Source organism: Dromiciops gliroides, chromosome 1 (genome assembly GCF_019393635.1).
Source record: "Dromiciops gliroides isolate mDroGli1 chromosome 1, mDroGli1.pri, whole genome shotgun sequence".
Lineage (NCBI taxonomy): Eukaryota > Metazoa > Chordata > Mammalia > Microbiotheria > Microbiotheriidae > Dromiciops > Dromiciops gliroides.
The window spans coordinates 400358093-400475183 of record NC_057861.1 but is presented as its reverse complement, the minus strand read 5'-3'; the positions used below and the strand labels follow the sequence as shown (position 1 = coordinate 400475183).

Below are 117091 nucleotides of genomic sequence, written 5' to 3'. Positions count from 1 at the left end.
CTCTACCACTCCTTCGAGCTTCTTCCCATTTATGACTAAATTCCTATAAAGAGTTGTTTACACTCATTGCTTCTACTTCTTTACCACCCACTCACTTTTTAACCCCTAGGAATCTGACTCCCAACAGTCATTCTATTTAAACACTGATACTCAAGCTATTTTTGCCAAACACTACGAATGATCTCTTTTTTTTTTTTTTTTTTGGCAGGGCAATGGGGTTTAAGTGACTTGCCCAGGGTCACACAGCTAGTAAGCATCTGAGGCTGGGTTTGAACTCAGGTCCTCCTGAATCCAAGGCTAGTGCCTTATCCATTGCGCCACCTAGCTGACCCCAAATTGATCTCTTAACTACCAAATTCTATGAGGTTTTTTTAGGCCCCCATCATTTTGGAATCCTCCTCAGCTTTTGACATTGTGACCACTCTCTTTTCTTAGATATTAATTTATCCTTTTATTTGTATGTCATTTTCCCCTCCTGGGTTTGTTTCTTCTAAGTATCCTTAAATAATCTGGCATTTATATGCTTTAAGCTTTGCTGAAACATCATGTATCTCTCACCCTTGAAGGTGGCTCCTTTCTGGGCCATTTTCTCTGTTTATAGTCTCTCCTTTGGTGATCTCTTCTCCTATGCATTCATTTCTACACTAAAGACTCTCAAATCTGTATGTATTGTCTTTAGTCTATTCGGAACTCTAGTCCCCCATTGCCATCTGTCTGATGGTCATCTGTCATCTCCACCTGGATACAACTCAAACATAACGTGTCCAGAATAGAATTAATCATTTTTCTTCTCTGCCCCCTTTCTCCATAATGTACGATCTATCCCTCCTTCAAATGTCCTTATTTTAGTAGAGGGCACCATCATCTTCTCAGTTACCAAAATTTCATGACTTTGGGGTCATCCTTGGTTCTTTTTTCCCTTCATCCACCGTATCTCATCAACTGCTCAGTTTTGTCAGTTTTACCACCACGATATCTCTTGCACCCTTTTCTCTATTCACATGTACACATGGCCACAATCCTATTCACCTGAGCCTTTATCCCTTTCACCTGGAATTTTATAAAATCTCAACATCTTGTTTTCAAAACTGCCCCTCATATGGCCACCAAAGAAATCTTAAGGTACAGATCTGTGTTACTTCCCTCCTAAAGCAACAACAACAACAAATAACCCTACAGTGGCTTTTACCCATAGGATAAAATCCAAAGTCCTCAAGAATGGCATGTGAAGTCTCCCATAATCTGGCTTTAATCATCATCACAATATTCCCTTTTCAAATACATTGGGTTCTAGTCAAACTAGATTACTGGCAACACTGACATCATGCCTGGAATTCATTTCCTTGTCAGGGCTTCTCACAATCCTTATGCTCCTTCAAGTCTGGTAGGATCACACACCAACTGGATTGGATCTCCCAGTTAGTGCTCTTTTCCTCCTCAAATTACCTTGTACTGTATTTACTCATCCATGTACATATTCTATTTACACAGCAGAATGTAATTACATCGTTTGAGGGGAAGACCTTTTCCCCCTGTATCTTCAATATCTCAAAAGATGCCTTGTATAAATTAGGTGCTTAGGGTTTGTTGAAGATGTGAAACCTCCAAAAATCTCCTTTACTATACCTGACATTGGCCTTTTGCTTGCCATAATGTGGCCAATGACCAAATTTATCTCCCACAATTCCATGCATTCTATTCTCCAATAAACCAGACTATTTCTATCAATGCATAGGCTCTGGGATTTCTCACCTCCATGCCTCTTCACCCCCCCCCCCACCTTTCTGTGTCTGTCCAATTTCCAGCCCCCTTCTTAGCTCAGATCAAATGCTTCTTTCACAAAACTTTCCATGTAAGCAGCCTCTTCTTCCTCTGAACACACCACTTTGTACATTTAACTTTTTTCCAGATTCATGTACACACACCTTTTTCATACCTGATCAAGAGATTTGGCCATACTCATGTGAAGGGTTAAATTTGCTGTATAAGGTTAACTAAGTAAAAATCAAGTACATGGTTATGTTTCACTCTTAGGTTTTGGTCAATCAAATACCTTCCATCATCACCAATATGCCTCTGGTCTGAGGTTAGGGCATTCTCTAGAGCTGCTGAGTAGTGAAGTCATTTGGGATATTCACTTGGGTGGAAGAATTCTACTCCTTAGGCAAGGTCTATGAATACCATTGCTTTGTCATTGTTGACAACAGAAAGTTCATTAAGTGGGCTAACAAATATGCAACTGACTAAATCCAGTCAAACACAAAAATACAAGAGGATAGTTGTTCTCCAGAATTTTGGTTTAATGTTTTATATAAAAAGACAATAAATTACATTTGAGAACTCTGGGTTGTAATGTTCTAATTCACAATGTATGATTACGTATTATACCATCTGCAATCAGCAAATAACCATAAAGTAGGTAACAGTTGGGGCAGAAGAGTATTTGGTGTGTGTGTGTGTGTGTGTGTGTGTGTGTGCAAGGATTAGTTTTGCTCTAATATACAAGTAGGGTAACAACAGATTGTGTATGTATCACCCAGACTTGGAAATACATTTTGATATCAGAACTCACGTAAAACTAATTTTTTCAAAAACAGAACAATGATAAAATCATGAAAAGTCTGGATTTGAAGAGTGATAATGGGGACAGTGCTTTAAAAAAAAATCAAGCCTCTGTTCTGTCTGCTTTATTATTAATTATTTACTGTTCAAAGTAATAAGTTAATGGGCGCTTTTAAAACATGGACTCCTAAATAAATCAAAGTTTTTGCAGAACTAAACTTAGCTGGGACTTAGAAAAATGCAATATCCACTTTATTATTTCCCCATAATAAGAAATTATGCTATTTTCCAGGAATTGCATTAATGGGTAAAAGCAACATGTACTCAAAAGTAAAGAGTTCAAGAAAGTCGATAAAGATGCAAACGGTTCTCAAAAAAAAATTGTCTCATCAGTGTTAAATAAAATTGGTTTCATTTAAGTTTCCTGTACCTGTTCCAATTTGGGGGTGGGGAGGGACCTAATTACTTAAGTTTTTGGATTGTTCCAAAAGGAAAGATTAAAATTTTCAGACTCTATCTATGTCAGAGTCTAGTTTGCAATGAATTCAGAGGTTAAGCCCTGGGCCCACCTTCCTCCACTCTGAATTTCCTTCATGAAGCCCTCCCTGAGCATCTGTGGCAATGGCTGGCTTCCTTCTCAGAATTCCTTCAGCACTATGTCCCTAAGTCACTTATGAAACATTATATGCGGGCAGTTAGGTGGCTCAGTGCATAAAGCACTGGCCTTGGATTCAGGAGGACCTGAGTTCAAATCCTACCTCAGACACTCGACACTTAAATGTGTGACTCTGGGCAAGTCACTTAACCCTCATTGCCCTGCAAAAAAAAAAAAAAAAAAAAAGAGAAAAAATTTTAAATTATATGCTATAATAGATACTTGCGTATGTCTTATCCTGCCCCTTAGATATGAGCTCCCGGAGGGCAGCACAAACATGTTATCCATCTCTGGATCGCCTAGAGCAAAACTTCTTAAACCCATATGGGGTAACTGAATGTGGGGGTCACAAAAAATGTGGCAACAGTAAAAGGTTATGTATCCCTATTTGATTTACCTATATACTCAGGGTCACAAAAATTTCTTGGGTGAAAAGGTGCCCACAAGTGGAAAATGTTTAAGCAGCTTTGGTCTAGAGTACCCAGTATAGCACCTTGCTCTCAAGAAATACTTATTAATCAACACATAGTGGATAATTTGCTTTTCCAGTCATGGTCTACACAGAAACAACAGAAAGATCTGTTGACACCTTAATTGCCATTAACAATTTCAAAACTGTATTTGTAAAATAAACTTGATGCAAGTAAACTGTAAAATTCCTTTTACTGTGAATAGTACTTTCATTTTTATATGTAACTTTACTCTTTACTGCTAGGTTATTTCTATGATAATCAGAGCTGCTTCTTTCAATCATCAGTTCAATGACATCTGCCTTAGGCCATCTCTATAAAGCATTCACAGCTTGTCCCAAAGGCCTTCCAAAGAAGGGTGACAAGTGCGATGATTTCACTGAACATCTCCATCCATGCTAAAAAGCTGTAGGCCACTGAACTGAAATGAGTTAGTTCTCTTCTGTTAGAAGAGAAATTTTAAAACTTAAAGTAGGGGCAGCTAGGTGGTGCAGTGGATAGAGCACCTGCCCTGGGGTCAGGAGTACCTGAGTTCAAATCCAGCCTCAGACACTTAACACTTACTAGCTGTGTGACCCTGGGCAAGTCACTTAACCCCAACTGCCTCACTAAAAAAAAAAACTAAAAAAAAACCTTAAAGTAGATGATAAGTCATGAAAGGAGGAGGCTAAAAATGGAAATCTAAGCAGAGGAAGGGCAGATTATAAATTAATCAGAATGAGGCAACATGTTAGAATGTTACTGTGCAAAAAATACCAGGGCAAAGGAGCAAGATTTGTAAAATAGGAAAAATCCCCACTCCTCAGGAATGTGACTGACAAGCAAATCATTCAGCCCTGACCTAGTATGGAGTTCTGAGGTTCTAAGCCTCCAAGTTCTTCTTGTGAAGACACCAAGTAAGGCCGAAGCAGTCTCTGATGGCCTTCATAGCAATCTCTATTTTCCCTACTGTACTGTAGTAAACTGCTCTCCCATGGATTGCCAAACGCTCAAAGACATTTCCAAAGGAGACCAAATCTCATCCCTTAGAGATTTTATTGACAAGAATTAACAACTGGCATTGGGGACAATGAGGGATAGTTCTGTTGGAAGAACTCTTTAGCCAATCTGTCACGCCTGTGCCTAATAACCAACCTAAAATGAAGATTCAAGGACACTCAAGCACTGAGTAGCAACTCTACTCATTTAAAAAAGTGCTGCTCTATGACAGGTTAATGGACAGGAATCCAAGGACTTGAGGGTGCCTCAATCTGCAGAACAGCAAGGCTTCACCGAATGGAGCCTGAGAGGCTAACTTTGACCTGGGTCAATCTTCCCTTTGGCTTTTGTATTTCCTTTTCAGTACCCTCCTCCCCAACTAGTCCCCAAGTAGTATCAACAGAAAGTACTTTTTGCTTCCCATTCAAGGGAATGGAACTGCATATATGTGTACCCATGGGTAGGACATCCTTTAAAATTTTTATCCTAGGAAATTATTTGTGTATAAATATTTACATACAGGGGCCACAAGAGCGATGACCTGCAAAGATCTCGTGTTTGTAGTTTAAGCAGAGGAATGGGAACGATCTTATCTTTTTTTTTTTTGCCAAATGGCAAAAACCAGTCACTGGAGAAAGCAAGCTTTGGCTGTGTGGAAGGTACCTGAATGTGACCATCATGCAGGAAGTGTTGCCTATACAGGATGATGCTCCTATGGGCCTGCTCATGGCCAAGCCTGAGAGCATTCAGGCTTTACCAAAATGCCTAAAGTTAGCTGGGAACTTGAGCTCCTCATCAAACAGTCTAAGGCTTAACAAAACTATTTCTGTCTTGCAAAGAAAATCCTTTCTTTACCTGGTCTTGAGAATTTTGGAAGAGATAACCAGAGGTGAGTGAGTCAAAAAGGTACCGAGGAGGTAAGAAGCCAAATCTTGTTTTCTTTCTGCCTCTGACCCCTTGACACAAGCACATTATAAATTCCTGTCAATGGGTTCCTTCTTCCCTTGTTTTCAAATATCTTAGAAGACATCGAAAGTCCTATCAATCACAATTAACATTTACAACTCAGTTTACACAGAGCTGTTATACAAGCTTAAAACATCGTGAAATGTGAGCAAACAGTTGGGCCTTTCACATAAAGAACTGAGCTGCCAGGTTAGCAAGGCCAAACAGGATGATGAAGGCGTGGAATAACAGTGTGGGCCAGGTTAGGCGATCTTCATTGTACAGGGATATTATGTGGATGAGAGAAGGATACATGAACACGAAGGCCAGGCCACACGCAGCTCCTGAATATCTGCAAAATGCAAAGCTCAATGTGTTAATGTTCTTCTTGAATTTTTCTGCTTTAAAAATAAAACACAGTGTCTCCCTCGATCTGAAAAGGCAAGGAAATCATGACTGTTGGGAACAGGCACTAGGGTTTAAAACTTTTAAAATTCCCCATCAAAGTTAATATAAAACATTATTTCCTGTTCATCTTTATCTGTTCAGGAACATCCGCTTGATAGAGTTTTTATTTTTTCCCAAAGCATCCAGCTGTCACTGACTGTAGCCACATCCCCAGATACATCTGGAGATAGGCTTCCTAGCTTTGATCTCATACAAATTAATTATGCATTCTGGGTTTTTCAGGGTCTTCTGGCATCTGTCTAAAAATGAAGATGGACACAAAGTGCCTCAGTAGTGATCACTGTAGCTATTAAAGATCACAACAAAAAAGGAACCCACAATTATCCCCTTCCTGTCCAACAACTCAAGTTCTCTTGAATAAAGGTTTAATGGATCCTGCAATAAGCAAGAGGACTTTATTTATAAGGACCCTTTCATTTCCTAAACATTCTCATTATCCCCTTGCTTAAGAGAATTAGAGAAACAACTTTCTTGGGCAAGGACTTTAGGACTCCGCCTTCAGAGATGTGATGGGGAGGGAGGAGGAAGGGAAGAAGGGAGGGAGAGAGAGAGAGAGCACTTTATACATTTCTCTCTCTCAAGGAATATCTTTAGTACAACTTCCAGTGAATTACCCTAAAGATGCACACCTCTGGTCAATTCCTATGCCATTTATTCAATTTGCCACAAATTTTTTTGGGAAAAATAATAAGGAAGGAACTTTTCCATTTCTTTTGTGTCATGTTCATCTATCTCCTGTAACACAGAAAAGTCTACCTAGAGAGCAAGAGTCAAGTCTTTCACTTCTTCAGTCTAACCTCCAATAATGCTCAACACACAGCATATACTTGGTTAAGTATTTCTAACAAGCTGTGGACTGGGGCAGCTAGGTGGTACAGTGGATAGAGCACTGGCCCTGGAGTCAGGAGGACCTGAGTTCAATTCCAGCCTCAGACACTTAACACTTAGTAGCTGTGTGACCCTAGGCAAATCACTTAACCCCAATTGCCTCACAAAGAAAAAAAACAACAACAACAACAAGCTGTGGACTGTGAAACCACAGCTGTGTTGTAAGACTAATTGTCCTTCTTTCCCAGAACCCCTCTTCTCCCAAGGACAAGGGCAGCTCAGTAGGATACAAAGGAAGCAAGCAGAATGAATGATGTCTTCTATAGAAAGGGTATGAAATTATAGGAAACAGTGATCCACTTTTTTTTATCCTTTCGAGTACTTAAGGCAAGTGTGTTGTCAACAGGGCCTGAAGAACACGTAGAAAGGAAAGATGGGAACCAAAAATGGAGGTGGGCCTGGTGGCACAAACCTGTAATTCCGGCTACCCAGGAGCCAGGACCTGGATGATCTCTTGAGCTGCAGTAGGCTAAGCTCGTTGGGAGCGTGCATTAAGTTCAGGACATGGTGAGCTCCCAGGACTGGGGTGGGATGGGAAGGGTGGGCCATGAAGCTGTTTGAGGAAGGGTACAACCTGCTTCAGGTCAGAAACGAAGAAATCAAAGTTCCCATGTTTATTAAAGTGGGATGGAGTTCATAAGTAGCACTTGTATTTCTAGACTGTGTGACAGAAATATCCAGTCTTAAAAAATTGGATCAGAGATGTTAAAAGACAAGACTGAGTTCTGGGGAAATAAGAATCTGCTTAGAGTTGTTGTTTATCCTTCATTCTTAAAGAGGACCATGCCATTGGGGTGATGTCATAATTTGCACTGAATTGGATTTAAGCAAGGGAGGGCCATGCAAGATCATCAACCTCACTCTCTCTTCCAGAGCCATCTGGGTCCATTGGCAAGATATACTTCAGGACAACTAGAGATGGCCCTGGATATTTCAAGGCAATTGGGGTTAAGTGACTTGCCCAGGGTCACACAACTAGTAAGTGTATGAGGTAACATTTGAATTCAGGTCCTCCTGACTCCAGGGTCAGTGCTTTATCCACTGTGCTACCCAGGTGCCCCCTGATTAGAGTACAACAAAAATGGGGATAAAAATGAGAAATTTAAATTAAAAAAAAATTGTTCATGTTGGAAAAGTTCTCTTCCTGACACATAGGTATATATTTTGTGATAAGCTGATCTGTAGGAGTTGACAAAGAAGTAACACATAGGGGAACAATTTATTTTCTTTTAAAAACAATTGTTATTATGACCTTGATAAACATGAAAAAAATTATGAACATTTCCTCATATAGTGAAGAACAGAAAAAGAAGATTGTATATAAAACTGTGAATTTCATTTATGGTCAACTTTTAAAAAGGCTACGTAGCAACAGTGCCTAATGTGGTGAACAGGCTTGTTCAGCCAGCTCCCCACCCTAGTCCTGACTCATTATCTAGGTGGATTTCCTAGTGTAATGATCCCTTTCTTCTCTTTGAAGCTGTAATAAAAGGATCTAAAATTCTCCCCAATTCTATCTCTGAGTCCCCCAGCTATAGAACAATGCTCTGGCAAAACATTTCAGTGTTAAATTTCTCTCTCTTTTCTACAAGGATGTTTTCACCTCAATTGCTTCCTCTCTACTCCAATATTAACACATACAGTCAGACTAGCAAATGCCTGTGGTTAACTTCATAAAGACAAAGGGAAATGTTTAAAACAAAGAAAGGTAAACAGACTTGACCAGAATCCGGAGTGAAATAATGCTTCAGAATCATAAGAGGGGTGGGGAGGAGAGACAGAATGACTACCTGCAGGTCATGGTATATGGAGTTTCAACATCTAGGGGAGCAATTTTCAATTCTCTCTATTATGAAAATACTCCTGAGATTAGCATGTCTATTTTTCATGAGTCACTTTACTATATTGATGTAGTGGACACAGAGTAAGCCTGTTTGCCAAAGGAGCCAATCAGGAGCCTGCAGTGAGTCAAAAGTCTTGCTCGCCCCCAGATGCCTTTGCTAGTGTTCACTGGCTGACCTTGCTGGGGCTGTGCATCTCAAACAGCTTCAACCAGCCTTGTGGTCAACTGTTGCCACAAAACATCTTGCTTCTGTGTCTACCTGTATCTAGAAAAAGCTGTCCACTCTACCCTAACCCTTTCTTGAACCTCCCCTTTGTGGTTTTTGAGCATAAATTGCCCAACTCTCCTAGGCTAGGGGCTCCATTACCTGGTTATCCCAGCATGCATGCCTAATATTTTTCCCTTTTAGTAAATAATTTTATCCCCACTCATCCAGAATTCCTCTATATTTGGGAGGTGGGTTCTTTGTGGATGACATTATGTATGTATATAATGCATGTGTATAGACACCTAAGATTTGTATATGCTTCTTTAAAAGAAAAATCTCCACTTTTGGTTTAAAAGAGAAAAGGAATAGAAAATATACACCAATTGGGGGGCAGCTAGGTGGCACAGTGGATAAAGCACTGACCCTGAAGTCAGAAGGATCTGAGTTTAAATTCTGGCTTTAGATATTTACTAGCTGTGTGACCCTGGGCAAATCACTTTAAGGGGGAAAAAAGGGAAGAAAACAACAGCAATTGGATAAGATAGAAGGAGTAATGAGATCTGAGGCAGAAAGAGACTAGGGACTCCCAAGAGGATATCCTGGCTATGAGAATACCACTAATCTCAAACAAACATGAAATGGGGATGATGAACTTTTTCTTCATTTGCCAAAGCTGGCACTTAGGTTGTAATTAGCTTTAGCATATTTGAAGAAACTACCATGACACAAATAAAATTAGACACAAGAAAGTCTATTCCCTATAAGGAAATGCTAACAAGCAAAGGGTATGTGGTCAGTACCTTATGATTCCTCCTATGTTTGGGTAGAAACAGGCCATGGTCACTCAGCTCCCACGATAATGAGATTAAGAACCAGCACATGGAAATACACTAGAAGTCAAGAGGTGGTCATGGAAGAAAGAAAGAAAAAAAAAGAGAAAAACAAAAAACGAATCAGCATCGAGCTCTTTGAAAGAGAATAGCCTTCACTCTTCACTTCCCTAACAGGGCAGCAGCGCACCCAATGAGTGTGCTCACTCACATAACTTCACCTTTTTGAATGAATCAGTTACTCAAATCAAAAGGGCATCTAGTGACTGTGGTTCTACTAAATTTCAAACCCTTTAAAAGGGCAGGTGTAATTTGACAAATCATCTAAATGTGACATGTGATTATTAATACCTGATGCTTGAGAAACACACCAAGAAAAATGCTCAATAACTGAATTTCCAGATAAAAGCAAAACCTTTAAAGTAAGGAATGATCACAGGCTGATGAAATCTAGTGAGTTATACCAGAGAAAATGAAAAGCATCAGGGGAAGGATAATTTAAAACATGCTTAAATAAACAGGTGGTCTGTTACAGGATCCAGCGGATTCAAAAAATGTTTGGTCTTCCAGCCCATTCTTCTTGTCTGCTCAGGGACCTAACCTTTTGTAGGATGTGGAGCAATCACTGACTAGGACACTGCCTGAGGCTTTGCTCTTTGTGCTGGACGAGGACACAACAAATGTGTTCTTCAAGGAGGGCCTTGGGTTTTAAAGGATCTGTAAATGCCTATGTGGGGCTGACTACATCCTGGCTTGTGTGTGTGTATATGGGGGGGCAGGCTGGAAGGATTGGAGAGGGACCCAAAGAAGAGCCCCCAAAGTTCCTTCTGGCACAGGCTGATTTTCAGGCAGAGAGCTCTGTGCTGAAAGGGCAACCCCTTGGCCTCTACAGAGAGGGAAGAGCACAAAGAACAAAAAAGAGCCAAGGGTATTTTTTTTTTTTTTGGCTCACCGTTAAACTGTATTTATTTGATTTCAGCTGACCATAAATAATGCAGAGGATGTAAGACACAACTGGAAGTTTGGATTTGAGGAAATCCACCTCCCACATGTGGAATGTTGAAGCTGCTGCTGCTGCCTCAAATCTTCCAAGGAGGAGAATTAGTTGCACTCAACTTTAGGTTTAACAAATTTATGATAAAATTATTTTAAGTAAGAGCTATTTAATAAATAAAACCAGGTAGCATTTATATAGTGTCTACTATGTGCCCGGCTTTACAATTATTATCTCATTTGAATCTCATGTATAACCCTGGGAAGTAGGTGCTACTATTATCTTCATTTTATAGTTGAGGAAACTGAGGCAACCAGGAGTTAAGTGACTTGCCTGGGGTCTGAGTGTTTGAGGCTGGATTTGAATTTAGGTCTTCCTGACTTCAGGCTCAGCACTGTGCCATGTGGCTGCCAAGAAATCTTTATTACACTTGTAACCAAAAACTGAGTTAAGCAGCTGCTAAAATTTGACTATCGTAAATGAGACTTAAAAACAAAATTCTTAATTAACTTGATCAAAAACCACTTTTCTCCTGAAATATATTAAAGTTAACGGAAACTTTTTTTTTTTTTTTTTGGCAAATATGAACATGTAATGAAACTTGAAGAGCTTCTAAGGCCGGTAGCCATTTTAATTCTTCTTTCACAATCTGCCCTCACATTGCTTAAAACATGGATGTGCCTCTCACAAACTCCATATTATAAGCATAAGGTGCTGTACAACATTTCCTGTCATATTCTTTTTTTAAAAAAAATAAAAGTATTTTATTATTTTCCAGTTGCATGTAGAAATAGTTTTCAACATTTGTTTATGTAAGATTTCCAATTTCAAATTTTTCTCCCTCCCCCACCCCCAGACACCAGGCAATCCGATATAAGTTATATATATTCCTGTCATATTCTGAAGGGATTAACAGTATTTTGATCATGGAGTGACAGGCAGGCTTTTGTGGCTTGGAGGCTTGTCTCTACTAGGTGCCCTGTGGACAAGAGTGAATTTCCAATACCTGTGAAATCATGTTTGTCCTCTTTCCCCAACCCCAACCAAATCATAAGGTAATCCAATGACTATCAGAAGTCATTTACCTCAGCTTCTTGCTCCTGGACTGGAGTGTACTTAAATCATTCTAGATAGCTAGGGTATGACCTTGGGATAATTACCTAAAACCTCTCTCGGCCTCAGTTTCCTAACCTATAAAATAAAGGTGTCAGGCTAGATGACTTTGAAGGTCCCTTCTAGTTTGAAATCTATGACCTTTGGTTGTCTTTGCTACTTAAACATATCCAGGTAAAAAGATTCTAAAAACCTGCCCTGAGTAACCAATAAAAATTGAAGGAGATTTTTATAGTTTAAAATGCTATTCTGGGGCAGCTAGGTGGTGCAGGTGGATAAAGCACTGGCCCTGGATTCAAGTCCGGCCTCAGACACTTGACACTAGCTGTGTGACCCTGGCGAAGTCACTTAACCCCACTGCCCCCACAAAAAAACAAAAAACAAAAAACAAATGCTATTCTAAGATGTCAAATTTAATTTGCACCCTTTACATAACTCGTCCACTCCAGAAATCCTATTGTCAAAGGAGAGGTCTTACCTCGGGTAAGCATCACCAAAGATATATCCCAACAGTTGAACTCGAGCCAAGTAGCCCAGGAGTGGGTACACAGTCATCATTTGGAACAGCAGAAATATCCTTCCAATGAATGATAAGATGTCACTGCTGGGGAAGTTGTCTAAAAAATTCTAATCCAAGAACATTAGTAAGAAAATGTCAAAACAATTCTGGACAGAAATTCTACACACAACACACAGATTGAGTCTTATTTTTCAGAGTGGTGCAGGCATATTAGGCTTCTGTCTATTTGAAATGACTCTTCTAGTCCATACACTCTCATTAGCAGTGATTTTACCATTCCTTCATGTAATCTATGGAAAACTTCTGTCAGCCAAGTTTCAGCACTATGACCAAATGGAAAGGTGTAATTTTCCTACTTCCAGTTTCCACTCTTGCCTCCCCCAAATGGTCTGATACTTGGAAAGCCTGTCACACAGAATTCTTCTTCATTCCTTTCTTTGAAATACAGATGCCATACACATGCCAGTTGAGAGAACTAGTTATAGTTGTATAATGGGGCCAGTTTGCTCAACAGAAATGAAAAATTTCCAGTAAATTTTCTATATCTAAGAAAGAGAATATGTAGCCAAAAACAGAAGGAAATTATCAAAGCTGCTATCAGAATAGTCATTTTTTCCCCCTGAATGAACCCATGATTTCATTGGCTTAGGGAAGCTCCAGTGAGAAAACTCCCTCTGCCAATTCAGACCCGTGACTACTGTCAATTTACAGCCTGTGAAAGTTATCCTGGGAACTGAGAAGTTATCCCTGGTCACAAAGCCAGGCTGGATCAGCTATAGGGCTATATTTCGTCCATTTGACTATTAACTATATTTCCTCTATAAAGAAAATAACAAGTTATCAATATGGTGATAATCATCACTTGTCGATCACCTGGAAGTGGGATTCCATCTCCATCAAGCTATTAAACTGTTTTCCTCCAATGACCCCAACTGCCAATCCTCCTTGCTAATAAAATTTTCGTGTCTCATCCTCCCATAACTTTTCTAAAGCATGACATCACTTATTGTCCCTTCAAATTCAACTAAACGGTTGGTTATTAAATATCTCCTGAGAGTAAGGCACAGAGCTAAACGTTTGGGGCACAAAGATAAAGAATGACACAGCCTCTGCCTCCAATGTGCTCATTGCCTCTTGGGAAGCAGGAATAGACCACACATGGACAAGTATAAATTGTGATTGGGAGAAAAAGAGGAGATCCCAGGGAAGTGCCATGTGAAAATCTCTCAAAGAGGAAAAGAGTATTTCAAGAAAGGGGAATTCTCTCCATATTCTCCTCCCTTGCCTTCTGTAAGTTTCTTTCTCCTACTTCTCTTCTTGTCTAACAGCCTTTTCAGCCTCTTTTCATGATTCACCTTCTTTCCCCTGCCTCTAAGCACAGAAGTCCTTCAAGAGCCTGTCCTAAGCCTGCTCTGCTTTCTCTTTTCTCTTGGCAAACTGAGGATCATAGATTTAAAGCTGCAAAGGGAGTTGATGAGATAACAAATGAGATACTGTGGAGTAGGGGGTCAGCAAACTTCTTCCTGTAAAGGGCCAGAAAGTAAATATTTTAGGCTTTGTGAGCCATGAGGCAAAACTGAGGATTATACAGGTATTTACATAATAAGAGAAGAAACAAATTTCCACCATCTCTTTACTGCCACAATTCAAAAACAACAACAATAATAATAATTAATAATATGCAATTTTCTGTAATACAGGTTTACTAATGAGAAGAAAGGAATTCTTTTTTGGGGATAACATTTTGTTTCATTGGGATTCAAAGTCTGTGTTCTCTATCAACAAAACTGCACATGTTCACCTTTTAATGCCGACTGTATTTGAAAATATATTTCACAGGTAAGTGTAAAGGTTATAATCCTTATTTTTACAGATAAAGAAACTGAGGCAAATAGGTTAAGTGACTTGTCCAAGGTCACATTGCTATTAAGTGTCTGAGGTCACATTTGAACTCCGGTCTTCTTGACTCCAGGCCTATAGCTCTAGCTCTATCTACTGTGCCAACGAGATGCTTCTGGTACAATACAGGGACAGGACAAACTACAAACTCAGCCTGGCATTAAACATCCTTTACAAACTGGCTCCAAGCTGTCCTGTTAGTTTCTTTTCACACTATGCCCTTTGGTGAGTTACACATTGTAGCCCAACTGGACTATTAGCTATTTCCCCTCCTGAAACTTGAATTCTCTCACTCCCATGTAGGTATACTCCAAACTTGGGTGCGTGTCTACAATCCTGCCTGCTGAAATTTTCTTCCTCCAAAGGCCGGCTTGGGGTTCATCTCCTCTCTGAAGACTCTCTACACCACCTTTTCTTCTTCAACACCATTAAAAGTGATTTCTCCCCTTTCAAATTTTCTTACAGCACTTTGCACAGATTTCTTCATGTTCTTCCTTGAACCAAACTACTGTCATTTGGGACCATACTGTATACCATTTAAGGTCTTTCAATGCAGAGATTGGTACCCTAGAACAGTACCTCACACACAGAAAGGACTTACAAGTATCTATTAAATTGGAGAAATAACAGCTTTGGGGAATTCTTCCTGTAATAAACCACCAGTGGGTTTTACCATATACCAACAGAAGATCCTTTTCTGAATTTTAATGTGAAATTCAATTTGCCCCCAGACAACTTCCAATTCATTTAAATATGTGAGAGAAGCAAAATAACTCTCAGGGCATTTTGTAAAACAGACATTTTTTTTTCCTTTCTTTCTTTCTTTCTCTCTCTTTTTTTTTTTTTGAGAGGCAATGGGGGTTAAGTGACTTGCCCAGGGTGACACAGCTAGTAAGTGTTAAGTGTCTGAGGCCGGCTTTGAACTTGGGTCCCTCCTGAATCCAGGGCCAGTGTTCTATCCACTTCGCCACCTAGGCTGCCCCCCCCCCCCACCTTTTTTTGGCAGGGCAATGAGGGTTAAGTGACTTGCCCAGGGTCACACAGCTAGTAAGTGTCAAGTGTCTGAGATCAAATTTGAACTCAGGTCCTCCTGAATTCAGGGCCAGTGCTTTATCCATTGTGTCACCTAGCTGTCCCACAACAGACATTTTTATAACATTTTAATGTTTACAAAATGCTTTCCTTTAAGTATTATAATTCCCATTTTATAGATGAAGAAACTAAACTAAGCTGAGTGGTAAAATCACTTGCTCATGGCCACAGATCTAGGGTCAGAGCTGAGATTTTAACCCAGGTTTCCTGACACAAAATCTAGCACTCACTCTAAGCTTCCTCTCAAGAGAATTATGAAGCATATTAAAAACTCCTTTTCAGTTCAACTAAAAATATTATGAAATAAATATTCCTCCAGTCTGACATCCTTTCCAGATTTAGCTGAAGGAAGGAGGCTTTATCAGTACTTAGTCAAGCTTCTTAGGAAACAATGTCCTCAGCTAAAATTATTTTACACTAAAATCCCCTTATGCTGATACTTCCCATCTTTTTCTTTTTTTTAAAGGAAAGTGTATAAAAGATCAAGGAAGAAAGCCAAGGCCTCAGAAACTAGATTAAGTGTGGTAACCAGTTTTAGAAAGAGAATACCTCAGTTCTAGTTAAGATCTTTGACCTCTTACCCTGAAAGGATAAAGGAATTGATAAGAGGGAGGAAGTCTTTTGTGACCAGTTTCTGGGAGTGAGGGGGAAGGGTCAGGAAGAGAGCTCTTGAAGGAAATGGTCTTAAAGGGATTGATTGCATGATTTTAGGGAAATGATTTTCCAAGATTAAGTGACTATTGTTTTGGACTGATAAAGTGAAATATCAACTTATTATCTAACCCTGAATTGTGTGACAATGTTTTTCATACTGTGAAATTTTCCTTGTTGAAGATTACTATAGTTAGTAACAAACATTGATTAAGGACTTACTATGTGACAGGGAGTGGCAGCTAGGTGAATACAGTGCAGGGCCTCAACTTCCTGAGTTCAAATCTAGACTCAGACACTACCTGTGTAACCCTGGGCAAGTCACTTCACCCTGTTTGCCTCATTCCCTCATCTGTCAAATGAGCTGGAGAAGGAAATAGCAAATCACTCCAGAATCTTTGCCAAGAAAACCCCAAATGGGGTGATGAGTCAGACAAGGGCCTGAAAACGACTGAATAACTAGGAAGATGGCAAGGCCTTGACCATAATAGAGTAACTGGGTAGAGGGGAGGGTTTTGGGAGGAAAGCTAATATATTTGGATATGTTGAGTCTGCAATGTCTTTAGGCCATCCAGTTAGAGATGTCCAATAGGCAGTTGTTGACATAGAAAGGATGTCAGGAGAGAGATTAGGGTTGGATAATTATTTGGTAGAGAGGTAACCAAAATGGTAAAGCATAGAATAGGGGTCAGCAAACTTTTTCTGGTTAAAGGGTCAGACAGCAATTATCTTAGGCTTTGTGGACTTATGCAGAGACTTATATAACAAGAGAAAAAAACACATTTCCACCAATTTTTCTTGCTAAAATTCCAAACATCATCATCATAATAATTAATAATAATGCTAAATTTTCTGTAATACTGTTCTACCAATGAAAAGAAAGGATTTTTTTTTGGGGGGGTGGAACATTTCATTTCATTGGGATTCAAAGTTAGTTTTTTCTAGCATTAAAATTGATTGACTAGAGAGGCAGCTAGGTGGCGCAGTGGACAGAGCACCGGGCCTGGATTCAGGAGGACCTGAGTTCAAATCCGGCCTCAGACACTTGACACTTACTAGCTGTATGACTCTGGGAAAGTCACTTAACCCCAATTGCCTCACACACACACAAAAAATTGATTGATTGCCCATGTTCATCTGTTAATGCTGATCGCATTTCATATTTAAAAATGTCTTTTTCACAGGTACTAACTGTGAAATCATAAGCATATGATTTTTTTTAAAAAATAAGTTTTTACTGATGTCTTTTGTTTTTTTATATCATCATAGTTTCCCCCTGTATCTCTCTGACTCCTAGAGAAGCTATCCCTCACTATATATATATATATATTTTTTAGTGAGGCAATTGGGGTTAAGTGACTTGCCCAGGGTCACACAGCTAGTAAGTGGTAAGTGTCTGAGGCCGGATTTGAACTCAGGTACTCCTGACTTCCAGAGCCAGTGCTCTATCCACTCTGCCATTTAGCTGCCCCCCTCACAATATTTTTAAGGAAAAAAAAAGAAAAGAAAAGAAAAAGTAGAGGAAAATTATTAGCACAACCAATTAGTACACCTCCATAAATCTCAGGTGGAATGGGGGTGTGCTCTCATATCTGTTCTTTTGAGTCAGAGCATATAATTTTAATTGAGCCAAAAGCATAACAGTCTTAACAAGTCTACTTATTCTAGTTATGTTTCTTAGGTTGCTGTAATCAAACGTAATTTAATTAACTCACCATTGGTAAATGGCTTTTTTAGCTTGGCTACCAAATAAGCCACTCAGAAACTCACTTTGGTTGCAATAACTTCATTTTCAACTTTTTTATTTCTGTCAAGAAATTCTGCTGTGATGAGATAGCCTGCTTTAAGTTTTGTAATTTTCTGACTTGCTGTCCTGGGAGCTGGGAATACTGTGATGAATGTTTAGTCTGGAAATGCTGATGTAGTTTGCATTGTTTTTAGCACAGCTATATTATCACTGCATCATAAGCACCATGCTCTGACATCTAACAAAATAATCCACACTCCGCCATGCCTTAAAAGCATGACAGCCAAGATGAACTTTTTTTCCCTTTTTTGACATGATGAGTATGCACTGGCCCAACGCATGGCACTCAAAATGCTAGAGTTATAACTCTGTCAATGCATTTTGTAGTGTGCCCAGCAGCAGTGCCAAGTGATGAGACCCCACATCTGGTCTCTGTCCCAACTACTCAACTCTGCTGTGTAGCGTGAAAGCAGCTATACACGATGTAGACAAATGAGGCTGACTGTTTCCCACAAACTTTATTTATGGACACTGGAAATGTGAAATTTTATATAATTTTTGCATGTCACAAAAAGAGTATTTTTCTTTTGATTTATTTTCGACCATTCAAAAAATTTAAGAACCATTTTAAGATCATGGGTCATATAAAAGAGGCAGTGGGCTGGATCTGCGAGGCAGGCCGTAGTTGCCAAACCCCTGTTATAGAGAGAGAAGAGAAGGCCCCGGATAGAGCCTTTGGGGATAGCACAGTTAATGGGATTTGACTTGGAGGAAGATTCAGCAAAGCGGTTGATAAGGAGAGGTTAGACAGGACAGGAGGACAGGGAGGAGAGAGCACCTATCATAAGTGGAGACTGACAATGCCAAAGGGCTGCAGACGAGATGAGAAGGATGATGCCTGAGAAAGGCCATTGGGTTTGGTGATTAAAAAATCATTAATAAATTTGGTGGGAGTAGTTTCAGCTGAGTGATGAAGTCAGAAGTCTTCCAAATACAAAGGATTCAGAAGACAGTAAAAGGAAAGCAAGTGAAGGCACTAAAGTAGGTGGCTTTCTCAAGAAGTTTAGCCATGAAGGGAGCATATAGAGGGTGGAGCCAGGGATGGAGGGATCAAGATTTTTAAGGATGGGGGAGACATGCACATGTTTGTATGCAGTAGGGAGGCAGCTGATAGGGAAAACTGAAGATTAGTGAAAGAGTATGGATGATAAAGGGGACAATATGCTGGAGATAAGGATAGAAAGGGATTATGGGTGCACACAGTAGGGTTTGCCTGGGTGGAGAACAGCCACTTCTTCATGTGGGACAATAATAATAATACTGGAAAACCAATGTATTAGATGACCAAGCCCTAATTAAATTATACTGTTTTATCAGTAGCAGGTTTTAGCAATACACCCTAGGAAATGAGTAGAATGGGTACTGCTTGACTTGGAACCCTGGCAAGTGGGTCTACTGCACTGGAAATGAGGTGGAAGGCCCATCTCATGTACTTTTTTTTTTTTTTTGGCAGGGGCCACTGGGGGTTAAGTGACTTGCCCAGGGTCACACAGCTAGTGTCAAGTGTCTGAGGCCAATTTGAACCTCCGGGTCCTCCTGACTCCAGGGCTGGTGCTCTATCTATTGCACCACTTAGCTGCCCCCCATGTACTCTTTTTTTTTTTTTTGTGGGGCAATGGGGGTTAAGTGACTTGCCCAGGGTCACACAGCTAGTAAGTGTCAAGTGTCTGAGGCTGGATTTGAACTCAGGTCCTCCTGAATCCAGGCTGGTGCTTGTATCCACTGAGCCACGAGCTGCCCCCCCCCCCATGTACTCTAACAACTAACACTGCAGTGAAAAACTCGAGGTCATGAATATGGTTCACTCAGCGTGAAGTAGGCCAAAGCAGACAATCTGTAGACTACGGTCTAAAGATAGACCTCTGACTCAGAACTGTCAGGGAAAAAATGCTTCCCAGAACAGCCAACTTCACACAGTATCCTGCTAAATTCGGGAAGATGGAACGAGACGTGGACGTTAATGTGCATGCCCTCCTCATTATATAGTTATATCTTAGAAGATCCTGATGCTTTTGGGAGGGTATTTGGGAGTGAGATTTAAGACAAAACTAGAATTTTAAATCTAGGTGGTTTTTGTTAAAATTATTGAAAATAATGTCTCAGTCTGTGGCTAGAACCCTGGATACTACAAAGATGCTACTCTTGAGATCCAAGTTCCCATCTCTAAGTGTGGATACTTTTGCCAGTTACTACTGTTCAAAATACAACTCAGAAAACTGTGAGGATAAAACTCATGAAAAAAAAATGATCATTACCCTTCATTCATGCTAAGAATGCTAAGAAGTTTTCTTTGTTTTTACCGTCTTTATCCTTCTTGGATTTATTGCAGTATTGTTTACCTCCTTACAGCTAGGTGGATAGAGCACTGGGTCCAGAGTGAGAAAGATCCATGAACCCTGGGCAAGTTACTTAACCTCTGTGTGCTTCAGTTTCCTCACCTGTCGTCTTGGGGCTGATAATGCACTTACTTGCAGGGCCTGTGTATGCTTTCAATGAGACAATAATTGCAGAGCACTTAGCACAGTGCCTGGCACGTGGTAAGTGCTATATAAATGTTAGCTATTATTATATGAATTGATATCAAAAGAAATGCAGTTTTGTGATTTGCAAGAATCACTCTTGGTTAATCGTCAGTTAACAGGAAAAAGAAAACAGAGAAGACAGTAGGATCATTTATACTGACACAGTAGAGTCTTGAAATTCAGATAAAAGACAATGAGAAATGGATAAAGATATCCCTAAAGCAGAACATTTAAAATCAATTCTGTTCATAGAATGGAAGCTCCCTTAAGGAGAGATCAAGACTAGGCCCCCATTTTGCCAGAATTTAGATCACTAAAAAAAAATAGCGGAAAACCAGTATGCCCAGGCTTGTTGTAAGAAGGTTTTTTAGACTTCACTGAGAAAAAAAGACAATAGTTGAGATAGTTAAGATCACTATGTCCATGAAGCTGTGAATTACCCCTTGGAGAATTAGTTTTCTCCCTGAGGGAGCTGGAGTTAATTTTGAGATTTCTCATGATTTCCAAGCTTAATTTCAAAGATATAGGATTCTTATGTATTTGGAAAAGTAGCTATATTTCGTAGCAATATTTAGACTTGAGCCAATTTAAATTTGGATTTTTACTGGGTTTGATAAATTAGAGGCAATTATTATTTGTTTTTATTACTACAGTTGATCTGTGTTCTGGATATTAACTACTGATGCCACATCCTGTAGCTGTTAAATTATAAGGGATAACTATTCTATAATTATTTCTGAATGCAATGAGCATTGAATACTAAAAGTGGAACCCAGATGAATGGAATATTTTTCTACATAGATGATTTTAAAATGCATTTAAATGGATTTAATGTAAATTTGTCAATTCATTTTGGTTTTGTGTTTAAATATTAAGTTAATGAGGTTATTTTATATTAGTGCTATGTTTTTAAGTTTCTTTCATCTTAATTCTGGAAAATATATAGAAGTATTTTAAAATTGGGGGTACTATCTAGAGCTTAATGCATTTGTAATGCTAGAAAGTGAGATCCTTTTTATCTGAGTGCTGATTGATTTATGAATGATAAGAATTACATATTAATGACATTCGTCTGGAAGACAGCATTCTTTTGTTAGAGACTGTCCTTAGGTATTCAAATGTGCATGCTCTGGTTTATAAAAGTTATTTTGGGTTTGGCAAACATTTCAGCAGATTTTGGGAAAGAGGAAATGAGATCGGCATAATTTGAAAGCATTTCACAAGGAGTCTGAATATTCAGAATATAAATGAAATTTGAAATACTGTCTATACTGTATTTAAATGATAAATTTTGTGATTTGCAGAAATCTAAGCCATACTGCTATACTCTAGTCAAATAACTTCCATCTTATCTCGTGGTATTGTTAAACTTACAGCAACTGATGTTTCCTAACAGGTTCTAGCATAGTCCTGGCAGCTGCCTGCAGGACCCTGCCTAAGTGAATGGAAGGCTGTGGTTTTATAAGAAAAAAAACAATCAACTGAAAAATTCAGGCCATGAATAAACTTTGCACCTTTGTTTTTAAAGACTGGTGAAGCACATGTGAAGGGATTTTTCAGAAGTACAATCCAACACTGTCCTGGAACTGGCCGGGCATTTTTTTTTTTTTTGGTGGGGCAAGTGAGGTTAAGTGACTTGCCCAGGGTCAAACAGCTAGTAAGTGTTAAGTGTCTGAGGCTGGATTTGAACTCAGGTCCTCCTGAATCCAGGGCCAGTGCTTTATCTACTGTGCCACCTAGCTGCCCCCAGACAATTTAGAAAAAGGAGATGAGGCTGATTTCCTAGCCAACATCTGTACCTTTTTTTCAGCCCTTCAGAACAATTATTACTTTAATCTTATTTCTTTTTCAGTTTCAATCAGTCATTCCGGAGACCTTGATATTCAACAAGACCAGCCCATTTGAGCCTAGTTTTCCTTCATTAACAGTATACAAGGGGCAGCTAGGTGGCGCAGTGGATAAAACACTGGCCCTTGATTCAGGAGTACCTGAGTTCAAATCCGACCTCAGACACTTGACACTTATTAGCTGTGTGACCTTGGCAAGTCACTCAACCCCCACTGCCCACAAAAAAACCATAAAAAAACAGTATACAAAAGCAAAGGGTAGAAAATTGGTCTTAACTGTTTTGCTACAGTCCCAAAAATAATAACAATAATACAAAATTATATGTTTTAGTTCCAAAGAGATTTGACACATATATTTTTACATACATTATATAGATAATTTTAAATATATATGTACAATTTTCACTTGAGCCAAAGAAAGATTTTAATATGCTCCCACAAGAATATAACTGAATGATGGTGGTAGGTAGGGGCACAATTGGGAAGACAGACAGGAAGGAGCATCTACAAATATACTTTTAGCTTACGGCTTCATATTAAGAGTCAAGACATTTCTGTCTGAGAGTATAACACCCCATGTATTCCCACATAGGCACTAAAGTATGCTTTAAACTCATGCTAATTTCCTACATCTTAAATACCCTACTCCCTCATTTTCATCTAAAAAATCTTACCCAAATATTAAGGACTGAGGCAAATGCCGTCTCTTCCATATAGCCTGCCCTCATTTGTCAGTTAGTAACATCTTTGTCTGGCTATCACAAAGTACTGCTTGTACCTCTTATGAAATTACCATGCATGATTCTGTACTATAATTATTTGTGCATGTGTTTGTATCTTTAGGAAGCTATATTTCCATGAGGGGATGACCTAGTCTCATTTAATCTTTTGTCTCTCCTTTGTTGTTTAGTATAATTATCTGCACATAGTAGACTAAATAAATGTTTACAGTCTATAGCACTACCTACCTGTCAAACAGTCATACTGACGACTACTGGGTTTATTCTTTAAGAAAGAGTAGACAGGGACTGGAATCTGTTTCTCTTGAAGTGTTACAGATTTTGTGCAGTTCCTTATTTGTTTTTTGGGGATTTTTTTTGGTTGGGCAATGAGGGTTAAGTGAATTTCCTAAGGTCACACAGCTAGTAAGTGTTCAAGTGTCTGAGACCAGATTTGAACTCAGGTCCTTCTGACTCCAGGGTGGTTTTCTATCCACTGCGCCACTTAGCTGCCCCTATTTTTTTTTTTTAATAATGAATGTTTTTGTTTTGTTTTGTGTTGTTTTTTGTTTTGTTTTTTGCAGGGCAATGAGGGTTAAGTGACTTGTCCAGGCTCACACAGCTAGTAAGTGTCAAGTGTCTAAGGCCGGATTTGAACTCAGGTCCTCCTGAATCTAGAGCCAGTGCCTTATCCACTGTGCCACCTAGCTAGCTGTGCAGTTCCTTAAAAAAAAAGCAGCATTCCGTAACTTACAGGTATAAAACACTGGGTGTAGTACATATTTTCTTACTGCTCAATGCATTCTTTAGATAATGGCGGAGAGGGAAATGAAGCAAAACCAGGATACCAATGTAGAGATATGTTAACATCACCAGCAAGTAAGCAATGGGACAGATCCCTTACCTGCAAACATAGGATCTGGTATATTTATTCTATTAAAAGCAGGCTATGGTCACTTGGAATAGGATAAAAACAACATTACAAATAAGTACCAAATGAGTCTCCCCATTTTTCTTCTTTTAACAAGTCCTCACTCAATTGGGCCAACTGTACCATCAGTTATAGTGACATAAAACAGATGGCACATAAGGAAATTAAAGTGATAATGCATATGGCAGTGTATCATCTACCCCCAAAAAGAACGTCAACCAAATGAAAATTCCTTACTACTGGCCTCTGTACCCTTGCTACCAATCATGTGCACATGTCATTTTTAGCCCTAAAATTATAAGGTTTCTCTACCTGGATAACGATGAAGAAAATGTCCCTTCCTGACCATCACTCACCTAGTATGTGTGGGCCTCACCCACTATAATATAACTCTTTGAGGTCAGGAGTGGTCTTTGTTTTTGAATATGCAATCCCCAGTACTTAGAAAAATGTTTGACACTTAGCACCATGCTAAATAAGTTGTTTTTTCTTCATTCAACTAGGAAATTAATGTCTAATACTACAGAAGCTCGGAATGATTTTATTCAACAAATAAGAAAACCAATGGAGACTACAAGTAAATTAACTCATTCTACAAATCCTCAAAGCAGACCCACAATAAAAAGGAATGGGATATGTTATGGTTAATAAAGGGGGGAGAGCAGCCAAAATATCAGACAGTCAGTATTAAAGACATGTTTGTTAAACCTAAACAACAAACAAAATGAAATCAAGAGACAGCTGTTCAAACAGATGTGCAATGTTATTGTTGGATTCAGTAAATATATATACAACATTAAATAAAGGGGATGGCTTCCATCTGCTGCTGCCCTCACTCTCTTGGCCCCATGCAAAGTAAAAAAGCTTCAAGACGTTTAATACAGCCATCTGTTAGAGCCAAGTTGCAGAGACCATGTCAGACGAATCTGCAATCTATCAGCACTGAAAAGTTACAGCCAAACACTTCAACACAACTAAATTAATGGCAATGATCTTATTCTCTCTGAACATAAATAACTTTGAAAGCCAAGGAAACAGATGAAAGAACCAATATGTATATTATCACTTTAATTTCCTTTCTTTCAATCTACTTCATATTGCCCTAGCTGACAGCACAACAAGAAATCTGTCCTTAAATCTGCAATACTGGGAAGAAAACTCTGGCTAGAGGACACTGATGGGTATGGAAAGGGAGACGTGGCAGCAAAAGGCACCCTCATGGTTGGATATGGCAACACAAGGAACACTCTCATACCAGGCCAGATTACACAAAGCACCTCTCATGCTTTGATGGGGGAGGGAGTGAGGTTAGGATGAGCACTTGGCAATGGCTGTTCTCCCAAACCTGTGGGCTTCAGATCATATGGGCACCCAAAAACAGTCTCAATTCCCACTGGGGAGGTTCGGGGTTACAGGGGCACTTCCTCTCACAAAAAGAGGACCATGTCTTTGTAAAGCTGAGTCTTGCAACATCTGGTGGCGGTAAAATTCAGTTCTGAGCTTTAGAAAGACATAGGCTGTGGCAAAGACTGTAGGAACTGGCAGACATTGGGGGCTCAATCATAACATTCTTACTCAGGGAGATAGGTAGGATAGTCTGGCCATATCTCTATTCCTGGGTTATATTTGGGACCCAAGGTAACAGGAGTGAGCCTCAAGCTACACTGGCTCTCCCACATCAACACTGTTACTAGTGAGAACAAAGGGGAATGCTGGAAAGACCAACATAGCCCATCTATCTGGCTGCTGCACTGAATCAGCAACTTGCCCTGGGTAAGTTCACTGTAAATAGGTATAGCTAGAACTTTCAGAAACTAAAAAAAGGTGGTTATATTCATTTACTTAGTTTTTCCTGAATGGATTGTTGTTGGTTTTTTTTGTTGTTTTGTTTTCTGGGGCAACGAGGGTTAAGTGACTTGCCCAAGGTCACACAGCTAGTAAGTGTCAAGTGTTTGAAGCTGGATTTGAACTCAGGTCCTCCTGAATCCAAGGCCAGTGCTTTACCCACTACACCACCTAGCTGCCCCCGAGGTGGTTTTTTCAAAGACAAAATTTGGCTTAGGGTCCTAAAAGGGGTGGTGTAAACTTCTATCATCTCTAGCCCTACCTGAGCCAATGAATCCAGTAGCTGGAAATATAAAACCACATTAGGTGGCAACTGTTTCTGTGAGCTACTGCAGAAAACCGTCCAAAGTCTAATACGTGCCTATTTCCTATGAAGTAGGGGTGGTCCAACAAGCAAATTATAAAAGCCACTTTGGCTAGGGCTATGAGGAGTTTTGGGGAGCACTCCCTAGGATTGTAGGTCAATGGACTGTTTCTATTGCATAAGAAACACCAGCAGGTCCTCAATCTATTCAGGGAACAAACTTTAAGGCTATCAGGGGTTTAGGCAGCTGACCAGCTATTTCCAGAGTCACTCCAGGCCTTGAAGGCTCCTTGAAGGCATCTGGGCACCAAATTGATAAAACGGAGAATTCAGAACCCTGGCTTGAGATTGGGGGTTTTGTTTTTGTTCCATAGGATGAGAGATGCAATTGCTGGTGAATAGAGATAATAAACAGACCTAGAGGTGAGGAACCACTCTTTTTTTTTTTGCAGGGCAATGAGGGTTAAGTGACTTGCCCAGGGTCACACAGCCAGTTAAGTGTCAAGTGTCTGAGGCCAGATTTGAACTCAGGTACTCCTGAATCCAGGGCCGGTGCCTCATCCACTACACCACCTAGCTGCCCCCATGCTAAACTCCTTTTAAAGAAAATTATATTTTGTTTCAATCAGCAAAAATGTCTTTTCCCCTCCCTCCTCTTCAATTGAGAATGAAAGAAAAACAAAACCCATTATATATATATAGTCAATCAAAACAAATGTTTACAACGACCATGCCAAAAAATTATTTTTCTGCACTCTGAGTCCTTGAATTCGAGGTGGATGGCATGTTTCCTTACTAGTCCTCTGGAGTCATGGTTGGTCATTACACTGATAATAATTCCTATTCTTTCAAAATTGTTTGCCTTTACCACATAATTATTTTATCAACTGTTCTCCTGGTTCTCTTCACTCTGCATTGGTTCGTATAAGATTTCATAGGTTTCTCTGAAATCTTTTCCTTCATCATTTCTGACAGTGCAAGTGTATTCCATTACATCTGTATACTTACATTTATACTTGTTAATCAATACCCCAATTTGGGGGCACTCCTTCAGATTCACATTGTTTGTCAGTTCAAAAAGAGCTATAAATATTTTTGCACATTCTTAAAGTTTGTTTGCTTTAGGACTAATCTCTCCCTCAACCTATCCTCCCTCTAATTCTCCCTTCTCCTCCCCTTTCCCTCTTTTTTTGGTTCTTTTCATTTGAATTGTTGTATGGTGTGTACACACACATACACACACATGCTTTGCTTTATTTACTCTGCATTAATTCCTATCTACCCGTTTCTCTGAATTATTCATATTCATAAATTTCTTATAGTGTAGTGACATTCATTTTAAAAAATTTGATTTTTTTCATTCAGCAGAAATCCTCCTTCTTGACCTCCTACCCCCTACTCCCCAGCTGAGAACAAAAGAAAGACATAACCCCAGTTACAAACATGTATAATGAAGCAGAGCAAATTTCTACACTGCCTATATTTTTAAAAAAAGTATCATTCTGTACCCGGAATCCTTCACTTCTCTATCAAGAGGTGGGTAGCATGTTTTAGTATTAGTCCTTTGGAATCATAGTTGATTATTATTATGCTGATTCGTGTTCCTATTTCTTTCAGAGTTGTCTTTAACTATGTTGATGTCATTGTACAAACTGTTCTCTTAGTTTTATTCGATTCACTCCACCAATCCATACAAGTCTTCCCAGCTTTCTGTGAAACCATCCCCTTCATTTCTTACAGCACAATATATTCCATCACATCTATATAGTTTCTTATTCTATCATTCCCCAGTTTCACCTACCCAGATTCCCATCCTTTGCCACCTCATAAAAGGTGTAAAATGGAAAACTGATTTTTCTTTTTAAGACTTAATCAAGCTGGCATGGATTTAATACTCTCCCACAGTAGGTAAATGCAAACTCCTTACAAACTTTTCTGTAATTTCACTCTTCACCTCCCCTCAGGAATTAATTCTATTGCAAAATGAATCTCCACCCTTGTATTTTCTACCTTTGTAATCTCACTCACTACTCACTTATCCTGAATTCAAGTTCCTTTGGAACTTCACCCACAACTCACTTACTCAGATTCAAGTTGATTCAATCAAAGCACTGAAGACTACAGCTGTATCTGCAGATTAATCCTACCACTTGAGGATTATTTTCATCTCCCAGTGAGGAAGTAATGGGAAGGAGTTGAGTTGACCCAACATTTCTACCAATTGGGATTGTCATGATGCAATATCAGGTCAACTGGAAGAAGATACACTTCAAAGTGCTGGAGATTTTGCTGTCATCTTGCTAATTGTTTTTTTTTTTTTTTTTTGCGGGACAATGGGGGTTAAGTTACTTGCCCAAGGTCACACAGCTAGTAAGAGTCAAGTGTCTGAGGCCGGATTTGAACTCAGGAACTCCTGAATCCAGGGCCGGTGCTTTATTCACTGCGCCACCTAGCCGCCCCCCATCTTGCTAATTGTTATAAAAGTTCCTGTCAGTCCTCACTCAGGGTTTTTAGTCATTGGGAGAGGCCACTGACCCAATTTATTGGTTACTACTAGCCTAATAAATTGATCTTGCTTGGAACTTTGTCCTTCAGTTTACTTTAATGTCAGTTGTGACAGGGGCTATATTTTTGAACATCCTTTATTTGTTTAGAACCGTTTCCTCCTTTATTTTACCCTCTCTAATTCCCCCTTCTCATTTCTCCCTTTTCCCTCCTCTTTCCCTATTGAGTGAAATACATTTCCATACCCAACTAGGTATATTCTCTCCTTTGACCAATTTAGAGAGTGAGGTTCAAGTGTCAACTACTCCCCCAATCCCCTCCCTCTCTGTTTATATAGGTGTCTACCTGCACACCGAAATTACAAAATAATTTTTCAAAACCTTTCCTTCCTTCTCCCATCCCCCTGTATTCTTTTCCCCCTTTCTATTCTTTTCTTACTATCAACAAGACATAATAGAAACACTCCCAAACCATTTCTAATTACTCTCTAAGAAGTTTATCCTTTTCCAGTCTTTTATCATTCACCTTTTATGTTTCTCTTCGTTCCTGTGTTTGAACTTTAAAGTTCCTCCACAGTTCTGGTTTTTTCATCAGGAATGCTTGGGAATCCTCTATTTCACTAAGGATTCCCCTTTTTTCCCCCTATAGCCTTATACTCAAGTTTTGCTGAGTAAGTTATTCTTGGCCACTATAAATATTTACAGCCAAGGATATGCTTACAGGATCCTTTCTCTCTCTTTCTCTTCATATGTGTGTGTGTGTGTGTGTGTGTGTGTATACATACACGTACACATATACATATATAGGTAGGAAATATGTATCTATGTATCCTTTGCCTTCTGAATATTATATTCCAAGTTTCCTGTTCCTTTACAGTGAGGGCTGCTACATCATGTGTGATCTTGATTGTCTCTTCAGAACTTGAATTATTTTTTTCCTGGCAGCTCGCAGTATTTTTGTGTGTGTGTGTGGCACAGCTAGTACATGTAAAGTGTCTAAGGCTGGATTTGAACTCAGGTCCTCCTGAATCCAGGGCCGGTGCTTTACTTTATCCACTGTGCCACCTAGCTGCCCCAACCCACAGTATTTTTTCTTTGACTTGGAACAGCTATGATGTTCCTGGAAGCTTCTTTTGGGGTTTCTTTCAGGAGGTGACTGGTGGATTCTATTTTTTACTTTGCCCTTTGATATGAAGAGATCTGAGCAGTTTTGTGTTTTTTGCTATGAGATATCTTACATTTAAATTTTTTTTCAGTCTTCTGACTATTTCAGTATTCTTGTTGTTTCATTGAGTGATTGGCTTCTATCTGGTCCATCCTAATTTTCATGGAGTTTTTTGCTTGGGCAAGGTTTTGTATTTGTTGTGCCAAGTTGTTAATTCCCCTTCAAATTCTTTCTTACATAACTCTCATTTCTTTTTAAATTTTTTCCTTATGTGTTCTCATTTCATTTATAAAAATATTTTTTAACTCTTGCTTTACCTCTTCCAGGAATTCTAGTTAAGTTTGTACCCACACTGTGTTTTCCCTCTGAGTCTCTGCTTGTAGATGTTTTGGGGTCATTTTTCTCTTCTGGGTTTTTGTCTTGAACTTTCCCGACACCATAATAGTTCTTTATGGTGTGCTCCTTTTTTTGTTTGCCCTTTCTTCCAGTCTTTCCTGACTGTGTATTTGATGTTTGGGTTGGACTCTACTGCACTTCTGGAGAGAAAGCTGAGCCTATTATTTTCTTGGGATATTAGCTGTTGTGGTAATCCAGGATCTCAGGAACAGGTTAGAGACCTGCAAGCTATTCAAAGTCCCCAAACTGGTTTGATCCAAGACAGAATCTGATAGCTGCCCCCCTGGTCTGATCTTGGCCAAGTTTTTGACCTGAGTTTCAGTCAGAATAATAGTAGATTGCTATTGTATTTGGCCCCTGTCAGCTGAGAAACTGCTGGTTCAAAGTGAAAGAACTGTAGCTTCTCTTTTGGTCTGGGAATGCCTGCTCTGATTATTCCCCTGAAGCCTAGGCTAGATGTTGGAAGTGACACTCAGTTCTGTTCCTGGGGCTCTGAGTCACAGAACTGCCTCTTGCTTCTGAATGTTTTCCTTCCTTGGTACATTTCCTTCCCCACACCAACCCCAACTCTCACCTGAGGCCTCCCAACTCAAGAACACCACTCCTTGTGCCCAGGTACCCTTTTCAGTCTGTCCTGTGTCTATGACTCAGAACTGGAGAGTAGGCAACAAAGTTACCAGCTGTCACCTGTTCTACCCTAGTAGTAGTCTGGTACCCTAGTATTAGTCTGATGATGCCTTGGTGCAGTCTCTCCATGGGCACCAAGGTAATCCAAGTGCAGCATTGTGTTTATGGCTGGACCTTACCCAGTGTCTGCAGTCTCCCTATCACCCTATGCCAAGCTGGCCTGGACAAATGACTCACTGTGACTTTTTCTGGATTTCTCCATCAGTACTTGGTCTAGCACATTTTCTAGATTTATTTGGAGGGGTTTTGTGGATGGGAGCTTGGCTATATTGCTTCCTGTTACCCTGCCCTCTTGCTTCTACCCCAAGCTAGACTCCTGTGAGTTCCCAGAATCCTATACTTGTGTCAAAACTAAATAGGAGGTAAAGTGACTCTAGAAGTAAGTTTTAAATGGCATGGATCAAGGTCAGGAAAATCCTATAGATAGAGGTGCATGTTTTTGATAACCAAGTTTGTCTCATGCAAGGTAGAAAATGCTCCATAAGCATAACTTCCAACTGAGTGGGAGGGGAGGGTGTGGCCAGAACACAACTGCTATAAAAGGAGGCTCCCGGGTGGATGTCAGTGTGAGGTAAATCACCCTGATCTTCACACGCACACTGCCCTGTTCTTCCAGTTTTACTCGACCCTGCACTGTGTGCATCCCCTTAACTTCTGACTTTGGCATCACATGATTATGGCAGCAAAGACAACTACTCCTCTCTCATTACTCAGATGACATTATCTCTCTCTCTCTCTTTTTTTTTTTTTAGTGAGGCAATTGGGGTTAAGTGACTTGCCCAGGGTCACACAGCCAGTAAGTGTTAAGTGTCTGAGGCCGGATTTGAACTCAGGTCCTCCTGAATCCAGGGCCGGTGCTCTATCCACTGCGCCACCTAGCTGCCCCAACATTATCCTGGCTCATATGGAGATGTGGCCCCTCTTGCCAAGTGACCCCCTTTATACCTTTCCTAGTACTCCTTCCTCTTAGCTTCCAATATGGCAACTGCAGTGATAAAGCTAAGGATTTTCTGCTGTCACGGAAGCTTTTCTTGGCAGCTGGATATAGGGTTTAGGAACAAAAGAGTCCATCCATGGAAGTTAGGTCTTTTTAAACCTCTCTTGTAACAAGATTTGGCCACATGGATGGTTTAGTTCCTTTTGGCTCACAGATTTAGGCCTGATGGAAGAAAAACTTTTCATATGAGTAGAACTGTCCAAAAGCAAAATGGAAAGTGTGTTTCTCTTAATTAAAAGACTTGAGATTACATGACAAGGAAATACACTCCTTCATATGTGAGTAGGTTTTTTCTGGAGTGGTGGTGGGTATGTGTGTGGGGGGGGAGAGAGTTGAGAGCACCCACTGCTGGAAGAGGGACCAACTGCCTAGAATCACTTCCTTTCCAAATATACATATACACTATCCAGCTTCTTATCATATATACCCTGAGGTGACAGGACTGATATTATTGAAGGAAGACGGGAAGATAAGACCAGCTCCTGTGGTCAAATGTTCATAATAATTGGTAGGGGCTGCTGGTAGCTAGCTAGATGGCATAGGAAATAGTGCTGGGCCTGAAGTCAGGAAGAAATGAATTCAAATATGGGCCCAGACAACTTATTAGCTGTTATTTAACCTCTTTGTCTCAGTTTCCTCAACTGCAAATTGGGGATAATAACATCACCAGGGTTGTTGTGAAGATCAAATGAAAGAATATTTGTAAAGTACTTAGTACATGATACCTTCCTTTTTTGGGGGGTTAAGTGACCTGCCCAGGGTCACACAGCTAGTAAATGTCAAGTGTCTGAGATTGGATTTGAACTCAGGTCCTCCTGAATCCAGGGTCAGCATTTTATCCACTGCACCACCTAGCTGTCCCCCATCCTTCCTTTTCTCTGAAATGCAGATGAATCTTTCTTCCTTTGTGTGCCCAAAGACTCCATGCAAGTGGCTTTACTCAACTTTCCTAAGAGAGTCTAATAAGAAGCCCTGAACTTCTGGCAGTGTCAATGCAAGACAAATTCCTAGGTGCCCAAAAAAGGAAAACAAGGGGGTAAACTGAGCAGCCAGTCCAAGACAAAGCAATCAAGAGGCTGCTCTCCATTGAGTCTTACCCTGGAGCCTGAAACCCTCTATCCATTCCTATTCTCTGATGACTAAGTGTCATCCCTGCTAGAGCCCTAGTCCTGAGCCCCAGTGCCATCTCCATGGATGAAGTGCTGGAATGGGGTGGAGTAGGGAGAGGTTAGGAATAGTTCCTAACATCTGGAGTTAGAACTAGTACAGTTTTATCAGTACTATTTGAAATAGTACTAAATTTAGGCTGCCTCATGAGTTAAACAGGCTTTTATGGGTTCTCCTAGAATTTAGTAATAATAAAATTTTCTAATTATATATAGTCTTGCAACTTAAAAAAAAGGATTTGTCAACTTTGAAAGATACAGTGCAAGTATTACATCCCATTTTACAGCCAAGGAAATTGAGGCTCAGAGAGGTAACCCCCAGTTTATAATAATTCTAAGGAAAAATGCATTCAACTTTGAAAAAACTAGCTTTACATATGAACTTTGGGGTAAAAAACTGGGGACTGCCTTTATGATATTTCTTGCTTTATACCAAATAGCATAGTTAATTCAAATATCAAATCATAATCCACCCTCTTCTCTCTAGAATACTTCAGGGCAAATTCCATCAACACTGCCCCTGTAAAGAAGCAAAAGAATCCTCCAAAGCCAGAAAGACATCAATAAATGAGGGAAAGGTGTTGCTAGTGATACAACATTAGCAGCAATAATATAATGCTTTAACGGATATGCCCTAAAATATGATTATTCTCATTTTACAGCTGAGAAAATGGAGGCACTTAACCAAAGCTAGTTGCTAGTAGCACTAGAATGTGAATCCACATCTTCAGGCCTCAAGGAAATGCACATTTATTGAGATTTGTGGGGGGGGTGGCAGGGCGATGAGGGTTAAGTGACTTGCCCAGGGTCACACAGTTATTAAGTGTCAAGTGTCTGAGGCTGGATTTGAACAACTCAGGTCCTCCTGAATCCAAGGCTGGTGCTTTATCCACTGCGCCATCTAGCTGCCCCATTTATTGAGTTTTTAAACTATCTAAATAATTGGGATCGATTTAGGCATAAAATGAAAACTTTACATCCTTCCCTTTGGGAATCTGACAAAAGAGAGTTTAAGTGCTAGGGAAAGTAGAATGGTATTCATTTAAGGGCTTCAGGAATGGAAGATAAAAGGAAAAATAAGGAATGAGAGTTAGGAATGTAATTTTTAAACTGTCAACACCAGCATATCTTTGAAGGTTTCTGTTTTCTACTTCTATACTCTCAATTTATATTACAATTTTGATTTTTGGGAAAAGGGTGAGGTTTTCTTTTTCCCCCTATCTTAAATTTTTTTTTTGGTTAATTGACAAGCATTTCTTTTCTTTTCCTTTCATTTCTCTCTATCCCCGAAAAAAATAAATAAAATGCACAGTCAAGTAAAATAAAGTCCTACGATGGCCAAAAATAGGTTTCATTCTGCATTTTATTTCCATTAGAAACGGTCAATTTCTTCATTTATCCAGTTTAAGCTAAATTACCCCAAGGCAACGTCAGATTAACATTTCCATCACCACAGTTCTCAAAACTCTGATTTTAAGTATGACATATTCTTTTTTATCCTAAATAATGGAGGTCCACAAATGCACATTGCACATATTTTCAGTTTTTCAATGTATTGACTGGTTGCGTCTTTAAAAAAAATACTGTTATATGGCATAGCTCTCCAAGAGTATTCTCTAGAATACTAAGGAAAACTGGGATAATGTAAGAAACAAAGGACATCAATAGAAATTTACTTAAAACGAATAAAAAAGACTATTAGCTCCTTGAGGGCAGTGACCACCTTTCTTTTTGCTTGAATTTGTATATTCAGCATTTAGTGCAGTGCCTGGAATGTAGTAAGTGATTAATAAATGCTTATTTCCTTCCCTCCTTATATACCATGATCTTTCAAAATATTAGTAACTTTTCAAATTAAGGTAAAGTGACCAAAATGTCTGTTTCTACTCCAAATATAAAATGACTCACACAATGAATGAAAAGTCTATCCATATGATAAAATGAAGTCATTCCCTAACTTAAATACTTACATTGTTCTCCTGGTTTTTGTTGTTCTTTAGGAGTGTGATAATACAGTTATGAATGAAGAAAGCAAGAGTAAGTACTCCAGTCAACTGTGGAAAATGAACTCTGAACTCTAGGAGAAAAGGAGAGAAACCATCAAGATTTACAACTAGGAAACACACATTAGCTGCCAAAGACGTGATCAATAACCTCCTGATATTCAATTTCAAAAAGAGGGAAAAACCAGTGCTATGTGTTCAAACTTTAGGAGACATACTGAACTTTCTGAGGTTTCTGTGGGGGAGAAAGGGAGAATAATGCAAATAAATACTACTAATAATAGAAAGAGCACCAGTGGTCTTTGGAGTACATATTTCTGAATGTGGATGTGCTATACTCTGATTATCCTGCAATCCTTTTTACTTTTGTTCAGTCATTTTAGTTATGTCTGACTCTTTGTGACTCCATTTGGGGGTTTCTTGTTAAGGATACTGGAGTGGTTTGTCATTTCCTTCTCTAGTTCATTTTACAGATGAGGAAACAGAGTTAAAGAGGGTTAAGTGACTTGCCCAGGGTCACACAGCTAGTAAGAGTATGAGGCCGGATTTGAACTAAGGATGATGAGTCTTCCTGACTCCAGGCCCAGTGCTCTACACATTGCACCACCTTAGAATCCCTAAGTAGCATCAATCCACACCAATGACAATATCAGTAGGGAGAAAAAAATTATTGATATGATTATCCCAAGATTTTTTATTTGACCAATTAGTCACTGGGGAAAAAGATTTTCTTGGATTGACTCAGAATTTGTTAGCAAAGGCCGACTGGGTTATTGTCTTCTACTACAGTGAAAAGTAGATATATTTACACTAAATATACTGGGTCAGAGAACCTTCCATGTTTATGGCAAATGATGCTATCTGCCAGGGAATGAACAGCTTTAGCTGCAGAACCACAATGACATGTACTTTATAACCACAAAGGTGGTGTGGTTCCCACCAATTTGTATCAGTTACGCTGTTCAAATATAATGGATGATGTGCCAAACAAAGCAAAACACTCTACTTGCTATGACCCTCCTTTTACAAGCATTATTCTTCTGAAAATGAGTTAATGGGAATGATATAGGAAGTTGGGGGGAAGAAGATAAACAAGACCATGAATATCTTTACTTCAAAATCTCATCTAAATAAGGTTCCTCACTTGTCCTTTATCAGTTGCTTGTTAAAAGATCTCTATGCTGGGTCTCTTATGGACAGCTCATCAATCATTTTTGGAGTTCTCTAAGGAAGGAAAATGAAAAATCCAAATTGGCTCATCTTCCAACAATGGACAAAGTTAGTTCTTCAGAATGTTAACAACAGCGCTAGAAAATACTGATTCATCCTCATTACATTTAAAACAATGACATGACACAATCTACATTTAGAGGTCAGAAAGTAACATTTTTTGAAAAAGTAGGATTCTCAGTGACTAATAAATAATCTATCATCCAAATAAGGTCCACTTTTTTAGTATATTTATACAAAGACAGAAGTGTATCAGCTGTGGGACCAGGAGGATTGTATCTCAAAGGATCACACTGCTAAAAGAAGATAATTTCTTCTCTATAACCTGTGCTGTACATAAATGATCCCTTTCCACTTAGAATATATATCCCAGAGGTTTTTTCCTCCCATATGTTTTACTGAGACGCCTGTTGGGGAAAAAATCTGTAACTATGCAAATCTAGAGCTAAGCTGTACCTGGTGACATCTTCTGGGACTACTTTTTTGGGGGCATTTAGATTTATGATCTTATGTGGTTTTGTTTACTTGCATATTTAGTTATTGATTCCCTACTAGCTGTGAACTGATCAGCAACGTGACAGCATATAAAAGTTTGGTAAACTTAATTTTCTACCCTGTCCTTTATTTAATGGATATATTAAAAAAGTCCAAGAAATTTCTATTTTTTAAAAATTCTGAATTTACTTTATTCCTAGCTCCCCTCTCCTCAATTTTCCCCAAAACAAACATAAAAAAATACAACTATGTAACAAATAAGTATAATTAAAATTGAAGGAGTATTAAGAAGAAGTATAGAAATCTCTTATCCCTATAGCTCCTCCCCACAGATAAAGAAAATGCATTGTCTTTTTGTGAAGGCAAAGAGTTGGAAATCAAAGGGATGCCCATCAACTGTGGAATGGCTAAACAAGCTGTGGTATATGATTGTAATGGAATATTATTGTGCTATAAGAAATGATAAGCAGGGGCAATTAGGTGGCACAGTGGATAAAGCACTGGCCCTGGATTCAGGAGGACCTGAGTTCAAATCTGGCCTCAGACACTTGACACTTACTAGCTGTGTGACCCTGGGCAAGTCACCCTCATAGCCCCGCAAAAAAAAACAAAAGAAAAGAGAAATGATAAGCAGGATGGTTTCAGAAAAATCTGGAAAGACTTAATGAAACCAGGAGAACGTTGTGCACAGTGACAGAAATATTGTTCAGTGAAGAACTGTGAATGACTTAACTATTCTCAGTAACATGATGATCCAAGGCAATCCAAAAGCATGAATGATGAAGCATACTATCCACCTCCAAGGGAAGAACTGATGTTGATGGAACACAGACTGAAGCACGCTATTTTTCACTTTCTTTCTTTAATTTTTTTCTTTTATTCAAGTCTTCTTATACAAAATTACTAATATGGAAATGTTTTACATAATCACCTATATCTAATTGTTTATTACTTCAGGAAGGGGGAGGGGAGGGGTAGAATCTGAAATTAAAAACTTTAAATAAAAATGTAAATTTTTATAAATGCACCAGGACTATTCTGATTGGAAAACCTAAGGGGAAAAAAATTGCAGTGAGATATTTTCCTAGTCTAGGTTAGCACAGGAAGACAGAGAGATTTGCAAACACTGGGAGAGATGGAGTCTGGCTGGGAAGGGTCACGCAGAGCATTCCAGTACAGGAAGAGTGTACCGGGACAAGAAGAGGTCCTATATCCAGCATAAAGGGGCCTAAATTTGTGCAAGGGGCAGGAACAGGCACAAACACACCAAAACTCTACACTGGGCCCTCTTCTCTGTTTTCTCACTTAGTGGTCTTAGCCATAAGATCCCATGGGTTCAACAATCATTTCCATGCTGGTAACTTCCAGATCTATATATCTAGCCCTACTCTTCCTCCCAAGCTATAATCTTATTCTTATAAATTTGAATCAGTTCCTTACATGTTTTGGAATTGAGGCCTTTATCAGAGAAACTTGCTGCAAAGATTTTTCCCATTTATTTTCCCATTTAATCTTAGCTCTATTGGATTTATGTGTGCAAAAGCTTCTTAATTTTGTGTAATCAGAATTATCCATTTTTTCTTCTGTGATCTTCTCTATCCTTTATTTTGTCATGAACTTTTCTCTTTAGAACTTTTTCCCTTTTTTTTTTTCTAATTTGTGATATGATCTTTTATATTTAGGTGACATCCATTTGGAGATTATCTAAGTGTTATAAAGTATGAGATGTTGGGCCAAATTTAATTTCTTCCATACTGCTGTTCACTTTTCCCAGGAGTTTTTGTTAGTGAGTCCTTATCCCAGGAACTAAAATTTATTTTGATTTTAAAATAAATTATTACTTTAAGTAACATTTAGAAAAAATGCAAATTAAAGCAATTCTGAGATTCTACCTCACAGCCATCAGATTGTTGGAAAGGGTGTGGAAAACCAGGAAAACCAGGCACACAAAAGCACTATTGATAGAATTATACACAAAAAAGTTACTAAACAGTATATGCCATTTGACTCAGCTATACCAGTGCCAGGCCTACACTCCAGAGATCAACAAAATAGGATAAAGATCTATATGTACAAAAAAGAAACAAAAAACCAGCAGCTCTTTTCATGGTGCCAAAAAAATGGAAAGTAAAAAGAAGCCCACCAATTAAGGAATGACTCAGTAAGTTGTGATAGATGAACCTTGGGAATTGCCTTTTCATATCCTTAGACCATTTATGAATTGGAGAATAGTTGAATGTGATGGATCACATACTAATATGCTGTAAGAAATTAGGAAAAAGAGAACTTTAAAGAGACAAGTACAGACTTATATGAACAGGTGCAGAGTAAAATGAGCAGAACCAGAAGAACAATTTATACTATAACTGATATGAAAATGAACAATTTCAAAGGCTTTTATAAACTGAAGAATGAAGTTGAGTAGAATCAGGAGAACAATTTCTACAATACTACCACTCTAAATAACTTTGAAGGCCATAAGAACTATGATCAATGCAATGGCCATCCATGATTCCAGAGGACTGATGATTAAATATAACCTCTTTCTCCTGACAGAGAGGTGATGGATTTAGGGTACAAAATAAGACATATCTCTGTGTGTGTGTGTGTATATATATGTATGTGTATGTATATATATATATGTATGTATATATATATACACACATACACACATAATTAAATTTACATATATGTATACAATATAAATAATAAATATATTTCAGAGTACAGAATGAGATACATATTAATATATATCTAGAATATAAATGTATATTTTTTTGCATACAGCAAATGAGTGAATTTGTGTTGCTTGACTATGCATATTTGTTACAAAAGGTTTTTTTCTTTTTTCAATAGGGTAAGAGGTGGGAAAAAGATAAACTAGATTTCTGTAAGTTAAAAGAAATCACAAATAGTTGGGGAGGATTATACAGATGTGGAAGAGGCTACTAAATTGTTAGCTTTGCTTAATTATTTTACTTCATTACAAGAGAGCTCTCACCAAGTGGTGGTGAGGTCATCTATAAAAGTTTGTAATGTAAAAGCAAAACAAATCAAGAAAACTCTAGGAAGAAAAAAAGTAAATTTCAAAACTATACTTTAGAAACAGTTGACTACCTCAAAGATAGAGCCGGCTCTAGTTTGAAAACTGTAAGAATAATTCTTCCCATTTCATTAGGGATATCTGTACTTCCCTTTGTATTGTTACTGTTAATGTTGCCTGACTCACATAGTAAAATTGAGATGCACTGTTTTTCAGGATATAGTCCATGCCCCAAGCATTATACTGAAGAAATATCAAAACTGCAATAATGAAAAGACTAGGAGGAGAAACACTTAACAATCATAATCTTCACTATCTTGAATACAGCAAGACCTGGAGGCCTTACTACAACAGAAACACTGTTGATAATGGGCAGAACTCAAGAATAGCCTCAAACAAGCTATCACCTACATATGTCAATCATGAGACAACTTCTCAACCTCTAAAATCCTGGGGGAACATCCTCCAGAAATGCCCTAAGGTTAAAGAACTGTTTTCTTTTTTATTCCAACATATATTACTTTCAAAGCAAAAAAGATACCAAAGGATAAATTAACTTGCCTTCTTCTGAACTGAAGAGGGGAGAAAAAGTCCTTTACTTTATCCCTGATTTTATCTTATTATCATGAATAAAAATTGCCAGGAGTTTAACAAAGAATAGGATATTTCTGTAATAACTATAGAGCAAGGTTGTAAATTTAGCGATAATACTGCTATTTTTTTTTGTTTTTGATAATACTGATTTTATAATTCTTGATTTGGCTCTAAAAGCTTACCTGGGACAAAAAACTCTGTTGGTGTAAACCAATGAAATTCCAAATGGAAACCCAACTGAAAAGTCTTCAAAGTGACAAAGAAAACCAAATAGAGAACTGATGCAGTGCCTATGAGAAAGAAACAATAAGAAAAATGTTTATCATTTGAATAAATCTTTACCAAAGAATTCAAAAAGTACCTTAAAAAGAATACAGATGGGGAAGCTAGGTGGCACAGTGGATAGATCACCAGCCCTGGAGTCAGGAGGACCTGAGTTCAAATCTGACCTCAGACCTTGACACTTATTATCTGTGTGACCCTGGGCAAATCACTTAACCCCAATTGCCACACCGCCCCCCCCCCCAAAAAAAAGAGAAAAAGAATACAGGAAACATTATTACTTTCTGAATCCAGGAGCAATTCCCACTGAAACCCAATTCAGAAGTAAAGCATGGAAAGATGGGTCAGTCTATGTGAATGGAAGCAGGAACATTAGAGGGAAAAGTCATGGAGCTTGAGGAGAATGCCAATAATGAAAAGAAATTCTTTCTGATAGGTTTGTAACATTTAAGTTATTCTAGGACTCTGGCTTATATTTTCAATTAGAGCCTCCCCTGGGCTCATGACTAAATTAAGTTCTATTACATTTACATAAGCTGAAACCCAGTGAACTAAAGGAAAAAGAATCGAGAACTGTTTCAACATGAACTTTCAAGATGGAAAGAAATTAAGGAAGAAAAAATTAGGAAATGACTGAGAGAATTAGCTAGAAAGCTAGAAACTGTCCATGGCCCTTTCGATTACCTCCCTAAAAGAAGTCCTGGTTGGATGTTAATATGTGTTATCAGTAGAGACTGTAGATCCTAGGATTCTCCCTGCCTAGAGTGTCACACACAGGAAAATGTGGAACATGTAGAGACCTAGAACAGTTTAGATAGAAGAAGGGGAAAAGAACACTCAGGGATTTTATATCTAGTTGAAAAGGAATAGAGGAATTACTGGAACCTAAGAGCCAGAAGCAACAGCTGTTAGTTTTATGGCCAGGTTTGGGGTTTAGCCAGTGCCTTTTTAGGGCTCAGTAAAAGACAGCTTTGTATCCTTAAAAAAAAAAAAAGCTTGTTTTGTGGTCTTTGTTTTTACACCAGTGTTCATTTCTACTCTTTAAAAACTTCAGAAAAGGTAATTGTTTAGAGCGGCAAATATAACAAAAACAGAAAATACTGGATGTTGGTGGGGGGGGGGGTGGATATAGGAAAGCTGGGATGCTAATCCACTGTTGGTGGAGTTGTGAAAAGATCCAACCATTCTGGAGAGCAATTTGCAACTATGCCCAAAGGGCTATAAAACTGTGCATACTCTTTGATACAGCAATACTACTGCTAGGTTTATATCCCAAAGACATCCCCCCAAAAAGAAATATTTGTACAAAAATATTTATAGTAGCTCTTTTGGTGGTGGCTGAGAATTGGAAATAAAGGAATGCCCATCAAATGAGGAATGGCTAAACAAGCTTTGGTATATGATGGTGATAGAATATTATTGTGCTATAAGAAATGACAAGAAGGATGATTTCAGAAAGTCCTGGAAAAACTTGTATGAACTGATGTATAGTGAAGTGAATAGAACCAAGAGAACTTTGTGCACAGAGACAGCAATATTGTTTGATGAATAACTGTGAAAGACAACTATTCTCAACAATACAATGATCCAAGATAATCCCAAAGGACTATCAATAAAACATACTATCCACCTCTAAAGAAAGAACTGATATTGATGGAACACAGACTGAAGCATGCTATTTTTCACTTTTTTTCATTTTTCTTCTTTTGTTCAAGTTTTCTTGTATAAAATGACTAATGTGATGTTTTATATAATTGTACATGTATAACCTATATCTGATTTTTTGCCATCTCAGGGAGGGGGGAGGGGAGGGAGTGAAAGAGGGATAAAAAATTGGAACCCCAAACTATAAATCAAAAATGCTTATTACTCTAAAGAAAAGGGAACTAAAATTTCTGAACTATTAAAACATTGTATTAAAGATGGTAACATTTTTTAAAAAAAGAACTCATATGTTGAGTTATAGCAGAACTAACTACATTGACTTTTAGAAACTTATAGGCAGTTGTATGCTTTCCAGGAGGAACAATTACCTTTGAGACACTCTTCTGTTTAATATGCATCATTGACATTTTCTCTATGACTTTCTTAAGTCTATACAATCAATAAAACAATAGATCAATCCCTAAAAAAAAAGATAATTGTATAATCTCCCCTGGTAACATGTTATAATATCTTAAACTCATAGTTAGAAAGACTGTCTTAATATTTAACTTTGCATCCCATTCTGCTTAGGCTCATACCCTCTTGGCTAGCCCTTGAAGAATATGAAGAAAAATTATTCAATAGGAAAACCCCCCAGAAAACCTTATGCTTATGCCCCCAAAACACTTAATTCAGAACAGTGAAGGTGTGGAATGGATCTTTCCATTTTTCCCTATACGTATTTACATACAGATGGGAAAAGAGAAAGAAACTAGAAGGACAAGATAGCATATGAGGGAGCAACTCAATCAAAGATGAGAGATGACCTCTATATTGGGTTTTATTTCTTCAGTATCCAATAATAAACATTTAATAAGCATTTAATAAGGGTACTGTGCTTGGCATTAGGAAAGTTAAAAATTTTAGATAAACATTGTCCTTATCCCAAGGAGTTTGCAGACTATTAGAGAGAAAGAAGTACCAATAATATATAACGTTATTTGGCAGGTAATAACCTATAACACTATTCTAGAGACTCAGAAAATGAAGTGCTATTTGAGTTTTGAGGAGGCAAGTTGACAAGCAGACAAAGTTCAAAAAGGCTTCCTGGAGGAGGTGACATTAGTTAGGCTTGAAAGTCTGAGTAGGAACTTTAGAGAAAAAGAGCTTGAGAAGGCATAGGGAAAAATGTGAGCAAACACATAAGAGCATAGTATGTGTGTGGGAGGCAGAATCATAATCCATTTTCACTGGAGCACAGACTACATGCATGATATAAGAAGGACTGGAAGAGGTATAGAATAAAGGAAGAGTCTATTGCAATTGTCCAGGTAGATAGTAATAAGGGCCTGTACCAAAATGGTGTTGGCGGAAATAAAAATGAAGAGTCAGATGCAAGAGATATGATGGTAGTTGAATCAGTAATATGACAACTGATTGGCTATGAGAAGTAATATCAAGGGAAGAGTCATTCTAGTCATCACCAGGCTACAATGTCAGGAGATTATGTGACAGGGGAGGCTGGAGACAATTATATCAAGAGAAGGGTAAAAGGGGGGCAGCTAAGTGGCACAGTGGATAAAGCACCGGCCCTGGATTCAGGAGTTCCCGAGTTCAAATCTCGCCTCAGACACTTGACACTTACTAGCTGTGTGACCCTGGGCAAGTCATTTAACCCCCATTGCCCCCCCCCCAAAAAAGAGAGAAGGGTAAAAGACAATGAGCTTGGTTTTAAACATACTAAGTTTATTATGTCTGTGGGAGATCCTGGTAGATTTGTATAGATAGTTGGAGATGTGGTTCTGGAGTTCATAAGAGAAACCAGATCTAGATATTATATATATGCATATGTATATACACACACTCCATATATATATATACACCATAACATCAACTACCTTGGGATTATGGTGTATATATATGGTAGAATTAACCATAATCCCAAGGTAGTTGATGTTATGGTACTGAATGAAACTGCAAAGTACAAACTGAGAATAGAAGAGAGCCAAGGACATACCCTTAAGGAATAACTAAATTAAGGGGCGAGGAAGAGGATGACCAGGAAAGAGGACAGAAGAACAGGAACTAAAGAAGTAGGAGAACCAAAAGTGTGAAGTTCCTGAAGCCAAGGGAAGAGAAACTATCTAGTCAGAAACTGGAGTCAACAACAGCATGAAAAGCTCGCGAGAGGTCAAAGGAGGAAGACTGTGAAAAGGACATCAGAAGGAATATTAATTACCAGGTCACTGCTGAAAGCAGTTTCTAATGGAAGTAGTTTCAGTAAAGTGTTGTGGGCAGAAACTTAATTGTTAATTTGAAAGGGAAATGGCTGCTGAGGAGTGGAAGCACTGCATTTCTACACTTTTAAGAAAGCTGAAAAGAGAGGGAGAGGAAAGAAATTGGATAATAGCTGGAAGAATTGGAAAGAGTCAAAGCAAAGGGATTTTCTTCTGGTTGAAAAGGCCTGAATATGTTTGTAGACAGGTGAGAAAAAGCGGCTGGTGAAAGAGAGACTGTAGCTGTATGAGACAGAAATGAGGAGGTGATACAGTATCATTAACATTATGTGTTGATCAACTATGATAGACTAGATTCTTCTCACCAATATATTGGTACAAAAGTCCCAAAGGACTCATGATGGAAAAGGCTCTCCAAATCCAGAAGAAAAAAAAAGAACTGTGGAATATGGATGCTGATTGAACAATACTATTTCTTTTGCTTTTGGTGCTGTTGTTTTTCTGTTTTGAGGTTTTTCCTTTTTGCTCTGATTCTTCTCTTATAACATGACTAATGCAGAAATATGTTTAATGTTATTATACATATACAACCTATATCAGATTACCTGCTGTCTTGGCGGGGGGGAGAAAAATTTGTAATTGGAAATTTTATAAAAACAAATGTTGAAAACTATCTCTACATGTAGCTGGAAAATAATAAAATACTTTTATTAAAAAGAAAAAAAGAGGGGCAGCTAGGTGGCACAGTGGATAAAGCACCGGCCCTGGATTCAGGAGTTCCTGAGTTCAAATCCGGCCTCAGACACTTGACACTTACTAGCTGTGTGACCTTGGGCAAGTCACTTAACCCCAATTGCCTCAGCAAAAAAGAAAAAAAAGAAATGAGGAGGTGATAGAGAGTGAGATCCTCTGGGGAATGAATAGTCCAATGATCCATGCAGAGGAATAAGACCTAGTGAGTTGTCTTCTGTGATGAGAGGAGAGAGAAGACAGGAGGAATGAAGGTCTGGAAGGACATCATACCATATAATTTCAACATTCTTAGTGAAGAGGTTGCTAGGTCATCTGTTAAGTTGGAGGGGTGGGGTAAAGAGTGAATGCAGTTGGGGTGAGAAAAGAATTTGAAAAAACTGGAAAAGTTGTCATAAGGAAGAAGACAAGGAATTGATAAGAGTAGAAAGACTGTTAACCAGCAGCAAAGGCACAGCTGAGATTCTGTAGCATGATTTTGTTATTGGTGAAATCAGCTCAATTTTGAGACTTTCTAGCAAAAATGGAGAAATCAAATGGTAGGGGTTCAGGGATGAAAATGAGGACAGGGCACTCTGGGATAGCAGCTGAAGGAAACATTAAGGAAGCAGCCTTTGGTTAACCTTTGGTATGGAGAGAACTGAAACCAAAATAGGAAACATAGTCTATGAGAAAAATCATGGATAAAGGAACCCACTGAAGGAGCTTGCAGGGGCCCAATAATTAATCGAGTTCAAGAGTTGAGGTCCAAACATGAAGATGAAGTATGAGACATGATAGTATGTGGTTAAAGCAGTTTGTAGAATACAGTAAAGTTGAATAGGATCAAGAACTATGTGGTCAGGTTGTTAGAGGCCTTGTCAGCACGAATACTGAGACCCTAAGAATAACAAAAGGGCATGGGGTGCAAAGGAAGACCACAAGCTGATTACTAAATTCACTGAAAAAAATCTAAGACCTAGACATCTGTGGAAGGCAGCAACAGAAAGGGGAAGGGGACGGTACAAGTGGATTACATAATCCTTGAAAAAGGAAAGGTCTCTGAAGAAGGGAAAGAAGAATGAATGGCCTTCAAGTGGTATTGGAAATAATCCTTCCTCTGGGCATGGGGAGTTGGGGAAAATGGATTCAGATAAAGATAGTTGTGAGAGATGTAGTGTCCTCAAGGGAGAAGAGAGGTTTCAATTAGGGTGAGGAGATAGAAGGAATGTTGACTAGAAGTTAAAAAATATAGAGGAGTTTATTGAGAATGGAGCAAAAGTTCCAAATGGCATAGCCAAATGGATCAGGTAAATGAATGGCCTGTGATAGGGATTGATTGGGGGAGAACAGGAGCTATCAGAATAGAAATTTAGAAGGAGGCAGTATGGGCATCTAAGGATGTGAGACCGGACTCTACTGCAAGGAGGTACTTGGACTTACCTAAGATGTTAAATTTTGCAAAAAAAGATGGAGACTTGAAGTTGAGCAGTGGGAGGAGTATTGCTATGAGGTAAAGAGGTACTGTCCTGGATTTATTCCACCACTTTTCAAACTGCTGGTAGTCGGTGCTGTTGGAAGGGACAACTTCTATGGTGTAGTTGTCAGGTTGGCTACCACCTCCAGCCTCTGGGCAAATCACTGCAATAGGACAATCATCAGGTTAAGATAAACTATATAAAAATACTGACCCTGCCAGGAGAAACTGCAGCTTCTTTACAACAGGCCCCATACAATAGATGACATCCCTCTAAACCCAAGTAATCTCATATGAGAGCTCCCTAGAGACCAGGTACTCATTCTCTTGAAGTAATGCTCTGAATCTCTGCCCCACTTCTGTTTCTTTGCTGTCTTTCCTTCTTTATTTTCTTTCTTTCCTTCTTTCTTTCAATATGGAAAAACAGAATAAAACCTTCCTTAAAAGTTCCATTTATAATTCTCAAATCCGACAAGTAATTACAAAATGATCCTTTTTTAAGTACTTGATAATACATATTATAAAAGAGATGAAGATTGAGATAATTGTTTGGTCATTATCTGTATAATATAGGATTGGTTTTGTTACCAACTTGAGATGCTTCTGAATTCATAAATATTACCCTATCCCTTCTCTTCTATTGACATAAATATCAGTTCCCTGATGATTTTTGCCTCTGGAAAAAATGGAGAGGGTGATGACAAATTAATATCATATGCACTGTAAATACTGCTTTCACGTTCTGGGTGATCTTTTAAGAAAGACTTTTAGATAAAAGATGAGAAGTAGCAGGATAGGATACAATAAGAATAATAAAAAAATTGAGGTAGGGGATGGGAGAATTTGGAAGGTATTAAGAAGGGTGCTCAATATCCATTAACCATTAAGTAAGTGGTCAGGAAATATAAGGATGATCAGAAAAACAAAATAAGTTTCAAAATGAATAAGGGAACTAAAAGAAGTTATAAGAAGATAGGTACTGGTAAAAACCAAGCCAATGGTAAGGGTTCAGGTAAAAAAACCAGGGTTGAAATATAATTCTGAGAAACTTTAAGAGCCAAGAATACAAATTTAAATTTTACTCTTTTTCCTAAAAAACAAATTTTGTGAATGGAAAAGTTCAGAAACATAATTTTTTAAAGTAATAAACATTTTTATTTATAGTTTTGAGTTCCAAATTTTCTTCTTCCTTGCTTCCCTCAGAAACATAAATTAAACAAGGCATAAATGAAATTTCAAAGCAAAACACTCTGGGTCCAAATGGACTTTTATGCTAATTCCAGCAAACATTTAAAGAAAATTAACTCTTCATAAACTTGTTTGCAAAAATGGAGAGATAAAGCACCTCATCAACTTCCCTCTATAAAACAAATATGGTCTTAACCCAACAAGAGAAAGGAAATTATAGGTCTAAATCACTAATGAATACTGATACAACAATATTCAATAAAATGTTAGCAAAGAGATTAGACTATTCACAAAAGAACCATCATGAATAGGTTGGAATTACAGCAGGAATACAGGTATGGTTCAATATTAGTTAAAACAAGAAGCATGATAGATATTAATAACAAGAATTAGGGCTTGAGGGGAAATGACAAATTCTAGTTTAGAGATTTTGAATTTGAGATGCCTAAAGGATGCACAGTTAGAAATGGGAGATGTGATACAGGAGCTCAGGACAGGAGGTAGGGTTGGATCTACAGAGCTGAGAGTCATGAGTTTATAAATTGTACCTGATTCTATAGAAGCTAATGAGATCACTAAGACAGTGCAGAGAGATAACAATAGAGTCAAGTGCAAAGTCTTGGGGATACAACTCTAACTAGGGGGCAGGACACTGATGAGGATCCAGCAAAGGGGGCTAGGAGGAGAACCAAGTGAAACCAAGGTTGTGAAAACCCAGGGAGGAGAGTGTTCAGGAGAGAAAATGACCAATATTTTTATTCTATGGAGAGGTGGAGAAGGATGAGAACTGAGGAAAGGTCATTAGGTTTGGCAAGACATCAATGGTAACTTTGGAGAAAGCAGTTTCAGTTGGTCAAAATCAGGTCCAATAAAAGTTATTTCCTCTGCCTTTAAAACTATGAGGTATCATTAAAACAAGGCAAGAATTTATTAGCTGCTTTATTTTTTGGCTAAGAGAGTTCTGGCACATTCCTTTAGCACTAGAATCCTCCATTATTACTAAATTATACTTCTGTGACATGCTTGTTATATGTTTAAAAATTCCTCATGTATCTCCTCCTTTTGTCTAGGTGGTCTATACAAAATTGTCACAACTGTCAGAATATTTTTTGCTGGTTTTCTGTCCATTGCTCTATTGTTCTGGTTCCAGATTTTCTCGGTGAACATATTCATTGAACATTTTCTTAATATGCAACGCTATTTTTTTTTCTAGGCAGTCTTCTTTAATAAGCAATTAAAATGTACAATTCAAACATTTTACAGCTCTATTTTCCAAAAGATACAGTGAATATTTATTTTAGCACTTTAAATCCAGAAACTCCAAACAGTCTCATCAGAAGCAGCAGAATCTATGCCGGGCTTAGCAAATAGTTTTTGCATTTGACAACAGATGCTTCACTGTATTCTAAGTAATCAATCCCTATTCTGTCACCTGCTCCTTGAAATGGCTGGAATCTCCAAGTTCTCTTTCATAGATCATTAAGGTGGGGTAGCATCACCCTTCTGCCATTTGATCACAGTGGAACATCTGAGGCTAAAGTGTTCTAAATTAAACATATTGTTCCTTCTCTGAGCAGCAGAACTAGTACAAGTCACAGAATCATATGCAATGCTATTTTGCAATTCTCCTCCCCTAAACACAATTATCTGCTTTGTTATTTTTGAATAAGGTATATATTTAAAGCTACTATCTACCCAGAGGTCCTTAACACTAAGTCTCAGTAATATCTAATGAGGCTGAATTTACCTCCTAGCATCAGGGACTCTAATTCATACTGTTTAATTAAAACACTTCGTGTATAGGTACCTAAGGAATAACTTATCTTAAGAATTTGCCTCTTGGGAAATACTGGGTGTCTCTTACTATTCTGCCCAAGTTGAAGCACTAATCTCTGTGCTATCTAGCTTGGTAGATAAGCAAGCCGTTTTCTCCCTACTCCTCCCTTTTCTACAAGTGAAAAAAAGGTAAAAAGACAAGATTACACGGCTAGCAAGCAATAAGGTCCAGAGTCAGAACTTAAGTCTTCTTGAGGTCTTCTTACTACATAAATATATCTACAAGCAGTAACTAACTGGGATCTAGTAGTATTTAAGGAACATCTCCTAAGATGACATTGTGGGGGCCAGCTTCCATACTGATTTTCCAAAGTATCCCGTGTCAAAGCACCAGACAATACAAGACCAGTATCTCATCAGAAACCACAAACATCAGGAAAGTCAGGGACTCTTGGAAGCAACAACTTGCTCCTAGTGATAACGCTTTAGTGTATGCCTCACTCCCCACCCATTATATTAGAATGAATTTACAAAACAAGAGCCAAGTGTGAGGTCAGTTCATTTTCTAGGGATGTATCCACCCAGACACCTAGCTAAAAATCCCTGCCTCCTCTACCTGTTCCCTAGTCCCTAGTTTTAGAATTCTTTGCAGTAGCATGCTATATAAACTAATAATTACTCCTGGGGGTGACTCAGCACTTGGTCATCACAGGAACCTTGAAGTTCCTAAATCAATTTGTCCTCTCATTCTATGGCTACAAATTCCTACCACAAACTCCAGTTATCTCCTATCTTCCCAGCTCAAAAGCTCTTGGCAGCTCCATATTGTTTCTAAGATAAAATACAATCCTTGGGATAGTGTTTAAGGCCCTTCATAAAACCTGGTTCCAATCCATGTTACTCTTTTTCTTTCTTTTAAAAAAATTATTAATTTTTAACACTTTAATTTTTTGTTTGTTTTATTGTTTCTCATTTCTCATGGAGTCATTATCTTCTATTTGCCCAATTCTAATTTTTAAAGAATGATTTTTTTCAGTGAGCTTTTGTACCTCTTTTCCCATTTGGTCTATTCTGTTTTTTAAGGAGTTCTTTTCTTCAGTGAATTTTTGTATTCTTTTACAATTAAGCCAATTCTATTTTTTAAGGTGTTACCCATGAAACTGTGACTCTGACTTTTCTTTTAAAGCATATGATAACTTTAGCACATAACTTTCAAAGTTATTTCCTTTTGTTCTCATCTCTGTGTGTACAAGTTTTTGATGCTTCCAAGGTGATATGATCCTGGGAGAAGTGTGGTCATTGTTCTCTTGGTCTGTGTTCTGGTCTTTACACAGGAAGGGCCCCTGTTTCCCTGCAGCCACAAGTGCTAAGTGTTCCTCTTTCCTTTGGAACTACAACCAGGGCCCCTGCTTTTTTGTGACTGATCCCTAGTGCTCCTCTCTACCCTGGAGTTGTGACCCAAAACTGCACATGGACAATAGTTATTAATCAGTGCCAGCTGCACCCAGTGCCAGCAAGGCCCACCAATGATGCCACCACCATGTAAGGTTTGAGCCAGCCCCAACCCCAGTTGCACAGAGCTCTCCTGTCAACCTCCCAAATCGTCTTAAGCTGGAAAAATGTCTCACCCTGACCTTTTGTTGGCTCTGCTGCTCCAGAATGTGATTTGAGGCATTATTTTAAAGTTGTTTGGAAGGGAATGTTGGGATAGTTCATCTGGGTTGTTGCCTATACTCTGCCATCTTGGCTCTGCTCCCCACTTTTTAGACTTATTTAAAATTATTTCTTTTCATTCCAAGTTCCCACCAAACCAGAGTAATTAATCTTCTCCAAAATCTCCTTTCCATTTGCATACACCTTTGATAACTGGAATACTTTCCTTCTTCGTCTCCATCTCTAAGAATCCTTTTCTTTTATCAAGGCTCAACTCAGTTTCTAACTCCTTTGTTGTCCACCTCCTTCCCTGGTTTTTCCTGACCTCAACTGTCTGTGGAGTCTCCTTCTTCAAATGACCTTGTACTTACTTACTTGAAAATATGTTGTATCTCTACCAACTATCTCCACCTGGCAGAATGTAAGCTCCCCGTGAGTACCAAGATACTTTTTGGTCTATGTATCTCTAGTACTTAGGACACATAAGAAATGCTTAATAAGTATTTAATTGAATTGGAAAGAGAAGCAAGAAAGGGAGTAATGGATTAGATGGGAAATTGGTTGTTATTTAAAAGCATAAAAAATGCTCCATCCATGAATACTTTATACACACTTCAAGACAAATAGCCTAATGTTTATTTATTTGACCAACAAATATAATATATAGTCATTGGCAATTAGACTACACTTTACTCATAAAATAACATCACTATACAATGCACATGTGTATACAGGTGTATACATATACATGGGTGTAGATACACAATATGCATATATCACTGCATACATATATCTTTAGACATAAATATCTATATCTATATCTAAAGCTAGGCGAAGATCTCTATATGTGAACCATAACAATGAGGCCATATATAAGAATTTTTTTCCATATAAATATTTTATTATTCCAAGTTACATTTAGAGATAGTTTTCAACATTTGTTTTTATAAGATTTCTAGTTTCAAATTTTCTCCCTCCTTCCCCTCCCTCCCCACCCAAGATAGCAAGTAATCTGATATAGGTTATATATGTACAATCACATTAAACATATTTCTGCATTAGTCATGTTATGAGAGAAGAATCAGAGCAAAAAGGAAAAACCTCAAAAAAGAATGTAAGAATTTAAGTGAAGTGATGACCCATAGCAATCCCTCTTAAACTATCCAGCTAAGGTTCAATCCATGAGATCCAAAAACTGCCTAAGAGCCTGGAGGATAACCAGAGAATATGACAGTCAATCTAATGCAACTTTCCTGGAACTGGTTAGCAAATGATAATTTCCTCCTGTGTTACAGGAAATAATTTAAACCAGTTTCATCGTGATTCATATGTTCAGTACAATTTTCACTATTAAGTTGTTATTTATAAAGAAATACCCGTGCAAAATGAAGATGTAACCCATCTAAAGAGGTCATTCACTCAAGCCAAGTAATGAAGTCTTACAGTTTATCAAAGACAAAAATAACATTCATCTCTAATAACAGTTTCTAATTTTATGCTTCTCTCCAACACATAAAATGTCACACATACATCTAAATAGTAAGTAGATAAAAATGCTTTCTACTTTCTTGTATTGCAAGGGTTTTTATTTTTGTTCTTTAAACCTCTTCCGTTATGGATAAAAGAGGGTTAAACTGATTTTTTTCTATAGCACCAATAGCTCAGAAATATATTGCAATCTGGCTTTGAAATAATATAGCCAGTACTTGCCACATGTGATTCTATTATGGTATAGGTAAGGAATCTGATTACAGTGGTATCAGCAAAAGACAACAACACAGAAGGAACACGGACTTCACCTGTTACTTGATTATATTCTTATACTTGACTATTGAAATGTATGATGAAAAAACTTAAGGAGCAATAAATAGCCTTACTAGATAACAATGTACTAATAATATCATTGACTATCAGGGCAGTTCTGATAGTAGCATTTTTTCTTAAGTCAAGCAGGTTTTGTCTGCTTCCTATGAATGTTTTTGGTGAGAGGGGTATAAAGCAGGGATTTCAAGATAGCTATCAAAATTCTTAGAGTGGGAGAAAAGGGAAATCACCACAAGGAATAAAATTGTTAATTCTTTCATTTCCTTTTTAGTACATAGACTAATTAGGCATAATTAATAGGCAAAACTCAAGTACAACTGTTGTGAACTCTTTGGGTTTTTTTGCAGGCAACCAGGATTAAGTGACTTGCCCAGGGTCACACAGCTAGTAAGTGTCAAGTGTCTGAGGCCAGATTTGAACTCAGGTCCTCCTGAATCCAGGGCCGGTGCTTTATTCACTGAGCCACCTAGCTGCTCCCTGTTGTGAACTCTTATCTTGTTGATTAACATATACCTCCATAAACTTTCAAAAGTTATATAAGTTCTATGAATCTTAACTTGTTTGGAGTTTAGGTTTTGTTGATGATGCTATCATTTTCAGAAAACAGCCCTGAACCTAGTGTAAAACCTGGGGTTCAAGTTCAAGCTCTAACTCTTGGTATCTGTGCGACCTTGGCCTAGTCACTGAACCTCTATGGACTGAAAATCCCACCTCTATGAGGGACACTATTACTTGTATAGAACCCTTCTGAGGGAATAGATTTGAAAATGTCAAAATGCTCCACAAATAATCTATTACAATGATACCAGCCCTCTAATAACCCTGTATTATCATAGAAAAGAAGGTTTTTGATACTTAAGATACTCATTTACTTACTCTGAATTTTACTAACTTTTATCAGCTCATATTTGCTGCCCTCAAAGTCTCTTTTATTATGATGATCAAATGAAGCTTTTCTAAAAGGATCCAAGATTTTTCTCAAGACTCCAACTTTCTTTTTAATGATTACTGACCTCTATTTACTGTCAGGAAATTCTTCTTGATTTGCTGAATAACATTTCTGTATCCTATGAACTTTGGAGGAGGGAGAATAATAAAGCACAATGATTCTCAGATTAAACAGTAAAATATTTATTTTAAGCTCAAAGAATTCCTCCCACTACGAAACTAAAAGTCATAGGCTTTGGCGCTATAATTCTTACACACTACTTAAAAAATTGCTATAGAACAACTTACCTGGGTTGGTACCATTAGTACTAAGGATGTCATCTGTGATGTTAATATGATGAACAAAATCTGAAATATGAAAATAAAAACAATATGATCCAGATGCTGAAACCACTATTGAAACCACAGGTAGGCAGTAATGCCTAGTGTACCAGTCTTGGAAACCCTAAATTCTTGTTTGTAAGTGACTTAGCTTCTTTTTGTCATAAACGTGTGTCACCCACTACCCTAAAAACATGAAAAGGTTAATGAAATAATACATTCATGCCAATTAACATGACCCCAGAGTGGAAACATTCCAATTTAGACTTTAACTTAACTTCAAGACTGAAGTATTTGACATTTTTAGGTCTCTGAAGAAATTGTACTATTCTGGACTAAAACAAATACATTTTTCCCCCAAAGAGGAAGCTGAATGAGGCAGTTAAATTATTTTGTGATTTCATAATTTGCCCCTGGGCAACCTTCCTTAAGATAAATGTTTATGAAGTATTATATAATCCCTGGATGAAAAATATGATGTTACTTTATAAATTGCCATTATTAGGATGCCAAGATCCAGTCCAGCTTCAATGAGGTGATTCAGGCCACCTGTCAGTTCTTCCTTTCTCCACTTCTCAACATTATCATTTATTCTTTCCTCTTTTTAGCCTGTTTCAGAGGAAAAGATATACTTACTCCTCACTCTATCTGATTCCCCTCCCCTGCCCTTGACTCCTTCTACCTTTCATGAACTTGCTCCAGAAATTAATAATTCTTCTCACACACATCCTTTAACCTCCCTCCTTCTCCACTGGTTCCTTCCTATTTACTTAGAAAGTTCCCAGGTCTCATTAGTGGTAAAGTAGCTTTCCATCTTGACTGTTCTACCCCATGAAGCAACCATTTTATCTCTCCCTTATCTTTGCCTCGCTTCTTTTTTTCTTTTTCTTTTTTTCATTTTTTGTGTGAGGCAATTGGGGTTAAGTGACTTGCTGAGGGTCACAGAGCTAGTAAGTGCTAAGTGTCTGAGGCCGGATTTGAACTCAGGTCCTCCTGACTCCAGGGCTAGTGCTCTATCCACTGTACCACCTAGCTGCCCCTGCCTCACTTCTTAAATAAGTTTCCGCACTCTCCTTAACCCTGTATAATATGGCTTCCCCCATGCCAATGACAGCACTGGGCCCAGTCTTCTATCCCAAACCTGCCCTTACACTAGGATCTCAGCTTACATGTTCGTGAGCCCTCAGAAACCCTGGTCTCTCATTATGTCTCCCAATTCAATACCTGTGATCTGCACTTTCATTCCACTTCAGCCCCATACAGTGTGGTTCTCTTTTTACCTGAGGGATCAATCTTTCTGTCTCTTGTGTAGGACTATCATCCATTCCCTCCCCCAGATGTGGCTGTACTTCAGGGCTCCATCCTGGGCTTTCAGTAATTTCATCAGCTCATGTGAATGTACTTATGTGTAATGTGGTACCCAAGTGTGAAAATCTGGATTCAAATCCCACTTCTGACATTTACTACTTCTGTAATTTGGGGGCAATGACTACTTCTCTGGACGTCAGTTTCCTCATCTCCAGAATGAGTGGATTAGACTAGGTGGCTTCTGAAGTTCCATCTAGCTCTAAGGCTATGATCTATGCAGATGACCATCAGATCTACATAACCATCTCTCATTTTTCCTCTGAGTTCCATTCTCTTATCTCTATCTGCTAGACATTTCCATCTTTGTGTCCCACAAGCATCTCAAACTCAATGTATCCAAAGCATAACTTGTTATCTTTCCTCCTGAATTCACTCCTCCTTTTCAAGTCTCCACTTCTGTTTAAGGCACTACTATTCTTCCAGCCACTGAGATTAGTAACCTGCAAGTGAACTTCAACTTTTCTAACCAGTTGCCAAATCCTGTTGATTCTGTTTCTTGCATCTGCCTCCCTTCTCTCCACACACCAGTCACCTGGGCCTCTTCACCTCTTACCTGAATTGCTGAGTTTCCTAATTGGTTCCCCTACCTCCAATTTCACAATTCACTTTTCACATACCTCCCAAATTATAAATTCTTAGACTATACGTCTGACAATGTCACTCCTCTCTTTAAGAAGTGTTGCTGGTGTCCCACTCCTTTAGGATAAAAACCCTTTTGGTTAGCATTTAAAGCCTTTTGTAATTTGGTTCTGACTTCTTTTTCTAGTCTGATTTTACACTACCATCCCTTGCACACTCTATGTTCTAGCCAAACCAGCCTATCTACTAATCCCTGTAAGGGACAGTCTGACTTCTGCTGATGTATAAATGCACAGGCTGTCTGTCTCCCATGCCTCTTCCCGTCTCCACTTATTAAACTTCTAACTCTCCTTCCTTCAAGGCTCAAGTCAACTGCTACCTTTCAAAGACCTCTAATTCTCTCAGTTCTTATAATCTTGCCCTTCCCAAACACTGTGTACAAATTCTTTATAGAGCCTGTATTTATCTGTGAGTATATTATGTCCTGTCAAAAGAATATGAATTCCTTGAGGGCAGTGATTGTATTTGTATCCCTAGTGCCTAGCTCATAGCAGGCACTTAATAAAAGCTTACGTGACTAATCCACTAAAGTTCTCTGACTTTATCTGGCAGAGTTGAGTCATTAATTTTTTTTGGGGGGGGGGGAGGCAATAAGGGTTAAGTGACTTGCCCAGGGTCACATAGCTAGTAAGTGTCAAGTGTCTGAGGCCGAATTTAAACTCAGGTCCTCCTGAATCCAGGGCCGGTGCTTTATTCACTGTGCCACCTAGCTTCCCTGAGTCATTAATTTTTGCTCCATAATAATCTGACCATTTTTGTGGGCCTTTTTCATTCATTTCTCATTCTTTTTTTTGTTTTGTCTTTTTTGCAGGGAAATCAGGGTTAAGTGACTTGCCCACGGTCACACAGCTAGTAAGTGTCAAGAGTCTGAGGTTGGATTTGAACTCAGGTCCTCCTGAAACCAGGGCCAGTGCTCTATCCATTGGGCCACCTAACTGCCCCCATTTCTCATTCTTTTTTTTTAATTTTATTTTAGTGAGGCAATTGAGGTTAAGTGACTTGCCCAGGGTCACACAGCTAGTAAGTGTTAAGTGTCTGAGGCCGGATTTGAACTCAGGCACTCCTGACTCCAGGGCCAGTGCTCTGCACTGCACCACGTAGCTGCCCCCCCCCCATTTCTCATTCTTAATGAAAACTGGTCCACTTTCATTTTCAACACAGTCTTAGTTTCCTGATTCTCATACTATGCTGCTTTGAAAGGGAATGACTGAAAATCAGCTCTTAAAATAAAGCTACAAGTCAAATTCTATAGCAACAAAACAAAACAAAACCAACTGAGGTGATTTCAAACTCTCTTATTGCCCAGGGATTTTAAAGGCAATGTACATTGTTTGCAATCAGCAGGGCATAAGTTAGAGTTTAGAAATACACTGTTTTAAGGTCCTTCATTGTAAAGCTATGTATATAGGGATTCAATAAACTCAATGGACAGAACTGTTTTATCACACAAGCATTTAATTTTATATGCTCACTCCAGGAATGGCTCCTGTGCTCAATAGCCCGTCCCCTTCTTCTCTCTTTCCCTGTGTCTCTCTCTGTTCTACTGAGCAGAATCAAGACAAGCAGAGTACGTGCAAGGGTCCTGGAACCCAGACTGTCAAAGGTTCCAGAGTTTTTTTATGTCTTGTATTCCTTAACATGTCTTCTTCTTAATCTTTTCTCTTAGTATTGATTTCCTCAGCATGCTAGCACCCCTGCACTGAATCATGGAAGTTTTACCTTGTAGAAACAAGGATATTGTGGGTGCCTCCTGTTACCAAGGCCTTAGCTGTGCCTTTTGTGATGGGGAGAAAGGTCTAGCCTGAACACTGCTAAACCAGATCCTCCTTGTGTAGCTAGGGATCCAGTCTCTTCCTTCCTTCCCTGGGGTAGACACAAGGGATGTGGGCTGCTGTTTATTTCACACAGAAGTATTAAAAGTAAAATCTTTCCCACAGTTTTACCACTTGGTCAGCTCCGCATCCTCCCCACTGTGGACTTTGGGTTGTAGGGGGAGGAATTTTCCCCTTAACTTAGAATAAGTGATAGCATTTAGCTAAATAAAAACGAAGACTTTAGGGAAGCCAGAAGAAGCATTAAACATGGGGCTAGAACACGTGAACTTTAACCATGTGTCTATTTATGACAACATGTAAGAAAAGCCTCTGAGCACCTACATACTGCTCCAACCTCCCAACAAAGAGGATCAGACAATTCTTTTCTTCTTTTTTTTTTTTGGTGAGGCAATTGGGGTTAAGTGACTTGCCCAAGGTCACACAGCTAGTAAGTGTCAAGTGTCTGAGGCTGGATATGAACTCAGGTCCTCCTGACTCCAGGGCTGGTGCTCCATCCACTGCGCCACCTAGCTGCCCCGATCGGACAATTCTAATAAGTCTAAAGCCAGACATTTCAAGGGAATCTCAAGGTTAATTGTCACTATCTGTGATTTTGTCTTATGTGATAACTTTAGAAGCTAATCACTGGGTAAGATATGACTCCAAAGTAAAGTTAAAAACATTTTCAAAGATCATAATGCTGTGATAATATGCTGAAATAGGTTTTTTAGCAGCTTGGTAAAAAGGAGATATTATACTACATTCCTGCTATTCTTGAGGCCAGAAGAGTAGCTGACATGTTTATAGTGCTTTAAGATTTACAAATCATGGAGGCAGCTAGGTGGTGCAGTGAATAAAGCACTGGCCCTGGATTCAGGAAAACCTGAGTTCAAATCCAGACTCAGACACTTGATACTTACTTAGCTGTGTGACCGTGGGCAAGTCACTTAACTCTCACTGCCCCAAAAAAAACAAAAAAGAAAGAAAAAAAAGATTTACAAATCACTTTAGAGAAGTTACCTTCTTTAAACCATATTAGATTAATTATCATTCCTACAGGTATTATCGAGTTCATTTTACAGATGAGAAAACTGGGTATTAGAGAGGTTCAGTGACTTGCCCAAGGACACACAACTAAAAAATCAGAGTGGAATTCTAACTCATCTTGGAATCCAAATTCAGCATTTTTATGTTATACCATACCATGTGCAATAGCATGGTACTAATAGGAGAACAAATAAGAATAAAAGATATTACTTACTGAAAATGAATTTTCCAGTGTTGAAAAGGAAATTGGACATAAGCACCCAATAAACTATCATGGCTCCAATGAGAGATACCAGGGAGAACAGCAGACCAGACCACTGACCAAAGGAGCCAAAATAATGTTTGCAAACATCCGGAAACTCCCAGTTAGTGGTATCTAATGAAGCTAGACAAAGGGGAAAAGTAAGATGGACAGATTAAGTAAAATATTTCATATTTATATAGTAGTTCTTGTCCCTAAGGTATCTCAAAATGCTTATCAAAAGATTGGATTACTCTCCACTGTAGAGGTTTATTTCAGTAGATCTCCTTTAAAGGACAAAATATTTGGCTAAAATATACAAATCCTGACCACCCTTCCCAATTTGAAAGGCATATAGTGTTTAACAAACTGACATAAACACAGTATCCTGGAATTAGTTCACCTATCATTGAAATTTCGTTATTTCTGTAGTGAAACATGGCTGCTATTCAAGAGATGTTTAACAACACTATGCAGGCCAATGTTCTGCAAACAGAAACTAGCAATGAAACCTATTAAGTTTAGAAGTTGGACAGAGTTTGGTGAGAACACTCCTTGTAAAGGGATCTGAAATAGTTATCCATAATCAAGACATCAATTTAATAAGAAGTTTCTCTAGTTTCAGTTCTAGGTAAATATTATTCCTAAGGACAATCAAGGAGTAGCATCTAATGAATGATAATAGTGGAAGAACCTGGGTATCTCTAAGTAGTTTTTTGTTTAAGTCTTGTCCTGAGAGCTGTTCTTAGGACTTATAAATAAGTCCTAAAAAATAATTCTGTCCTTGCAATAGCACACAGAAGCAACCAAATTAGCAGACGTATTAAATTATTTATGTACTATAAAATTATTGATCCAGGTCCCACTCACATTTCAAACTGAAAGGGGAAAAAAAACAAATTCAGTATAGTCTTAGAATGTGGAAGCTTTATAAATGTTTGATGATAATTCCATAATTGTATAAAACTATTAAAATTAACTAGCATTCAGTATTCTCCACAAAATCTAGGCAAAATGTGAAACCAAAACCCACATGGAATTCATTTATAGCTTCCTTACAACACTGAAAGGAGGCCCCAACTAGCTAGTAAATAACATGGTTATCAAATGAGACAATGTCTGTGAGGTGCTATGTAAACCTTAAAGCATGACATGCAACCTAAAGTTGCGGTGGGTTTTTCAGTTGCCTCAGATGTTGTCTGGCTAAGGTGTCAGGTCTCCATCAGATGTTGTTTGGTAAAAATATTGTTGGTGAGGCTGGATTCTCACTTCAAAAAAAGGTACAGCCTTAGAACCTTCAATTTTCTGCATATGTTTAAAATACCTCCAAGTCCAATCCAAATCTGATATAGACACCACGACTAAAAATAACTGTTTTCCTATCAAAGGGGATCCCAGTATTATTTTTTTTTTAATTTTTTTTGTGTGTGTGAGGCAATTGGGGTTAAGTGACTTGCCCAGGGTCACACAGCTAGTAAGTGTTAAGCGTCTGAGGCCGGATTTGAACTCAGGTACTCCTGAATCCAGGGCCAGTGCTTTATCCACTGCGCCATCTAGCTGCCCCCCACTATTATATTTTTAAGAATCTTTCCAGGCTGAGAATGGACCCCAAGAAGCAGAAGGAGACCTCACACAGAGAAGGACCAGAATTAGATGGGTCAGTTCCAGGTTTCTAGTTTGTTCCAGTAGGATCCAGTAAATGTATATTTTGGCCTAAATGTTTTGGGGACAAAAAAAAAAAAATCTGGAAAAGTCTATAAAGGAGGGAACACAAGAATTCAGTGAAATTCAAAGAAATATTTTTGTTTTCTGGTTGTTATTTCTACTTTTAAGAGAGGCCCCTCCAAATGCATACAAAGCATTTCTAGAACTAAAAAAACTCAACTTCAATGGACAAAAATATAAGTCCTGTCAGTATACTTCAAGTAAAGGTCTCATTTCAAATATAGGAAATGTACCAGATTCAGAGGAATCTCCTCTAACGTCAAGATTCTTTTCAATGGCAAACTGCATCAGAAATGAGTGCATTTTGCAAAGAGCCACATACTTCCTTGGATTTCAAAGGCAGACACTACTGTCTTGAACATTTCAGTCTAAAAAAAGTCTTTTCTCTTCTTGGGAGGGAGGTGGTATATTTTGGGTTCATAGTGTTGTCTGTACTGTCAGATATGGTCCTTATGTCAGCTGATTTTAATTGCTTTTTTTAAATAAGGAAAAGTCTTTAAGGGCCATAGTTATTGGGAAGAAACTATGTTATAAAGAGCATCAATTAAACATTTACAAAATAAAATTGATCTATTTTTTTTCTTTTCTTTTTTTTTATTTTTTGCAGGGCAATGAGGATTAAGTGACTTGCCCAGGGTCACACAGCTAGTAAATGTCAAGCATCTGAGGCCAGATTTGAACTCAGGTCCTCCTGAATCCAGGGCCAGTGCTTAATCCACTGCACCACCTAGCTGCCTCCGTATTTTATTTTTTTTTTTGGTGAGGCAGTTGGGGTTAAGTGACTTGCCCAGGGTTACACAGCTAGTAAGTGTAAAGTGTCAGAGGCCGGATTTGAACTCAGGTACTCCTGAATCCAGGGCTGGTGCCTTATCCACTGCGCCATCTAGCTGCCCCTATTTTTTAAAAGTAAGTAAAAAAAAAAAAAGAAACTGCAGAATGAGAGGCAACAAAGCTTTGGGGGACAAGGTAGATCATCAATAAATGCTTAATGACTGATTAATACCCACATCGGCGATCTATTTCAGTGGGTCAGATTCTTACATATCATTGTCCGTGATTTTACTACTCTGTAGCAGCAATAAAGCGTTAAAAGACCCATCAGAATGATGATGCAGATTCCAGTGGTAAATCCAGCCTGTGTAAACACAAAATGTTTTTACTTGTAAAATACATTGTTAGATGAACATGAAGATCTTTGTACACAAAACACAAAACTATACATCTTCAAGAAATATCACATGGACTCATGACTATATGACCTCAGAGTCATGCAAATAAAGTGACTAAAACATTCCTAGCTTTTGACCCAGAGATTTCACTACTAGGTTTATATTTAGAACAGTACTTTTTGTGATAGCAAAGAACTAGAAACAAAGTGGATACTTATCATTTGAGAAATGGCTAAACAAACTGTCACATATGAATGCAATGGAACATTACTGTGCTGTAAGAAATGAAGACTATGAATAGAGAAGCAAGGAAAGAGCTACATGAATTAATACAGAACAAAGTAAGGAGGGCCAAGAAAAATATATAGAATGACTATAATAATATGAATGGTAAGACCCACAAAAAAATTCAAAAGTGAATGTTATGGGGGCAGCAAGGTGGTGCAGTGGCTAAAGTACTGGCCCTGGATTCAGGAGGATCTGAGTTCAGAGCCAGCCTCGGACACTTGACAGTTAATAGCTGTGTGACCTTGGGCAAGTCACTTAACCCTCATTGCCCAACCTCCCCCCACAAAAGTTAATGTTATAAAGTTATAAAGAACAAGCACAGTTCCAAGAGATAAAAGAACATAACCTATCCCACACCTTTGTAGAAGTGAGAGGTCCACAGGTGTTGTACCTTGCACATATTTTCAGACTTTTAAAAATATATATGTCAGGGGCAGCTAGGTGGCGCAATGGATAGAGCACCGGCCCTGGAGTCAGGAGTACCTGAGTTCAAATCCGGCCTCAGACACTTAACACTTACTAGCTGTGTGACCCTGGGCAAGTCACTTAACCCCAATTGCCTCACTAAAAAAAAAAAAAATATATATATATATATCTATACATCTATCTATCTATCTATCTATCTATCTATCTATCTATCTATCTATCTATCTATCTATATCTATATATATATCAGTTTTGTGGATTTTTTTTCTTTTAAAAATATTTATATGAAAAAAATATTCATATGAACAGTGTTCAGACAAAGAAATCAGAGCTATCTATAGTCATATGAAAAAATGATCTAAATCATTATTGATCAGAGAAATGCAAATTAAAACAACTCTGAGGTACCACCTCATACCTATCAGAATGGAAAATATAACAAAAAAAGGAAAATGTTGGATGTTGGAGGGGCTGCGGAAAAACTGGGATGCTAACCCACTGTTGGTAGAATTGTGAATTGATCCAACCATTCTGGAGAGCAATTTGGAACAATACCTAAAGGGCTATAAAACTTCATACCCTTTGATTCAGCAATACCACTGCTAGGCTGATATCCCAAAGATATCCAAAAAAAGAGAAAAAGACCTATTTGTACAAAAATATTTATAGCAGCTTTTTTTGGGGGGGGGCGGGGCAATGGGGGTTAAGTGACTTGCCCAGGGTCACACAAGTAGTAAGTGTCAATTATTTGAGGCCACATTTGAACTCAGGTCCTCCTGAATCCAGGGCCAGTGCTTTATCCACTGCACCACCTAGCTGACCCTATAGCAGCTCTTTTTGTAGTGGCTAAGAATTGTAAATCAAAGGAATGCCCATCAGTTGGGGAATGGCTAAACAAGCTGTGGTATATGGTTATAATGGAATATTATTGTGCTATAAGACATAACAAGCAGGATGATATCAGAAAAACCTGGAAAGACTTATACGAACTGATCTATAGTGAAGTGAGAGCAAAAGCAAGAGAACATTGGGCACAGTGACAGCAATATTGTTCGACGAAGAACTATGAATGACATAGTTATTCTTAGAAGTACAATGATCCAAGACAACTGCAAAAGGACAAATGATGAAGCATATTCTCCACTTTCAAAGAACTGATATTGATTGAACACAGACTAAAGCATGCTATTTTTCACTTTCTTTCATTTTTTTTTCTTTTGAGTTTCCTTGCACAAAATGACTAATGTGGTAATGTTTTACATGGTTGCACATATATAACCTATATCTGATTGCTTGCCACCTCAGGGAGAGGAGAGGGAAGGGAAAGAAGGAGGGATGGAATCTGGAACTCAAAACTTTATTTAAAAAATATTATTTGTTACAGGGATAGCTCTTTCAGGTGAAGGAAAAGAGAATCTACGGAATATTCTGGTGATGTAAAAAAAAACACAGCAAAAGATATCAATAAAAAATATTTTTTAAAATGCCCAGGAACTCTTGGAAGAATGGAATCCAATCAGTGATCAATAGGCTAATTATTTTGGTTATCATGAAATTATTTTGTTTATTATGAAAATTTCTATTGCAACTCTTAAGATACAAAGAAAAAATTCTTTTCAGGCAAAAGATGACAGAAAAGTTACCTTACCTGTTTTATTGCCCATGGAATACTTAGTATAGATGTTCCCATCATAGTATTCCAAATCATAAAACTGAAAAAAAAAAGCAGAGAAATGGCAGTGAGAAACTGGAACTTGGCTCTGTAGGTTATAATGGTTAAAAGTAAATTTAAAATATTGGTATTAATCAACGGAAACCTGGTTTGAATTAGGAGAATCTGAGTTCCAATGTTCCCTCTCAACACTTCCTGGTTGTGAAAACCACAGAAAGTGGGCTGATTTCTTTGTGCAACTTTAGGGGGCCCCCAATCACAGAAGAGTAGGTGGTCCGAGTTTGTATAGGGAGCTGCCTTATTAGGAGCTCCCTATAACACTGAAATAACAGTTCTGGACAAAACAAACAAACCACGTAACTTTCACTTCCACACAATTTAAGTAACTCTCCAGAAAACAGCTGTACGTACATTGTGACTAAGCTGGTGTTTTTACCATAACCGTCACATAGCATTCCACTTTTAAAGGCAGAACCCAGTGGGCTGTATACGTAGAGAGCTTCAGGAGGTGGAAGCACATGATCAGGTGCAATCTGGCAAACAGATGAACAGAATAAAATAAATGTGAGCTGACCAGGAGCCACAATGCTAGGAGACTTCTTTATTTCTGCAGTAGAAATACCTGAACGTTGTCCAGTACACTGTTCACAAAATTAAAGACATGTGGTCCTGACCAAATTAACAATATTCTTTTCAAGTTAAATGGGGAAACCTGGTTTAATGAGAAGCACAGTTCCAGAGAAAGTCAGGGTGTGACACAAGATATAGTCAGAATTTATCCTGGAATTCCATCTCCTGGAACAGTCAACTGGTTGACAAGTTTTTCCCCTTCATTTGTAGGAGGAAGAAACTAACAACAATATGGGATTAATTTTTAAAAAGCAAATATAAGCCGTCTGTGTAGAAGTCCAGAGCTCAGCATTGATTTGGTCCCTGTGTTCTCTATATGAAGTTACAATGACAATTAAAGTTCAAAAACAATACTGTGGCGCTACCAAGATTCCGAGCTGCCTTCAGAATCACAAAAAGGGAATAAACTGCATTTAGTACAGTTTTGATCTTGTCTATTTAATTTGTATTCTAATATTCTGAAAGTAGTCTGTCTATCATCCATCCATCTACCTATCTATCTACACATCTCTATAAAAACACTCTCTATTGTATGTGTGCATATACTACCACACCCTGTTACACACATACATAGTGTTTGTCCCAGTTAATATATTAAATTAGCCAGAGCATCCTCTTTTGAGCAGAGGTTTACTTACTCAACCTATATGATATAGTTATTTGAACAAAGCTATTTTTTCCCATCAATCCCCATGATGAAAAGGATAATGTATTCTTCTGCTATCATCCATTCTATGCTGAAGGAAGAATTAAAGGCAGATATAAAATTGCTATATGATCAAAAAAAAATGCAAGTACCCAACAGGGAAGCAAAGGCTAGGAAAGCCATTCATGTGAAAAAAAGAATGGGGAAGGAAGGGGAAGGGGTGTTAACGAATCCACAGAGACATGGCATTGCCAGGGAATTGATGTGAATTTGTACTGGATTAGCAGAGGTAATAGTAATAACCTCTGGAGGGAAGAAACAGCACTCTGTGTGTACTCTGCTTTCATGAAAACTCACCTGGAGGATGATACCCAGTTCTGGATGCCACATCCAGAGAAGGAAGAAAATTGACAAAGTGAACCACATCTAAGAAGGTTTTATCAGGACAGTGGAGAGAAGTAGCAAAATGTCATACATTAATTGAAGGAACTGAAGAAATATTTAGCTAAGAAGAGGCTTGGGAGACATGAAAAGACTTGGGAGGGCTATCATAAAAGAAAGGGAATGATTTGTTTTCTTTGGCCTTAGGGGGTCAAATTAACAAAAACTGGTGAAGTTACATTGGAGGAGAATTCTGGCTTAATAAAAAAGGAGTAAGATCCTATGGTCTATGGAAAGCTTCAAACAGGTCACATGATCACTTTTCAGGGATGCTATGAAGATTCATCTAGTTTAATTTTTTGTTTGTTTGTTTTGTTTTGGTGGGACAATGAGGGTTAAGTGACTTGCCCAGGGTCACACAGCTAGTAAGTATCAAGTGTCTGAGGTCAGGTTTGAACTCAGGTTCTCCTGAATCCAGGGTCGGTACTTTATCCATTGCGCTACCTAGCTGCCCTCCAAGATTCATGTGGTTTTGAGGAAAACTGGAATGACCTCTCTAGTCCTTTTTAATTTTAAGATTCTATGATTTTTTTGTAAAAATTTAATTCTTTTTTATAATTTATAATTTTTTTAAAACGGGGCAATGAGGGTTTAGTGACTTGCCCAGGGTCACACAGCTAGTAAGTGTCTGAGGCCAGATTTGAACTCAGGTCCTCCTGAATCCAGGGCCGGTGCTTTATCCACTGCGCCACCTAGCTGCCCCCAAAATGTAATTCTTTACGGTCAAATAGTCCCCCCCAATAAGCAATCATGGTTACAGGGACTTGCTAGCTCACATCAACCAGCAAATATATATTAAATGTTTGCTATTTGTCCTACATTGTGTTGGGCACAGCAATGGGGAAAAGCATAAGACGAATGGTTAATGCCCTTAAAAGCTTATGACACGGTTAGGGACATCACATCAGTGTGTTAAGAAAAAAGAAGTACAGCAAGGTATGATGATAGGACAAAGGGTCAATAAGACCAACACGTGTGTTGGGGACTGTCTCTGGAAAGGTTCTTCCTCTGAGGCCACTTCTACAAGGCTGGAGTGAGGTCTACTATAGCCAGAACCAGATTAAAATAGAACTTGTAAATGCTTAACAAATACATAAAAACAGAATACAAAATAGATAATGTTCATGTGTAGTTTTTAAGTCTGTATGTGGCTCACAGGGATCTATTTCTATTGAGTTTGACGCCACTTGTATAAAGTTGTGAACTTTGTCAACTGCCTTCTCTTTGGTTATCAGGATAATGGAAAAATGTGTTTATTCTCGAGGAATTATACACACACACACACACACACACACACACACACACACACACACACACACACACACACACATACACATGCCTGCACTATCCATTACCTAACTGCCCATCTACACCTGGGGGAGGTACTGACATGTCAGAAGCAGGATTAGCAGATGCAGTGTCCCTAAGAAAACTCTCTCTGAGAGACCCTATGGGAACAGCTAGGTGGTGCAGTGGATAAAGCACTGGCCTTGGATTTAGGAGGATCTGAGTTCAAGTCCCACCTCAGATACTTGACACTTACTAGCTGTGTGACCCTAGGCAAGTCACTGAACCCTCATTGATCCCCCCCAAATTTTTTAAAATTGGGGGGCATCTAGGTGGTGCAGTGGATAAAGCACCAGCCCTGGATTCAGGAGGACCGGAGTTCAAATCTGGCCTCAGACACTTAACACTTACTAGCTGTGTGACCCTGGGAAAGTCACTTAAGCCTCACTGCCCTGCCAAAAAAAAAAAAAGAAAAGAAAAGAAAAAGAAAAAAGAGAGACACCCCTATGGATGTGCCTGTGCCAGCAGTAGTAGGATCCTGGTACTTGTCTGCCAGGATCTTGTAATGTCCAAAACCAATAACACACAAAACAATTAGAAGACAAAAAAAGTATAATTAAGTGGTTTAGACTATAGATCTATTGAATTTCAAAGAATGAAGAGACCCATGTGAAGGAGAGTAGGAGAAGCTGACTCCTTTGAAGCATGGTAGCAGGTGGCTATGTGTCCTGCTGTTTACATTACCAGGTTAAAAAAAAGGAAGTATGTGTGTCTAGGACACTACAATTGAGATAACTCAGCAAACTTGCTTGGGAGGTGGATGCTGGGAAGATGGGACAGATGTTTGCCTCTCCCCTCCTTTTCTTGGACCTGGGAAGTGTTACTTTTAGCCACAGAATGAAAGAACACCAGAGTTGGTTTCAGGTAGGAAACTATCATAGCCTGTAAAGTGAGTAGGGGAGAAGACGACAATCCAGAACAGGACTAGAGGAGAAGGAGCAGAAAAAAACTGAGGTGGGGTGGTGGGAGAAATGCAAAATTTGAGTACAAAGACAGAAAGGATATTGTGGTTGTTTTAGGCAAAGTCCAGGGTATGCCACCAACCAGATGCATAATTTTATTCCTTTCATCATTTAAAAGTAAAAGTATAAGGGAAAGAGGGAGAAATTATGCAAGTAAAAATATAACCAAATGTCACTGTTTCATAATATATTTCACATTTAACATTTCTCACAACCTTGGAAAATGTCTCTTGGGTGTCCCTGGCAACCTATTAGCTCTTTATCTTCATTTTTTTTGTTTACTTCCTTTCTAGCCTTACTTCCCAAATCAGGGCTCTGTTAGGGCCAGGCTCTGACTATTTCTGGATGGAATGTATGTACAGAATTTCAGTATGGAATTGTATTCTCTGGGGTCCAGCTACTATTTTTTCTAGGTACTAAGAGCTAAATTCTTCAAAGGTCCCAGAGCATGGCTCTTGCTGGGGACCTGCAAACTTTCACTGCACCCACAGGAGTCTGATCTGGATAGAAGTCCCCATGAGAAATGTAATCACACACATGGGAAAACTCATAAAGCAAGCACACCACAATGTTTCTCTTCTTTATTTCCTTTGTTAACCAACATGTAGCAAGCTTGGTGCACTTAGGTCAAATGGCTTATTCAACCCTCTTGAGGTCTAAGGCTAATTTAGTTGAAGCTAAATTTTATGTGTTCAAAGCCAGCACATTCTATTAAAAAACTAGAACCTGTTCATAACAACAATTACTTCCATGAGGTCCATAGTTGCCCCTGAGAGAAGAAACTAGTTTTGTCCTGCCTCATGAGGTTCAGGTCATTTTACAATCAGATCAAGTTAACACAGGGCTCCCACCTCAACTAGAAATATGAAGGCCCAGAAAAACAAGGGAAGAAATGTAGGTTCTTCCTTCCCTCTATAATTATTTTGGTCACCTCTCCACTCTAACTTAACCTCCACTATCAGAAAAAAAGGTTTCTTGGACAATTTTTTTTCTTTTTAATTCCCAGGCTTTCATATATTACTTAACATACTTAATATGATTATTCTGTGAGAAAGCCATGTTATACTTTTAGGTTTCTAAACCAAAAACATGACTTTAAATATGTGAAAAGGTGCTAAAAGAAAATGGCACTGCATATATTCAAACCAAATTTGCCTTGAGTTTTTTCTCTTACATCCCCTCACCTCCAAGATTAAAAACAATAAAAAACACCTGCCACAAAACATGGAGTAGCTCCCTATGGTTTTACAATGAGAAAGAAAAGTTATGACTTTAATAAGAACTCTAGTCCATCAAAGACTCAAAGTATCACTCGGGTTTCAGAAATGACTGTTTTCCCAGGGTCCCTGAGATTGGGGATGACTTAGATGAAGTTCAGGGTCTCCAGGTCTTCTGCTCTTAAGAACAGAAGCCAGAGTAGTTTTCAGACAGAGAAAGTAGAAGGGCTGTTAGACGTGCTAACATCATCCTTCTTTCATGCTGCCTTTGGCATCCAGAATGGCAACCATGTAGGAGCTGCTGTGGTTTATGCTGTGGCCGATTGACTGTTTGTTTCAATGTATGATTAATAACTTGGGCTTTGCCCCTCACCAGTGCTCTGTCGGAGGGAGATGTGAGTCGGTTGTAGTAATGAATTCGCTTGTTCATGGCAGAGGCATGGTCACTGACCCTCACAGTGTCATTAGCCACACTGACAATGTTTGTAGGCTCCACATAAAAAGGCCTGAAAGAGAGAATACACACAAGAAAGCAGTAGTTTGCCAGGGTTCCCACAGGCCAGAAATTTTTGGAAATCAAACATTTCAGAAAAGAACTTCTTGTCCTCCCTTTGAGAGGCACTTCCAGGCACTAGCAAAGAGCCTTCCCTTCTCACTCTTGGTGGGAAAGGAAAGTATCACAAAGATGCATTATCTAAATCTACAGAATAGAACTGTTCTATTAGAATTCTTTTACTGTAAGTTATACTTTGTTTAGTATTGGGGAATGTGGTGACTGAAGGGACATACAGAAATGGCTCTTAAAGAAGTTATTAGGGAGAAATATGGCAACAGTCAGTCTCTATCATGAAGCTTGGACAGAGTATTGAATGTTTTCTCAAGAAGCTTTTGGCACCAAATCAGAGAAATAGAATGAAGGAAAGTCCCTTTATTGCAAATCATCTCCTTCTTAATGACGGGCCAGGACTACTTCCTTTGATAAACAGAAATCTTATTTCTTGGCTTGGACATATGGCAGGGGACAAGACTCTCAACCATTTCCCTTGTAAGGCTTTCTCACAATAGCAACAAGTTCGACATCAGCATCCCATAGATATTTTGCTTCATTTTTCCATTTCTTAATTTAACACCCCCCCACACAACACACTTAAAGACTTTTCCTTGTTATTGCTATGGTAAACTCCCTTCCTAAGTATCCAGAAACATGGTGACCTCTATCTAAGGTCACGTCCAACTCTAAAAATCCATGATTCGATAATCCTGAGATAACCCCTATCAGGTGCTTATTCTACAAAGGGACTGAGTTTCCGGGCTGAAGAACCATTAACCTCCACTGAAATTCAAATCATACTGCCTAATGCAGTTGCTCTACCAGAAAGCATGTCTAATTTTCTGTTTGTAATCATTCATAGAGCTCAGAAATAAATCCCCAGAGAAACCAAGATTTCCTATCAGCTTTATCCAACTCTGCTATTCTGAAGGATACTTATAATCATATTTAGAGTGTTTCAGCCATCACTGAAGGCAGTGGTGGTGTGAGTGATGACCACATGTTTAAAGTTGCAGAAAAAATTCTCATTCAGGTGCAGGGCATGGGAGATGGTCTTTGAGGTTCCTTCCAATCCAGAGATCCCATGATCAAATCTAGTCAATACTTACGTTCTTCAGAACCAGGAGGACATTGCTGTCGCTATGATGTCTCCTCAGCAATACAATGATCTGAGACAATTCCAGAAACTCACGATGGAAAACGCTCTCCACATCCAGAGAAAGAAATTATGGAGTCTGAATGCAGATCAAAGCACACTATTTTCACTTTCTTTATTTTCTCGTGTTTTTTTTCTTTTGTTCTATTTCTCCTTTCACAACATGACTAATATGGGAATGTTTTATATGATTACAGATGGATAACCTATATCAGATTGTTTACTGTCTTAGGGATGAGGGAAGGGAGGGAGAAAAATCTGGAACTCAGAAATCTTATAAAAATGAATATTAAAAACTGTCTTTACATGTAATTGGAAAAAATAAAATACCATTAAAAATACTTATGCTCCTCTTGCTTTGCATTCCTACTCATTTCTATGACTTCTCATGTAGTTCTTAAAAATATTAACTGTATTTGTTCTCTAGGTATCTTGGCTCTATTTAGAATCTGAACTCTTTCTGTGTCTTCCTTTTGTGTCTCCCAAGTCACTTAATTTGTCAGGCATTAATAAGCAAAAGCTCAATATACGTTAAATAAATGGAATTAGCCTATCAACCTAAAAAAAAAAAATATCCCTTGAGAATGAATGACAGGAGGTCCAGATTCTACAGGTAAGGTAAACCTAAAAGTATTATCCTGGGAAATTTATTAACTTTACCAGGGTATTACATGCATAAAAAAATTCTTTCTCCCCTGCACTTGTTTGACACCTGTGGCTTGAAAAAGCTAATGTCAACACAGTTAAATTTAATAGTTTCCCCTTGCTCTGTGGGCCAGACCTGATATCCAGTGACCTCTTGGCCTCAAACCTCATCTTTTTAGACCTTTCTGTACCATCTAACAATGCTGACCATACCCTTCTCCTCCCAGGATTTTCATGTCACAGCTCGCTACAGGTCTTCTTCCTATCTGTTTGACTTCTCAGTCTCCTTTGCTGGATCATCATCAATGTCTCACTCTCTGTCCATATATATACTGTAAAGATCCGTCCTAGGCCCTCTTCTCTCTCTTTACATTCACTCTACATTTCTTGCTCCAAACTCTCTGCAAGCTCACCAGCTCCCATGCACTCAATTATCATTTCTAGGCAGAACTCCAAGATCTATATAGATAGACACACAGTTCTGGGAGCTTCCTTAGATAGTGTCCCATGCATCTGTTGGTCATCTACAACTAAATGTCCAAACTCATTCTGGCATCTCAAACTCAACATGTCAAAATGGAACTTAATATCTTTTCCCCAAATCCACATGTCCTTCAAACCTATTTCTATTGAGGGTACCACCATCCTTCCCATCATGCCAAATCACAACCTCCAATTCATTTTTGAACATTCTTTACTTTTATTTTTCTTCATCCTCTTCCCAAATAGCCAATCAGAGCTGCTAAAGTGATTTTCTTCAAGCACATATTGGACCATGTCACTCTTTACTCATACTCCAGCGATTCCCTATTGCCTCTAGAATATAATATAAATGTTTGTTTTTTTAAAGCCCTTCCCAACCTGTATTTCCAGTCTCACTATACATTATTCCCCTATCTGTATGAAATAGTCCAGCCAATATGACCTTCTCTCTGCTCCTCACACAAGACATTCTATCTTCCTTCTTGGTGCCTGTGCACTGGTCATCCCACATGCCAAGAGTATATTTCTTCTTTGCTCTGTCTCAGAGAATCTATCTCTTCCTCCAAGACTAAATTCAAGAACCATTTAGTACACAAGGTCCTTCCTCATCCCCCCAACTGTTAGTGTCCTCCCTTGCATCTAACAACCCTGTACTTATTTTGTATATATATTTTATATGGACATATTCTCCACTCCCAGACCCAGTAACATAATCTCCTTGAGAGCACTGATTGTTTCTTTCTTTATCTTTGCATTCCCACACCTCACTACAGTTTTTGACACATATGCTTAATGTTTACTACTAAATGATTATGTTATTTTATGTTGCACCTACCTTTCCTCTTTCCTCCCCCTCACCCAAAGAATGTAAGCTTAAGGGAAGGGATTATTTTTCACTTGTTTTGATTTCTCAATACTTAGCACAGTACTCTGCACACAGTGGGTATTCAATAAATGCTAACTGGACTAGTCTGGCAAAAAAAACCCAAACCCAAAATTTTACAGATTCTATTTTGTTTATAAGAATTCAGTGTTCACCATCTTTTGAGATGGCCTTCTACAAATAAATCTTCAACATAAACTATCCTACTAGACTGATTTCTACTATAGCCTTAGTTACTTCTTATTTTGCCATCATAAGGTATGTTAAGAGCTAACCATTTAAACACAATGAGAGAAGTGCAGACACCCAAATTCCTCTACAATCTATTCATTTTGAAACGTATATGGTATAAATATCACTCACTCAGTTGGTCTCAAGCTGCTAAAAAGCAGTCCAGGAAGTGCTAAATTTATTGGCTCTTGACCTTTCACAGCGATGCTGTCATAAGTTCAGCTGGCTTGGGAATTCTGAAACCACAGTGTGACTCTGGAATTTTTCCTTTTTAAAAGAATTCCAATGGAGACACTGCTTGTCTGTATAAGACAGATATTTTGGAATCCCTTCAAAATGAACTTTCTTTTTAAAAAATACATAATCCAGCATATTAAAAGCATATTATTAAAAAGAAAATTTTAGATCCACATCAGGAAGAATAGTGATCCTAAATTATTCTTTGAAACTAGGCTCATTTTGATACGAAAAGATTTAGTAACAATTATCATTTTACAAAGAGTATTAATTAGAATATAAGACCTCTGAACCTGGGACTAAATTTCATTTGATCATATTTTTATATGAAAATATAAAAACATTTATTTCTCTTTAGAATGATTAGTTCTCCAAACTGATCTAGAAGATGTACCAGACTGAGTCTCGACTGGGAAATATTTTTTAAAAATCACTGTGAGTCACTTTTCCAGACCAGTTTGGCACTGGGACATAGACAGAAATGACTAAGGATACTGGGGATGGGGACTGACCAGGAATACTTGCAGGAATATTCTATCACAGGGAGTGTCAAGAAGAGATCTAGCACAATGGGACCTAAACTTGTATTGGGTGAAGGAATAGGTGTCAGCTGGCAGCTCTGTTGTTCACAGACTAGTTCCAGGTCACATGTCCAAGGGAGCCTGAGGAAGGGATCTTCTCTTACTAGTAGCATTCCAGGGTAAGAAGCAGTTACAGATGCTAGGCTATGTACCAAACAAGTAAATTCAGAAGCAAGCAGCAGCAGGTGTGTGTTCTGACCCCAGTAGCAGAGTCTCAGTTCCAGCTTTCAGTCCAGTTGGAAAACTGAAGAACAGCCAGGATAGGAATCCAAGGCCAAAGGGAAATCTATAGTTCTGTCACCCTGAACTAGCAAAGCATTCCAGTGGGCTGATAATGGCTTAAAACTAGCAGCAGTCTACTGAAACTCCAAATGGGGAAAACCAACAGGCATGTCTGCTCAGACCCAAACCAGCCCAGGAACTTGAAGATCTCAGACCACAGTGAGGTAAAGGGGGCAAAGAGAATCTTACTTTGGCCTGGATAAAAACACTTTGCGAACATTAAAAACTCATGGGGGACAGCTAGGTGGTACAGTGGATAAAGCACCAGCCCTGGATTCAGGAGGACCTTAGTTCAAATCTGACCTCAGACACTTGACACGTACTAGCTGTGTGACCCTAGGCAAGTCACTTAATCCTCATTACTCTGCAAAAAAAACAAAATAAAACAAAAAAAACCAAAAAACAAAAACAAATTTGTGGAGGAGGAGGAGAAGAAAATTAAAATGTAAGGTATCTTATATAGCAAAAATAATGGACCTGGTAAACAGATCAAGGAGAGGTAATTTAACAATCATTGGAATACCTGAAAGCCACGATGAGAAAGTGATCCTAGATATCTTTTTTTTTTTTTTTGCAGGGCAATGAGTGTAAAGTGACTTGCCCAGGGTCAGACAGCTAGTAAGTATCAAGTGTCTGAGGCTGGATTTGAACTCAGACACTTGACATAGTTGCAAACACAGAAATTAAGAGAAGCATAAAAAGGCAAACATGAGCAAATAATAATATGGAACTAAGCAAAGGTAAATTGCTTACATTCTAATATAGGAATATGACACATGTATCCCCTCTGAACTCTATCATCATCAGAGGTCATATAGGAAATATAATTAGACAGAAGGTCTGGATTACATCTTGATGATCTTAAAAGAAGACTAGAAAGGGAAGACTAGAGAGATATACTAGGCAAGGAAAGGGAGAGGAAGATTAGGGAAAATTATCTTCATTTGTATATGCAAGCAGAAGTCTACACAAACAAGGAGGAAAGAGTAAGGGTAGAAGGTGTCATTTGAAGCTCACTATCTTCTGAACTGGTCAGAGAAGGGAAGAATGTACACATACAATTAGATACAAAACCACATTTCACTAAACAGGGAAACAAAAGAGGGAATGGGGAGAGGGAAGAATGAGGAATAAGTGAGAGTAGATTAAAGGAGGGATTAGGGGGCAGCTAGGTGGCGCAGTGGATAGAGCACCAGCCCTGGAGTCAGGAGTACCTGAGTTCAAATCTGGCCTCAAACACTTAACACTCACTAGCTGTGTGACCCTGGGCAAGTCACTTAACCCCAATTGCCCCATTAAAAAAAAAAAAAGGAGGGATTAGTATTTTTAAAAAATACTATTTTACATTTTTCAATTACATGTAAAAACATTAAACATTCATTTTTTTAAAATTGTGTTCCAAATTCTTTCCCTCTCCACCCCTCCCCAAGATAGGAAGCAGTTTGATATAGCTTATGCATGTACAATCATGCAAAACACATTTCCATATTACTTATGTTGTGACAGACAAAAACTTTTTAAAAAATAAAGTAAAAAAAATATATTTTCATATGCATTCAAACTCTATCAGTTTTTCCTCTGGATGTAGACAGCATTTTTCTTTCCTTTTCTTTTCTTTTTTCTGGGGCAATGAGGGGTTAACTGACTTGCCCAGGGTCAAGTGTCTGAGGCTGGATTTGAAGTCGGGTCCTCCTGAATCCAGGGCTGGTGCTTTATCTACTGCGCCACCTAGCTGCCCCATGGACAGCATTTTTCATTCAGGAGTACGTTTTGGAAGTGTTTTAGATCATATTTCTGAGAATACAAAGCCATTCACAGTTAATCATAGTACAATATTGTTATTGCTGTGTACAATGTTTTCCTGGTTCTACTCATTTCACTCTGCATCAGTTCATTTAAGTCCAGGTTTTTCTGAAATCATCCTGCTCATCATTTCTTATAGCATGATAGTAATCCATTATAATCACATACCACAACTTGTTCAGCTATTGCCCAGTTGATGGGCATCCCCTCAATTCCCAATTGCTGGCCACTACAAAAAGAGCTAGGTCCTCCCCCTCCCCCTTTAAAAAAAAAATCTCTTTGATACAGACCTAGTGGTGCTATCAAAGGGTATACACAGTTTTATAGCCCTTTGGGCATAGTTCCAAATTGCTCTCCAGAATGGTTGATCGGGGGCAGCTAGATGGCACAGTGGATAAAGCACCAGCCCTGGATTCAGGAGGACCTGAGTTCAAACACGGCCTCAGACACTTGACACTAGCTGTGTGACCATGGGCAAGTCACTTAACCCTCATTGCCCCACAAAAACAAATGAACAAACAGAATGGTTGATCAGTCCACAACATCAACAGTGTTTGATAAGTCCCAACAATATGTTAGTGACCCAGTTTTTTCACATCCCCTCCAACATAGGCATGTTATGTTAGCCAATGTGACAGATGTAAGGTGGAACCTCAGAGCTGTTTTAATTTTTATTTCTCTAATCAATTGTGATTGAGAGAATTTTTTCATCTAACCATACTTTGGTTTCCTTGTATGAAAACTGCCTATTCATATCCTTTGACCATTTGTCAAATGAGAAATGATTTATATGCTTATAAATTTTACTCGGTTCTCTTTATTTTTGGAAAACAAGGCCTTAATCAGAGACATTTGCTGTAAAAAATTGTTTCTCAGTTTTCTCTTTTCCTTCTCATCTTGATTGTATTGGTTTTGTTTGTGCAAAACCTTTAAATTTAATATAATTAAAACTATCCATTTTATATCTCATAATGCTCATTATCTCTTGTTTGGTCTTCTCCATAGAGAAGGTAAACTATTCCTTGCTTAAGGAGGGATTAGCCTTAAGCAAAACAAACTCCAAGGATGGACATAAATAATTTACAGCAGCTTTTTGTGGTGGCAAATAATTAGAAACTGAAGGGGTGCCACCAATTGGGAAATGACCAAACAAGTTATGGCATATAATTGTGGTGGAATACTACTGTGCTGTAAGAAATAATGAATGGGATGGTTCCTGAGAAACCTGGGAAGATGTGTATAAACTGATGCAGAGTGAAGAACCAAAAGAACAATTTATATGACAACAATATGGTAATGACAACCAACTTTGAAAAACTTAGGGACTCTAATCAGTGTAATGACCAACCATGTTTCTAGAAGACTCCTGATTGAGGTGAAGGTCTCAGAGTACAGAATGAGACTTTTTTTTTTTTAAACTTGGCCAATGCAGGAACTTGTTTTGTTTTACTTGACTTTTGTTTTGTAACATGTTTATAACAGGGATTTTGTTTTTCTTTCTTTCTGCAATGTGGAGGAAGAAACAGAAGGGAGAGGAAGACTTATGCAGATTGAAATAGAAAATTAACTTTTAAAATTTGCCTAGGGTACTAAGAAGTGATTTGTCCAGTGTCACATACCTAAAATGTATCAGAAGATTCAAAGGCCTAACCTGTTTACTTTACCACACTGCCTCTTGTATTATGCATAGTAGGTATTTAATAAATGATCATGGAATAAATTTAATTTATGTATGCTAAAAAAAGGAATTACAGTGTGACTGTCTGAAGACATTTTCAACATTAAGTAGAAGAAACTGTGTTTTTGCTAGTTTATGTAATCATTATTGGCATGCTAAGGCTAAAGGATCACAGGAAATATGCTTTCAGGGTTCAACAAAATTTCAAAAATGCTTTAAAAGCAGAATCTAAAATTCCACTTTTTAATTTTAAATATGAAAGCCCTATTTTTCACTACCTTTTTTCTATGTTTTATTCTTTAAATCACTCCAAATTTTTAGCCTCTTCCCTCTATGTTAGCTTATTTGAATTTGAAGTGTCATAATAATTTCATGACTATTAGGCACCTTACTAAAATAGTTGTTGACTGATGACAACTTAAAAACATGTACTTCCTTGTATTCTTATAAATGCTGAGAACTACCTGCCAGATTATTTCTGAGATGGCTCATCACAGGACACAATGTTCATCTTTTGAAACAATATCCTGGAAATAAACATTAAAAATGATGAATTATCCCAATGAACGCTTTTCTATCTGCACAGCAGAATCATAGCTGCCAAGCAGTGTTTTAATAAAGAAGGGGAAAAAAGGAGTTTGTGCCTGGAAATTCCCTGGCCCTTGTGAAAACATTTTGGTGATCCTTCACTTGCTTTCCTGCTTCTCACTTCCTACACAGCTGAAGTCTACTTCTTTTGGTAACTACCACATCTCTTTCACACTGGTCTCTCCCCCACAGCCCATTTTCCTCTTTCAGCTCCCAATGGCTGACTTGGCCAGAGATGGATAGTCTTCTGTCCTAGTTTAGCTCTCTAATTTCTATAGGCAAAGTAAATTTCTTAGTGTTCTGAAGTCCTGATGCACTAAGGTTATTAGCCACCTGATCCACCCCTAAGCTCTCTATGAAGTTTGGTTTTTGCTTTTGTTTCCCTATAAAGGCTGGCTGAGGACAATATTCTTTATTACTTGCAAACTGCTAGAGCATCTGACAGCTGCTGTACTAGAGGTGTTTCCCCCTACTTGTGCTGCTTCAACTCAGTACGGGGAAAAGAACATGTGCACACACACACTATTCTTAATGTCTTAGAACAGTATTAAGCTACTGAAACTTAAAACTGAACTAAGACTTTTAGGACATTATGTATATACATATTTATTTATTTTTCATTTTCAACTAAAATTCTCTCTACTAAAATGTATCAATTTGGCTAAAAGCCACAGCATGAATATATTAATAGGAAAGACTAATTCCATTGGTAACCATTGTATACTGCCATCTTGGGACATTACTGGTTCCTGTGTTTATCTTAGATATTGTCCTAAAACACCTAAATTAACGGTCTGTTTCTTCAGGTCTTGGGTTTCAGATATTTCTTTGGTTCTCTCCTGAACCTTCCTTAGCTCACCCATTCTGCTAAATTAAATGATTTCCTTCCTGGTAAGAGAAAATGAAGAAAGAAAAGCAAATGCTAATAACATCTGGTTAGATTTCAAAGGGGTTGGGAAGAGAGTTCCCATCATGAAATTCCATTAGATACTTAGTAGCAAACATTTTCAAACATGGACAAAGGGATCTAATCTTCAAAAATTTCTTCAGGCTAAATTACCACATTCATTAGATGCAAATTCCACTTGAAAAATTTCACAAAATCCCGAAAGTATAGTTAAAAAATTCTCTTACTATGAAGTAGTCTGTAACGCGAAGACAAAAGTATCTAGGTACCAATTTTGGAACAAATCACAAATTACATCATGAGGAAATTGAAATTCTTCAAGTTAGGCATTAAGAGTACTCATTATTAAACACCTACATAAAAAATTTTCATTCATAAGCCTTATTTCATGTACCACATACAGTTGAGTAATCACCCATCCAGTTCTATTTTAGAAGTTGATTCCTAAGGGGAGTCTGGTAACAAACACACCATGCAATAATGTGGGCTAAATGCCCAAGAGAATGGGGCTTCAGGGACATAATGAATATGCCAATAGTAACTACAAGCAAAATGTCTCAACTTACTTAGGAGCAATAAATCAAGAACATGGCTAATTTGATATTCTTACATTGTTTGACTAAACTAAAAATTAAGGAAAGGTTTCAGTATGTAGAACTGGTGTCATCTGTTATTCTTTTCTCACAATCTACCAAAAGGGTTTCTGAAAAATAAACAAAATTTCCTCTCTGGTAATTTAATTGTCCTCCATTAAAAAAAATTTAAGATGAAAAATATCAGTCCAATGAATTTAGCTAGGGATACTTTCCTATTAAATTGAAAAGGCAGTCAAAGAATGGGTGATGAATTCAGTAAATATCACAAGCCTGATTTTTTTTATACATTTGATTTTCCAAATAAGCACTAAAAACAGAATCCCTTTACTTTATTCAATTATTTGGACACACACACACACAAAACCCAACCTCCTTAAAAAGTATGGAAATATCATATTGTAGTTCTACATTAGAAGATGGAGTATATCTGACTTTTCCTGCAGGTGAATTTGTATAGGAAGGTAAACTACATTTTAAAAGTGACTCAAGGGGCAGCTAGGTGGCGCAGTGGATAGAGTACTGGCCCTGGATTCAGGAGGACATGAGTTCAAATCCGGCCTCAGACACTTAACACTTACTAGCTGTGTGACCCTGGGCAAGTCACTTAACCCCAATTGCTTCACTAAAAAAAAAAAAAGAAAGAAAGAAAGAAAGAAAAAAAAAGTGACTCAAGGGGGCAGCTAAGTGACACAGTGGATAAAGCACCAGCCCTGGATTCAGGAGGACCTGAGTTCAAATGTGGCCTCAGACACTTGACACTTACTAGCTGTGTGACCCTGGGCAAGTCACTTAACCCTCATGCTCCCCCCCCCCAAGTGATTCAAAAATGGGAATAATACAAAAAGTTTTTTATTGGCTTATCACTAAGAAGACACTACCACAATTGGAAATTGAGGGGTTGCCCATCAATTGGGGAATGGCTGTTATACCAGTTGTGGTATATGAATGTAATGGAATACTATTTTGCTGTAAGAAACAATGAGAAGGTGGATTTCAGAGAAACCTGAAAGGACTTGCATGAAGTGATGTGAGATAAGCAGAACCAGGAGAACATTGTACATAGTATCAACAACATTATGTGTTGATCAACTGTGATAGACCGGATTCTTCTCAGCAATACAATGGTCCAAGATAGTTCCAAAGGACTCATGATGGAAAATGCTCTCCAAATCCAGAAAACAAAAGAACTGTGGAATCTAGATGCAGATTGAAGCATACTATTTCTATTGTTTTTTGAGGTTTTTCCTTTTTGCTCTGATTCTTCTCTTATAACATGACTAATGCAGAGATATGTTTAATGTGATTGTACATATATAACCTATATCAGATTACTTGCTGTCTTGGGGAGGGGGGGTGGGAGGGAGAACAATTTGAAACTAGAAATCTTATATAAAAACAAATGTTGAAAACTATCTCTAAATGTAACTGGAAAATAATAAAAAATTTATATAAAAAAGAGAAAGATACTACCACCAAGTGATATGAATAAATTACATTAGTATACATTGTTGTTCCAGAAGAAAGGTTCTTAACTTTTTGTATCATAGATCCCTTCGGCGACCTGGTAAAGCCTATAGATCAATTATTAGAATAATATTTTTATATGCAAAAATTAAAACACATAAGACTACAATTGAAACCAATTACATTGAAATACAATTATCAATTTTTTCTTAAAGTCCAGAGATCACATCTTCTACTCTAAACACTCATCACAGAATGCTCTACATTTTGAAAAATGTCTGTCACTGAATGAACAGAATACAAGTTAATTCCTCTGCCTTCCCATAGAAGCACAACTGATTTAAATACAAGAAAATAACTCAAGATTTAGGCCCATTTCTACATGGCTTCTACTTCTTCCAATTTCAATAATAGAATTAGGTCACTTCCTTAAATTACCTAATTTGAATACATATATATGATATCATGTCCATTTCCTTAATTGGCTGACTTAAGTTAAATCAAGTATAATAGCAATTTCTTTTTTCAAGTGTTTTGTTTTACATCTATACAAATCTTTATCTTATTTTAGAACCAATGCTGTTCCTATTACTCAAGCAATCCCTTCAGTGCTGATTGGATATGGTTTTTCAGTGGTTCAGGTTTAGATTAAACGTGATATTAATGCTAATATTTTTTCTTTAGCAATCCCAAAATTAGCTCCCCCAAAAACAGTTCCATTAAACTAGGAAGTGAATACATTTTTAAAAAGTCATTTAATGGGGGGGGGCGGGGGGCGGAGCCAAGATGGCGGAGAGGCTGTGACTCCCACAAGCTCCAGATAAACCCATTCATTCACGCCCAAATAATGCGGTAAAAATCAAAACCCAGAACAGCCTAATGCACATAAGAACAGAGTAAGACTGTTTCTCCGCAAAAGAGGGCAATTCTGATCACCTACTGATCAGGCTGAACAGCTCAGCGTGCAGTCCGGACCCAGCCAGGGACAGTGCTTCTAGCGCATGTCAGAGTCTTCAGCACCAGCAGCTTCTGAGGCTCCAATCACGGACTGGTGAGGGGGTTCGGAGGTAGGCCAGGGTGAAGTGGAGGCAGTATCTACAGGAGTTGGGGCAAAGCGCCCTGGGTCTGAACCAGTGGGCTGAATCAAGTGGTGGTGGCCCAGTGGGGGAGGGGTAAAAGCACGCCAAGCTTCCGACCATAGAGAATCAGAGCTCAATCAGACTTCTATTTCCAGGTCAAAGAGAAAGCGGCTGTGATTACTCACAAGCCAGGCAGGCTGAGCTGTAGCACGAACGGTGTGTCCAGGAAGCAGCGCTACACTTTAAGGAGTAAAAAGCCAAGAAACAGTAAGCCAGGATGAGTAGGCAGAGAAAGCAGAAGACCATCGAAAACTTCTTTGGGGGAAAGGTAGACCACAATACATCCTCAGAAGAAGAAGATAATAATAGGGTCAAAGCTCCAACATCTAAAGCTTCCAAGAAAAATATGAACTGGTCTCAGGCCATGGAAGCTCTCAAAAGGGACTTTGAAGAGAAAGTAGGAGAGATAGAACGAAGATGTAGAGAAAGAGAGGAAGGAATGGAAAGAGAAATGAGAGCAATGCAGGAGTCATGAGAAAAAAGTCAACAGTTTGAAAAGCCAAATGGAAAAGGAGATTAAAAAACTGTCTGCTGAAAATAATTGCCTAAGAATTAGGATTGAACAAATGGAAGCTAGTGACCTTAAGAAAAACCAAGACACAGTAAAGCAAATCCAACTGAATGAAAAAATAGAGGGCAATGTGAAATATCTCCTTGGAAAAACAGCTGACCTAGAAAATAAATCTAGGAGAGATAATTTGAAAATCATCGGACTACCTGAAAACCATGACCAAAACAAGAGTTTAGACACCATCCTCCAAGAGATTGTGAGGGAAAATTGCCCTGATATTCTAGAAGCAGAAGCTAAAATAGAAATTGAAAGAATCCACCGATCACCTCCTGAAAGAGATCCCAAAAGGAAAACCTCCAGGAATATTATAGCCAAATTCCAGAACTCCCAGGTCAAGGAGAAAATACTGCAAGCAGCTAGAAAAAAGGAATTTAAATACTGTGGCGCTCCAATAAGGATAAAGCAAGATCTAGCAGCTTCTACATTAAAGGACCGGAGGGCATGGAATATGATATTCCAGAGGGCAAAGGAACTGGGACTACAGCCAAAAATCACGTACCCAGAAAAACTAAGCATCATCTTTCAGAGGCAAACATGGAAGTTCAAGGAGAAAGAAGACTTTCGGGCATTTGTTATGAAAAGACCTGAACTGAATAGAAAATTTGACTTTCAAATACAAGACCCTGGAGAAGCATGAAAAGATAAACAGGAAAAAGACTTCATGAGGGATATTAAAAGATCAAACTGTTAACATTCCTATATGGGAAGATAATAGAGAGGACACAGGTCTGAACTGAATACGAAGGGATGTTATGTTTTGTTCTTTGTGGGGTGTCTTATGTATGGGGCCGGATTTGGGCTTGGGGCCTCCTGGGTCCAGGGCTGGTGCATTGTCCACTGTGCCACCTAACTAACTCATAATGACATCCTTAAAATAGGGTTGAGGTGTAGGAGAAATAGACTGGGGGAGGGGGAAGGGGAGAGATGGTCTGGGGAGAGGTTGTTCACATGAAGGAAACAAGAAAAAAGCTTTTGGAGGGGAGGGGAAGAGGGGGAAGGAATTGGGGAGTGATTGAACCTTAATATCATCAGAATTGACTCAAAGAAGGACTAACATACATACTCAAGTGGGTATAGTAATATATTTTGCCCTGAGGGAGGGGAGGGAGATAAGGGGGGGGAGGGGAAGAGGGGAAGGAGGGAAGGGCAGATTCTGGGAGAGAGAAGTAAAAAGCAAGATACTTTCAAGGAAGGTGAAGATGTTCTGCATAACAGCACAAGTATGAAATATTGAATTGCTTGATTTCATAGGGAGGGTTGAGGAGAGAGGGAGGAAGAAAATTTGGAACATAGAATTAGCTCAAAGACCTTAAACTCATCAGAGTTGGCTCATGGAGGGAATAACATTCACACCCAGTTGGGAGGAGCAATCTATTTAACCTTATAGGAAAGTATGAGGGGAAGAGGATAAGGAAGGAAGGGTGAAAAAAAAGGGAGTACAGAGTAGGGGAGGGGACAGTCAGAAGTAAAATACTTTTGAGGAGGAATAGTTTAAAAGAAGATAGAAAATAGAGTAAATATCATGGGAAGGGAATAGGATGGAGGGAAATAGTTATGATGACTTTGCTGGGCTAATATGAAGAAAATTCTTTGTCAAGTTTAAGGTACATTATTTAGGTTATGATGAACAGGATACTATTAGAAAAACCTGGAAAGACCTACATGAACTGAAGCAGAGTGAAATGCACTGTATACAAAATAACAGCAATAGTGTAAAATGATCTGCTGGGAAGCATGTGGTTATTTTCAGCAAGGTAATGGTCCAATATAACCCTGAAGGACTTATGAAAATGGCAACCCATCTACAGAGAAAGAAGTGATAGTATCTGAAAATAGATGGAAACACATTTCTTTTCTTTTTTTTTTTTCTTTTTTGGTGAGGCAATTGGGGTTGGGTGGCTTGCCCGGGGTCATGCAGCTGGTGGGTGTTGGGTGTCTGGGGCCAGATTTGGGCTCAGGTGCTCCTGGTTCCAGGGCCGGTGCTCTGTCCGCTGCGCCACCTAGCTACCCCTGGAAACACATTTTTTAAAAAAATGTTTTTTCTCTTTGACAATTCCTCAGTCTGAAGTTTTGGGAGTTTTTTGACTGTTTTTTTCTCACGACCTAGCTAATGGGGGAATGTTTTCCATGACTACTCAAGTATAATTTATTTTGAAATGCTTGAGTTCTAGTGGGGGGGGGGTGGGAATAGAGGAGGAAGAGAAGTTGGAACAATTTTTTTTAAAAAATTGATGTTAAAATTTGTTTTACATATATTTTGGAAAATAAAATTCTATTAAAAAAAAAGAAATTAAAAAAAAAAAAGAGTTGGACCCTGAAAAAAAAAAAAAGTAATTCAATCTCCAAAAATGGAAAGAGCTTTTGAAACATAGGACAATCCTGTACATATTAGACTTAAGAGTCAAGCATGAACTGAATTCAAATCCTGCCTCTCATATTTATCAGTTGTGTGAATATAGGCAAATTCTTTCAACTATATGAGCTTCAGTTTCCTAATTTATAAAATGGGGATTATTCTTGTGATTCTAACTAAGAGGGTTATTATTAGGATTAAATGAGATAATATATTTAAAATGCTTTACAAGTCTTAAAGTGCTATATAAATGTAATTTATCAATTGCACATGAGGTATTTGGAACATACAATTTATCACACAGGAACCGATATTACAGAAAAATAAGTAAGACCCTTAACCCTCAGCCTTAATCTTCTCCAACTGAATCAAAGTACCTTTTATCCTGGAAGTCCATGATATCACAAGGAAGGAGATGATACCCAGAGCTGTCACTTGGCATTCTCTCTTCTCATGTGGATTTTTCTCTCATGGACTTCCCTCAAGGAAATAGCACTTCATGTCCTTTGTAAGATCAATGACTATCCTTTTAGAGGATGCTGCAACACAACTAAAAGTCACCTCCACCAATCAACAGATGTGATATAACAGACAACAGACAAATGTGATATAATACCAAATTTTGCTTCACTAGATGCATCCAAGCAAAGGTTGGAGAGGCACTTCCTGGAGTGTCTTTGAGGGATTCATATTTCAAGTATAGTTGGCCTAGATAGGATTTCTAAGGTTTTTTCTAACTCAAGAATTAGATAATTTTCTGATACAGCATAAGACCCAGAAAGCCAGCTCTGATTAAATTCAATTCAAAGTTTAAAATAGCACCTTGGGCTCCTCCCAGACAAATTTCTAAGTCTATAAATAGTTGTAGAGGAAAGATTTTCTCCCCAAACCTCCATTTAAAGAGGGGCCCCAGGCCAGTCATTTCTTTATTTCCCACCCACTGCACTACTTCAGATCATTCAGTCCAACTCTCTGATTTTACAGGCAAAAAAACGGAAGCCTAAGGTTACACAGGTAGTAAACATTAGAAATAGAAGGTGAGTCCCAGTTATCTGATTCCGGAGTCCAAGTTCTTCCCATTGTACCATGATGCCTCCCTCTGATGGAACTCTACCAGACCTTTTTTTTTTTTTGAGCCTTCCATTCCTCTATCTTCCAAATTCCCAGGCCCAACTGACTTCCAAACAGTGAAAGAGAGAAGAGACAGACAAGAAGGAAGCAGTGGAGGCCACTCAGGTGGGCAGGCAAAGAGACCTGGAATGATATAGTGAAAGGAATGTTGGAGTTGGGAGTCTGAGGAATCCTTCCTCTGTTTCCCTGGACATGCTGCTTAATTTCTCTCATCTGGCACATAGTAGGTGTTTAATAAATACACATTTCCTTTCTTTCATCTCCACTTCCACAGATATAAAATGAGGTATCTGGATGAGATGTGTGAATGGGGAAAACATGGAAATATATGGAGGAGTAACAAGTATAAGAAAATAAAAGGCTCTCAACAGGCCTGGTCTACCAAGACTCATATCCAGACCCAGGATAACTTTAATTACAAGGCCAGTATTGCTGTAACTGAGCACCTTATTCAAATAATAGTGCTCCCCTGGGCAAAGACATGAGGAGGGAGAGGAAGACAGAAATAGTAACAAAAGAGCAAGTTAACTCTCCCCAAAGTACCTATAGATGGAATGAAAAACAAGTCAAGAAAACATTATGGAATCATAAAATTACAGAACTGGAAGGAACCTCAGAGATCATCTAGCAACCAGGAGTTGAATGTTAACCTTTGGGAGATGAGTCTCCATAGAATGTCAAGGTCTGCAACCAGATTACAAGGGATTGAAGAGTGCTGAGGAAGTTGAGGTAACAAATGCATAAGACTCTTTCCAGGAGTTTATCAGTAAAAAGGAACAAAGATACAGGAGCATGACTTGAAGGACAACCTAGCAATACCAAAACTCAAACAAAACTACCAATCCCAATCATAAAAACTACTTGGCATTGGCTAAGAAACTAGAGAAGCTCATCAGTAGAAAAGGTTAGGTACACACTATCCAGAAACAATGGAACAAAGCTTGATAAACTAAGGTGCCAAACGACTGAGGAAAAGATTAAGCATTTGAAAAAACTTCCTGAGAAAACTGCAAAGTAGTGGGGCAGGAAATGAGGAGGAAGGAAAGGAAATATGTATTTATTAAACACCTACTATGTGCCAGACACCATGCTGAGTGCTTTTACAATATATAATTTGAAATGTATTATTTCATTTAAAAATTAAGTTTGGTCCAACATCTCACACCATAAATCACAATAAGCTTGAAATGGAACTAGGTCTAAATGGGTGAAAAGTCACATCATAAACAAATGAGAAAAGGATGAAAGGAGAAATCTTTTATAATTATGGGTAAGGGAAGAATTCTCAAGGGCCAGGAAGAATCACAGGAGATAAAATGGGCAATTTTGATTACATAAAATGGAAAGGTTTTTGAACAAATAAATATAAAATCAGTACAGTGAGAGTTAAAAGGCAAAGAAATGGCAAACCGCTCAGATATCTTTGCCAAGAAAGCCCCAGATGGGGTTATGAAGAATCAGACATGATTGAAATGACTGGACAAAAACAACAATAGACACCACACAAAATCCTGGTGAACTGTTGTTTACACATCTCCCCTTGCCCCCAGGTCCTTCTACTTTCTTCCTTGATGAGTTTATATCTGACACAGTTTTTCTCTCCTCTCCAACTCTTGCCCTCATCCCAAGGAACTTCAACATATATGTTCATTATCCCTCAAATATCCTAACCACGTAGCTCCTCAACTCACTCACCTTCCATGAGCCGTTCCTGCCTCCCACCTCAGCCACCCTCAAAGATAGCCACACCCTCAATCTCGCCATCACTCCCAAATGGGCCACCTCCATGTAGAAGAATTCTGAAATCCTTCTTTAATCTTTTTAAGGTAGAAGCTTAGAAGAGTTAGCAGTGGGTCCAAAGTTATGTGTGGAGCTTATTGATTTGAGGAGCTATAAGTTTCAAGTACATGGCTGAATCTGTTCATAGTTCTGCCAGAAGCCAGTTGTTTATCTGTTCTTCCAGTATTTGAAACAATTGTCATTTCCCCTTCTAGGGCATATTTGATAATATGACTGGTATAAGGTAAAACCTCAGACTTTGTTTAATTTTCATTTCCTTCTCCAGTTCATTTTACAGATGAGGAAACTGAAGCAAATAAGATTGATTGACTTGCCCAAGGTCTACCAAGTATCTGACACCAGATCTGACCTCAGGAAGATGAGTCTTCCTGACTCCATGCCCAGCAACTGTATCCACTGAACTACCTAGCTGTCCTATAGAAAATTAATTAAGGATGAGTAAAAGGCTTGTCTAGCTGAAGTGAAGGCCCAGTTAGTTAAGATTAAAGAACACAAATGTGTCTTAGACCCAGTCAGCACAACTTTGTGAATTCTTCCAGCTATATTCAGTAGCACATGTGGAAGAGTGGAAGAAGCAGATGGTGAGAATAATCCAGGGTTGGTTGTTGGCAAAGCATGAGCAAGACAAGGTAGCAAGGGATTCTAGGGCAGAGGAGAGTTTGGGGTTGTACTGGCTCACTAAGTGGTAAAGGTTGGGAAGGGATAGTAGTGTAGCCTGAGTGCAGGGTGCTGGTCTGGGAAATTTCTGAGAAGTGGAATAGAGACCAAGGAAAGGATAAAGACTAGGTTAGGAAGAATAAGGCATAGGAAAAGATGGAATAAGCCTGGCAGGGATGCTCCCTTCTTGCCCCACTTAAGGTCACTGAGACTATATAAGCTCCTAAAATTGTTAGCACCACATAAACTAATGAGGAATATTTAAAGAATGATTACAATTGCAATATAGTGAGTGCAGTTAGTTTCAGGCATAGGTGAACTAAGTGGGCTTCTCTAGATATGAGAGGTAAAAGAGAAATCTACCTGAGATGGGGGAGTGGGGCAGTAAATAAGCCTTACACTCACCAGAATTGGCTTAAAGACCTCACTCTAGTCAGAGTTGGCTCAAGGAGGGAATAACATACACACTCAATTGGGTAATCTATCTAACCCTGCAGGAAAGTAGGAGGGGAAGGGGATAAGAAGGGAGGGGTGAAAGAAGGGAGGACAGAGGAGGGGAGGGGACAGTCAGAAGCAAATTCCTTTTGAGGAGGGATAGGGTAAAAGAAGATAGAAAAAAGAACAAATATCATGGGGAGGGAATAGGATGGAGGGAAACAGTTAACAATAGTAACTGTGAAAAAAATTTTGAAGCAGAGGCAAGAGTAATATAAGATGATGATGATGGATGGATAATGACTGGATGAAGATGAGGACCAACTGATGATGAGGGTTGATTGAGGATGATGACGATTGATTGATGATGACAAAACGTATGGTACTTTGCTGGGCTGTTGTGAAGAAAATTCTTTGTCAGGTATAAGGTACTATATAAATGGAATCTATTACCATTGTTGCAATAATCAACCTCATGGGTTTATTGTGAGGAAATCTCTCTTTAAAGTACTATATGAATGTAGTTTACTATAAAAAAAATGATGAGCGGGATGCCATCAGAAATATCTGGAAAGACCTACCTGAGCTGATGCAAAGTGAAATGTACTGTCGACAAAATAACAGCAATACTTTAAGATGATCTGCTGTGAATGACTTGGTTATGTTCAGCAATGCAATGATCCAAGACAACTCTGAAGGTCTTATGAAAATGCAATCCATCTACAGAGAGAACTAATGGCATCTGAATACAGATTGAAGCGTAATTTCTTTGTTAATTCCTTCCTTTATCTAAAGTTTTGTTTTTGTCTGTTTTCTTTCACAATCTGGCTAATGTGGAAATGTTTTGCATTACTGCTCACGTATAGCTTATATTGAATTGCTTGAGTTCTTGGAGTGGGGAGGGAAGGAGGAAGAGAATTTGGAACACAAAGTTTTAAAAAATTGATGTCAAGGGGCAGCTAGGTGGCACAGTGGATAGAGCACTGTCACTGGAGTCAAGAGGACCTGAGTTCAAATTCGGCCTCAGACACTTAACACTTACTAGATATATGACCCTGGGCAAGTCACTTAACCCCAATTGCCTCGCCAAAAAAACCCCACAGAATCTAAGCCCCCTGAAAACAAGGACTATGTGGGGCAGCTGGACTCTGGAGGACCTGAGTTCAAATCTGGCCTCAGACACTTGACACTTACTAGCTGTGTGACCCTGGGCAAGTCACTTAACCCCAATTGCCTCACCCCAAAAAAAACTGATGTCAAAATTTGTATTTTACATGTAATTTGGGAAAATTAAATATTAAAAAAAAAGAAAAAAGAGAAATCCACCTAACTGAAAATAGAACCAAAGGATCATAAAATGAAAGTTGTAAGAGACCTCAAGGACCATTTAGCCCCATTCCCTCATTTTATAGATGAGGAAACTCATCCAAGAAGGTTAACTGACTTGTTCAAAGTTATGCAGTTTGTAACAATGGGATTTGAACCAGGTCCTCTGACTCCACACCAGTGCTCTTTCCACTCAACTGTGCTGGCTTCTTAGACAGAAGACCCCACTGACCTCCCAGGGTATTTAACATTTCACCATTAGAGACTCAAACCTTTGGAGGAAGTCACTTAACCATGATGACTGGGAACACCACAAATTTATCTAACCTCAACTGAGAACCCACTGTAGCAAGGCAGTCCTTTCACTCCTTCCTAATTGATTCTCAATCCCAATCCCAATGGCTATTGGAAACTTTTTCTTCTCTCTTCCATCATCCCACAGCACTCCCTAATCCCCCTCTCAGTTGAGGACTTCACTTTATACTTTGTTTATTGTTTGTTTTGTTTTGTTTTGTTTTTGCAGGCAATGGGGGTTAAGTGACTTGCCCAGGGTCACACACCTAGTAAGTGTCAAGTGTCTGAGGCCGGATCTGAACTCAGGTACTCCTGAATCCAGGGCCAGTGCTTTAACCACTGCGCCATCTACCTTACACTTTGAGTCAAAAGGTTTACATTATATTCTCCTTGTCATGCTATCATTTTTAGAGAGAGCATATAAAACCATTAACACATCAATGGTGATTAGTTGACCAGAAGACTTTGCAATTCTGTCGGCTGTCATAGAACCCTGAGAAAATGTGACACAATAAAGATAAGTGTTTAGGGAAAGAAAGAAAGCACAGCCTGGGAAGGATGGGCCTGATAAAGTGCCACAGAGGACATTCAATAGACAGCATGAAGACATTGAGCATTTAGGAAGAGAGGGAGACATAAAAACAGGAATGAAAGACCTAAATTTTACCTATTCCCTGACAGCAGGCTTAGTAAAGGTGACACCAGAATGACAGAAAAATAAAATGCAACTTCAACTTTTTCCTTGGTAACTTGAAAGCCTCTATGCTCTATCCACAGAAAACTGTCAGAATTAGAAGGGGCTTTGGAGATTAGGTAGTCCAAATTCCTGATTTACAGATGAGAAGACAATGGACTAAAGAGGTACAGTGACTGACAGAGCCCACTACCAAAGAAAAGGAAGACCCTTGGCCCAACATAATATGATAGTCCCTGGGTCTAGTTGGATCTCAAGTGCCCTAAATGCTGAGAGGTCCAACGGACCACTTTCTCAGTCTGATAAGGGAGATACAAAATGAGTTCCAGTGAAGCAGACTAGATAAGTAAGAAAAAGAAACCACTGAAAACAGTAGCCCAGGGTCTGATAAACCCAAGAATATATACCAGTAAGGAAGGATTCCCTTTTTGAAATGAACCATAAGGAAAATCAACGAGAAACTTAGCAGAAATTAGATTTAGACAAAAATCTTAAAACATAACTCATGATGAGCTCAAGCTGTACATGTGAACTGAATTTAAAGCATCACATCATAAAAAGATTAGAAGAAAATATGACCAAATATCTTTCACACCTGTGGCTAAGGGAAGAATTCTGAAGTAAACAATGCAGAGAAAAGATAATCAAAGATCATCTTGACTACATAAAATCCAAAAACCTGTGCAGAAATAAAATTATTAAAGATAAATGGTAGAATAGGAAAAATATTTGCATAAAATTATTACCAAGAAAAGTCTGATATTGAAAATATATTGGAAACCTACACAAATATTTAACATCAAGAGCTATTTCCCAATAAATAAGTGGTCAAAGGGGAGGAACAATGTTCAAAATGTAAAGCAAACTATAAATGACCATATGAAAACATGCTCCAAATCACAAACAGTAAAAAGAAATGCATACTGTCTGGCATATAAGAAGTCCTTATTAAATGCTTGTTAACTGAATGAATGAAATGCAAAGAAAAAAGTAGGGTAACTGAGGCAAGTTTTTTTAAATGGAGAGAAAAGAACAGATAGAAGACCAGAAAGGATGCCATTGAAAATTAAAGGCTGATCTTATTAAATGTTTTTTTTTAAAAAAAAACATGGTATAGGGGCAGTTAGGTGGCGCAGTGGATAGAGCACCAGCCCTGGAGTCAGGAGTACCTGAGTTCAAATCCCGCCTCAGACACTTTACACTTACTAGCTGTGTGACCCTGGGCAAGTCACTTAACCCCAAATGCCTCACTAAAAAAACAAACAAACAAACATGGTATATAGAGACCAGAAGCTTCATTTATCATTCTTTTTTTTTTGTCCTACTATGTATATGCAAAAACTCATTCTATTTAATGTTTCATAATTTTGGACTAAAAATTACTAAAAAAGAAAGACATTGCAAAGTAAAACAACCCTGAGGTTTGTTCTCACACCATTCTAATTGGCAAAAATGACCAAAAAAAAAAAAAAACAATGCTGGAAGGGGCAATGGAAAAAATCTCCATACTGACTCACAATTGGTAGAATTGTGAAGTGGCCCAACCATTCTAGATATCAATCTGAAATTATGCAAGAAGAATGACTAAATTGTCTATGCACCCTTTAACCTATCAAGTGATCCCACTACTGGGAATATACCCCAAGCAAGTTAAAGGCAGAAAGTTAAAGGTCAAATAAAATAAAATATCCATAACAGCATTCTTTGTGGTAGCAAAGTTGGCACTCATCAATTAAGGAATGTCTTCAAAAACTGGAATATGAGTGTAATAAAAAATGATTATGCAGTGATAAATGATAAATATGAAAAAATGCAGAGAAAAATGGAAAGATACATATGAAGTGAGAAAAAGAGACAATGACTAGCATAATGTAAATGAAAAGACCACTAAACTAAGTTTAACTGAGTAATGGAAAGACCAATGAAGGGGAACAAGAACAGATAATGAAACCTCTATCAAAATTTTTTTTACAAATAACATCAATTTTCACTCTCACAATAACCTTGAGACTATTATTATCCCCATTTTACAGATGAGGAAACTATGAGTAAGTGAGGTTAAGTGACTTGCTCAGGGTCACACAGTTAGTTAGTGTCTAAGGCAGGATTTGCATTCAGTTCTTCCAAATTTCAGGTTCAGTGTACTATCTACGATACCACTCAGCTGTTTAAAAACAGAGAGGGGACTACTAGATAGAATACTGCACACATTGTTAGAACTGGCTATGGTATCAAATGTTTTTGCTTAGTTCAGTTTCTTGACCTTTTGGCATCATGGACATTTTGAGCAGTCTGGGGAAGGCTATGGAATAATATTTTTAAATGCATAAAACATAAAGATTACAAAGGAAATAAATTACTTGCCATTTTTTCTTTTTGGGTGAGGCAATTGGGGGTTAAATGACTTACCCAGGGTCACACAGCTAGCTAGTGTCAAGTGTCTGAGGCTGGATTTGAACTCAGGTTCTCCTGAATCCAGGGCCAGTGCTCTATCCAATGAGCCACCTAGCTGCCCCCTAATTTAATGATTGGCTCTTTTTTTTTTTTTTTTTGTGAGGCAATTAGGATTAAGTGACTTGCCCAGGGTCACACAGCTAGTTAGTGTCAAGTGTCTGAGGCCAGATTTGAACTCAGGTCCTCCTGAAACTAGGGCCAGTGCTTTATCCACTGCACCACCTAGCTCCCCTGGAAATCAATTACATTGAAACAGTTATAAAAATATTTTTAAAATAAGGTCACAGACCCTAGGTTATTATTTATTTATTTATTTTTAGGCTCTAGGTCATAAACCCCTGGTTTAGTTGTTTTTCTCTGTCACAAGGGAGGATACAATTTGTTTAAAATGGTTGTAACAAAAGCACAAAAGAGATCTATAAAGCATATTTTAATAAATAAATGAGGATGTCATCATTCACATGGTAGGGAAATGTGGGGAGCAGAAAAAGGCTTGGCCTTGGAGGGAGGAGACATGAATGCTTATACCAGCTCTGATACTGACTTTTTTTTTTTTTTGGATGAGGCAATTGGGGTTAAGTGACTTGCCCAAGGTCACACAGCTAGTAAGTGTTAAGTGTCTGAGGCCAGATTTGAACTCAGGTACTCCTGAATCCAGGGCCGGTGCTCTATCCACTGCGCCATCTAGCTGCCCCTGATACTGACTTTTGACATGGCTACTGGGCAAGTCTTTTCCCTTTCTAGGTCTCAGCTTCTTCATATGTAAATGAAGGCATTAGACTTGATGATTTTGAATGTCTCTTTCACCTCTTAGATTCTAAGATTCCATGAATGAAGGGTCTGACCCAGTATGGCAAATCAATCATGGCCTCAAAGTTGGAGGTAACTACGGAAGTTACCTAGTCCCATCTGTTGCTCAATAAAGGAATCTCTTCTACAAGTCCTCCAGACTAGAATAAGTCCCACTTACAACATTCACTATTTTGTATTTACTTCTCTGTGGACATGTCATTTTCGCCCAATAAAATATAAGTTTCTTGAGCGCAGGAACTATTTTGTCTGTGCCTGGAACACAGTAGGCACTTAATATATGTTTGCTGTATGGATGATTGTTCCTATACATTCAATAAACTAAAACCCTCATCATGCTGAAGGTGAATCAGAGAAACAGAAGATGACAAACTAAAAGAGAGCAAAAATAACAAGATGTCTCAGTTTATATCAAAACTGCTATCATGGCTTCAGGCTCCCCTGTGTGGTAAAGCTAGAAAACTTCATGCTAAAAGGTGCGCAAAAGTTGCTTGGTTTTCTGGCATTTTAATATCTGGTTGGTTGTTTGGGGTTTTTTGGGGGGGGGGGGTTAGTTTTTAGTTTTTACTGGAACAGCCTATAATATTTCTTTGTTCTTTAAGTCAAGCCAGTGCTAAGATTTAGGGCATGAAGGCTAACAAAGTTTCCCTTCATTGTCTCTCATTTTGATTTATTTAACTCTACATGAGACCATACAACTTCTATTTAAGCTACAAATGACAAAGAATACTGGATCTGGGGAAATCCTGCATTTGAATCGTGGCTCTATTACTTACTATCTCTGTGGCCTTTGACAAGTCTTAATTTCTCTAGGCCTCAGTTTCCTCAGAAGTAAAATGAAGATGTTGCCTAGATTATCTCCAAGGTCCATTGCCGCTCAAATCTATGATGCTCAGACTCACATTCTTCTGACCAGATCATTCATAATTTCAAAACTAACAAATTTCAATATGGCTAGTATCTATATAAGACTTCTGATTTCATCAGTATAGAAAGCTTCACTGAAGAACTCCCTTTATTAGCACCTTTTCTGCAACTTAAAGTCATAGAAGGCTACCTGGAGCAGTGAGAGAAGGATTTGCCCAAAGCCAGTATGTGGGAAGAAACAGGACTGGAGCCCAAGCCTAGCTGAACCTGAGGACTAGCTCTCTCTCGGCTCTGCCTGCTCATATACTTACCATTCTTAAAAAGACAAGAGTGAAAAGTCAAGGTCACCACCCCATCATGATGGGCACTAGAGAAAAGCTTTGGACCACAAATCAATTTCTAATGAAAAATAATAGTGTTTTCAGCAAATAGTTAATCACTCAATCTGTGAACTAAAACATGCTATATATTTTTGTTGTGGAGGAATGGGAACATTGAATCAAAGGGAAGGTGCATTTAGCACATAAACGTAACTGGTCATTTTTATTTTAGTCAGTACTTATTAAGATAAAATCATTCATATACTGAACAACTGTTTTCTTCAAACACTGAAAATCAATTAACTTATGGACTTTTCAAACAGTATAAGACTCTAGTGATAGTGAATGAATTAATCCCAGATATTATATCATTAAATGTATACAACCTGAGATATAAAAGTAAACTTTTACAATGAATTTGATAAAAATCAATAAACAGAAGGGTAAATACTGCCACCTGAAAACAAAATCCCAAGAAATAAAATGAGAAACTGGCTACTTGATTATCAAATCAAAATCTGTTTGTAATTTAACTTTTTAAAAACACTAAATATTCTAATAATAATATTTGCACAATTGTACAAAAAAATTCAAGGGTCAGAGGCTATCAGTTACTGACAAATAAAATACTCACCTTTTGGATCTCACGTCTGCTGATTCAAACTGGATGTTCATAACTTGGGGATCTACTTCAGTATCCACCTCAGAAATGAGGAGAGGTCTAGAATCATCATCCATATTTGAAAGGTGAATTTCCTAAAATCTCCAAGTTCCGAAGAATTCTGACCTTTATAAACAAAAAGATAAGTAATTTTCATTCACTATATAAAAGACATGATTTTGCTATTTATAAAGTTAATTTTCAGTGTATAGAACTGAAAAAGAACAAACATGAAATAATTCCTGGGGGCATGTAACAAATGCCTAAAATTTTAATTTCATTGGCAATTTAGTGAGGGACTCAGTTTAATAAATACTTTAATGACAGAAAACAATATAAATTGAAAGGAATTGGTCCTAAGACCTCAGGGAGAATTACCAATTTAGGAAACTTGTAACAAACACAAATAACACTCAGCTGAAAGAAAAAGAGGTATAGTTGGCAGAACACAAGACAGTTGGCTAGAACAGATAAAAATTCTGTGTTGGTAATATTCTTAAATCACCATAAATCAAACTGGCCCAGAAAGAGATCCCTTATTATTAATGAAGCAGACAGAATTGTTAAAGTATACATAATCTACTAAATCTGTACTTCTATCAAACTGAAAGATACTATCTCTGTGGCCTTTGACAAGTCTTAATTGAAAGGTCAAAAAGCACATCTTCCTGAATGTCCCATGGAAGTCATGTTATATTAAAGAAAAATATTATAGTAAGGAATAAAGCTATACTTAGTCTAGCTAAAAAATCCTGGGCATTATTTTTATATGTATATAAACATAAATGTATATTTACACGTAAACACACATACACACAGGGTATATGGGTACAGACACTGAACACATACATTCCTAGAAGACACAGTCCATAGCCTGTGCATAGTATCTATAGTGAAATGGGGAATTTGGGGCCTATGGTTTCATTTCTTCTATATCTTAAGTACAAGAGATGACATCATTTATGCTAAGAAATGCAAAACCCTAAGTCTTTAGGCACCATATCTTACAAAACCACAAGATGGTGCTGTGTCTCCATGAAAGTATCTCATTTTATATACTTTTTGCAGAGTCTGTTTTTCTTTTCAAAGTCAGTAGCGAGGAAAGAAACAGAAAATGGATCTCTAGTTTTTATTATCTACCAAAATTGGCTAATGACAAAAAAATAAGTCCATCAATTTCTTTGTATGATTTGATGGAATAAGGGGCTTATGGGATGCCTTATAAGATTGTATTTTTTTCAGTCTTACTATTTTGATCCATTAATTTTTAAAAATCAGATTGGTTTTTAGGTCAAAACAGGATTTTTAGTCTTGACTAAGAAATTGTCAATTTGATTAACTTCTTTCTGTAAGAGAAGCTCCTTGGATGGAATGAATAAAACATGGAGTTTAAAATATCAGCCAGTGAAAACAAAGTGATTTTAAGGAAGCCATACTTAGAATGGGACTTGAAAAAGGAATTAAAATACTTGGTGGGAAAGATAAAATTTCGGGTTTGGTTTTACTTTCCTACAAATCTAGAAAACATCCTGGTAAATCATGAAATTAGTTATAACATAGAAACTCAAAAAAGTCTCTCTGAGTAAGATAGTCAAGAACCCTGGTGGCATGTCTCTGTCTTCCACATGGCAAACTCCAACTCCTAGTACTCCTGTTAATGTTCAGCCTGTAGAAGAAAATACTGTCAGGGGAAAGAAAAAAGTGTAAGAATGAGGGCTGTTTGTGTTGAAGGCAGGAAAGAGCTGTCATGTGGAAAAGGTCTAAGACTTTCTCTGTTCGGCCCCAGAGGGCAAATCCAGAAAGGAAAAACGGAATTCTATGTAAGGAAAAACTTATTAACACTTACAAAAGCTGTACTAAAGTAGAATGGACTGACCATTACTAGAGGTTCTCAAGCCATGGGTGGGATATTGCAGAAGGGATTCCTATTCAGTTGGATGAGGCAGCCTCCAAGTTCTCTCCCAACTGTAAGAATTTAAGATTCTGTGACTTATTGTTAATACCATAAAGGTAATAACACAGATGGAGAAAGGAATTCAAAACACAAAAGCAGCTACCTAGATTAGACTCAAGAATAATTGATCCATAAAGATCAAGGAAAAAATATTTCCTTATACAATGCGGCTTACAATGATTAGCAACATCTGGATGCTCTTCATCTACAACAAAACAGGAAGAACAAAAACTATCAATCATTCATCTTGCAACAGAAAGAATACTGAAAATTTGAGGGGTCAAGACAGTATTCAAACAAAACCAGAAATTATATAGAATCCTCCTCCATTCTGGTATTCAGTGATTCTTTGCTCAATGATGCTGTAGAGTTGCAAATATGTTATAAATACAAACTTTGCTGCCAATGATGATTTTAAAATAACATCATTAACAGCAACATGGTCTATAGTAATTATGGTAGGCACGTTCAAGAAACGATGCTATCTGGGTACCAACTCCCATTCCTTGACACGCAATCAGCATCTTAGAGTTTAAAGAGTCCTCAGAGGTCATCAAATTTAACCCATGTACAAACAAAAATCCTTTCTACAACATACTCTACAAAGAATAATCTAGCCTTCACATGAAAACTTTCAGTGAAGGGGAATCCACAACCTACAATAGCAGTCCAATTCCACTTTTCCAGGTATCTATAAGTGTTGATATTTTTATACTGAGACTAAATGTCAGTCTGCAATTCCTGACCACTGATCCTAGTTCTGCCAAACAGAAATAAACAAAATCATTAACTAAGTGCTTATTAAGCACCTACTGTGTGCTACATGCTGGGCAATGCGTATACCAAGAAAAAATTAAATAGTTCCCCTTTCCAGGACCTTATATTCTATTGGGGGACAATATATACACATATAATACACAAAAGATAACCCCAAAATTACATGTAATGGGGGAAGGCATTAGCAACTGAGAGGGAAGGAAAGGCTTCATATAGAAGGTAGTATCTGAGTTGATTTTTTAAGAAAAACAGGGATACTAAGAGGCAGAGGGGAGAAAGTATATGGGGGACAGCTAGTGATGACAGGTTAAGGGTATCATGTGAAAAGAACAGAAAGAAGGCCAATATGGCTTGGCCAAAGAATACCTAAAAGAGACCGATGTCTGTAGACCAGAAGGGATGGAAGAGGCCATTGAAACTAAGCAAACAAGGAAACTAAGGCTGAGATGGGATAAGTGTCTTGCCAGCAAATCAGTGTTTAACACAAGATTTGAACTCAGGTCTTCCTAATGCCAAGGGAAGCCACTGAAAGACTTTAAATGCCAAAAAGAAGAATTTATATTGATCATAGATATAATAGGGAGCCACAGGAATTTAATAAGTAACAAGGTCAGACCTGCACTTTTTAGGAAAATCAATTTAGCAGCTATGTGGAAAAAGAATTGTAAAGAAAAGAGACTTGAGGCAGGGAGATCAATAGAAGGTTATTACAATGATCTAGGGGATAGATGCTGAAGGCTTAAAACTAGGGTCAAACATATGCTTGTGGTGACATGAGGATAAGAGTGAGAAATGTGAAGAACAAGTTAATCCCTCTTCTACATGTTGTTCAGTCCATTTCAGTCGTGTCTGACTATTCATGACCCCATTTGGGGTTTTCTTGGAAAAGATCCTGGAGTGGTTTGCCATTTCCTTCTCCAGCTCATTTTACAGATCAGGAAACTGAGGCCAATAGGGTCAAGTACCTTGCCCAGGGTCACCATCTGAAGTCAGATTTGAACTCATGAATATGAGTCTTCCTGACTCCAGGCCCAGCACTCTATCCACTGCTCCATGACAATCCTTCAAGTACTTGACAATAGCTATCCTACCTTCCTTAATTCTCTCTACTCAGCACTACCAGTTGCTTCAGTCAATATTAATATGGCATGATCAAGTGCTTCATCATGCTGACTGCCCCACTCCAAAATGTGATGCCTGCAACTGCACACAATATCACAAAGGGTAAAACCATGGCAGAACAAAGTGGAACCGGCACTTCCTTAGTTCTAGACACTAAGCCTCTCTTAATGAAACCTAATACCATATTTGTTTTTTGGCTGCAACTTAGGTTAATACAGTACCATTAATGAACTTTCAGTCCAGCCAATCAATTAGTTACAAACTCACATAACTATTACTGTCTAGCCTACATTTTCCTATCTTATCCATAAGAGACTGTCATATGCTTTGCTGGAATCTAAGTAAACTGCACCTGATTTAACACACTAATTTAGAACCTGGTCAAAAAAAAAAAAAAAAGGAGATGGGGTTAGTCTGATAGGACTTTTCTTTGATGAAACCATCCTGACTTTTTGTGATTATTCACTTCTTGAATAATACTTTCTAGAATTCTGCCAGCAAGTCAAGTTCACTGGCTTATTATGTGTTGCATTTTCCATTCTCTTCCCTTTTGTGAAAATGGGGACTGTTGGGGGCAGCTAGTTGTCAAAGTGGATAAAGCACTGGCCCTGGATTCAGGAGAACCTGAGTTCAAATCTGGCCTCAGACACTTGACACTTACTTAGCTGTGTGACTGGGCAAGTCACTTAACCTTCGTTCCCCCACCCCACCCCCCAAATGGGGACTGTTGCTGTGATTTTTCCTACCCTCCATAATCTTTCAGAGATTCCCAACAGTTATTTCGAAGATTCATCACACTTACCAGTTCTTACAGTAATCTGAGAGGTAGTTTTGAAACTGAACTCATGAAGGGCAGCTAAATATTTTTTATTTCCCTACTTATCTTAGATGGCAACTTATTACTCCAAATACCCATTTTTGTGCTTTCTAGTCCTATGACACTTCTCCTGGATAGATAAACCCAAAACAAAAGTTGAATAGCTTTGCCTTTTTTCTGTTGTACATTTTCAAGTTCTATCTACCCTGAGCAGCAAGCCTAACCATCATCTGATTGGCTTTTCCCCTATATAGCTAAAAACCAAATAAACCTGTATTTAGCTTTCCTCGTCAACTTAAGTTCATTCTAAACTTTCATGTTTCTGACACTTCTTAGAAGACAAGTAGACCACACTTCAGTGTTTATCCACCCCTGACTGCTCTTCTTCCCATCTTCTGGACATGCCTTTTTAAAATCAAAGTTTCTACGTATTTATCTTTATGCTGTTACCTAATCTACAATTCACATGTATATCTAACTTCCTATTAGGATCTAGTAATGCTTTCTGTAAAATATTCTGTAAAATACATAGCATATTTTAAGGTCACAATGAATGGGACCATCAACTTTTCCTAATCATTGAAGATATGTAGTATTTAAAGCACTAAGATGGAATCTAACAATGCTTTGTTGTTTTTTGTTTGTTTGTGGGGCAATGAGGGTTAAGTGACTTGTCCAGGGTCACATAGCTAGTGTCAAGTGTTTGAGGCCGAATTTGAACTCAGGTCCTTCTGAATCAGTGTTGTATCCACTGTACCACCTAGCTGCCCCCAAGATACTTTGTTTTTTAACTAATCAATTTATTTCTAGAGGCATATGAGATCTACTGTAGATTAAATTCTCCTAATTGTAGTGAAAAAAGTGGAAAAAACAATGGGATTTGAATGTGAGATTAGAAACTCAGCTCTGGCACTGAAAAACCTTGGATTTAAACTCCCTAGACTTTTGTTTCCTCATCTACAAAATGATGGGGTAAAATTAAATTATCTCGAACTGATGATGAGTGAGATGAGCAGAACCAGAAGAACATTATACACAATATCATCAACACTATGTGTTGACCAACTGTGATAGATTAGATTCTTCTCACCAATCCAATGGAACAAAGGACTCATGATGGAAAAGGCTCTCCAAATCCAGGGGGGAAAAAAAAAGGAACTGTGGGATATGGATGCTGATTGGACCATACTATTTCTTTTGTTTTTGATGCTGTTGGTCTTCTGATTTCAGGTTTTTCCTTTGTGCTCTGATCCTTCTCATACAGCATGACTAATGCAGAAATATGTTTGATGTTATTGTATATATTTAACCTATATCAGATTGCCAGCTGTCTAGGGGAGGGGGGGGAGGGAGGGAGAAAAATTTGAAATTTGAAATCTTATATAAGCAAATCTTGAAAACTATTTCTACATGTAACTGGAAAATAATAAAATACTTTTATTTAAATAAAAATAAATAAATAATAATAATAAATTAAATTATCTAAAAAGTTCCCCTCCAGCTCTAAATTCTAGAATCTGGGAATAAGGTGAAAAATGTTTTTCTCTCTTACAGCAAGAAAGCCTAGGCAGCATCTCAGCTTGTTACCAACCCTCATTATATTAACATGATATACTTATAAGGCAAAAAAGCAATGCCACTCTGGATTTATCTTTCCTCAATAAAGATATGAAGAAATAAGTTTCTTCACTAGTTACCTGTTGGCCAGCATATGAAAAATCCTTTTCGGAGTGGGAATGCTGTAACACAAAAGAGGAGGCACATTAGATTTCACCACCACCACCAGTTTCACCACTATAACAGATGATATAAAATTGCCTTGCCTCTCTCTAACCTGGGGATGGATCATATGTCACGCCCTTGATTTGCAACTTTATAAAGTCTCTTTGACTCAGAGCTCTGTATTACAGCAGGGACTGCTGCTCACACTCCTTTCCCGGGCCTCCCTCAAAACAACCTGGCCCAAGTCGGAGGCCCCAATACAGGACACTACTCTGGGGAGGGTGGGGTGGGATGGGGGTCTGCCATGTCTCCTCATTCATGTTGTCTTGGGTCAGAGGTCCCTCAACTCCCCCGTGCTAGGGTCCTCTGATGGGTGGATTTCTTTTCCCCCGCCTCAAACCAGCCTGGCGAGTCCCCTGTCCTCGCGCCAAACCCCGGGACTGATTTTACCGTGATCCCCCAACCCTCTACCCTAACTCCCTCCAAGCCCGCCCCCGCCCCCATATATCTTCATCCTTTTTAATCCTGTCCCGGCACCAAGCAGCATGGATCCCTTTTATTTTCTTTTTCAAATTAAGCCGCCCCTCCCTGCTGAGCCCCTCGCCCCCAGCCCCAGACGTTGGGGGATCCCAAAGCGCTTTACCGACGTTCCCAGGATCAGCCCTTTCGAGCCTCCCGCTCGGGGATGGAGGCTGGACTCTGTATATCTGTGGAAAGAGACTGAAGAGAAAGGAAAGACTGGGAGGAGCGGCGGGTCTACCTGACAGAGAGGGGTGGGTGGGCAGGGAGCCAAAGCGATGGTAGGACAGCGTTATCAAACTGCCCTACAATCCTACTCAAAAAAGCAGCAGTCCCCCGGCTTTCCCTAAACAGGAAGTGGCAACTTGGGCGGGCCCCGAGGGCCGATGGGGAATGGAGTTCTCGTCGGGGGCTGTCCTCGAACCTCTCGATCCATGTGGACTACAGATCCCACAAGGACCCGCGGCAAACCTGGGCTTGATTTGAAGCGGTCGTCTCGGCTTTGCTCCTTTGCTCCAGAAAAGGAACGTGGGTGGCTTGTATGCCACGGACGCTCTCCCTTCCTGCCCCCCCCCCCCCCCCCCGAAACAGTCTCAGGGGCCTTCCGGAGGGGGTCTGTAGTTACGTGTAGTAAGAGCTTGTGGGACGTCCTGGGGACCCCACGCCTGGCCTCTTCTAGTCCTGTCGTGTCTGGACTGCTGTCACATGTCTCTCCCCCTCCCCCTGTCTGCCCCCCATCCCACCCCCAGGGCAGGACCTGGTTTGCAGATCAAAGGCTGGTTGGCCAACCTCTTATTATTTTCGAGGTTATTTGTCAGACTAGTAGAAATGTGTCCTAGTCTCTAGGATCAGATAGGACTAACTCGCCAGTAATGTAGCTTATCTTTTAACAAAACACCTGATCCCAACAAATATGTGGAAAGAGCCCTTAGAGAGTGTACTCAGAAGCCAGGGTCCATATTCGAGAGCTGCATGTTAAATGACTTGGAAAAGTTTATTAACCTCTCTGGACCTCAATTTACTCATCCAGAAAATGTGGAGTTACATCGAACATTCTTAACTTTTTTGTGTCATGAACCCCTTTGGTATATTGGTGAAGCCTATAGACCTTGTCTCAGAAGAATTTTTTTAGGTGTAAAATACATAGGATTACAAAGAATACCAACTATATTGATTTCCCCCCTTCCCTTTCTCCCCTTTTTCTTTTATTTTCAGTTACAAATTCTCTAACCTCTTACCCTTCCCATCCTGTGAGAAGGCAAGAAAAACAAAACCCATTACAAATCTATAGTCATGCAAAACTAATTTCATGTTCCCAAAGATGCAGGAAAAAGAAAGAAATAGAATAAAATATGCTTCAATCTGCATTGAGTCCATTACTTATATCTGGAGTTGGATAATGTGTATTATGAGACCTCTGGAATTATGTTAGTCAACATATAAATTGTTGTCTTGGTTCTGCTTACTTTGCTTGGCATCAATTCATACAAGTCTTCCATACAAGGGGAAACCAATTATATTAAAATGTTTTTAATAAAAAGAATTTAAAAACCAAATATCCCCTCCCAACCTTAAGAACCCCCTAAAGATGATTTCTAGGATCTTTTCCAGCTATAGCTAAAAAAACTATTAGTCTATGAAGATTCTTTACCACATTCCTTCCTTGTGATGTAACAAGTCCAGAGTTTTTTCAATAACCCCATCCTTATGGCCACCTTCATCCTACATTCTTTTTGTGGGGAGGGGCAATGAGGGTTAAAGTGACTTGCCCAGGGTCACACAGGTAGTGTCAAGTGTCTGAGGTCAAATTTGAACTCAGGTCCTCCTGAATTCAGGCCTGATGCTCTATCCACTGCACCACCTAGCTGGCCCCTACCCTACATTCTTTTTTTTTTCAAGTTTTCCAACAATTTATTCTGCTTTTTTTTTTAATTTTTAAAAATTATTTTCCAGTTACATGTAGAGATAGTTTTCAACATTTGGTTTTTTATGATTATTATTTTTTAATATTGAATAAAATTTTATTTTCCAAAATACATGTAAAAACAGATTTTAACGTCAAATTTTTTAAAACTTTGTGTTCCAACTTTTCTTCCTCCTCCATTCCCACCCCCCACCCACTAGAATTCAAGCATTTCAAAATAAGTTATACAGGAGTAGCCATGGAAAACATTCCCACAATAGCTAGGTTGTGAGAGAAAACAGTCAAAAAAACCCAAAAATTCAGATTGAGGAATTGTCAAAGAGGAGAAAAAAAATGGAAAAAATGTGTTTCCATCTGTTTTCGGATACTATCAGTTCTTTCTCTGTAGATGGGTTGCCATTTTCATAAGTCCTTCAGGGTTATATTGGATCATTGCCTTGCTGAAAATAACCACATGCTTCCCAGCAGATCATCCTAGACTATTGCTGTTATTTTGTGTACAGTACTTTTCACTCTGCTTCAGTTCATGTAGGTCTCTCCAGGTTTTTCTGATAGCATCCTCTTCATCATAACCTGTATACAGTACCTTAAACTTGAAGGAGAATTTTCTTCATAATATCCCAGCAAGGTAAATACCATACATTTTGCCATTATAATCAATCATCATAACTATTTCCCTCCATCCTATTCCCTTCCCATGATATTTAGTCTATTTTCTATCTTCTTTTAACCTATTCCTCCTCATAAATGTTTTACTTCTAACTGTCCCCTCCCCCACTCTGCACTCCATTTTTTTCACCCTTCCTTCCTTATCCTCTTCCCCTCCTACTTTCCCATAGGGTTAAATAGATTGCTCCTCCCAATTGGGTGTGAATGTTATTCCCTCCATGAGCCCACTCTGATGAGATTAAGATTTCTAGTTTCAAATTTTTTTTCCCTCCTTCCCCCCCTCCCCCTCCCCAAGACAAGTAATCTGATATAGGTTATATATACATAATAACATTAAACATATTTCTGCATTAGTCATGTTATAAGAGAAGAACCAGAGCAAAAAGGAAAAACCTCAAAAAAGAAAATCAACAGCACCAAAAACAAAAGAAATAGTATGGTTCAATCTGCATCCATATTCCATCCTACCTTACATTCTTTTTTTTTTTTTTAAGTGAGGCAATTGGGGTTAAGTGACTTGCCCAAGGTCACACAGCTAGTAATTGTTAAGTGTCTGAGGCCGGATTTGAACTCAGGTACTCCTGACTCCAGGGCCAGTGCTTTATCCACTGCGCCACCTAGCTGCCCCCCTACCTTACATTCTTGAGAGACGGCCTACCCTACTATGTTAACTGAGAAGATGCCAAGCAGTGTGAGAACTCTTTCAACTTCCCTACCCTTCTTAAAATCTTTGTTTCCTTTTATCTTGTCTCTGAGATAGAAGTGTCTCTTTTTGTTAAGGCTAAGTCCAACAAGCTGTACTCTTAAGTGTCATCCTCTTTGATTTCTATAAAATGAAACAATTGTACTAGAATTTACTTAAAGATTAGGTCTTGAGTTGGCAGACAGCCCACAAAACTCCCAAGTGTTGTCCAGACCCAATTAAAATGTTAACTGGGAAATATTTAACAAAATAAATAAAAATACAATAAAACATAATGTTAAAATGTGGTTTTCTAAGTCAATATGTAGCCCATGGGGATTCTTATGTATGTTTTAGTGGCCTCTGGTTGTATCTGAGTTTGACACCACTGGATTAGATGATCTCTAAGATCCTCCCAGCTCTAAATCTATGATCCTAGCTCCAGGAAAACAAACACTGGAATGTTGGTGGACCTGTGAACGAGTCCAGCCATTCTATAAAGCAATCTGAAACTATGTCCAAAAAGTTACTAAATTGTGCGTACCTTTTGACGCAGTGATACTATTATCAGGCTTATGCCCCCAAAAGAGATCTAAGAAAGAGGAAAAGGACCCATATATACAAAAATGTAGCATTTCTTTTTGTGGTGACAACTGGAAACTAAGGAGGTGCCCTTGGCACATGAGGAATGGCTAGACAAATTACAGTCCAGTGGAATACTGCTGTATTGTAAGAAGATGATGGGAACAGTTTCAGAAAAACCTGAGGACTTATTTGAACTGATTGAATGAAGTAAGTAGAACTAGGAAAATAATTTGACAATAATAACAAGGGGGCAGCTAGGTGACCCAGTGGATAAAGCACTGGCCCTGGATTCAGAAGGACCTGAGTTCAAATTCAGCCTCAGACACTTGACACTAGCTGTGTGACCCTGGGCAAGTCACTTAACCCTCATTGCCCTGCAAAAACAAAACAAAACAATACAACAATGACAATAATAACAAAGCCCTTTAGGACCCAACTCCCCTCTACTTTTCTTTTTACACTTTGCCCTCTCTTCCCATTCTCTCTTTCTCATCCATTGACATTGCATTACATCTCCAGACTCAGGGTATCTTCAACTGGCTGTTCTCCCTGCCCGGAAGGCTCTCCCTTCTCATCTCCATATTCTGGCTTCCCTGACTTCTTTCAAGTCCAAGACAAAATTCTACCAGCTACAGGAAGATTTTCCTGATTTTCCTCAATTCTAGAGCCTTCAACCTGTTTATCTTGTCTATAGCTTGTTCATACATAGCAATTTGCATATTGTTGTCCTCCTCCCCATTAGATTGTGAATTCTGAAAGCAGGGACTGGTTTTGTTTTTGTTTTTTTTTCTGGTTTTTTGTGTCGCCAGTGACTAGCACAATGCTTGACACAGAATAGTCACTTAATAAATGTTTATTGACTGGCATACAAGTGTGTCTAACATAGCACTGCCTTTGGCAATTAAGTCAAATATTTTCTGGGTTCTTTTGGTCTCCATGCTGTAGCAATTAACTTATATTGGTTTAATTTCTGTATGAAATTATTATAGTCAGTGTTAATTTCCCATTTTCCACTTTACTTTTACTTTTTACTTTGTGAATCTATAACTAATTTAATTCAGGGTTAAATCTTAATAGTATACTGTATCATTTTCCTTCAAGTCAATGGTCAAACAGTGAGTGTCTAGGTAGCTAACTCAGGAATAACTTCCATGTCTATAAGTCTTTTCCTATTTGTTAAAATGTACTTTTCCCAAATATTTCTCATCCTCCTCACCTTTCCCCACCTTTGCATTGGTATATCAGTGTCTGCTGATTCAATTTAGACAGTCATCGATTTCTTCATAGAATTTCTCTGCCACTCAAACACTTCTTAGCATAACTGCAATGCAGCTTCTGCATCTACTACTCAAATTTTACTTTCAAGGGTCTTTCTAGGGTTACCCATCTTCTTTCCTTCAGTATAGGGCCTTCAGAACTCTTGAAAGGCAGCTAATCTTCCCTCTTCTGGATCCCGAAATATCAGCTACCTGAACAGTTATAGCAACTGTTGTAGAGGAAGAAATAGACAAGCTAAGAGGGAAAGAGTCTTCCAAAGACAGAGAAACTACCAGAAAGAGAAGGGCCCATTTGGCATTGATCTGGCTGTATTCCATGGAGGGGAAATGTCAAATAAGCAATTGGGTTGCAAATGTCCCAACGAGGCTTGCATGAGGGACTGTAATCATCCTATGATTCTTTATTGCTTAGTATTCCTTTTCTGTGTGGGATTAAAACTGTCTTTCTATATTTGATTCATGTTTTTACTGTGTGGGATTAACACTGTCTCTCTATATTTGATTCATGTTTGTTTTATTTTGTTTTTTACTATCCCCACCTTATTCCATATTGGGAGGACCCCTTAGACAGGAACCAAAAATAGAATTGTTCTGCAAGAGCCTGGGGGGGTGGGGTGAGCTGGAACACTGAGAAACCCAGTTCTCCTATTGAGGAGACAGGTGTACAGGAAATAGAAGCCACAATGATGTCACTACCTCTTGATCAACTAACAGTGTAGAATTCCCCTCAACAACTTGTTGTTGAGTAGTTTTTCAGTTGTGTCTGACTCTTTGTGGTCCTATTTGGGGTTTTCTTGGCAAAGATACTAGGGTGGTTTGCCATTTCTTTCTCCAGCTCATTTCATAGATGAAGAAACTGAAGCAAATGTTAAGTGACTTGCCCAGGGTCACACAGCTAGGAAGCACCTGAGGCTGGATTTGAACTCAGGAAGACTAGTCTTCCTGACTCCAGGTGCTCTATCCACTGAGCCACCCAGCTGCCTGTCCCAACAGCTTAGCGGCCTAATATTAGCAAATCCACAGCCCCATGCATGGATGTGGTAAGGATGGTCTCATCTACTATTTTAGCAACTATTTTCTGTCCTTGGATAAAGGACCTTGAAGTTCTACCTAAAAGGACTATTTCTACAATTGTAAAAGTGTTTGGTCTCTTCCTCCTTATCTTCTGACCTTGAATAGGAAATGATTTCTTATTCTAACAATAAATCTTTCAAGTTGCATTCCCCCTTTCCTCCTTTGGCTGATCGTTCCTCTTTCTCTACTCCTCCCTCTCCTGTGAAATGCTTTACTTAGCTATACTGAGTTACCTCAGAATGAAGACTTGATTCTTCTCAGCAATACAACAGTACAAGAAAGTTCCAAAGGACTCATGATGGAAAAGACTCTCCAAATCCAGAAAAAAAACCAACCCAAAACTGTGGAATATGGTTGCAGATTGAACCATACTATTTCTTTTGTTTTTGGTGCTGTTGTTTTTCTTTTTTGAGGTTTTTCCTTTTTGCTCTGATTCTTCTCTTATAACATGACTAATGCAGAAATATGTTTAATGTTATTGTACATATATAACCTATATCAGATTACTTGCTGTCTTGGGGAGCGGGGGTGAAGGAGGGAATGGAGGGAAAAAATTTGAAACTAGAAATAAAAACAAATGTTGAAACCTATCTCTACATGTAACCGGAAAATAATAAAATACTTTTGTAATTTAAAAAAAACCCAAAACACCAAATCTGTACCCCAGGAATATGAATTTGCTGTTAACAAGAGCAGATTCTTTAGCATGCTGATAAAACTCTTTACTTTCAGTCTGGCCTTCTACCTTTGACCCACAGCAATCAGACCACCACTAATGGGGATGCTTCTACCAAGAGGTTGAATGAATTCTCAACACAGACAATCCTAGAGCAATGAACGCACAGAAAACTGAGGGCAGATATAGGACAGGGATTGGAGAAGCCCCTGTGACTTCAGACTAGCATCACTTGCTAAAAAGGTTTGAAAGAACTAAAATATAATCCCAATGGCAGAAAGGTACAAGTGAAAATAGAGAAGCAACTTATGACACTAGTCATAATGCTAGTCTGATATCTTAAATGTCAGAATCAAGCAATTTCAGAGTTGAAAGGGAACACATTGGACAGCTAATCCAACCCTTCTGTAATGACTGGAGTGATGCCACCTGCTGGAGAGTTACTGTAGGAAAGCTCCATCATGAGGAGAAGGTGTCTGAGGGCAAGCCATGCAGTCAGGTCCTTGGCATCAGGAAGTGATGTTTGCTCATGGGTACTTTCTGTCAAAGCTACCAGCCAATTAGCTTGGAGCTGTGTGTGTGTGTGGATGGGGGATGTTCCCAGTTTCACAGGAGGCTTCTGGGAGGAAGGAGGAAACATTGGGACCTTTTTGTTCCTGACCGTGCCATGGCAGGGCAGATGATGGGGTCTCTTAGAAATAGTTAGATTTTTACCTTTCTCTCTGATCCTAATGCTCTTTAATAAATACTTAAACATTTAAATACTCTTGCTAAAGCTTATAATTTATTGGTGACCACTAATTAGATTTTAGATAGTATAGCCAGAATTTTAGTCCCTTACACTTCCCAATCCCTACTGGAACATATATGACAAGTAAGTGATCATACAAATTCTGCTTGAAGACCTCCAATGAAGGGGAACCCTCCCCCTCCAGAGTCAGCTCACTCCCCTTATACAAGGCTTTGACTGTTGGTTTTTTTCCCTTTCAAGCCTAAATTTGCCTTTGCAACTTCCACCCCCTGCTGCTGGTTCTTCCCTCTTAGGCATGAATAATTGAAAAAGCATTTACTGTGTGCAAAACACTGTGCTAATTTCTGGAGATAATAGAAATAGAAAAGCATGAGAGAATCTCCAAAAGAGCTTAAATTGAATCAGAGGACTAGACACAAAAGTTTCAGCTGAGAACAAAATGGAAAAGCCCCATGAGTGTTATGATCCGTGGTGGAGCAGATGATAAAGCATCTCTGTTAATGTCATTTTTACTGATGATCATTTTTGGGTTTGATGTTGAACTGTTTGACAGTGCCAAGGACTTTGGTGGAGGTGACTTCTCTTCCCAGCATTCAGCAGCTGTGGTTGCTGAGGAGGAAGGGGCTGTAGTACCAGAAGAAGCAATTGTCAGGTCACAGCCTCATAAGAGCTGCTTCCCAAGATCATGGCCACAGTTGGTGGTGGTAGTGGTGGTAGTACAGTGGGCCCCTTCTCTCCAGGAGCTGTTCCCTTCAGTGATGACTGTAGAACCCAGGCTACCGATCCAATAGGGCAGCTGGTCTTAGGGGCACAAAGCTCTTGTGGTCTTAAGTTGCTGAAGCTTTTGGGTTCAGGGTCCAGGGCTATATCCAGCGTTCAAGGGGAAGTGGTAGTCAAGATGGTAGAGGTGGTTGACTTGCCAGACATGTGCTGCCTCTTGTCTCTCCCTCAGGGTTCCTTGTTGGTTCATTGAGGCTGACTTTAGGTGACAGTTGGTTGGCCATTGGTGGGGGCAGCTGACCCCTTCTCCACAGGAATTATTTCCCAGTATAATGTTTGTGGGGGTTGGGAATGGAAGAAATACCTAAAACAGTCTGGGGGCACTGCCACGCCCAAGGCTCATGGGCTTACTTGCCTTGCAGCGGCAGTTAGAATTGGTGGTAACAAGGACAGAGTGCTTCTTCTCCACAGTGATTGCTCTCCTCAACAAACCCACCTGGGTTCAAGTCTTGCTGATGGCATATCCTGGCTGTATTACCCTGGGAAAAAACAGAACACATTTAATCCTTTTTCCATATTCTGGCACTTCAAATACTTGAAGGTAGTCATCACACTCCTCTGAGTCTTCTCCTCTTCAATAGCCTCATTTCCTTCAACCAATCCTCATGTGGCATGGCCTTAAGGCCCATCACTATCCTGGCTGCCTTCATTTATTTATATGCTCTCCGACTTAGGAATGACTACATGAACAACTGTTTATTAAAAGTTCTCACTGTGCTCAGCTCTAGGACACAAATCCTGCTCACCCTGACTGCAGTACACTAAGACCTCCAACTCTTTTTCAAATAAACTGTGGCCATAACCATGCTCTTGTATTTGTGACGTCAGTTGTTTGAATCCAAGCGTAAAACTTTATCTTTATCCTTATCATTCTCTCCATGGACTCTTTTTGAGCCTTTGGGAGCCTCTGTAAGTTCTAACAACTCCTCACGTTAACATTGTTCTAGTAATCGGGTCCTTGCTCTTGGTGAATTTTTGACTTACTGTTTTATTCAAGTCTGTTTATACCCTAAACATGTAGGCTGATAGAGTCTTCTAGGCACTGGCCATGAGAACTACTGGGCACTGAACCTCATAAAATAAAGGGAGAATTTGTGCTTGAGAGATATTTAATGAGTCCCATGATACATGGACAGCTAGGATAAAGCACTGTGCTTGGAACCAGGAAGACATCTTCCTGAGTTCAAATACAGCCTCAGATGATTACTAGCTGTGTGATCCTGGGCGAGTCACTTAATCCTGTTTGCCTTAGTTTCCTCATCTATAAAATGAGCTGGAGAAGGAAATGGCAAACCACTCCAGTATCTTTGCCAAGAAAACCCCAAATGGGGTCATAAAGAGTCAGACTAAAATGACCTAACAACAGTTGGATACCTCTTAGAGCCTTCATAGTTTTGGGGCAATTAGGTGGCACAGTGGATAGAGGGCTGGATCTGGAGTCAGGAAGATTTATCTTTCTGAGTTCAAATCTGGCCTCAGACACTTACTAGCTGTGTGACCTTCAGTCACTTAACCCTGTTTGCCTCATAAAATAAGCTGGAGAAGGAAATGGCAAACTACTGCAGTATCTTTGCCAAGAAAATTTCAAATGGGGTCACAAAGAATTGGACATGACCAAACAATAACAATACACATGGCTTAACAGGGAAATTATTAATTCAAAGATGACTATATAAATTCAATATAAATTAATAACCACTCAGCATGTAGACTATATGAGAGAAGTTCCACTCAATATCTGTCCCCACCCTTTACTACTTTAGAAATATTAATAAATAATATCATTTCAGTCTTGGTCTAAAATGCTTGGTCTCATTTAAGTGAAAGATTTAATCAATTTTCCCTTGAATACGTGAGGTGTCAATATCGTGGTTTAAAGTCCTATTTACATCATTCTTATCAAAGGCTGCACTAGTTTTTAAGGGAAAAAGATGGATTAACCCAGAAAAGAGTCCTCTCTGAAATGAATCAAACTAAAAACAAGTGCCTTTTGATTGATTCAGTATCTGTTGAGCTAAACTTTAACCAGATTGAAAAGAGACTTCTTAGAGGAAGTGGTTGAAAGATTTTGGGAAATTGATTCTCCACTGAAAGTCAGGTTAGTTGAACTTTGTAACCCTGTCTTGTTATGGAATCTTGACTTTTGTTCTGGGAATACTATCAATTGTGAGTGGAAATGTTTTGGTCTGAAAGATTTTAAAAGACAGGAAGGATTTCAGTCCCTTTGGATTCCCCCTCTAAGTAGAAATAATCTTATTTATCTATTTGTTTAATTTGTCTCTGGCACATTTGTTTCTAAAATGCGAAGTACAGAGTATTTCTTCCACATTAGCTTAGTACACACTTACAAATGTACCCCAAACACCTATATAATAAAAAGTCATTAACAAGAATCCTAAAAATACAAGATACACATTGTTCTTGGGAAGAGAATGGCAACATATTAACAAATGATGCATGACCTATTGGGCTCTCGCTGGACATGAGCCTACTGGGTGTTAAGGGCTAAAATTCTAGCTAAACTGTCTAAACTATTTAATGAGTGGTCGCCAATAAATTATAAGCTTTAGCAAGAGTTAGACTTTTAAACATTTATTAAGGAGAATAAAGGAGAATAAGAATTTGGTAAAGAGAGAGAAAGGCATAGATTCCTATCTATTAAAGGGAGAGCACATTTCTAGCTCCACTCTCCACCAGAGTCCAAAGGAAAGAGCCCTAGAGCGAGCGCCAGTCTCTTCCTTCCTCCTCCCACTAGCCGCGTCACTTCCTGACGCCAAAGAAAAGACTCCTGGTCTTGCCCTCAAAGACCTTCGCTTCATGGGCAGAACTCTTCTACAGTAAGTCTCCAGCAGGTGGCATCATTCCAATCGTTACATGGGCCTTTCTCATAGTAGAAGTAAAGAAACTGAGAGAAAAAGAAAAAACTGATGATTACTCCTCTGACCCACCTGAAGAATAGCCTGTTACTGACCTCAGCTCTGCTTAGTGAGCAGCCACTAGGCTCTCTATTTTTCTGTACTCCACTAGAGGAGAGAACTACAACAGAGAAGAGAGAGACAGAGACATAGAAATAGAGACAGAGATAGAGAGACAAAGAGAGGGAAGAGAGAGATGGGAGAGAAAGATAGAGATTGAGACAAATGAAGAGAGATTAAGAACTCTACTCCCCTGACTAACTGAAAGGGAAGAGAGAATTTCAAAATCAAGAAAGAGAATGCAAGAGCAGGGCCAATAGAGTTATAATCTGCTTGTGATAGAGAGAAGACTTTTCTGAGCTATAGACTTCTTTCTTAAAACTATTACCATCTACATACATGCCTCATCACACCTATCTCTGAAGGATTCTCTGAGGAATGAACCTACCCTTTCCTGTACCCCCATCCCCACTCTTCTAATACTGTCCTTTGCACTACTATGCTCTCCTCTCCCCCTCCCATCTTTCCAGGTGTAGTTTCAGCTACAGCTACAGTTGCACCAGTAACCACTAAAAGGAACAAGCCTCAGATCCTCTGTTTAACCTGGGGGAAAAGAAAGGACTAGAAGCAGAGCCAAGAGGAAGCAGTTTTCATGGCCAATAAGAAGGGAAGAGATTCAGGTCAAGGAAAAACATTCCAGAGACTTATGTCTTGAGCTCTACTCACTAGGCCTGATCAGGTAAGATTCTAGGTCTTCTGGGGTAGGTTTCTTAGCTCATCCCCTGCAGATGTCTTTCTTATTTCTTACTTTCCAAGCTCTTCAGTGCTGAAGGTCATTGAATGTAATATCCCTTTTCCAAAGTAAAAGCGGGTCTTTGATCAAAGGGTCTCGGCCAAATTCATGAACAGAAAGCTTTATCCTTAATTTTTTTTTTGCTGAAGACCATTTCTATACTGTTTGTAGCTGAGTGAGACAGGTTATTTTAAGCTCCTTTTCCACCATCCATCTCCCCCTTTTAAACAGTTAGGAGATGTCAGTATTTAAAGATGATATGATCAGTGATGGCTGAGCTGAAGAAGCCTCATTGAATGCATGAATGAAAAAATGCATTTGTTAAGTACTTCCTATAATTCTGAGCACTGGGCTAAATGCTGGGGATACAAATAAA

The 117091-nt window shown here is 38.6% G+C and overlaps 1 protein-coding gene across 1 annotated transcript; it reads right to left on the bottom strand.

Moving 5' to 3' along the window:
* Positions 1–2064: 2064 nt before the first annotated feature.
* On the bottom strand, positions 2065–104943 carry SLC38A9 (solute carrier family 38 member 9). The gene is given in 20 exon segments (XM_043978343.1): positions 2065–5962; positions 9818–9863; positions 9866–9907; positions 12344–12348; positions 12433–12581; position 22934; positions 23803–23851; positions 23854–23910; positions 34973–35083; positions 40554–40661; positions 46707–46904; positions 54418–54477; positions 59533–59703; positions 62326–62419; positions 64816–64879; positions 65251–65372; positions 70456–70588; positions 97652–97804; positions 104046–104087; positions 104831–104943. Coding segments are annotated over 18 exon segments (1680 nt in total). The 5' UTR covers positions 97756–97804; positions 104046–104087; positions 104831–104943; the 3' UTR covers positions 2065–5796.
* Positions 104944–117091: the final 12148 nt, after the last annotated feature.